This window comes from Camellia sinensis, chromosome 10 (assembly GCF_055761805.1).
Source record: "Camellia sinensis isolate YWXY chromosome 10, ASM5576180v1, whole genome shotgun sequence".
Taxonomy (NCBI): Eukaryota; Viridiplantae; Streptophyta; class Magnoliopsida; order Ericales; family Theaceae; genus Camellia; species Camellia sinensis.
In genome coordinates this window covers 75,090,557-75,234,487 of record NC_138970.1, presented here as the reverse complement: position 1 = coordinate 75,234,487, position 143,931 = coordinate 75,090,557, and the positions used below count along the sequence as shown (strand labels likewise).

General features: G+C 39.8%; 4 protein-coding genes and 2 long non-coding RNA genes across 9 annotated transcripts; 3 read left to right on the top strand and 3 right to left on the bottom strand.

The window, feature by feature from the left end:
- Positions 1–15,652: 15,652 nt before the first annotated feature.
- On the bottom strand, positions 15,653–32,061 carry LOC114296152 (uncharacterized). 3 transcript variants are annotated; one of them, XR_014342195.1, is made up of 7 exons: positions 31,753–32,061; positions 27,888–28,015; positions 26,982–27,074; positions 26,416–26,672; positions 26,218–26,304; positions 15,995–16,041; positions 15,653–15,900 (listed from the first exon to the last, which is right to left on the bottom strand). It is a non-coding gene; the product is annotated as an uncharacterized LOC114296152 (long non-coding RNA). The 3 variants fall into 3 exon arrangements; XR_014342196.1 differs by having other exon boundaries at positions 26,789–27,074; positions 31,753–32,026; XR_014342197.1 differs by lacking the exon at positions 26,982–27,074 and having other exon boundaries at positions 31,753–32,032.
- A 24,224-nt stretch (positions 32,062–56,285) lies between these two features.
- Positions 56,286–57,329, bottom strand: LOC145800487 (uncharacterized). The gene is made up of 3 exons (XM_082890173.1): positions 57,177–57,329; positions 56,523–57,089; positions 56,286–56,435 (listed from the first exon to the last, which is right to left on the bottom strand). Exons 2-3 carry the CDS (start codon positions 56,898–56,900, stop codon positions 56,286–56,288), a joined length of 528 nt encoding a protein of 175 aa, XP_082746299.1. The 5' UTR covers positions 56,901–57,089; positions 57,177–57,329.
- An 8,000-nt stretch (positions 57,330–65,329) lies between these two features.
- LOC145801661 (uncharacterized) lies at positions 65,330–66,670 on the top strand. The gene is made up of 3 exons (XM_082893395.1): positions 65,330–65,812; positions 65,894–65,992; positions 66,201–66,670. Exons 1-3 carry the CDS (start codon positions 65,414–65,416, stop codon positions 66,609–66,611), a joined length of 909 nt encoding a protein of 302 aa, XP_082749521.1. The 5' UTR covers positions 65,330–65,413; the 3' UTR covers positions 66,612–66,670.
- An 18,305-nt stretch (positions 66,671–84,975) lies between these two features.
- LOC145801660 (uncharacterized) lies at positions 84,976–86,753 on the top strand. Its single transcript, XM_082893394.1, has 4 exons — positions 84,976–85,216; positions 85,310–85,897; positions 85,979–86,077; positions 86,286–86,753. Exons 1-4 carry the CDS (start codon positions 85,115–85,117, stop codon positions 86,694–86,696), a joined length of 1,200 nt encoding a protein of 399 aa, XP_082749520.1. The 5' UTR covers positions 84,976–85,114; the 3' UTR covers positions 86,697–86,753.
- A 28,352-nt stretch (positions 86,754–115,105) lies between these two features.
- Positions 115,106–117,402, top strand: LOC114296157 (uncharacterized). The gene is made up of 2 exons (XR_003641123.2): positions 115,106–115,285; positions 116,756–117,402. It is a non-coding gene; the product is annotated as an uncharacterized LOC114296157 (long non-coding RNA).
- Positions 117,403–118,210: 808 nt separating this feature from the next.
- LOC114296156 (S-adenosylmethionine synthase 2) lies at positions 118,211–123,405 on the bottom strand. Of its 2 annotated transcripts, none has more exons than XM_028240439.2 (2): positions 123,118–123,405; positions 118,211–119,773 (listed from the first exon to the last, which is right to left on the bottom strand). In XM_028240439.2, exon 2 carries the CDS (start codon positions 119,764–119,766, stop codon positions 118,594–118,596), a length of 1,173 nt encoding a protein of 390 aa, XP_028096240.1. In that variant the 5' UTR covers positions 119,767–119,773; positions 123,118–123,405; the 3' UTR covers positions 118,211–118,593. The 2 variants fall into 2 exon arrangements, with proteins under 2 accessions (XP_028096240.1, XP_028096239.2); XM_028240438.2 differs by having other exon boundaries at positions 118,211–119,768.
- Between the last annotated feature and the right edge of the window lie 20,526 nt (positions 123,406–143,931).

Genomic DNA, 143,931 nt, shown 5'->3' with positions numbered 1-143,931 from the left:
CTTATCGGCATCCGGTACAGAAATTGACTTGATTTACGTGCTATTTACTATTTTTAGAATTTTGTAACAGGTTCAATTGAAATTTGATTTGGAACGATTAAATTGGATCAATTTAATACCCATTTGATTAGTCTTATTAAATCAACTCTAATGAAGCCTATATAAGGCTCCATTTAGACCCCACTCAACTCTTTTCTTGATGGTTAATCACATTTGAACTCCTCACACATACACAAACGTGGGAGAGAGGAGAGTGAGAAGGAAATTGGATTCAAACCTTGGAATTTCTAGGATTGTTGGTGAATTAAGAAGAATTAGAGAACTCTAACTTCAACCCTTGTGAGTTCAAGTCACTAGGTAAGACATCAAGCTCTTGGTTGTGTAATTGAACTAGATTTTGCAAGATTTCAACAACTTAAATGAATTCATGTAAGGTTTGGGCTAGGATTAAAGGAAGTCAAATGGTTCCATGCATGCATGCATAAATTCCCTTGTTTTGAGTTTAATTGACAAGAAAACTTCCATGCATGTGCTCATCTCATTTACATTTAGAGAGTTTACCATGTTTCTATCAATTCATCATGTTTGATCATGATTTGATGTGTGGGGCTCCAAGGAAGTCCATGCATGTCATGTTTATAAAACATCCTTGAGTTCATGTTAAATTTTGTTCAATTGGCAAACTTTTGGGTCATGATTTCTTGAACTGATCATTGAAACACGTTATTTTATGAGTCTTTATGAGTTTTTCAAAATTTTGGCCCAGAAAAATGGAGTTTGAAGGCTTGAAGGTTGGATTTGAACTTGTGAATCAAATCTGGAAATTCCAGAAATTTGATCCACGCTTGAGCGGGGATCTTCACGCTCGAGCGTGCACTCTGAGTAGATGCACTTCTGCTCGAGTGGCGTGAATCACGCTTGAGCGTGAAATGCATATACCCAGAAGCTTATAAGTTTTGCAGTCTGCTCGAGTGAGAGAATTCATGCTTGAGCGAAGGTTTGAGTCTCACGCTCGAGCGTGGGTCAAGCGCCCGTCGAGTGTGAAAATCATGCATCCAGTCCTTTTGTCGAGTTTTCCAGTCCGCTCGAGCGGGGAAAGCCACGCTCGAGCGAGCCTTCATATCTTGCACGTCTGCTCGAGCAGGGAAAGCCACGCTCGAGCGTGGACCCTATTTCAGCAAGATTTGTTAAATATTTCCAAGTGCATTTTTGCATCCTCTTTCCATCCTAGGCCATGCTTGAGGCACTATAGCGAGGATAAAGACTAGAAACACGCCTAGAACAAATAAAGCAAGTTATGAATAATTCGAACAAGTATTTCAAGTGTGTATTTGTATATATGTTCGTGTAGGTCTAGCGCCACAAGGAAGCTGAATTGCCTACTTACGGCGCCTATTATCTGTGAGTAATAACTCCGTAAAGTTATGTTAAACTTTAATTATTTTATGATGATATGAGATGATAAGTTTCTAAAATGCTACGTTGTGTATGAATGAATGATTGTACAATTTTCCTTGAAACATAATTGTAGTATCCTTAGCCGAGGCCCTCGCCCGGGGGAAACAATACTGTGGCACAGGCCCTCGCCCGAGGGAAATAATACCGTGGCCGATGTATGAGACATGTTACCCGGTACCAGAGGTTCCTTCATGGAACTTGATAAGCTTGACCCAAGAGACATGTTTGTGCTAAGGGATGTACCACACATGATTTGAATATGGACATGATTATGATTCTGTTCTGTTATGAGATTTGAGATATGTTATATGGGCATTATTCATTAAAGTCTTTACTCTATTATTATTCATTGGGTTTTAGCTCACTATTTATATTATGTATGTAGGTGAGCAAGCTTGAGATCAGGCCCAGAGTTGATGGCCTACACTTCAGTTTTGTCAGCCAACCATTGTGCCTCCCGAGGAGGTTCCGATTGAAGTCTAGTTTCATGGCTGTTTTTGTAATCATGTTAGGCTATGTTTATACTATGTTGTGTTTGGACAAGACGTCTAGTAATGTGTATCTGGAAGTGACGTGTAAAGTTTGTATTACTGTTATAAAAAGATTTAAGTTATCTGCTCCATGTATGTCTGCACAGCTCTATGGGCTATGTATGTCTTGATTAATTGCTTCCGTAGCCCCTGCTACATGTCATTATGCCAAGAGGTCTTTGGTAATCCAAGGATTACTGGCCGGTTACGATACTAAACTTATAGGGGCAGGTTTGGGTTGTAACAATCAAGCATGGCAGTGACTATCATGCAACCCATGAGATTCGTTTCAAGTCTTATTTTGATGATTTAAGCCGTTCAAATTTTAGGGAATATCGAGAATAATAAACTTATAAAAAATCAAATTAATCAAATATTGATAACTCCTTTATCAAAACACATCTGTATATAAAAAATAAAATAAAATAAAAATGTATGTATCAAACTAAATATAAATGTGATTTGATGAAGAGGTTGTCAATATCTGATTAACTTGATTTTCTAAAGATATATATCCTTTTTGATATTATCTAAAACTTAAATGATTCAGATTATCAAAATAAAATCCAAAACAAGTCTCACAGACCACACAACAATCATCGCCATGCATCAAGCACAACAGTGATTTCAAATCATTTTTTTAGATTTGAAAAAGAAAAATGATTCATATACATTATTTCTCCCCTCTAGACTCTCTCAAATGATATGACAAACAAAATTTTTAAAAATAATCGACACTCCAACATATAATAATGGGTAAATTACACTGACACCTCTTGAGATTTTCGTTTAATGCAGATATCTCTCTCACATTTAAAAAATTACACTTAACCCCAATCAGATTAAAATGACATATTTACCCTATAGTCTTTATATATATAAAATAATAAAATAATATTGATATTTATTCATGTTATTTTAAGAGAAATAACAATCATATTTTTTGGTTTAACTCACATAAAAAATTAAATGTTTTTTTTCTTTTTTATTTTTACTGAATTTGTTTTAATATTTTAAGCAATTTTTATTTTTTATTTTTTAGATACACCTAATCTAGATAAACTTAAGAAGTATAATATTTTGTGATTTTTTTTTTTAAATTCACCAAATACAATATATATACATAATATAAAAATTCAATAATACTGTAACAAATGTGAATGACAGCGTTTATTAATATTATAATAAATGTTGGTGAATAGATGAGACAGAAAAATGATGGTAGAAATAAAAGTAAAAAAAGTTATTCATATATAAAAATTTATACAAAAAATATCATAAAAATGTTGTGGTAGTGATGTTGTTGTAAATATAAATCATGTTTATAGGTGTTTTGTTTTAAACTAAAAGGTCACTATTGAGTTATATCATTGTGTTTAAAAATTTTACATAAAATTTATATTTGTATATTATTACTCAATAAAAATATGTTCAGATAGAATAACGATGAAAAGTTGTAGAATATAATCATGATGATAGGAAGAAGAAATGGTAGGAAAAAGGATAAAATGGTCATTTAAAATTTTTTTAGGTGTAACATCAACAATTTAGAGAAAATAATTTGTAATAAGATTACAAACCTCAAATATATATATATATATATAATTTTTTAAACATAAAAAAGATCTATATTAAATAAAAATTTCAAGGGTGTTAGTAGGGATGTAATAATGGTCCGGCCCGACCCGGCCCAAGACGGCCTCTCGGGTTCCCTACTTTTTAATGGGCCGGGTGGGGTCGGCCCATGGGCCAAAAGGTGGGGCCCAAGCCCACTCATAATAGGGCCGCGGGTTGAGCCTAGTCGGGCCTTTTTTTTAATTAGGAATAAAAAATAAAAGACAAATTATACTACAGTATTTTAGTTAAAATTAATGAGATATTTTCTTTGATTATGTTTCATGGTGATATTTAAATTTAATTATGTATGACTTATATTTTTTTAATTATGGACTTATAACTAAAAAAGTATACAATTATGTAATTTTTTTCTTTCGAAATAAATAATTTTATATATATGAAAATGAAAATTTCAATATTACAATATTAAATTATTTATATAACAATTATTGAATGAATAATTTATATTTTCAAATGAAATAAAATATTATAAAAATTGATATTATTAAATAAAATAGGTGTAGATTATTGAAGATAGTAGAGTAATTGCATCACTATAGGTCAAGTACATCCCAACTAGGTTGGTACCTACTAGCCTACCAATCATTTGCATTATATTCCACCTCAATAATCTAATACCCAAAAAAAAAAAATGAAATAATAAAAAACAAATTGTTGATCAATTATTGGAAGAGACAGACATTTCAGTTGCATTGCCCGATGATATGTCATCCAATCATTTTGAATTCACTCATTTTCACTATAATTTTGTCTTCTTGTAAGTGCATGTATATGATCTCTGGATATCATCAGTGTCTCAACCATTTGGGGTGAAAGACTGCTTTGGTAATCACTCAGCACCCGTCCACTTGCACTAAAAGCTGTTTCCAAAGCAACTGTAGAAATAAAAACGATTAGTATATCACGGGTCATCTATGAAACCACAAGTCATATAGTTTCATTTTGTTTCCACCATTCCAAAATGTCAAAATCATTGGAATCATCCACTAACCAGCTTTTCAAATAACGTTGTAGTTCAGAACTACTTACACTTGTATGTTGACATATTCTTCTACTTTTTATTGCTGAAAAAAAAAACTTAATCTCCCTTCTCAAGATGAGACTGCTAGTGTAGTGTGTGTAGGTGTATTTATAGATGCAGTTGCCCTGTATTCTTTAAATAATCTGTTGCATGTTTGCATAATAGGGGCGAATTGTGTTTAATCAACGAAAAGACGTTTTAAAAATTCTTGTAAACCAATTTTTTGACACATAGGATCAATTATTATGACTAAACCTAATAGATGAGGCAAATGATCAAAATATTTATCAAAAATTATTTTCATTGAAGTAATAATGGTTACGTAATATTCATTACCCATATATTTTACGAAAACTTTAATTATTTCTGCTAGCATATGTAAAACAAATGGTGAAGTAGGCATATATATATATATATATATATATAAGAAAATAATTTTGTTGAAGTATCAAAAACTTTTTTAAAATCTTTATACAAGGCTACATGGCGTCAATTAAGTTATGTGAGAGCCAGTATTCCTCCTATTGATATTGTTACAAAAAATAAATCTATTGTTCTTCTTTATTTATAAGCTATTTTTAACATTTATGTGTTGAATTTCACTTACTACCTACATTTAAAATTAATTTTTTTAAATGACATATTTTTTCATTGACAAATTTTTTTATATTTCGAAATTCGATTAACAGAAGACATAATAGTAACAACTACATTTTTTATTACAAGTACAGAAGTCTCGTAGACATGCATGGTTTCTTTAATAATCAAATTTAAAATATGGGTACAACAACGAACATGAAATAAATCACCATCAACAAGTAATTGTAAAGTTGATTTTAAATGGGTTACAGTTTGATTATAATATGCTGCATTATCTAAACTAATCGTAAATATTTTATTTTGTAAAACCCAATCATATAATACATTTCTTATTTCTACACCAAGCGAATGACCAGTGCATAGAAGTTCAACAAATTTAAATGAAATAATTCTTTTATTTAATTTCCAATCATTATCAATAAAATGTGCAGTGATACATTGATATTCAAAACCATTATTTGATCACAGATCAGATGTTAAACAAACTCTTCCATTCAAATTTTTGTCAAATAATTCACTTTTAACATCCTCAAAATTTTCTAAAATCTTATTTCTAGTAATATTTCTTGAAAAACTTTGATATCGGTAAAATCGAGACATTCACTATTAGTAAAAGGTTATTCTTTTTTAATAATATAATCAACTATAGAATTTTGGGCACATATAGGATCATATGAAAATGTTTGCAAATTACTAGCTGATGAAGCCCCTAATTGCATTTGACTTCAAATATCAAGTTGTTTACTTTATAAATGTCTGTTAGCATGTCTTTTTAGATGACTAATATCCCTTACAGATGCAGCACTAAGTAAATGTGCACAATATTTATATTTTTCTTTAAATGTAATTGTACTATCAGAATTATTTATAAATATTTTTTCAAAATATTCTCAAACACTGCTACTTTTGCTCCTAGATAATGATCAAACTATTGAAAGAGGGATATTAGAAAGAGAATCAACAGATTTATGTTGTGTAGTATATGTATCAACATCAACATAAATATTAGGAATATTAGGATCCATAATAATGTAAGTAAAACAATATATAAAAACTAACAATTAATTTACATAATGTGTCAATATAATGAGTGAAAAATAATAATTAATATATATTCACAAATAATTAATGAAAAAAATGAGTAACTAATAAATTTAATTAAACTAATTAATGTTACTGTCTAACGAATACGATACAAAAATTAGTTTCTTTTGATAAAACTTTCTTGTTGCACAATTGCAATTGCCACTTAAGAATGACATTTCAAATTTAATTGAGAGTTGAGAGAGATTGAAAGTTTAAGAGAGATTGAGAGAGTTTAAGAGATAATTATTTGTGAGATTTTATTTTGAACAATGGAGGATATTTATAGTAGTTTAAAAGGTTGAAGTAAATGTATAAATAAATTAAAAAAAAATATTACCGTTGTATGAAATGGTAATATGACCATTAAAATTTTTTTTAATGTTTTTTTTTAAAATCTGCTGATGTGTAGACATTTTTTTTTTTAATTGTAATTGGTAACTTAACTTCATGTGACATACAGAGTGATGTAACACATGATGCAAAGAAAGGGCAGGCACTGGCAGGGATAGGGTGGGGGCACTGGGCAGTAGATCACCTTTTGATAATTTATTTATTTATATATATATTTTTCTTTTTCATTGCAAGTAGTTGCAACTTGCAACTTTTTTTTTTTTTCATTGTTTTGTTTCGGTTTTTTTTTTAATTATTTTTTTAATTATTTAACTTTGTAAGTTGCTTTTTATTTTTTATTTTTTGAAATTTGACGTTTTGGCAGAGAGAGAGAGGGCCCTGTGGGTTGGGCTGGGTCGGGCCCAGTGGGCTGTCCCACAAGGTCCAAATTTTTTTGGGTCGGGCCAACAGGCTAGGCTAATGGACCAAGCTGAGCCAGGCTTCAAATGAAAGACTCAGGCCTAAGGTACTGGACTGAGCTCGAGCCTGGATCTAACCGAACAAAAATTGGCCGGCCCCACCTCAAGCCTTGGACAGGCTTCAAGTTGCCCATGAATCTCGAGTAATTTTTACATCCCAAATGCCAGTGTAATTTGCCATACAAGAATTGGTATAGAACTTAGATTTTATCAAAAATATGAACAATCTCAAGAATTGTATTGTTGTGTCGGCCACAGCTCTCATCAAGGAGAGAGAGCGAGATGGGCCCAACCCAATCAACCGACAAATCTGTGAGTCCCGAGTATGCACTGCTATGTGGGGCCTCATTGGTAGTACCTTTGATGATTTTAAATTTTAAAATTAAAATTAAAATTTAATGATTTTACGGTATAAAGTCTCATTTTCAATACCAGCAGAATCGTGGTATAAATCTGGATTTTCTCATTGACTTTTCTCTTTGCCCATCTACTTGTAAAATTATTAGGTTTATTTTTAGGCTTAATTTTAATAATTTAAATTATTTATATTTTAAGATTTGTTTAATATATTATACTTGTAAAAAATCAAGTTAATCGAATATCAAAAAGTATGTGTTCGGAAAATAGTTTATTAAATTTTTAAAGAAAATAAGCCCTGTTTGGTTTAGATTTCAAAATATAGTTTCACCACTGATTTGAGTGTGATATTTGGTTGCAGCTTTCAAATTATAATTCTATACCCATTTCTCAAAACTCGTTTCAAACTATAATCATTACCTTTCAAAACTCATAACCAAACACACAACTCAAGACTCTTTTTAAAACTCAAAAATAACTTAATTTTTATTTTAAATATTTTTTATTTTTTATTTTTTATTTTAAATATTTTATTTTATTTTATAGGAATATTTTTAATATTTTAATTTTCATAAAAATATTTTAATATTTTAATTTTAATATTTTGCTATTTTAATTGTAAATATTTTTATTTTCGGAATATTTTTAATATTTTGATTTTTGGAATATTTTTAATATTCTTAATATTTTAATTTTCAGAATATTTTTAATATTTTATTTTTCATAATATTTTTAATATTTTAATTTTCTAAATATTTTTTATATTTTAATTTTCTAAATAATTTAAAAATATTTTTAATATTTTTAATGTTTATACAAGCCTAAAAAATGAATTGACAAAAAAATGAATTGAAATAAAATTAATTGACATAGAAGTTATTTGAAAAAAAATTATTCAAAAAAATTACTTAAAAACAATTAATTGAAAAAAAAATCATTTTTTTATTTGAGTATTTTAAAAATAGTTTGGTTATGACTGTTGATCAAAAATATAAATATCGAGTTATGAGTTATGTGTTTAATTATCAATTATAGGTTGAATTAAGTTTTGAAAACTATTTTGAAAATTCATCACCAAACAAATTTTTTTATTTCACATGTCACATCAAACTTTCGAAACTCAATTCCACATACAATTCAAAGATCAATTTAACACTTTAAGCAAAAATCATAACCAAACAAATTTTCTACACTCAAATCATAATTTCACAATTCACAAACTCAAAATACAATTCATACTCTCAAATCATATTTACAAAACTCTACTAAACGCAACCATAGTTTTTAGTTCGATGATTCAAACACGTAGTTTCTGATATCCGATCAATTTGATTTTTTACAACTATAATATGCTTAATAAATCTTAAAATGTGAACGGTTCGAATTATTAAAATTGGGTCTAAAAGTAAGTCCAATGACCTAACAAGTAGAAAATTAAGAAGAAAAGTCAAGAAAGGGATCCTTAATCGTGCTGTGTTACTGTGGCCTTGTTTGAGATATTGTGTGTATGTGTGTGTTTTTTGGTTTTTGTTTTTGTTTATTTATCAAAATAGTCAATAAATATAAAATAAATTAAAATAATTAATAAAATAAAATATCGTGTCTTACTTATCAACCAATCATTTTTTCTTTTATAACCATTTATTCAACTACAACTAATAGTCAAATTATTCAAAACATAACAGTTTTTTTTCATCTCATAACATAGTAAAAAAATTAAAAAATCATTAAAATAGTCAAATTTTCAAACCCAACTATAGAAATTCTTTTGTGTTTTTAATAGATATAATTTTTATATAAAATTCATTCATATTATATTTTTTTTAAGAAATAATATTTGCACTCTATTTTTTTTTTTAAATCTCAAAAAAGGAAAGTATAAGTGTCATTGCTATTTTTTCAGTAAAAATATCTTAAGATTTAAATAGTTTGTATAGAAAAACTTTAGGATGTAACTAAAATTTTTGTAGTTAAAAAGTTTTAAAATAACACCAAAAAATTTATTATGTAAATTAATTTACTACACCAAGAGATAAATAAAATCTAAAAATTAAATATTCCTCTACTAAATGATAAAAATTAAAAAATGTTAAATTTAAATGAGCCATTAGGCAACAAGTTGGATTCAAACTAGATTAAAAAAAAGCCGATATGATCCGATTAGCCATTCATAAGAATTTGAATGAGTCATCTATCTAAATTTAAGATGTTGGGGTCTCGCTCAATAGTCTAATAATTGCACTTTAGATTGTGGTGAGGAGAAGGTGAGGGAGTTTGAGTTGATGGAGCAACCTCGGACACTTTTAGTTGTAATATGATTATACTAACATATTAACGCTATCTATGTTAAAAATATATATATATATATATATATATTTGCATTTGAAAACATCTGAATTCAAATTAGCTATTCCTTGCTCTTATGGCAACACAAAAAATATGTAATTTATTGACTTATATAGATTAGATCACCTCCCTAGTTTTGTATACATCTTGGTGTAATAAGCCAAAAAAGTCAAAAAATAAGCCATATCCAAATTCAAATTCAAATCCAAATTTGACAAATTCAATAACAGCCAATCCAAATCCATCTGCCCTATTTGGATGTTTGATCCATAAGTTTGTTTGTTTCACTACAATAAAAATTACTTTTATCGCAAAGTCTTATTTTATTTTTATTTTTCATTATAACACACTCATTTTTACATGCTAAACACAACTAATATTTTGACCAATCACTCATCATACAAAACATATTAGACTTTTGTTACGCATATTATTAATTTTTAGATTGAATATATAATTGAATGGGATCGAATTTATCCAAATCCACTCTGTTAAAAATTGGATCAAATGGATTATGATATAATTGGGTAATTGAATAGGGTTTTATTAACCAAATTAAGATATTTCTGAATGGGTTTGAATTTGATTTGGTAAACCCGATCCATTGGCAAGCTTAAATGAAATATGTAATTTATTTTATTAAAGTAAAAAATGTTTTTCTTGAAAAATAATAAGAAACAATTTAGTAAGGGTCATAAAATCCTTCACGTGATTACATTATATTGAAAGTCTATTAGGAGATCTTTTGTTTGTAAATTCTTACGATAATAAACATTACATAAGTTCAAGGTTCATTAAATTTAATTATAGCTTATGTAATTGAAGGATATGTGCGACTGAGACACCAAAACTGGTGTTCAGATATGTTAGATATATTATATATATATAGATACATATAAATTTAAGACTGAATTTTTTTACACTAATGCATGTAGATACGTGCATGCAAATCAAATGAAACTTGTTTTGGCCCAAAAAATATTTCTTGTGGAAGTTTGTTGCTTGGTTACGACATTTTTTATTACACTAATTTATAATAAGATTGCATATTTTATGATTGATATTACGAAATTTTTGTAGTCGTCCACAACAAAACATGTTTTGCACTTATGAACAATAAAAACATGATAATCCTTTCTTTTATTTAACAAAAAAATCTTTTTATATGGAAAACATGATAATTCATAGGCTTGAATACTATATAGCATAGGAATTGGAGTGTACTCTTGGGACCAGTAAGAATATTAGATCAGAAATATAAAGTTAATTATTAATAAAAATCTAAATGCTTTTTTTAATTAGGTAAAAAAATTTACACCTCATTAAGAAATCAGAGATTTGACTCTCCCCATTTATATTGGATTTTTCTGCTGGTATGTTTTTGAGATCTTTCTATGTGTTGGATTTGTTTGGTTGATTTGTTATATGATTCTGACTATATTGTAATTTTCTTCATAATAAAATGTTTAGTTTGAACTGATATAATAATATTTGTAATTTTCTCTCACAAAAAATGAAAAAAAAAAACTTCCCCCCCCCCAAAATATTATTTGACTTAAATTTAACACTTAGTTCTTATTGTTTCAATTTGAACGACTTGGTCTCTACACTTTAAGTTAGATTTTAATTCGGTCCTTTGGTCCAATTAACTGTGAATTTTTTCTTTGTGTACAACTTAAAAGGCTAACACATATTATAAAATCATTAATTTTACCGTTCAATTTGGACAAAAACACTAAATTGATTTTGAATTTAAAGTGTTAGGATTAAATTGGTCAAATTAAATAATAAAAACTAAATTAAAATTTGAATCACTATAAAAGTAAAAAGTGTAATTTTTCTTAAAACTATGTACTTGGATTTAATGTTGTCAATCACCCTGGAAAGAAAATGAGATCTCTAGAGGAAGGAGAGATGTTTATAATTGCTTTAACAATAGAATCAAGGAAATCGCGTGCTTACTAACTATAGAAAAATTATTCGAGTTGCGTCCCATTACCTAGAGTGACAAATTTGATGTGATAAAAGTGGAGTGAAATGAAATAGAAGTGAAAAAATAATAATTAGTATGCATTTGGTGAAAAAGAAAATTTTGTAAGAAAGTTATTATAGTTTTCTAGTTTCATGAGAGAAAGATTTAAAAAGAAAAAAAAAAAAAAGACTAATTACATTTGTAAGCACTGTAATTTGTCTCCTCTATTAATTTAATTCTTGTAATTTTGATTGAATCTATTCTACGATTGAATTTTTTTCATATTGTATCATTTTACTTCAATTGATAGCATCCATTTTAGAAATTGGGGTGAAAATAGTATGTAAATATTTATGTAACTCTCTTCAAAGTAATTCTTTTCTGAATAAATTATTTTGTCTTTTATTTTTGTTTAATTTTTTAATAGATATTATCAATTAGATAAAATTGACATAATATAAAAAATTAAATATAAAATTAATATAATTAGAACTATAAAAATTAAATTAATATAAAAAGCAAATCACAGGTACCATAAATATAATTTTACAAAAAAATGAATACATTCAAATTCAATAAATTCAAACTCCAATGGGAATGGCATATTCTTTGACTTTTGTAAAGAGCATTAATAATATCTTCAGACATTTCAAATTGAAAAAATAAAAAATAAAAAAATAGCACCGTGAGCCTGAGGGTGGAAAGCATATTATAGCAACGTGAGTTTATTACGGATTTTGATAATTTGGATCGTTCAATATTTAAAATTCATCAATTACTTTATTTTTATAATTATGTTGATCAGATATTGATAATTACTTGATCAGATTATATTTGTATCAATAATTTATTTTTAAAATCATATTTACCAGTGACACAAATGTGATTTGATCAATATAATTTTTTATAAAGATAAAATATTTGACAAGTCCTACATATGGAACAGTTTAAATTATTAATGTGAGTTCCGTGATGGATCTACAAAAATCCAACAGTACCCTCTAATTTTATGTGGATTGGGGAGAAGTCATCCTCTCTATGGATAGCTTTATGGTTAAAATATAGTCAATAGTAGGGGTGTTCGTGGTTCGATTGCGGTCAAAGAATCTCTAATTTGTCATCTGTCCGCCGGGTTGGTAGATTAGAAAAAATCAATCCGGATTCGTTCGTTGGATTAGTGATTGCGGATTGATACGAATCGGTTTGGCGATTTAAACTTTTACAAATTTTGAATATAATACAACAATTTGTCAATATATATTTTTTGTTAGATAACAATCCAACTCAATATAATCAAAAGATCATCAAGTAAATTATCAAATATCAATAATAAATACATATAAAAAAAACCTTACATTATCAAAGTTATTTCATTACTTTTTTTTACTCAAAAACTATTTCATTTGATTTTTTAAAAAAATGACAAAATTAAGTCTTATATTTTCCACACAAAAATATCAAATATCAACACTTGTCATTTGATAAAAGGATTTTTAAATAGAAAACAGATTGAAAACATTACAGAATATGTAAATTCTTTTTCAATTGAAAAAACAAATAAAATATCTAAACAAATTAAGAACACAAAATCTTATAAATTACTAGGGGTGCTAGCGGTTTGGTGGTTCGGTTACGGCTAAAGAAATCTCAAATCCGTCATCCGTCTAAAACTATGCAGATTAAAAAAAATCAATCCCCAGTTGTTTGCTCGTCATCACGCATCCATCCAAAATGCAGCAGATCAGATCGGTTCAGTTCAATCAATTTAAACAGATCAAAATATCTAATGAACATATTGAACAATTCAAATTGCCGAAATAAGTTCCGTGACAAGGATTGGGGAGAAGCCATCCTATCTGTGGATAGCTTTATGGTTAAAATATAGTCAATACATGAAAATAATTGAATTTGAGTTGTGACAAAAATAAAAAAAATAAAGCCCAAATTAAGAGAGAGATGCTCAAAACAAAGATGCCCTATCTCTACCGACACTGAACGACTGTGGAAAGCATGTATCATGTCTGTCTATAGATTTGTTTATCTTTATTTGGATAAATTGTATTTTTTTTAAAGTTAAAAAATAATACAGTTAATCTCACACTTGATATAATTGTTAAGGCTAAATCAAATTTAAATGGTAGATATACACTAAAATAAATAAAAATAAATATATATTTTAATTAAAAATAGATGGCAATACAATTTTTTATTTATGCCATGTAAAGCTTTCTTAATTTTTTCTCCTCTTTTTTGTTTTGTTTTGTTTTGTTTTGTTGATGGTTTCGTAGTCAGTATTGCTTATTTTTGGTTTTCCAGAGATATGCCTCTGTACTAGTTTGTTATGTATTAGAACCTTAAAAAATATATAATGTAATTATGTTAATAGTGTGAAACTAATCATATTTTTTCTAAATTTCAGGAGAGATAAGTCTAATTTATTTATTTATTTCAACATCAACTTCACAGCGTGAGGGAAAATTAATAATCTTTTTGTTTGGGCGAAAACCATTTTCTGAAAAATATTTTTATATTTTTTGATGTTTAGTATAATGAAAAACGAAAATCACAAAATTTTTTTTTTATAGTCAACAAAAACAAGCGTATTTGGACAAAAAAATGTTTCCTAACTAAAATCTAACCAATGTCACCACACTACCACCACCACTCTCACCACTACATGGCCACGCTACCATCGCGATCGCCATCGCCATCGCCATCGCCATAGCCATAGCCATTATCGCCCCAAATATCAAAGACATCAAGGTAATAAAGTAACTCAATATAATCGGGTCATACTGGTGATACACTTTACTATATAATTAAGTAATACAACTAAGATTGATATTAGAGACAAATTGTTTTTTTAATTACTAAGTTAACAAATATTACAAACAATATTGTCAAAAGAGCTCAAAAACTAAACTACAATTTATACATTTAAGTTAACCACAGTTCCACATATTTATCAGGGTTGCCTTCGTTCTAGAAAATTCCTCGTCACCTAATATAAAACGCCATGAGTTTGAAATACCCAATAGAACATACACACACCTCTCACTGCAACATTTTCTTAATTTAGTGATACTTGAAAGTGCCACAAAACTATTCTTCTAATGACATTTTTTAATCTTGTGGCTTTTTAAACAAGTGCCATTTATACCCGTGCCACGATAGATACTAGTGGCACCTCAGTCACACTTGCAAGTGTCACTACACCATCATGGCTAAAGAATTTTAATGACACTTTAATGTCATGATAAACACTATTTGTGATACTATCAAGTGCCATTCAAAAAAGATTTAGTAGCATTTCAGTGACACTTGTAAGTGTCATTACACCATCAAGGCTAAAGATTTTCAGTGACACTTTAATGTTATGATAAACACTACTCATGACGCTATCAAATGCCATTAAAGAAGACTTGCAATCTAAAAAATGTCACTATATGGATTTTTAATGACGCTTGTTATGCCACAATTGATATTTATAACAACTTCATAAATGCCACTAAATTCAATTCATTTGTGCCATTAAATGGATATAAGTGCCATTAGAACTTATTTCAGTGACACTTTGCAAAGCTACTATCACTACTACAAAATGTCACTTATATGTTCTTTTCATTGACACTTTTAAAAGCTACAACTAAGCATGTGTAAATACGTGTAAAAATTGAATCGATTTTATAAACAATTGAATATTAATTGCCACATCCTATATTATTTTGACATCCATTCATCCCGTAATATTTTCATAATAATAAATAAATATTACCACCATAGGATCATCACATCAAAAAAAAAAAAAATCAATCAATCAAACCACAATCAATTATTTATTATTGAAATATAAATTTATTTATATTGCAATAAAAATCCCTTGTCAAAATTATAAAATATTCTAGCACACTAACAAAGTTAAAGCAAAAAACATTTAAAAGAAAATTATTCCAACCATAAATTCTAAAAAGCCATAGTGATATCCATCTTCCGGATAGACAAATTATCAAAACAAAATTAGTTCCCAAATTCTCAACCTCACTTATATAAATATTCTGAGCTAGCATCCATAACTTGTGAAATCTGCATCCAAAAGATAAATTTATAAAGGTAATTGAAACTATATTAAGTTAATATAAATTTGTTAATGAAATTAGTATTTATGAAAGAAATATACCACAAATGGAGCAGGCCAAGCAACATGAGCTCCAATAGCTTGTCCAACTGTTTTGACAAGTCCATATTATTGGATTAAGCTCTCATTAGGTTTAACTGGAACTTGAACATGTACCTCCCAATAGTCAGGTCCTAGTTCTTCCCATTTTACTTCTTTAGATGCGCCTATGTATCACGACCCCAAATCGCCCCTAGTAGTTTGGTGCCGTGATGGCCAGTAATCCGAGATTACTGAAGGCCAACTTTCAAAAGTTTAACACAATCAGAGTATAATAAACGGGGCTCACGAATGCGGAAGAAATAAATCAAAATACAAGTGGTCTGTAAGAGCAGTGCATAGATCAAATGTAGTGGCATACATCTTTACAACTTGAATACAACAAGGTAAAATACGTATTACATCTTGATCAAAAGGCTTCTCGAGCCGACATATACAAAATACAGTGAATACAAGCCAAGAAGCATGATTTTCAAGATTCGCCGACATAAAAGAAATGACATCGCCGACGTGAATACAAAACAAAGCCGACAAAAACCATGGATCCAAAACAAGCTTTCGAAAACACATTCTAGGCGTCGCCGATGTCCTGCTCATCACCTACATATATATAGAGAGGGTGAGCTTGGATACTCAGTGAATGGTACTAGTAATAAAGGTTTTGCATGAATATAGCCGAAGTCTTTTCCAAACAAAACATGCCAAGATCATACGAATATTAGCCGAGATCCTTACGGAGCAAAACACATCAAAACTTTATCAAAACAAGGGATGAACCGTATTCATCTATCAAAGTCTTACAAGTCTCAAGGGATGCTTACTGGCATCGGCAAAACACAAATCAAGCTTTCCGAACAAACAAGTCCACGCGGTAAACCGTCAGTGGCAAAACAAAGACTGCACGAACCGTAATTGATTAGTCAAAGGTACTGCGAAAGATTATAGTCCTCCAGCACAAGGGACTTGTGTTACTTAAGCTCGTAGCTCCTTTTAACACGATGGTCTTGTGTTACTTAGGCCCGTAGCCCGCTTTAACATGATAGTCTTTCCAAGAAATGACCGTATCCTTTTATACTTAGTGCTGTGAAAGTTTAGAGTCCTCCAGAACAAGGGACTTTTCAAGGATGACATCAAAACAAGCTTATACTTGATACATCAAAACAGAGCTATTCATTCATGCTTAACAAATACTTTCGTCAAAACAAAGCAAAGCAAGATTTATCAAAACAGCATAATATAGCTTTATTAAAAATACCACTCACATAGATCTCCTCAGTGTAGGCTCAAAGCAAAGATCAAGGACCTACAATCACATGGCAATCACATTCTCAAAACAAGCTTTATGTGCATGCAAATGATTCCGGCATTCTCACCAGATCCAAGTCAATGACAAAGCAAAACATGCTGGGAGTTTAACACTGCTCCCGTCTCATGAAAACACACTGGGTACCAACCAGGTCTTTGCCGAGGTCCTACACCTCCTTGCCGAGGTGTGGTCCCGATGGCCTCATTCAAAAGCAAAGTCGGGAAAACCTGGGTTTCCCTTTGAAGAACATGAAGAATATGATGAACATGATCATGAGGGAGATGAATGCAAGATCATAACTTGTTACAAAAATCTGAGATTTCATGCCATGAGTTCAAAACATGGACCTGGGTACCCGTACAAGAAGGTCATGCAAGAGCAAACACAAAAACATGATTCTGGTTCCAAACTTTCGGATCAAAATGAGACTTTTCTTCAAGAACACATGAATACTCTTTTTCTCTTCCAAAACCAACTTCAAATCGATGCATGACATGCAAAACAAATCCGATCATGCAATGCAGCTAGATGATCAATAACAACAACCAAAGTAGATCAAGATTCTAACCTCAAAACTTTAATCCAACGGTTTAAACCTCGAAGATCAAGCTTGGAAGATCTATTCTCACTCAAGAACTTCTCCTCCTTTCTCTAGAGCTTCTCTCTCTAAAGGTAAAGATTTGAGACAAAATGATTTGTTTCTGGGTCTGCCGGCTGTCTTAACAATCAGCTCGGACACGTGGCGCTACCGGGTTGGTTCAACTCAAAAGGTGATTGATTGATAAGACAAGTCTATGACAAAGCGTATGCAGCAAGCTAAGGCAAGACACATCGGCAAGTAATGGCATCGGCTAAAGTCAAAGCTTCGGCAACAGGGTAACAAGGACATCGGCTAGGGAGGACGACATTTGACTAAGCTGTGCCACACCTTGGCCGGGGTGTGCCATACCTCGGTCTAGGCCATACCTGCCCAAGGACAAGGATTACTAACTGCAAAACATCTCGGCAAACATGCCCGAGGTGAAGATGGGGGTCGATCAAGTGGTTCCAAAACTGTTCTAAATACAAAGGTTCAAAGGTGAACTAAACTCAAGATGACCTCGGCTACACGCCGAGGAAGGAACAAAATCATGCAAGCAACACTTAATCAAAACAAGGCAAGGCAAAACTTACAAAACAACATAACAAGACAAGAACCATGCATAAATGTATGCAAGTATGACAAGAGTAAGGTGAGGGTTGCTACAGTCTACCCCCCTTAAAGAAGTTTGGTCCCCAAACTTAAATTACCTTACTGTATAAACAACTCTGGATAACGGATTCTCACATCCTCTTCCTTTTCCCACGTGGCTTCTGTGCCATAATGCTCCTTCCATTCGACCTTTACCATTGGTATCGATTTGTTTCTGAACTGCCTCACTTGTCTGTCAATAATCCTCATTGGCTTCTCCTCGTAGCCCAAATCCTCATTAACCGTAATCCCAGAATGATCAATTATATGTAGTGGATCTCGGATATACTTCCTCAACATCGAAACATGAAACACATTGTGGACTTGGCTTAAATCTGGCGGCAAAGCAAGTCTGTAGGCAACGGGGTTAATTCTCTCAAGAATTTCAAATGGTCCAATATACTGAGGTGCTAATTTACCTTTCTTTCCGAATCGGGAAACTCCTGTCATCGGCGAGATCCTCAAAAATACATGATCCCTAACCTCGAATTCTAGCTCTCTTCTCCTCTGGTCGGCATAACTCTTCTGTCGACTCTGCGCAGTTCTAATCCTCTACTGAATGAGCTTAATCTTTTCGGTCGTTCCTTGAACTAACTCGGGGCCAATTATAGCTGTATCTCCCACCTCGGTCCAACATATCGGCAACCTGCACTCCCTTCCATACAAAGCTTCATACGGCGCCATTCTGATGTTGGCTTGATAACTGTTGTTGTATGCGAATTCTACTAATGGCAGATGCGATTCCTAACTTCCCTTGAAATCCAATACACACATTCTGAGCATATCCTCAAGTGTCTGAATAGTTTTTTCCGTTTGCCCATCAGTCTGGGGGTGAAAAGCTGTGCTAAACCTCAACTCAGTCCCCAAGGCTCTTTGCAGGCTTTGCCAAAATCTAGAAACGAATTTCGAATCTCGGTCTGATACAATGGACACCGGCACACCATGAAGTCTAATAATCTCATTCATGTACAGTTCGGCAAGTCGGTCGGCATTGAACGTAGTTTTAACTGGCAAGAAGTGTGCTGACTTAGTTAACCTGTCAACGATAACCCAAATTGAATCCATACCTCTCTGCGTCCTCGGCAAACCCACCACAAAATCCATGGAGATGTGTTCCCATTTCCACTCAGGAATTGGCAATGGTTGTAGGAGTCCTGCTGGTCTCTGGTGTTCTGCCTTCACTTGCTGACAACACAGACATTGGAATACGAACTCAGCTATCTCTCTTTTCATATTTGGCCACCAGAAGGTCCGCTACACATCTTGATACATCTTGGTGCTTCCTGGATGAACGGCAAATTTGGAGTTGTGGGCTTCTTGCAAAATCTTCCTTTTTAACTCTGGGATGTCGGCCACACATAACCTTCCTTCGAACTTAAGCACTTGATTTTCGATGGTGTATCCTGATCTCGGCTTTGTGACCATCTCCTCGGCTACTTTCTTGAAGAATTTATCCTCCATCTGTCTTGTCTTTACCTCATCAACAATAGTTGGCTCCACTGCTATCATGGTCAAACACGCCAAATTTCCTTCTGACTTCCTGCTCAAAGCATCGGCCACACTGTTAGCTTTACCTGGGTGATATTGAATTTGCATATCATAGTTTTTCAACAACTCAAGCCACCTTCTCTGTCTCAAATTCAATTTCTTCTGAGTGAATAGGTACTTTAAACTCTTATGATCTGTAAAAACCTGACAAGAAGCTCCATACAAATATTGACGCCAAATCTTTAAAGCAAATACGACGGCTGCTAGCTCCAAATCATGGGTAGGATAGTTCTTCTCATGTGGCTTTAACTGACGAGATGCATATGCTATGACTTTACCCTTTTGCATCAATACACAACCCAAACCCTTACGCGATGCATCACTATAGATATGAAATTCTTCATTACCTGATGGAAGTACGAGTACTGGTGCTGTAACTAACCTCGTCTTCAGTTCCTGGAAAGCTGACTCCTGATCTTTAGTCCATTCGTACAGTGTTCCCTTCTTAGTCAATTGCGTCAATGGAATTGCAATCCTTGAGAAATCCTTCACAAACTTCTTGTAATAACCTGCCAAACCTAGAAAACTACGAATCTCAGACACATTAGCCGGCCTCGGCCAATTTACTACGGCTTCAATTTTGTTAGGATCAACTGAGATACCCTCTTCACTAATCACATGACCCAAGAATGAGATAGTAGGAAGCCAAAACTCGCACTTGTTAAACTTAGCATACAATTTCCGGTCTCTCAAAATCTGTAAGGCAAGTCTCAAATGATTTTCATGTTCAGCTTTACTCTTGGAATAGATCAATATATCATCAATGAAGACAACTACAAACTCATCTAAGTATGGCTTGAAGACTCTGTTCATTAAATCCATAAATGCAGTAGGGGTATTGGTCACTCCAAAAGGCATTACTAAAAACTCGTAGTGGCCATATCTTGTCCGAAAAGCAGTCCTCTCAACATCTTCGGCTTTAACTTTAAGCTGGTGGTAACCAGACCTAAGGTCAATCTTAGAAAAGACTTGGGCTCCTTGTAATTGGTCAAGCAAATCATCAATCCTAGGTAATGGGTACTTGTTCTTAATGGTGACCTTATTAAGTTCTCTGTAATCGATACAAAGACGGAGTGTGCCATCATTTTTCTTAACAAATAAAACAGGTGCTCCCCATGGTGAAGTGCTCGGACTAATAAATCCCTTATCTAACAGTTCTTGTAATTGCAGTTTCAATTCCCTAAGTTCAGCTGGGGCCATCCTGTAGGGTGTTTTGGAGATCTGCTGGGTTCCCGGCATGATATCAATAGTAAACTCTATCTCTCTATCGGCTAAATGGCCAGGCAATTTGTTCGGGAAGACGTCGGGGAATTCATTAACAACTGGGATGTCGGCTAAATTAACATTTCCATTCTGATCACCCAGTATACTACACAAGTAGCCTCAACACCCTTTTTGAATTAACTTATAGGCCTTAATGGACGAAATCAAGTAAGGCGGGGGCACTATCCCTTTACCGTGGAAGATAACCTCGGCTAGGTTTGGGGGTTTCAATGTGACACTTTTCGAAACACAATTAATAGATGCATGATTTGCGACTAACCAATCCATTCCCAGTATAACATCAAAATGAGTCATGTCCAGAGGCATTAAATCTACTAACAGTTCAACATTCTCAATCACAACAACACATGCTCTATAAATGGATACAACAATCATAGATCTCCCCGATGGAGTGGACACAGATAATACATAATCAAGGGGCTCTAGTTCTCTATTAATTTTCTCGGCAAACTTAGTAGATATAAACGAATGCGTAGAATCCGAATCCATCAACACATAGGCATCTTGGGAGCAAATTAGAAGTATACCTGACACCACTGCCTCAGCATTCTGAGTGTCCCCTGGTACTAGCGCAAATACTCTGCCCTATCTCATCTGTCCTTTTCCAACATTACCCTTCTGGACGGAACCCGAGGTATTCTTACCTTTCTTGTTGTTATCAGCCTTTGTCTTAGGGCAATCTTTCACATAATGACCAACTTCGCCACATTCATAACAAGCTCCAGACGTCCGACGACAGACCCAGAAATGTTGCTTCCCACAATCCGAACACGTCGGTTTAGCATTACCTTCCTGCCTTAGGTTACCAGCACTGCCCATGTTCGTCTTCTTCTTGGTGCCCGGCTGTGCTCGGCGATTGTCATAGTTCAGTCTCTTTCGCTGGTTCTCCCCCGAGCTCTGGTATCGATTCAGATTAGCTTCGGCCTGAATGGCTTTGTCCAACACTTCGGCGTAAGTCGGCATATTGTGCAAGTTAACCCGGTCTTGAATCGGTCCGCGAAGCCCACTCTCGAACTTCCTGGCCTTCATGTATTCATCGTTGGCCATGTGAGGTGCAAACCTCGCCAATTCAGTAAAAGCACGGTCGTATTCTGCCACTGTTCGGTTGCCTTGCGTCAAAGTCTGAAATTCGGTAGCTTTGCGGTTTCGAACACTTAGGGGAAAGTGTTTGTTGTAGAACAACTCTAAGAATCGGGTCCAGGTCAGATCTGGATTGCTTTCTCGAACCATCATCCACCATCTGCGGGCGTCATCATCTAATGTGAATGCTGCCAATGTCACTTTCTGAGCGTCAGTGCAAGGAAAGATCTCGAACAACTTTTCCATCTCCAAAACCCATGCCTCAGCCTTCATTGGCTTTATACCCCCAGAGAATCTTGGTGGCTTCATTTTCTTGAACTCCCTGATCAAAGCTATCGTGCCATCCCCATATAAGGCTAGCTGTGGACCAAACCTTCAACTAATCTTTCCAGTCTGTCCAATCTGTCTTCGGGCTGATCCCGGCCAATTGGAGGTCTACCTCTCCTCATGATGCTATGAGCATGCAAAGTGTGACTTTAAAACAAATAAGCAAATAACCACGTAGGCAAGTAACAAATAGGTATGTCAAGACAATGCACACCTCGTTTAAATAGCAAGCACCATGATGTAATCCTAACATCTTTCTAAGGGAAATCCTATGCTCTTTTAGGACTCAAAGTGTGTGAATAACGTATACTGAGGAACTTGTGCTCTGATACCATTCTATCACGACCCCAAACCGCCCCTAGTAGTTTGGTGCCGTGATGGCCAGTAATCCGAGATTACCGAAGGCCAATTTTCAAAAGTTTAACACAATCAGAGTATAATAAACGGGGCTCACGAATGCGGAAGAAATAAATCAAAATACAAGTGGTCCGTAAGAGCAGTGCATAGATCAAATGTAGTGGCATACATCTTTACAACTTGAATACAACAAGGTAAAATACGTATTACATCTTGATCAAAAGGCTTCTCGAGCCGACATATACAAAATACAGTGAATACAAGCCAAGAAGCATGATTTTCAAGATTCGCCGACATAAAAGAAATGACATCGCCGACGTGAATACAAAACAAAGCCGACAAAAACCATGGATCCAAAACAAGCTTTCGAAAACACATTCTAGGCGTCGCCGACGTCCTGCTCATCACCTACATATATATAGAGAGGGTGAGCTTGGATACTCAATGAATGGTACTAGTAATAAAGGTTTTGCATGAATATAGCCAAAGTCTTTTCCAAACAAAACATGCCAAGATCATACGAATATTAGCCGAGATCCTTACAGAGCAAAACACATCAAAACTTTATCAAAACAAGGGATGAACCGTATTCATCTATCAAAGTCTTACAAGTCTCAAGGGATGCTTACTGGCATCGGCAAAACACAAATCAAGCTTTCCGAACAAACAAGTCCACGTGGTAAACCGTCAGTGGCAAAACAAAGACTGCACGATCCGTAATCGATTAGTCAAAGGTACTGCGAAAGATTATAGTCCTCCAGCACAAGGGACTTGTGTTACTTAAGCCCGTAGCTCCTTTTAACACGATGGTCTTGTGTTACTTAGGCCCGTAGCCCGCTTTAACATGATAGTCTTTCCAAGAAAGGACCGTATCCTTTTATACTTAGTGCTGCGAAAGTTTAGAGTCCTCCAGCACAAGGGACTTTTCAAGGATGACATCAAAACAAGCTTATACTTGATACATCAAAACAGAGCTATTCATTCATGCTTAACAAATACTTTCGTCAAAACAAAGCAAAGCAAGATTTATTAAAACAACATAATATAGCTTTATTAAAAATACCACTCACATAGATCTCCTCGGTGTAGGCTCAAAGAAAAGATCAAGGACCTACAATCACATGGCAATCACATTCTCAAAACAAGCTTTATGTGCATGCAAATGATTCCGGCATTCTCACTAGATCCAAGTCAATGACAAAGCAAAACATGCTGGGAGTTTAACACTGCTCCCGTCTCATGAAAACACACTGGGTACCAACCAGGTCTTTACCGAGGTCCTACACCTCCTTGCCGAGGTGTGGTCCTGATGGCCTCATTCAAAAGCAAAGTCGGGAAAACCTGGGTTTCCCTTTGAAGAACATGAAGAATATGATGAACATGATCATGAGGGAGATGAATGCAAGATCATAACTTGTTACAAAAATCTGAGATTTCATGCCATGAGTTCAAAACATGGACCTCGGTACCCGTACAAGAAGGTCATGCAAGAGCAAACACAAAAACATGGTTCTGGTTCCAAACTTTCGGATCAAAATGAGACTTTTCTTCAAGAACACATGAATACTCTTTTTCTCTTCCAAAACCAACTTCAAATCGATGCATGACATGCAAAACAAATCCGATCATGCAATGCAGCTAGATGATCAATAACAACAACCAAAGTAGATCAAGATTCTAACCTCAAAACTCGAATCCAATGGTTCAAACCTCGAAGATCAAGCTTGGAAGATCTATTCTCACTCAAGAACTTCTCCTCCTTTCTCTAGAGCTTCTCTCTCTAAATGCAAAGATTTGAGACAAAATGATTTGTTTCTGGGTCTGCCGGCTGTCTTAACAATCAGCTCAGACACGTGGCGCTACCGGGTTGGTTCAACTCAAAAGATGATTGATTGATAAGACAAGTCTATGATAAAGCATATGCAGCAAGCTAAGGCAAGACACATCAGCAAGTAATGACATCGGCTAAAGTCAAAGCTTCGGCAACAGGGTAACAAGGACATCGGCTAGGGAGGACGACATTTGACTAAGCTGTGCCACACCTTGGCCGGGGTGTGCCACACCTCGGTCTAGGCCATACCTGCCCAAGGACAAGGATTACTAACTGCAAAACATCTCGACAAACATGCCCGAGGTGAAGATGGGGGTCGATCAAGTGGTTCCAAAACTGTTCTAAGTACAAAGGTTCAGAGGTGAACTAAACTCAAGATGACCTCGGCTACATGCCGAGGAAGGAACAAAATCATGCAAGCAACACTTAATCAAAACAAGGCAAGGCAAGGCAAAACTTACAAAACAACATAACAAGACAAGAACCATGCATGAATGTATGCAAGTATGACAAGAGTAAGGTGAGGGTTGCTACACTTTGCCTTTAAGTACTCCGATTGCAACTATTTCTGTTAGCCTAATGATACTTTTTAGATCAACTATATCTCCTACCTGTAAATCAAGATTTAACTACTTAAGTAATTATATAGTTACAATTAATAAATAATATTTAAAAAATAAACTAGTATAGAGTGCCAGAGTGAAGATGATTATAACTGAAAGTGATATGCATTTCTCTTGTAGATAAGTAAGCCAAATGATTTAATCACTTAATTGGTTCACCACACTACAACAAATTATATAAAAGTAACAACCGTAAGTTTTTCGACCATATCAAACAATAGCTTAAAAAATCAATAACAACCAAAGGCACCAATCAACAACAATCAAAACCATGCCCATTATCAATATCAGGATCCCCTAACCTTAACAATGTAGATCAAATGTAATTGTGAAAAATGACAATCAACTAATTACTTTCAAGCAATATTTTGAGAGAATCAGAAAGAGCCCATGCGGTAATAAATAATGGAGAGATGTCTTGTTAAAGCTTCACAAGAACATAAAAATAAAAAATTTTAAAAAAGCACAAGCTTCATTATGTCATGATTTTGACTCTGTAGCACATTTTGTTCAGATTTAAACAATGGAATTTAGGTCTGCAATATTCATTCCTTGGTTAATTGTAAGACAAGTTTTGTATACTATTATAAAATAAAGCTGGAAGTAATGTGATATTTATGATTAGCTCTTAGTGGGTACCTAAGTAAGAGAGGCATTTTGTATTGATGACAAGGGCCATGCTTGATGTCGAGCTGCCATGTCAAGAGGACTAGAAGCTGTTGTGACCTAACCAAATTTGAACTAATTAATTTTACAAACACATACACATAGATATATGTATGTATACATATGTGTAGGAAAACATTAATAAGTTATAAATTCTATTAAAAAAATTACCTGGTTATATGTGTTTGTCAGGTTATTCGTAGCATGCTGAACATGGGAAACTTTAGACCTTAGCTCCGAATTTTCAGCTTCCATAGCATTCATTGTTGTGTCTTGGTTTGCTTTATGACCAGATGTATCTCTCCATAAATTAGATGGGGAGACACTTAATCCATACATGTGAACTCATCCATGTTTTTCTTTACGCATCACTTGTCCAAATCATTTGATAAATTTGCATTTAAAGTTGTCCTCTCATTCATTTCATCCTATAAGGTTGCAATAAACATAACTTAATATATACATTTCAATCACTCAACACTATAATGTGGGAATTTTAACTAATCTACAAGTTCAAATGGGCAGATAATTATTTGGTACATACTATCATTGCTTTCATTGCCTCAGCGGTTCCAGTCTCCTTTGTATAACATACTTTAAACATGTGAGCACGTGTTGGAGAGTGTCCCAACTTATTCTCCAACAAAATAATATATTCCAAAATATAAATTATATCATTCTGTCACATCATGTATATATTATTATATTAAATATACAACATGAAAAGATTAATTAACCTGCTCCTTTCGAACACGTGAAATTTTTTTTGTTCCAGTAGTATGATTATATTTTCGCTCTGCACGACTTGCTTTGTTTTTATCACTTTGTGCCTAAAATTACAAATGCATAAATTAATGGTGCCCAAACTATAGCAAGTAAAAGAACATATAATGATCAGATCAAATATACCTTTACTTCTTCGATGACCCAATACTTAATAAGGTGTTCCCACTGATCAGCATATACTCTACTATCTTTATAATGCTTTTGTTGGTCAAAACTCAAGTGGTTTTTATAATAATTTTTCTTTATGTTTGTCTTCCAGTCTTTTAACTTTTTATTGGAGCACTTCATAACCCAAGTCCTAGCATGACTTGGAAGATCAAACTTTGACTGAAAAGAGAGAGAGAAAGAGCGAGAGAGAGAGAGAAAGAGAGAAGAATAAAATAATAGAAAATTAATCTTTCTACATACAAGATTAAAAATACAAAAAAATTATAAAGAGTGTTGTTTTAATCATATTACTCATGTTTACTATTTTTAACGTGTGATCTTTGCATAATATTATGTCATTTACCTGTATAAGTGCCCATATGTGATCTTTGTAATGTTTTGGGATTTTATGCCAATTCTTGTAAGTGAGTGGTGCATTTTTCCCACCACGCACAATAGTTCTAATGAATGATGATAACTTTGTTGCCAATTTGTCATCAGGTTGGCCAAGTTTGTTCCAATTGACTATTAGGTGCTCATTATCTCGAGTACCCCAAATATTACGCATTTGAGTGGGACCTCTAGTTTTCTTTTGTCTACTAGCATCATCTAGTTAAATAAATAAATAAATAAACAAATAAATAAATAATACTAATAAAGTATATATGAAGAAATAATGTGACATTTTTATAAGGTTTGAACTTGCATACCTGCATCATTATTGGGCTGACTAGAGTTTGGCTGAATCTCAGATGGAGTTGACTCACTAAACTCATCAACATTGCCTGAGTGAAACTGAAGATATGGGTCTATAGGCTTTTTGCTTTACAGATGAATCCTAGTATGATTCAAGCAAAATAGACAAGTCCAATTGTAAACTTAGAATGATCCAAATAAATTATTTGCAAATGAACAAAATACTTGAATAAAATTAACAAAGAAAAATTGTGTATTTACCTTTATTGTGTTGCTATCTTGATAGTGACTAAATGTAACATATAGTGAATAAATATTTTGTAGCCACATATGAAAATGACTTAGTCAAATTAAAAATGCATTATTCATTCTTCAAACAATCAATTAAATTAACAAAAACAATGATAAAGAAAGAGAGGGAAAGGAAACTATAGAATTGCTTTCAAATATAAATAACTAGCAATATTCAACAAGTTTAACAGTCACATAAGATCTAATTCTTTCTCATCTCCATCGCCATGAACATCGTTGTCTCTTAACATATGAGAAAGTGGTGCATCTACAATAGCAGCAGACATGTCTGTCCTAAACAAATGAAAATTATTGTCCTTATCACCACTTTGTGTATTGTATATAACACTCTGCAAGTATGCCTCCACATCGTCCATCATATCATAAAAATCTCTCAGATTTATCTTGATAGCAACTTGCCAATCTTTGTGTTTGAGGTCTTCTACATACATTACATGTTCTGCTTGAGAAGCCAACACAAAAGGCTCAGCATCTTTCATTAATTATGCAAAGTTGACTAGTGTGCAATCTTTATCTTGTCTTTTTCCTAATTGTGACACCCATTCACCTTTAAATAACACAACCCTCTTCCCAAACAAATAATCTAACTCAATTATTTTTGTTAACACACCATAAAATGTAACATCTCCAGAGACAGGATTTCCATCTCTACCACTTGCAAAGCTTTGTATTTTTGCCGTGACAATAACCCCATTATTTTGAGGTTTTCTTTTTCGCTCGATCTCCTTAGTATGGAACCTAAAACCATTTATCAAGTATCGCTTATATTTTGTGAAAATTCTATTTGGACCACGAGCCAATCATCTAAGCTCTTCAATTATTTGACTATCCCCTGCATTATGCAATTCGTTAACTTATTTTCAGACAATTGACAACCTAACTTCTGTAAGTGTGGAATGAAATTGAAGTTAATATCAAGTCAAATTTTACGGAACTTCAAAACACTAATTACACGTTTATCAATGGCCATTTCACGAAGACGTGGATTTTGTATAGCAATAAGTCTACAGTGTTTTCTGTGTGCCATAAAAAAGATTTGTGAGTGTGTGGAAAAGTATGTAAAATAATAATAATAATAATAATAATAATAATAATAATAATAACAATAATAATAATTGATTACAGATGTGGAGTGTCTTACTCAATAAATTTGTTGACTGTCTCACAATTAAATAGCACATATTGATGTGCCTTTTCTTTTGTGCCATCATCCATTGTGTCTATCATGCCCTTACCATGGATGTAATGCACACCTGCGAGATTGCTCTTAGCCCAAAACGCTATCCTTGTTATAACAATATGCACACCTCCTAGACTGCTCTTGTCCCTAAGGTTTAAGTTTTTTTTTAGTGAAAACTCTGTTTGATCATGCAAGTAAAAATGGGCATTTTTTTTAGGTAGCATTCTTATATAGAATTGAAATGAATGACTTATTTTGGAAGTACAATGGAGTCTATTTTATTCCATTTAGAGATTACCATTTTCCTATTGCTTAAAAACTCCTATTTTTGTTCTTTAGGTTATGAGATTTCTTGAAAACACACAAGGAAAACACTTCTATAAGAGAAGATAGTCTACAATTGCATCAGACACTAGGAAATTTGACAAACACAAATACACATTTGACCCGACACACTTAACTAGATATACCACTTATACAACAAACACACTAGACACCTATCACTTAAGACCCATAATATTGCTCTTCCTGACACACACCTGAAGCAACCTTTTACTCACTTCTTGTGCTGTGTCTCAATGTTACCAACACAAGAGGATCCCAATGTCCTTTGGACATTTGGACTAGTACATAGCAGCAAAACCAAAAGCAACAAAGACCATGACTCCTCCTCTGCTTCACAGCAGCAAATTAGCAAAACACCAAACTAGCAAACACAACAAATCAATAGCAAATTTACTGCATCACAGTAGCAAAACAACTCACAACTGCAATTAGCTAAACAAAACATCAGCAAAACAAATCTCCTTTGCACACAACTCCATCTCAAACCATGACATCTCCTTTGTTTCACCCACACAGTCCAAGTAGAGCACTATAAGCAGTGCACCCAGACCCATCAGAGGTACTATAAGCAGCTTCTAACTTGTTGAATGTTGAAGACAAACTTCTCCACCTCATACCCTTGCCCAATAAAGTGTGCTTTCATCCGAAGGGCCACTCTAATTTTAATTAACTCATAGAGATCATAACTCTAAATATACTGTAAAATTATTAATCCCTGGAAGATCAATCTTAGTTCAGTGCTTAAATTAGAGTGGAATTAATGTTCACAAATTACTGAAGTATACATGTAATGAGTTAATTATTGGATATTTTTATAGTAAATCTAATAGTAAAAGTTATGTCTTTCCTTCGCATTGCATGCATTCTTGTATCATTGCTAATTGATTCACTAATATTCTTCAAATTATTCCTAATATTTTCGCAACTAGACAAAGCTATGTTGACTTATTGACTTGATCATGCCCCATGCCCTTTAACTAATTATCACCCTTCTCAATCATCAGCTGAATAAACCCAGATTTTTAAACTGCATGTTCTTTATTTCATTAATTAAAAGGAATAGTTAGAGATGAAGAAATCAGTCAAACGTCATAAATAGATGTATAACAAATTTGTTACTGAGCCATTATGTACAACCTAACCCCTTGAATATGCTCTAAGCTATTCTATTAGTAACTACCTAATTTGATACACACCAAAAGGTTAGCCAACTTTTGTTGTGAAAAGTAGGTGTGGTTGAGTAATAAACGCTCCTACCAACTATCTATATAAGCAAAATTTTAATGCACGATATAAAAGATTAGTACCAAACAATTACGTGCCCAAACCTTGCAAGTCCTCACAGCTCCCTGCTTTTTTTACAACTTTCTCTTCTTTTTTTTTTTCCCTTCCCCTATTGAGGAACCTCTTCAAAGGTAGGGCCATTAAAGGATTGCCCAGAATGTTCAAATTTGCAATTACCCTTGACAATTGCACTACCCATGCAAGTTAGAAAGCCCCCTCTCAACTCCATTACACTGTTAAAAGTGTCATAGTGGCGAACGGGCCAATGCACATTGGTTCCCTAGTTTTGAGACATTAGTATTAAATTGATAGATACAAAGTACAATAGTTACCCAAAAAAAAAAAAAAAAATTAAAAACATGGACTATGTAGCGAGTACATCAAAACCATAATTAAACAATGACAGAAAAATGTCTAGTATTATCCATGGAGCAGTGTTGATGTAACTGGCTTGTCTATGTGATCTAACTGAGTAATTTGTACTAAAAAAAAATCATAGCAAAAAAATGCAAAAACCCACTAAAGCATTTAAACAAACACCGGTAAAACATTATATAAAATCACAACATAAATGCAATAATAGTAAATTACAACTAACCTTTTATATTAAAAGATGAAAATTAATAAATTCATGAGTTAAAAGTTTAGATTTTCAGATTGTATCAAGTTTTATGCCTAAAACAAGAATATCATAAATAAGTGACAAAGATAGAGGTATTGTGTGTCATTGATGAGAGTGAGAAAGAGAGAAAGAATACCTAATGAACTCTAATCACAGAAGATGAAAACACAGCAAATTTGTGGTGTAGATGGTAAATAAGGATGCCATGAAAGATAAAGAATGATAAACCCTTGCTTCATGATTTGGTTCCCACCTCTTTGACCTGCGAAAATCAAATTTGCTATGCTAATTTCAGAATTGTTAGACTTCTGCCTCTGTCTCTATCTCGATCTGCTCTACCGATTTTGCTTCATCAAATTTGCTTTGTTTCCTTCAGTTTCGTTCTTTCCTTTGTTGTATAATATAAATGCAACCTGGTGGAGAATGAGTTTGTTAATATTTTAAATAAAAAAATAAATATTAATTTTGGTCCTTATATTTTTTATTAAATCAATTGTAACCTATAATTTTTAATTTTGTATCAATTTAGTCTAATTAATAATACCGTTGGTATTTTTGATGAAAAATTATCACCGAATTTGTTGAGGTTAACTCAACAAGTTGAGTAAATTTATTATTTTACCTCTAAACAAATGACATATGTCACTTATATGCATATTTGTCATTAAAAATTGCTAACAATTAAGGCTAATTACAGTATTAGTCCCTCTATTTTGCCTATTATGTCAGTTTAGTCTTTGTAATTTCAATTAAATCGATTTTAACCTTGAATTTTTTATTTTGTCTCAAATTGATCCAATTGATAGCATTTTTTTTTTAATACCAAATGCAACCTGTGATCGATTTATGAGTAAAACAAAATACTTGATCAATTCAGTGACTTAACCTTAACCAATCTTTTTTTTTGATCAACTAACCTTAACCAATCTAATGAAAAATTTCTATTAAAGACCCTAAAGTTGTTATCAATTCGACTAAATTAACGTAAAATCTAAAATTAAGTATCAAAAGTGAGTCAATTAAAACTATATGGAAGAACAAAATGAAAAGATTATTGATGTGATTTACCCAACAATTATAAGCAATTGAGATAAATCCGTAAATTCAGAAACAAAATCGAGTTAATTGAAACTACAGGGACTAAAATTCAAGAAACTTTATCATTGTACAAGAGATCAATTTGAAATTTTATTTTTTCTGTTAAGTCATATAAAGCCATTGATCAGTTTTGTACATGTGGCAAATACAGTTAAAAAAAATGTTATATTGTGTTTAATTAATTTATTTTTATTTATTTTGTGCATTTTAAAAATTTTGAAAATATATTGGCATTTTTTATTTTTTCAAAAATGCCATTAGATAGCTTGGAAGGTTTGGCTTAGTGGCATTTCTCAAAATGCTATAAAATATTTGTTTATAACACTTTATACCTAATCCCATAAAAAACAACTTCCACCTACCTAGTTTAGTGGTATCTGTTGATAAATGTCACTAAAACAATTTATTGTTTCATTCTTTTATAAAATGCCATAAAATTGAGGAGACATTTCTTTATTGAAATGTCACTAGAGCCTTATATGTTTATGGTTCTGTGGCATTTTTCTAAAATGTGTCATAAAATATTATTTTTGTGGCATTTTCTAAAAATATGCCACTAGTGTAGTGCCACTAAAGTGTGTTTTTGTTGTAGTGTCTACTTTCTATGATCCAAATAAACCGAAAGATATGATAAGTATGATACAATTAAAAACATAGAATGTAGTAACACAACAATAATGTTTTACTAAGTTATTAATTAACCTGAATATCTAGCTCCAAAGAGACGATTTCTCCCAACCACAAGGACTGAAAATGTATTATTCAAAACTTTCCATTTTGCTGATTTGCAGACCTTGTCACCGATGCCCACACAAGTTATATATCGGGTAGTGCTATTAGTGGTTCTCAAAAGAGACAGTCAAATACAGGGATATACACCTTGAATGTGCCAAAGTATTGTGGACCTGTTGGAAAATATGATTTTATGGTGATTTTAGTGTGAAGTTAAAGTGGGTCCCAACTACCGGTTGAGGTGAGATTAAGTGGGTCTAGATTCTTTATAGCAAGATCTTTACATCACAAGAAGAATGACCAAAAACCATTAAGAACTGAATGAGAAATTATCTAATAAAGTTGGTCTCATGAATGAGGTATTGAGAATGGTATGTAACCACCTATCCCAAATTAATTGTAAAGGAAAGTATTTATAGGTATTTAAATCTCAAGTTTTTTATAAGGGCATGAGCTTTTTGAGACATCCAAATTTTCCAAAGGAATGAAGTTATGGATGCTGCAAGGATGGGTTTGCGCCAAGAATATAGTCCAAGTTGGTTAAGCAAAAAATGTTACATACAGGCGCGTCACCCACCCATCTAGACCGGGTCCTAATCCGTGGATTGTGGGGCTTGGATCTTGGACTTGAGCTTGAGGCTTGAGGCTTGAGGCTTGGGGCTTGAGGCTTGCTGGAATGGATTAGGTTTAGGCTGGGCTAGGCTGGGTTGGTGGCCCACCAACCTAATCTTTTTGGGCTAGGTCAGATTGATGGTTGCTGATACAGATACACACATGTGTATATATAATGTGTGACCTCTACACTGAATGATGGGTTTTACTCCATCAGTTTTGTAGAAATGAATTCTGTATTTGTTGCTTACCTTCATAGCTGGGTGGCTCCTCTTTTTTTTTTCCCCTTTGTGTATAAATAGAGACCATCCTCTTTGGTTTAAGTACATAAATTTTTGCTCTCAAGTTATATACTCAGTCTTCTTATATTATATTCTTCTTGTGTGAGAGAGTACTGCCATTGTCAATTCGTCGAAACTATACAAAAGGTGTTTTTAACTTAGCTGGTTCTGACCGTCGTATTTTGAGAGACAGACACCAGCATATCTTTAGCACCCACGGTGAGGCGGCGAATCTGTTTTAAGGAGATTGTGATATCACGTAAGTTTCGGTTTGCTCCCTATTTCTTATTTCAGTTGAATATTTTATTTTAGTATATATTTGTTATATATTTTTGTTTATCAAATTGTAATCTCCAACATAAAGTAGTTCTATTATTTATTGTTCTATAATATTATGGAGATCTAGGTTTTACCCCGACCTTTATTGTGTTCCGGACTCGGGTTCCGTGGTTGTATGTTGTTGTCTATGTCTTGTTTCCTCCCTTTAATTCTTTGAATTTGAGTTTTGGGTCTTGTTGGGCGTGTTTGGAACAAGTTAGTTGCCTTTTGGTGCAAATGGTTGCTACCTAGGTTTTGGCTTCTTCGCTCGAGCGAGGGTTCTTGCACTCGAGCGAGGATTGAGAGCCCTCAGGTTTCTTTCTTAGACGCAGTTTTCGCTCGAGCGAGAACATTTGCTCTCGAGTAAGGCATGTGTTCTTTGTTTCTTCGCTCGAGCGAAAACTCTTGTGCTCAAGCGTGCGTCTGCGTTGGTGGCAGACTTGAAGCTTTGCATTGTGCGCTCGAGCAACGCTTCTTGCGCTCAAGCGAGGCCACTTGTTGTGTCTGGTCGCTCGAGCAACAACTCCTTCACTCGAGCGAGCCTCGCATATATCAATTCGTAGCAGTGTGATTTTATATTACTTTTTGACCTTTTCTTTACTTAAAACCCTAATCTGACTGTCTCTCTCTCTAAAACACCCTTTCTCTCTTCAAATACTCCATGATTAGGGTCTTTCTACCCTACTCCCTTTGTTAAAAAGCTAGAGTTTGGCATGGGCTTCCTTTTGATTCGAAAAAGTTCAAGTTTGGAGCATCTTCAAGTTTCTCCTTCTTCCTCTTTGAGCTTCTCCATTTGAGGTAGGGATGTTCTACTCTTTATTATGAGTTTTAACTTAGATGTGTGTCATCTTTGCATAAATGGTGGAGTTGGGAAGTTTCGGTGAAGTTAGGGTTTGGGATTGAATTTGTGAAAGAGGGGTTTTCTACTTTGGACTCCATATGTGTATGTGAGGTCTTGAAAATGGGGTTGTTTGTGTATAAAGGGTGAAAGTTAGCCTTGGGTGCAATATTTGGGAAAAAAGGGAAAAATGCCCTAATTTGAATTAAATAAACTATTTTATATAAATAATGAAATCAATGTGGAAATATGAAATTGGTTTGGGAATTATGAAATTGGGGGAATATGTGATTAAATGGTGTAGTTGGATTGATAAATCACTCACCTATGGAAAATTTGATAAATTATCTGTTGATAGATTTATTTATCTGTTTAGAAATATCTGTTTTGGGCTATCGGTGGAGGATAGCTGTGATTGTTGTAGAAAATACATGAGGATTAGGAAAAATTGAAACTAATCGATTGAATTATGTCGTTGAATATGACGGTTTGAGTAAACCATTGAATATGTGAATTGATGAGTCATTGTATATGATAACGTGTTTAAATACATTGTATATGTATCATTGTTTGGGAGGAGATAGGGGATGGACTCTATTGAGAATTAAGTTGGCCGGAGTGTTCAGGGTGAAAGTCCCGAAATCTTATTTATTTATGGGTGCTGGTTTCCTCAGATGTAGTTCCGTAAAATGGCAAGAAATAGAAGTGTTGGATTGACGAATGTATTAAATTGTGAACCATTGAATTGTAGTCTCGTATTGGTTGCTTTGATAATAATGAATTTGGTTGTTTGATTTATCCGAAATGGAAGAATGGAACTGAGTTTAGATGTTGGCTATTTATATTGAAGGACCCTGAAAAGAATATGTGTTGGTTAAGAATGTTGCACATTTATCTAATGCTCATATTTTAGTTAATTCTCATATATTGTTTAGCGTATCTCTACTGGGTTTTGGCTCACCCTACTTGGGACACCTTTTTTAGGTACCGGTAACATGCCGCCTACAAGGGTATAGCTTGGGAGGTCTAGGGGCTGAAGGCTCCATTTTGCTATTTTGTTTTGTGTTAAGTGTAAATTCGAGCTGAGGGCTTTATATGTAAAAGAGTTAGGACTCTTCTTTTGTTGTAACCAAGTGATAACTTGGAATGATGTAAGCCCGTAGGGCATTTTACTTTGTTGATTATTAGTTAGAGCCACATGCCATCGTTTCAATATAAACATTTATGAAGATGTAATGCATGGAATACATTTTGTAAAGAAGACTCTGATGAACGAAAATATAAGATTTCTTTATGTCTTTTGATTTTGTGAATGGTTGATTTATATAATATTTTGAGGGCGTCACAAATATGAATTTAATTTAATAATACATTTTGTACAAGAATCTTAATACAAATTATATATGTTTCTCATGGAATTAAAAATATTCATATGCTACTTGGAATAAATTAATTATATTTGGTACTGCTATTATTGTTGGTATTTTTCCATAATAATATAAGAAAAATATATAAAATAAAATAAATAGAAATGACAAAAAATATATATTTTTTTATTAATGAATGAAATACAGGATAAACTACACAACTAAAAATACTTAAATAAACTAGATTACATCATGAAACATATTACAAGATGGATTCCCATAAACATATAACATAATATGCAAGAAATAGTTCAAATCTAAAAGTTTGAAGAACAAAAAATAAGAGATGTAGACCAAAACTTGTGTGATACCATAGTTTCCTTAAAATAGATTCACCGCCTCCCGATGTGTGTTAGACGTACACTGGTGTCTGTCTCCCAGAATACAACGGTTGAAACCAGCTAATGTAGAAGCACCTTCTGAATAGCTTTAGCGAACTTGACAATGACAACACTTTCTCTCTAACAAGAACCAAAGAAGGGGCTAGCACAAAAAAGATAGAAAAATTTCTTTGGTATAAAAAGTCTTCTCTAACTTTATTTAAAGAAAATCACAAATTTTCCATCTCCAAAAATATTTTTATCTCATCCATCTAAGTTAGAGGTGAAAGGCTCTTTTTATACTTGTAAAGAAGGGGTTTTAGCCATGAAGGCTACCATAAAACTTAGCATGAATGGCCATCAACTCTAGCCATAAGGGCTAAAGTTACAAAGGTACAAAACTCACATGTGCATAATATGATCATCAACTCCATCATTAAAAGATGAGAGTTACAAAGGTTGAAAACATCCCTTGCATTATATATATAAATATAAATATATAATTTTATTTAAATAATCTAACTAGATAGGTCGCAAAATGGATACGGGTGTTGGTTTACAACCCAATCCAAACCTAGTCTAAAACATATGCACAAGACAAGCCCAGCCCAGCATAGCACAATCTGGCCCATGCCCAAGACTAAGTCCAAGACATGCACAAACATAAGCCTAGGCTAGTCCAAACTAAGACTAAGATGAACTCCAAGTCCAAGCCTAGGCCCAAGCCCAACTTCTATTGATGCTCACTTTATGAGACAATTCTCATTCATAACTTAATGGTTTAGGCTCATTATTTGTGTATTGCAACAATCTCACTTAAGAGAATACAAAACCACTCAAACCTACCTCAATTGGCGGTTAGGTCCCACTTTAATTTCGAATTAAAGTTGTTGAAAACCATTATTTTTCAACAATCTCCCACATGAATAAAATTTACCGAATAAAGAAACCGGATAACACTTAACAACAAAGACTCGAAAAGAGAGCACACAGAATAACCCTACATCAAAAAAAGGTAGCTGTTGGCCTTGAACCTTTTATAGTGAAAGCCTATTGGATTTACTGACTAACCAGTAAACATGATGTCTTGAACTATTCTTTTGTTTGTGTAACCCGAGACAATAGACCTCACACAAAAATTACTCAAACCATCGTTCTGTTCTCACTGATGTGTCCGATTTGGCCTTGGAACACTAGCCTAATTCAGTGAGTGTTTTTAACGAATATAGCCTTGTCAATTCTTAAAGAAATGGCCCCACTTCGCACTCACATAAGTGACCTACATAAGGTATCTCACTATACCACGATTGATTATTCACAACACTTAGGTCATTAAAAGCATTAGCTTAACCTTCTACCCCACAGGTTATCACTGTATAAAGGAATGGGCAAGAGGATTTACCTTTGTAGTGACTCGCCTATTACACGCAATTGGGTTGTCCCTTTGAGCCTAGAACTTCGAATCTCTAGTCAACTAGGTTGGGTTTTCCATTCCAGTAACATTTGCTAAGGGCCTTAACCCCATTCATCATGACGACTTCTTACTAAATCTCGATTTTACCCTTAAGTTAACGAATCCATAATATTGTCCTTCGACTCTATAATGACAACACATGAGAGGAGTTGTCGTATGGAACTATGTCTTCGACGAAAAATGTCTAGACTTTCCATCTATGCCCTACCAATACTTGATTAGTTGTCATAAAGTATAGAAAATTGCTAGCACAAGATTTGATCAACATGGAATATTCTCAAGAAAACAGCAAAGCCATTCAGCTATTTTAATACTAAATTCCGATTCCATCATTGATCTTATGATACACATCTGCTTGGAAGATCTCCAAGACACGAGTACAACTCCAGTTAGAGAAAACATATCTGCTAATGAATTTGTAATCTTTATATCATATATCAAGTAGGCGCCATTGTACCCTTCTATTACAACTGGATATCAAGTGTTATGCAACCCATAATCCCGAGTGTAGTGTAAACAATCCAACACCTGCATAATGCCCTTCTAATGAGTAGCATTAGGATTACTCGTGTATCTACTAAGCCTGCTAACTGAGTATGCTATACCTATCCTTGTATAACTCATCAGATACTTTAAACTTCCAATGACCCAAGAATATTCTAGTTGAAATACACTTTCACCATTATTCTCGGCCAAATGTAGACTCAAGTCTACCAGTGTCCTCGACACTCTTGTATCTGCTTTACTAAATTTCTCAAGTATCTTATTAACATAATGAGACTGAGAAAGTACAATACTATTAGGTGTTCTGATAATCTTAATACTCAGAATCACACCTACAAGGCCCATATCTTTCATATCAAACTTAGAGTACAACATCCACTTGGTAATATTGAATATCTTCTCATAACTACCAACAATGAACATGTCACCTATACAGACACAACACGACATATATTATTGTCAATGTCTTTGACATAAACACATTTGTCAATACCTACTTGACAACATAGTGTAGTCAAATTTCTCATGCCATTGTTTCGGTGCTTATTTCAAATCATAAAATGATTCTTAAACTTACATTCTTTCTTCATCCTGGAACCGAAAAACCCTTCGGGTTGTTCCATAAAGATTAATTGAACTAAATCTTCATATATGAAAGTTATCTGAGCATCCATCTTGATTTATCTTTAGACTTCATACAGTTGCGATCACACTCGCTATAACTGGTGATCACGTATCAAAGTAATTCAGGCCTTTTCTTCGCCGGTATCCTTTGATAACAAGCCTGTCTCATCGGCTTTCATTCACTTGCATTCCAAGGATTACTACCTCTGCAAGATCAAGTTAATTAATAACTACTTTCTAGAGAAATCACAACTTCACAGAAGCTTTTAGCCTCACTGGCCACCATATAGGTTTAAGAAGATTTGATAGAAGAAATTTAAAGTCCTAGTCTATTAGCATCTTCTAGGCTTACCTCTTTCCTCATGAAAATCACTTTAATTCCATGATTGTATTCTTGTGTAAATCTGAATATCAGATTCATCCACAAGAAAACCTGTGACGACCCCATCATGTATAATGATTGGCATTTGATTAATTAAGGAGATTTGGATTTTAATTGCCCATTATTCTGATTTAATTTGGGATTTACGAAAATTTTGGAGACTGATTTGCATATGATTCTATTGAGGATTTATTATGGAATTAGAAATTGAAAACCTAAATGGATAAAGAAGCTGAAATGGGTCACAAACCATCTTAAAACACAAGTATACACTTTAAATAAACTTTCCAAAATTTCTACATTCACAGGAACTCAAAGATAATTTTGGAAAAAATACTTTTGGGCTCGGATGGTGCTACTCCAGTGGTTGACGGTTGCCTTCGATAATTACTTTTTGAGCATTGATCAACGATGCTTGTTTTTTTAATGAACACTTTCTATTTTGAATCTCTAACGGCCATTTTTGAACGACAACCATTGTCACAGTCACCATCACCATATCACTTAGCAAATAACGAAAGGATCTATTCGAAATTCATTGTTTCAATAACAGTAAAATTTTAAATAATAAATTTTCACCATTCCTATCATCAACCACCACACTTCCTATGATTTTAACTTACTAATAGAAATACTATAGTGTAGCTCGACTTTTCGTGCTCCTTTCGGCAGATGATAAGTCCTACCGTTCGGACTTCCGTGGTTCTGAATCTGATTCCACAAGTGCAATGTGAAATAAAAAACACAAGAGTCCAAATCTAGCAAATCTTTAGAAAACTGATTTTGAATCAAAATGCCAAAGAATGGACTGCTTTGCCAGATATAGAGTCGCCACCTAAATATTTTTGAAAAATTTAGGAAACCCATGACTTGTGCCAAAGGCTACATGTCCGTTATTGTAACAACCCTCGTCACTGTTTATCGATTAACCACTGATTACTGCTAAACTAAGACTGATTATGACTGATAATTGAATTGATTGAAATACTGAACTGACTGACTGAAATCCGAAACTGATTGATTGACTGTATCTGTTTAAATGCATTTTCTATCTGTTGATTGTTAATTGATCTGTTCATGTTTTTGTGTTTAAACTGCAAATTGAAGGCCTTATCGGCGGCCAAACCAGAAATTGATTGATGTTTTGAGATCATTGGAATTTATATGATTTTATGGTATATTTAATTGAAAATTGATTTGGTATGATTAAACTAGACTAAATATTGATAATTGCATAGTTTGACTTAATCACCATAATGCCATTATTAGTGGGTCATGCGGGCTAAACATATTAGAGCCTTTGTACACTTGATCAAAACACTCCCATCAGCTTTTTTTGTTACCTACAACTGACCAAGATGGAGAGTGAGAGAGAGTTGAGTTGTTCTTGAGAGTTTGGCTAGAGAACTTGAAGAATTGAAGAGTAAATTGGCAAATTGAACCTCTAGACTTATCATTGAGGAACCTAGGTATGAATTTCATCCTCTAAATTGTATATTTGAGCTCTATCTAGCATGGATCATGATAGTTTAATGAGCTAAGTCAAGAATTGGTCTTGTAGTGTTGGATTAAAGCTTGTATCATGCATGCATGTGTTTATCCTTGCATTTTGATGTTGATTTCATGGCAATTGGTGCATGCATATTCATAATAGTGTGATAGTCCATGGTTTCATCATGTTTTTGTAAGAGTTAGCTCATTTGAGCTTGTATTTAAAGCTTTGAAATGATTTAAGTTCATGCATGTTGCATGTTCTTCATATTCTTGAAAATTGGTTTGAAATTGAGTTGTTTGAAACACCCTTGGGCTTTGATTTTACAATTGAGCTTTGGAATCATGTTAAACTATGAGTTTTGGGATGTTTTCTGGAAAATTGGCCCAAGAGGATCGAAATTTATGTTTTAAAACTTGGTTTTGAGCTTGAGGTTCAAATATGAAATTTCCAGAATTTGGACTCACGCTCAAGCGGGGTGACTAGCGCTCGAGCGTAGAATTCGTGCTCCCAGCACTTTGCACTGTTTTGATGTCCGCTCGAGTGGAATAATTGACGCTCGAGCGGGACATTGTGTCTCATGCTTGAGCGGGTGTCGAGCACCTAATCGAGCGTGATTTTCACCTATCCAGCACTTTTGACTGTTTTGCAGAACGCTCGAGCGGGTAATTCTACGCTTGAGCGGAAACCTTTGTCTGCATGTCCGCTTGAGCGGAGTAACATACGCTCGAGCGTGACCCCTATTTTCTGAAAATTCTGGAAATGCTTTTAGAGTGCATCTTTGCATCCTCATTTCATCCTAGGTATTATTAGGCCTAGTTTAAGGCATCTTAACGAGGATATAGATGTAGAACACACTGAGGCAAATTAGGGATTAAGTTGTTATCTTTCCCAACTGTGTAGCTTAGTGTGTGTTCAATCTGTAACTGTGTAGGGTTGGCGACTGGGGACGCGCTCTATCTTTTCTGTAGCCCAGAACTCTGTGAGTAACAATTGTGTAAAGATATGTTCAAAATGATTATCTTCTGAACAAATGAACTGTACTGCTTTCTGAACTGATACTGTTACTGAATGAATGTATGTCCTATATTCTGAATTGTATTGTGGCATCCTTAGCAACTACTGTTTACTGTTACTGTTACAGAGATCTCTGTCGGTTCCCTTGTTGGAACCACTACTGTTCACTGATTGATGGCCATCATTTACTGTTCGGTCTTTTAAGACCTACTGTTTACTGTACTGTTATGCTAATAGATGTACCACATATGACTGAATGACTGATATACAGAATTAATGAACTGTTTCCATTACTGTAAGGACATTCATTCTTAACCTCTTTACGCATTACATTATTCACTGGGCTTTAACTCACTGCTTATATATATATGTAGGTGTACAGGCACCAGACCGTGGTTAGAAGCGTCGGGGTAAGCTCCAGTTTTGTCAAGTCAACTACTGTGCCTCATTGCGAGGTTCCGAGCCTGTCAAGCTATGGCTTAGGGGTGTTTTAGTTCCCCTTTCTGTCTCTGTAACTGTTTTGTTTACTGTACTGTACTGTTTAATAGGGATTAGGTCCCTGAACTGAACGATTGTATATATGTACATACTGTTCTATACTGTTCATGTATATGTGCAAAAAAGCTTTTTGCATACAGACTCACAGCTCATTGGACATTGTTTATTTACTGTTTTGGCTTCCGCCAAGCTCCTGTACTCTGTTTTACTGTATTACTGTTAAGAAGGCCTTCGGTAATCTTGGATTACTGGCCGGTTACGGTGCTAAACCCATAGGGGCGGGTTTGGGTCGTGACAGTCATCACCAAGATTGTCTCGGCTCGGGAACTTGGGTACGAGAGGGGAATATCATGAATTGAACACCCCACTCGCCCGATCAAAGATCAGCCTCTACTAATCATGATGTGAATTTTATTTACATTATATGCTCTTGTTTCGATTTATTAGGCTAACATTACTATGTGATGCGCACACGTACTAGTATAGACTAATTTGCAAGAATTGGAACATTTTGATTTCATGTTTATTTTGAAAATTGTTTCGAATATGTACAATTTGAAAAAGTGATCGCATATGAACACTGCTCAAATTATTCCAATTCAAGCAATTAGCCTTCATTCACAGGCATTCAAACAGTTTATCATTTAAATACTAACCTCATAGTGAACATGCTAAACATGGCAACATCAACATGCAATGCAATATGCTAAAACACAAAAATGTTCACCTAGTACTCCAAGGCAAGCCAAAAAAGATAAAAGAGTTAGAAAAATGCATGATCCTAACTTACGCAACATGACTAATGCAACACATGCAATATGCAACTAATAGGCTCGGCTACTAATATGGCATATGAAACAATTTGATAGTATGCGGTCTAAGTACGTATTCAAAGAAATATTCAACTAACAATGCAAGTTAGAATGATGCGCCGAACTCAATGTATGCAAAACAATGGATGCAAGGCATAAGAGATGCAAAACTAAACATGATACTCTAAACTAACCATCATAAACAAGTAAATAAAAGAAAGAAAGACGTGGGGTAGGAAGACATACACATTATTACAATTGTCTCCTCACACAGGAGGGTCCGAATAAACTAACTAGCTATTACAAAACGAATTAGCTAATTATTACAAACCGAATTAACAAACTATTCTAGAAATAATTAGAAAACAAAACTAACTAATTATTTACAAGACAAAAATTAACTAGCTACAACTAATTAATTACAACACTTTACAAAATTTAAAGAAATGACTAAGCTAAGTAATTAAACTAACTAGCGTCGAGAAGCGAGGAGTGCTCATGTATGCGTGCGGATTTCTACTCGAAAAAGCTACTGCTCTGCTGCCAGAAAGCCTCTGTTGCACAGTTAGAACACTTGCACTGTTTTTCACCTTAAAACCAGCTCTGTTCTGTTTCAGAAGGCCACTGCTCAATTTTACAAAAGTGGCCAACAGGCCAAAAATGGTAGCCTGCCGTCCAGAAATAGTGGTCCGTCGGCCACAAAATCCTGGTTCTTCCTACTATAACAGAGAGCAAACAGAGCACAACCAAGGTATTCTCAAGAGTTGTTTGTACAACTTACCCCTCCTTATCATCAAACAGCTCAAATAAGTAGTAAACTTGATTCACAAGCCATCAATCGATGCAATTTCATTGCATAATGGCCTATGAACCAAAGTGTACAAGTTCAATAAATGCAACATAAAAAGACTCTCAAACCTCCTCCCTATCATGGATTGATCAAGGGAAGTGGTTGACATTGACTCATGAACTGTTTACATCACTAACAAGTATGAAACGATTCAAGACTCAAGGGTTCAATTAACGTCCGATTGAACCCTAACCAAGTTATTATCTTGCATTATTTTTAGTCCTAATTTTAATACTCTATTTTAATTACCAACCATTCATTATTCAATTAAGTCCAAAAGTGAACTTTAAGTCCTTGTAGATGTCCCCGAACGTCCCGGGAGGGAATCCCGTTCTGTTCATTTGGCTCAATACAATTCGGACTCAAAGTCACGGTTCTTAATCTGATCTCACAATGTGCGATGTGAGAAATTATAAATCACCAAAGAGTCTAAATTTGGCAAATCGTTTTGAAAAACAGATTTTTAGAAAGAAGTGCTAAACATGGACTGCTTTGCCAGATACAGAGTCGCCACCTAAATGTTTTATTTTTGGAAAATTTAGGAAACCCTGACTCGTTGCCTAAGGCCACATGTCCGTCATCACCAAAGTTGCCTCGACTCAAGAACTTGGGTACGATTGGGGAAAGTCAGCTATGAGCACCCCCGCTCGCCCGATCAAAGATCGGCCACTACTAAACATGATATCTCGTTTTTGAAAAACACATGTGTTCTTATTCTGATTAATTAGCTAGAATTACTATGTGATGCGCGCAACAAAACAAGTATAGACTAGATCGCCTAATTTGGAACAAAGTATTGCACATCTGTTTGTTTGGAAAATGATTTGGAATTTGCTACTCGTAAGTAGGCTAAAACACAGATTTCAATGAATAATCCCAATTCAAGCAATCCAACCTTCACCCACAGGCATTCAGGCAGTTATATCACCTAAGCAATTAGCCTCATGAAAAGCATGCTGTCATGTTAACATTCACACTCATGCGAGATGCTAAAGCATAAACACTTGCAGTGTACTCCGAGTCAAAACAAGAAACTAGTTAGTAATCATGCATGATCCTAGTTCATGTTAAGATGGCTAATGCAACGCATGCAAAATGCAACTAGAATAGGCTCGGCTAATCTATGGATGGCATGTAAAATGCAACAGATAACATGTATTCAAGTTAGATTTGAAATACTATGCAATTAGTATGATGCGCCGAGCCCGGTGCATGCAATACAAATGAATGGATGCAAACATGCTATCATAAGTATGCTAATCAAAACATGTCCTAATACTAACTATCAAAAGCAGGTAAGTAAAGGGGAGAAAGAAGTGGGGGTTGGAAGACATGCATCACACACACGCACGCTTATTACACAATTCGCCCTCTCTCGAAGGGACCAAAAGAATAATACAAATTTAACTAACTAACAAGCTAATTAAATAGTTACAGACCACTTAACTAGTTAAGCAAATTAACTAAGCTAATAAAGCGGTAAAACAGTCTCGGGAAGATGGTCCAATGCATGCGTGCTCGGCTCCGCTCGGAAATCCACCACCATGCACAAGCTGCCTCTGTTTACACTGCTCTGTATCTCTGAAGACTACACAAGTCCCAAGGATGCTTCAGCATCACTCCCTGATCACTGTGGAAGGTCACCGACGAAGAGGAATGGTCACCGGCCATGGTAAAGTGGTCATCGACCATCTATGATGCTCTCGGCCATCCATTATTGGTCGATCGGCACTGAAAATGGTCGGTCGACCATATCTTCCTACAGAACCCTGTTTTGACAGCAGCAGAGGACAGACAAGACATGGCAATGCATTTCACATCAAATGTTTGCACAACCAACCTCCCTATCATGCCATGGACTCAAGGGAGTTTGGTCCTCGACCCTCGGGCCACCAATCACGTATTTCAATGTATGATGGTCCAAGAGGCCAAAGTGTGCAATTTCAATATCAAATGGAATGCACACAAAACACATAAAGGACCCAACCTCTACCATGCTTCATCAAGAGGCAAGGCATACATGATATGCACAATGTTATGCATCCTAAGCATGCAAGCTAAGTATGCAACATGAACATGCAAACAAGCAATGTGTACTAGGCACACAACCTAAGCAAACAAGCATGCGAGGCATGTAACAACAATGCTAATGACAAACATGGAACAACATGTGAAGGGGACTTAGCATGGAACATGTAAAGCAACTTAACAAAGAAAATGCATGCCAAATGCAAAGTGATTCAAGCATGCAACAACATGCGATAGGCCGAGCATGCAACAACACGCAAGGTGAGCATGCAACAACATGTAAAGGATGGACTTACACCAAGATGGATGTAGACACCCCATTTTTGAACGTCCTCAAGACTTGGACGTCACCGTTTGAACACTCGGTGATGATCCATGTTTGTGTTCGTTTGGAGTTCCCGGAGGTCTCGGCTCGCGCGCCTTGCCTCAGGATCTCCGAACTCGACCGTTTAGTGTCTGGTTTTGCACCAAACACTTGTGTTTTGCCTTGGAGGGGCAGGGAATGCTTTGTGAGGCATCCCCACACATCACCGGCAGTGGCTAGAGGCCACCAGCTGGTTTTTGCTGCCACCGGCAATGTATATTGCCGGCCGGCACTATTTATTGCCGGTCAGCACTATTTAGTGCTGGTCGGCACTCTTTTTTGCCAAGATGGCCTTTTTGGCCGGCCGACTACTGTGCATCTACTTTTACAGATATTTTAAGACAGCTGTCTTGCTTTTGGCTCCCCTCCATACACGTGTATGGAGGGATCTCCCTCTTATGAAGCTTGTCTTGTAAGCTTTACAAGACAAGAAGTTCTATAAAGAGAGGGGCTCTCTCTTGTTGCAAGGGTTAGACACTTGAGATATTTTAGAGAGCTTAGACAGCCATTGTTAGGGTTTGAGTTCTAGGGTTAGGGTTTGATACACATTATCTCTCTCTTTTTCCCCCTTGTGTGTGTTAAAGTGTGTTTGTGTCTTACTATTGCACACAAACACATAGTGTTTCACCTTCATATAGCTACTGAGGTTCTAAAAGACTGGTTTTAGTGTTTTGGTGTTGGATTCAAGCCAAATAGGGCCATTGGAGCACCATTGTTGAAGAAGTCTTCAAGGGTAACAATTTTGACTTTATATTCCCCATTTTTGCATTGATTTTCTACCTATCTTAGAGCTATTTTCGTGCTTATTGCATAATACAAAAAAGTTCTGTTTTTTAGCCCTCTTGATTGTTTATTAAGGGTGTTTTGTGGTTTGAGGGTGTTTGACCCCTCTTAGGACTTGAAAGGCCTCATTTTGTGCTATTTTGTGCTAGTTTCGAGACTTTGGTGTTTGGGCCTCTTCACCACTGAAATCTTGAGGGATTTCAGTGGTGGAGATAGTGCCTTAAAGTCTCTAAAAGGAGAGGGCCACCCCCTCTCCATGTTGTCCTTGAAAAGGACCATTTTTGGCCTCTTGAGGGAGCACCTAGATAGGCTTCATGTTGACCATGCCTTAGTTGTTTTTTGTGCTTAATATGTCATATTATGCCTCTGTTTTTACATGGTTTTGGTACACCATGCATGCTTAGCATACCTACCATGTAATGCCTTGTTTATGCCTTAATGTGCCTTAGGTTGTTAGACCTTGTTGGAGCATGTTTTAGGCTTAGTCTCGTGAAGATTTTGTGCATATTTTGCCATGTCTTAGGTCTGTCCATGGTTGTTTGGGTCGGATTTGGCATGCTTAGTATAGCCTCTTTGTATTCCGGCTTGTTGGCCTTAAGTATGTGCATGTATAGCATGACATCTTTGCATTGATTTGGTGATTTGGGGCCACCCTATGTGTTATTTCAGTCCCATTTTCGTGCCTATGTGTTTGCCTTGAATGCTTCTTTAATGCTTTGAAAGCATGTGTGGCATGTTCCATGTTTTGGCCATAGTGCATGCTTTGAAATTGAGCCCGTTAGATGCCATCTAGGGAGTCCCTTTTGCATGGTCTAGGTCTGTCTTGAACCTATTTTAAGCCCTCTTAGCCTTGTGAGGCTTGGTTGGCTTAACCATGGTTCAAGTCCCCTTGACCAGCTTCAAGTACTTGGACCATTTTGCATGTTAATGTTAGCCTATCTTGTTGCTTGGTTTGACACCATCCTCATGCATTTTCAGAGCTTATGTTGCATGTTAATTGTCCATGATATGCCTCTTTCAAGTGTGCTTGAGAGTTGTCCAATTTGTGCCTAAGTGTTGGTCCTTGTGTGCATGTGTGTTTGCATGCCATTTAGCCCTCATTTTATAGCACTTTGGCCGCTGTTTTGGGCCTATTTAGAGTTGCCTAAATCTTGTATAAGTCCATCCTTTTTTTCATCCATTAGCATTGCCTCATGTTTGCTTGTATGCTTGCATAAGTGCCTTGCCATGTCATGTTGCATCCTTAGCTTGCATGCCTAGGTTGCATTGCATCTTGCATGCATGCCTTGTTCCTTGACTTGGTGATAGGAATTGGGCCTTGATTTGTTTGATTGGTTTGCATTTCATTTGACATGAAAGTTGCATACTTGATTCCTTGGGCCATCATGCATGGAAATGCGTGATTGGTGGTCCGAGAATCGAGGCACATGCCCCTTTGAGTCATTACCATGATAAGGGACATGGTTGGTGCATATATGCCTTGAATTGTGTTGCCATGCTTTGTCTTGCCCTCTGTTGCTGTGAGTTGCAGGTTCTGCAGACTTTCTTTGCCGACCGGCAGTAAATCACCAGCCGATAGCTTTTGTTTGTGCCGGTGACAACACCACACTGCCGGTGGCAATTCCATTCAGCCGGTGGTGATCCCCATTGTCCAAGGAAGCAGTCCTGAGGTTTTGGTAGCCTCCAGGGGAGCAGAGGAAGGAAAACAGAGGCAGCCTATGCATGGTGGTGCATTTCCGAGCAGGACCGAGCGCGCATTGCATCTGGCTCTCCTCCCGAGGCAGTTTACTGCTTTTCCTAGATTAGTTAATTTGTTAATTAATTAATTAGGCAATTTGTAATATTTAATTAGCTTGCGTAGTTAATTAATTTGTAATATTTATTTGGTCCCTCCGTGCGAGGGCAAATTTGTAATAAGTGTGGGTGAGTGTGTGAATGTATTCCAACCCCCACTTTTTTCTTCCCTTTTATTTACCTGCTTATGATGGTAGATTAGGGCACGTTTAACTTAGCATACCTTATGCTATGCATGCGTGCATTCATGCATTTGTATTGCATGCACTAGGCTCGGTACATCACCCTAACTGCATCTGTTTTTCAAATTCCAAACTGAATACATGTTAGTTGTGCATTTTCATATGTCATTCATAGACTAGCCGAGCCTACTCTAGTGACATTTTGTATGTGTTGCATTAGACAATTGACATGGACTTGGATCATGCATGTTTGCTAAACGAGTTCTTTGTTTTGGCACGGAGTACTATGTAAGTATTTTAATGCTTTAGCATATCGCATGCGTGTGAATGCTACCATGACAGTATGCTTACCATGTGGCTAAATGCTTACGTGATATTATTGTTTGAATGCCCGTGGGTGGAGGTTGGATTGTTTGAGTTGGAAAAACTCGTTGAAATCCGTATTTTAGCCTACTTGCGAGTAGCAAATTCTAAAGCGCTTTTCAAAACAAACGGATATGCAATGCTTATTTCCAAATCAGACAATCTAGTCTATACTTGTTTGCTGCGCGCACAAAATAGTAATTCTAGGCTAATAAATGGAATAAGAACACATATCGTCTTCAAAATCGGATATCATGGTTAGTAGAGGCCGGTCTTCGGACCAGGCGAAAGGGGGTGCTCATAGCTGACCTTCCCTGATCGTACCCAAGCTCCCGAGCCGAGACAACTCCAGTGATGACGGACATGTGGCCTTCGGCACTGAGTCAGGGCTTCCTAAATTTCCCCATTAAAAAAAAATATTTAGGTGGCGACTCTGTATCTGGCAAAGTAGACCATGTTTGGCACTTCTTTTCAAAAAAATCGTTTCTCAAAACGATTTGCCAGATTTGGACTCTTTGGTTCAGATTAAGAACCGTGACACAAATCTAGTCCGAACTGTAGTAGCGAGGGCCCCCTCCGCGGGCACGTCTACAGTTTCTGGCGACTCTGCTGGGGACTTTAGAGAGCTTGACTCGAACTCGTGATATCCTATTTTGATTTCGCTTATGTGTTTCTTTGCATTGCATGTGCATTGGTGCGCCTAGGAACACAGTGTTTGCCATCTGCCATTCCTGAACGGTTTGCCGGAGGCTTGTCTTGTCAAGGCATGACCATAAGGCTGACCGGCTATGGGCTCTGACAGTATGGGAACACAAACCCCGGTTTTACCAGGGCACCCTTTTGACCATTCGACCTAGTACATTTTCGGATCCATAGTGACCATTCCAAGTTAGGACAGGTTGCTTACCCGATGTTAGGTTGTTTGAAAACTGCTGCGTGCATAGTGGAACCCTAGTTCCTGACAAAATAGGACAGGGAAACCCTACCCCAACATAGGGGTGTTTTGACTCTCTTTACTTGCTATATGCTTTTAGAATGTATTTCTACAGGGAAAGTATATATCAGTTTGCAAGTTTGAGTATCAGATCTGAGGACACCAGTATCAGTGTCAGTTATGAGAATCAGTTATCTGCGGGTATCAGGGTTCAGTTTTCGGGAACAGTGATTTCTGGGAACAGTGATCAGCAGTAGAGTACAGTTGTTCAGCTACACCCGTGTTTGATCTGTTTGGGCTGAAATACTGTCTGTTTTTCCTTTCAGTTCAGAGAGTCGAAGAGCGGATACAGAATAGCCAGTGTCTCCCCTTGCTGAGGCAGGACTTATGGCGGCACAGAATACAGAAGAGATCGTGGTTATGACAACTGCATTAGATCAAGGGATCGCTTTACAAAGTGAGACCAACTTGGATATGCCATATCCACCCAGGTCGCCTATTGTGCACCCAGTCTGGGCCCCCCAGTTGTATCAGGCTCGTGAGCCCACCACCTTTGAACTAATAGGGATGATAGGTGACCTCCAGAGGTCTGTGGCGGATCTCGCCTACGGAATGTCAGCTTCACCTCCAACCGCGCCATATGCCGGGAGTTTTGTACCCCAGGAGCCCCCGCTGTTGGGGCGAATTGTGATCGAACTTAGCCAACCGGAGATGGCCTCCAGCTATGGCAATGATGTATCAACATCAACTCAAACCCTCGATCAGGCTGAGGCCGGAGGAAAAGACAAAATGAAGGCAGATGCCGATCCTATTGAACAACTGCTGTGGGCAATCGAGGCTTTGAAAATCGGGGGGATGAACAAGCAACAGATATCCGCAGTTACGGCAAAAACTGTGGAGGATGCTTTCCCCACTCCACCTGAGGGTAGTTCAAGTCAGTCAGAAAATCGGGATAGGCCCCATCATGCCAAGACAGTTCCTCCTATTCCCGCTCCTACACCCGGGAAAGATCAGAAAGCCAAGGTGGCGCCTGCTAACCCTTTCGCCTGTGCAGCTAGTAAGAGCGCTCAGACTCCAAAATACCTGCCTCGGGGGCGCAGGACCTTTCATGCTCTCTACATGCCTTTGTCCAAGGCACTTCAGATCCTTGCCGAGAGAGGGCACCTTAAACCCTTGGAGCCTCGACCTCTCCCGAAGAATCTCCCCGCTACGCATGATGCTGCTCAGTATTGCGCGTACCACCAGCAGACAGGCCATGCTACCGACAATTGCCTCCGCCTCCGTCATGAGGTGCAAGATTTGATTGACAATGAGGTTATCCTCCCACCCACCTCAGCGAAGTCTGTTACCACCGAGCTGTTGGACTTTGAGGATACTGCAAGTATGTAGTCAGAAGTTGAACCACCTACGGGAGGCGTCCGGTGTATTTTGAATGTGGCGTCTGGCACGCATTTTTTGGGTGGCTGTGAACGCTAACTTTGTAAATCCTGGCTTGGGTATCGAGTCAGTCTTTTGTTTTGAGTCTGTCTCTTTGTCTTGAGTCAGTCTTTTTGCTTAAGGGTCTGTCTTGTTGTAGCGAGTCAGTCCCCTTTGTATAGAATACCAGGTGATTCTGGGGTTGTTGCCTCGAACACCGTTTTGTCTTGTAATTACCTGTTTTGTTTTTGAGTCTGTTTCTGCCGAGGGGCCAGTTACACCAACAAATCTGAATGAAACAGCTGTTCCTATCTCACTTTCATGCTTGCTTTCAGCATAAGTACCAGAGAATTTGATTAGGCTGATAGTACATCTCGCCTGCTCTCCTGTGCGCCAAACTCAATGCATTAACCTAAGTTTTTTTAAAAAAAAGAACCCTTTTGAACACTGCGGTGATGAAAACGAAGAGGAAGGAATTCCTCGGGTTTTGCAAAATTTTGATCATTTTGAGAGAAAGAGAGGCGTGCTAAGCCTTTTAATGAATGGAATCATGCTTGTCGGCGTGAGTACTAAGAAGGACCCTGGCTTGATCCAGATCGGTTCCCCACTATCTTCGGCGCAAGCGATTTGTCGCTTTCTTAAAAACTTTCAAAAACAAATGTTTTACGCGGCCCTGTGAAGACCTGTGTGGAATCGCTCTTGAGATTGCGCAGCCTAGGATCGCTCTCAGCCTCAAGATTCAACCCGTCCGTTTCAAACCTTGAACCCGTTCAGAAAGTTCAGCGGTCAACTGTCGGAGAAGGTCTGTATGGCCGGATCAAAAGCAACCCTCGAACAAGAGGCACCAAAGTCGAACCAAAAGAGTAGATCTCACCAGAAGAAGCTCGTGGAGCAACCAGAATGGATTCTTCTACAAATCATTGCAACAGTCGTTCTCTTAGATACAGAGAGGCTTCAACTTCAAAAACCATTTGGCATGGACTTGTTACACTTTTACCCTTTGAGAGGCTCGCTGGGCCGAAAACCCGGAAGGGCGACCCAGGTAAAAGTCAGAGCAAGAGAAAAATACAAAAAAACAAAAAATACAAAAAGAAAAAAAAGAAGAAGAAAAGAATACAAAAAAATGCGAAAAAGAAAAGGAAAAGAAATGAACAAAAGAAAATGAAAAGAAGCTCGCAAGGTCGAAAACCCGCATTGGGCGCCTTGGCAAAAGTGAGAGCCTAAAAAAGTGAAGGTTAAAATACCCGAGTGTACCTTAACCGGAACTACGTGAGGCTTGATTCCCATGTTTGGGATACGTAGGCAACTTCATCATGAAGTCCAGCCCCCAACGCTGTCATAGCGTCTCAGTCCATGCAATGGTTTCGACTTCATCCCAAAGTCTAAGTCGCCAACGCTTCCAAGGCGACTGTGTCCATATATTTGTTGTGACCGTCTTCATCATCCCAGTGTTCGAGAGTTCGACCACCACCAATGAAGACTGTTTGCGGACTGCTGCGGCACCATCCAAACAAGGGGCAACTTTCTGTTGCCACCAGCCGTCGCGAGACGCCGTTCAAACCAGGGGCAACTTTCCGTTGCCTCCCACCCCCCTTCAAACCAGGGGCAATTTTCCATCGCCTCCGACCCGAGGTTGCGCATCTCAAAGAGTAAGTTCCATGCTCGTTGAGCATCAGTCGTTTGCAAAAATAGTTTTTGAAGATTTTTACTGAGGCTGACTATTTTCTCGAAAACTATTCCATTTTCCAAAACTGGACCATTGTCTTGGACCTAAAAAAAAAGGAAAATTTTCAGTGCTTACTGCCTGACTTGCATGGTTTTCAAATCAAAAATCGAACAAGTACGTTGGTCCGACTCTCATCTTGATCAAAACTGTTTTAGTAGAAAGCAAAAACAAAGAATGGTTAAAATGATGAACCAGGGGCACAGTTGAGCCAGGCGTTCTGTCTTTCCCCCGTCATCGACGTACTTGCCAAGAGGGCACTCTACCCACCAGAAGAAATAGTCGTGAGCTAACAGTGTTGGGCGTGAACCCGCAACTTCCTATTTATCCATCAATCACCCCGGGGAGGGATGAAAAATGAGAGAATGAAGAATAGAGAGGTGTAAGTTGAGAGAAAAGTGAGGAAAAGGGTTTTGAGAGAAAAACCGAGTTTGAGTGCCAGAGTGATGTGAGAATCACAAATCAGACAGGGTGGGAAACAATACCCAGATTGAACTGGCTCCTCGTGATCTGAGGTCCCACGTCCTCGTCAACGCGTCTGTATGTCGCGTCTTTTGTGTTGTTTATCTCAACCTTTGTTTTAGGTCTTTTCCGAGCGTGTCTCGTTGTGTTTAGGTCGTGTACCTCTTTGTTCGGGTCCTCCCCGCTGTGTTCAGTTGTAGGCTCGATACCCCGGTTTGAAAAACCCTCATTTAATTTCAGAATTGTTTATACCCAGAATGCGGTGCCATTCTCTATATTTGAGCGTGTTTCAACTCCAACCGGTTCCATCTTTGAGCTCCGTCTTGTCAGATTGGGCCGTTCACTCAAGTTTGCTGTGTGCAGGATGAACCGAATACTGTGCCGAGGGCTGTATGCAGATTAATCCCCAGTAGAGCAAGGGCTGTGTATCCAGAATCAGGCAGTGGGTTGCTTGGGTTATTTTGCTGTTGGCTGTTTAGTTATCTGATTATTACAGTGCAAGTGTTCAATTTTCAGACAACCAATCAACTTCATTTACATTGAGGTGTAACATGATGGAATGCGATGCAATGCATGAGATATGTAAATGTAACACTTTTTAAGCAAAAATCTGTTCATTTCATATTCTTTTTCAAGTACAAGGTTTTGAGGAAAACAAAATCTGCCTGCGACAGTACAAAGCATCCTGACTATCAAAAAGAAAAAGTACAAGAAAGAAGAAGAACAACAAAAATCTATGTCCAGCGACTCCAGGGGCCATCAGTCTATCCTGGTCCTCTTCCTGGACGAGGGTCCAGGAGCATCATCAGCATCGTCGTCAGAGCCCGAGCTAGAACCGCCTCCGGTCTCCTCCTCCGATGACTCGGACTCCGCCTCTGCCTCCGCCTCTGACTCCTCGTCATCATCATCATCCGGGACTGGAGCTCGCGAGCTACTCCCGACATGAATGCGCCCTGCTTTAGAGCGGGGGAATACTCGGCCCTCCTCATCTCTCCCTCGGGCAGGGACGGAAGGTCCAGCTGGAGCACCTCCTGCCATAGGAATCTGGAAAGGAGGCTGAAAAGATACACAAAAGGGAAATGCATCAGTATACTGTGGACAGTTTAACGGTGCAGAATGCAGTGTATGAGTACAGTGTGTGGATGCCGTGGGCAGTTTAACAGTGCAGAATACAGTGTATGTGTACAATGTGTGAATGCCATGAACAGTTTAACAGTGCAGAATGCAGCGTATGAGTACAGTGTGTGGATGCCGTGGGTAGTTTAACAGTGTAGAATGCAGTGTATGCAGTGTGTCAGATGCTGTGAGATTAGTGTATCAGGTGTTGTGCCATGCATCAGATTATGTGAAGCAGTATATGAATGGTTTGAGGCCAGTGTCAGGAGAACATACCAGAATGCTGTAGAGGGCCAGGAGTTCAAAGGTCCGCTGGAGCATCCCCATCATGGAGGCATTCATCTCCAATGACTGTCGGGTGTACGCAGAAGAAGCCTGCAAAAGTATTAGATGCATCAATATTTTGTGGAATATCAAATAAACTGAAATGAAATGACTATACAAAAGTGCAGTAATACATACCGGAGGCAAGTCGGGGACACCGACGAACTCGTGATCAGCTGGCGGAGGGGCGAAGGGGATCTGATAGGTCGCCCCACCCTGCCCCCGGAAAGTCAGTACAGCAGGCAGGGCGGGCCAACCAGCCCCCCGTCCTCCCTGAGCTCCGCCCCTGCCACGGACTCGGGCCCTCCTCGAAGCTCCCGCTCCAGCTCCTACTCCTGCCCCAGCCGCTGGCGCCGCAGGCCTGGCCCCCTTCGCTCGACGGCCGCTGCTCAGAGGTCGCATCAGGTACGTCTGCACGTACTCTCGGTAGTCGCCGGTGCCTCTGAAGCGGGCCTCCTCCCAGCCAATAGTGAAATCGTCCATCTGCTCGGTCGTGAGCCTCTCGGTCTCCCTCATGTCCGCAGGAGGGTGAACCGGGACTATCTGCTCAGGTAACCCCAGGGTCTGGCATAGGAAACGCTCACCCAGGTACCAAGCCTGACAGACCGGGCCCTCCAGTAGGATCTGGAAACGCGAGGTCTCCTCAGCACCAGCAAACCGATCCCGCGTCGCCGCCGGCAACGGAGCCCACGGCCGCCAAGTGATCTGAAAGTGACAGACAGTTTATTATCTACTATTATTGAAATATGCAGTGGGAAAGTGAAGCTTAAATGAACTGCAAGTAAAACATACCTCGGCCGGGGTAATGGTGTCGAAGTATCGGCGAAAAAAGCCGAAAGTCTCTCGCGGCCGCCGAGTGCATTTCCCGTCAAAGCGGCGTGAAAAGGGGACAACCAGAGGGGTCTCTGTGACTGGTACGGGGGCAAGCCTAGGAAAGTAGGCGTAAACCCACAGCTGCAAGGTAAATACTAGTGCATTTATCAGAAAAAGCAGAATATACAGAATAAAGCCGAAATGGCAGAGCCGTGTGTTGTGCAGTGTATTGTGTGCAGTGTACAGTGTGAGCAGTGTACAGTCAATGTGAAGCAGAATGTATGTGTGTGCCGTGTGTACAGTATACAGCAAGTATAGAGCAGACTACAGTGGGTGCAGTGTACAAAGTACAGAAAATATCGGACAGAAATGAAAAGCGGAGAAGAAATGTACCTCCCAAGCCCGCCAATAGCCTCCGAGCAACTGGCCGCTGCCGCGGGAAGCTGAGCTCATGTACCCGTAGAGGGTGGCCAGAGCAGCGCCACCCCAGTCGTAGTGCAAAATGTCCCAGACGTCCACCAGTGCGCTGAGAAGACAAAGAGGCACGGTGTTCGCCCGGTCGGCGAAGATGGTCGTCCCGAATAAGAACATGAGGAAGCCGCGGGCGTACCTCTCCTTGGCCTCTGGAGTCATCGGATCTGCATCACCGAGAGTGGGCCGGACCCTAAACTGTACCTCGAACCAGGAGTACCGCACAAAACCTGGGTGAGCGAGAGGTGGGGCCTCCCCCAGCAGATGGACCTGAGCGGTGGTCCACTCGTCCATATCAATATCAAAGGGGATCGGATCACCCCCTACCCCGATGCCTGTGAGCATCGAGAAGTCGTAAGGGGTCATCGTCATGTCCCCTGCTGTGGAGAAGTGAAATGAATCGGTGGTGTCCCACCACCTCTCCGCCAGAGTGTAGACGTCCCCGAACGCCCCGGGAGGGCTAGTCCCGTTCTGTTCATTTGGGGTCACTACAGCTCGGACTCTTAAATGTCACGGTTCCTAATCCGAACCAAAGAGTCCAAATCTGGAAAATCGTTTTGAGAAACTGATTTTTTGAAAAAGTAGTGCCAAATATGGACTGCTTTGCCAGATACAGAGTCGCCACCTAAATATTTTATTTTGGGAAATTTAGGAAACCCTGACTCGGTACCAAGAGGCCACGTGTCCGTCATCACCAAAGTTGCCTCGGCTCGAGAACTTGGGTACGATTGGGGAAGGTCACTTTGTGAGCACCCCCGCTCGCCCGGTCATAGACCGGCCTCTACTAACCATGATATCTAGTTTTGAAAACATTGTGAGTTCTTATTCCGGTTTATTAGCCTAGGTTGCTATGTGATGCGCACAGCATACAAATATAGACCGAGTCGCCTGAATTGGAACGAAACATTTCATGTCTGTTTTTGAAAGTGGTTTGCTACCCGCAGGTAGGCTTTAAAACATTTGATGATTTATTCCAATTTAAGTAACCCAACCTTCACCCACAGGCATTCAGGCAGTTATATCAGATAAGCATATAGCCTCATGGTAAGCATGCTAATGGAATTTCAGCACTAAAATATGGGGGAAAACAGTCCCGAAATGAGGCGAAATGATACCAAATGCATGGAATTGTCCCGAAATGCGAATTTAGGCACCCGAAATGGCCTATAGCTATGCCAAACATGCACAATATGGACATGCAATGCAAAGACAGAAGCTAGACAGTCCCAAAAGATGCACTTTCACAGTTATAAACATGGCCAAACAGCAAGCATAGGTATGGCAAAAATAGCATGCAAGAATAGGGGCCAAAAGAGGGGTAATGAAGCAAGTGATATAAGCAAAACCCAAAATGAAAAAATTCCTTCTACAACATTGAAGAGGGACCAAAAATATGAATATTTACAGTATATGGCAGCCTCAAAATCAGTATACAAACATGATAGAAATGTGATGCAAAATGAGGCTCAAAAGTGGCTATAACATGAGGTATACAAAATAATCACCAAACAGCCAAAGACCCTTAATAAAACATGTAGAATGGACCAAAATAAGCACTTTTCCAGAACTGTAAAATGGCCAAAAACAAAAGCATGATAGGCTAACTAAACATGCAAGAATGGGGAATAAAAGAGGGACATAACATGAAGTGACCTATGGAGGCCCCAAACCATGAAAGGACCTAAATGAAACATGAAGAATGGACCAAAATAAGCACTTTTTCAGGACTGTAAAATGGCCAAAAACAAAAGTATGATAGGCTGCCATTGCATGCAAGAATGGGGAAGAAAAGAGGAGTATAAAGGTAGGTATAACATGGAAGTCCCAAATGGTGTTGAGCCCTTCTTCAATGTTGAAGAGGGGCTCAAAATAAGCCTAATATCAGTTTACAACATGCTCAAAAACAGATTAATCATGGGTCGAAAATAGCATGCAAGATTATGACATATAAGAGGATCAATGAAGCAAGTGTATCATGGAGGGCTCAAACAGGGTTGAGGCCTGAATGAAAAGTGAAGATGAGCTCAAAAGAGGGCCCTTTTCAGTTAGGGCCGGAGCTTGAAACAAAAAGCAAGTGAGGCTTACAAATGGATCAAGAAAAGGGTTCAAAGAAGAGAAAGGTTACTCACCCTTGAAGACTAAGACTTTTGTTGCTTCTTGGATCAATTTGCAGCTTCTTTGGCCTTTGAGAAACCTTCCTTGTTGCTGGAAATGAGGTGGTGGTGGTAGAGCTTGGTGGTATAGAAGAAATGGTGCTTAAGGACTTAAGGTTTTTCAAGGAAATGAGAGGTATAGAAATGGAGTTGTGTATGGAAGCTTGAAGATGAAATTTTCTAACCCCAACAAAGGATATATCTTGCTTGCTATATAGGCCAAAAAGGGGGTGTAAAGGTGGGGGAAAAGGAGAGTAACTTTCCCCCACAAAATATCCCCCGGATAAAGATCTTTTCTGGGGGATAAAGCCCCACAGCTGTAAAGGGAACAGTGCAAGGAGCTCGGCCGGCCACACCCCCTAGCCGGCCGGCTAGGGGTCAAAAAGGTCAATCAGATTTTCTGGCCGGCCACCAACTGGTGGGGTCCTCCTATCTGTGTACAACAAAACCCTGTGGTTAAAAGTCCAAGAAAGTGGGTCCAAGGGGTTCAACATTAGCCCGGAAGGAGGGGGTCAAAAGGGTCAAGTTGAATTAATAGCCGGCCATGAACTTTTAGGGTCCTCTCATGTGTGTACATCACAAATATGTGGTTCAAAGTTCAAGAAAAAGGGTCCAAGGGGTTCAACATTAGCCCGGAAGGAGGGGGTCAAAAGGGTCAAGTTGAATTAATGGCCGGCCATGAACTTTTAGGGTCCTCTCATGTGTGTACATCACAAATATGTGGTTCAAAGTTCAAGAAAATGGGCCCAAGGTGTTCAACATTAGCCCGGAAGTGCGAAAAACGGGCGCCGGAGGGCGTCGGAGGATGTATAACTGGTTGCTGCAACAATTGCTGGCCTCCCACCCTTCAGTGACCTCCCCGGTGATAAAACAGAGGTACCTGCCAAAAATGAACGAAAACCGTTGCAAAACGAATGCTCGGGGACCAAAACGCGCAGTTCGGGGTCCCGAAAATGGGCTGTTAAGCACCGAAAGTGGCATTCGGCCACGAAGTGGGCTTCTCAGCCCCCAGTGTCCCTTAAAATGGAGCAAATAGGAAGTATGCCAAAAATTAGAGCAATAGGAGATGGTTAAGCGGTCCCGAACCGAGGCACACGGCCTGACGGCTCCGAAAATCGGAAACCGGACTCCGAAATGGGAAAAATGGCCTACGGCCACCAAATGTAGCTTACGGACATTGAGAGATGGTCTACTGGACCTCTCCCTCCCCTTAGGAAAAGAAACAGAGAAAACTGAATCTGGTTCGCAAACCGAGACAAGGCACAGAAGAGGGTTCGGAAGTCCGGAGGCAGGGCTCGCGGCCACAACTCTGAAACTTCTGAACAAGCACATTATGCAACATCACCAAGCGCTCAATCGGTGACGTCTGAGTCTTAAGGTCGGTCAAATATGGGGTGTCTACAGTTGCCCCTCTTTGACAGAACTCGGAAGTCATAAGTGACGGGAGTGAATGTCAAAGCCCAGAGACGACCCATTTTTGACAAGGCCGAAGACTTAGACAAACAGACAGGATAAACAGAGATGCGCCCGCAGGCATGGGGCAAAATGCGAATGATATGCAAGAAGCCGAAGGTAACCCAATGATCATGCAAATGCAGCAAGCTGTAATGAAGCAAGTATTCGCAAATAGATGCAACAGTTTTAAGCAAGAATGCAAAGCAACAACTACATTTCATGCAGTTAAGAATGCGGAGGATTATTCAATCCCCGCCACGTCTCACACGGAGAAGATACGATACCTGCGCGATTCGTCTGGTCGCACCAGCCTCAATTGAACCGTACATACAATATCGTGCCTGCAAAAGAGAGAAACTCAACGAGCACAATATGCTAACAACATGTATTTAATGTGATTCCGAAAGTTCGACACACGCAGTGCCGGTGAGTGAATGCATCGCAATGCAAGAATGGAACATGCGTGACAACGCATGCTCAAACATGGAGGTATGATAATATCAAGAAATGTACATGACAAGGCAAGTATGCTCATGAGAATGCAAGATAATGTGACACGAGCATGAATCAGGGTGTTCATTTGTCATGAAACAACGAGTACGGAAACGCGTGTTTCGGCGAAGGTAACTCAATCGCGGCCTCCGATCCACTTCCCTGAAAGGTTACAACTCATTCAAAAAGGATACACTTTGATTTGGATGAGTGATGATGAGACACATGTCAGAACTTGAAGCCGAAGTTCCGGCGGAGCTATTTCGCGACCGGAAGTGTACTTTTCTTGAACTTTTTCAGGTCCCGGGAACTCTGATCTTCCTCAAAATTTGCAGAGAGCTAGGTGGGCATGTGGGGGACATGGCCGGCCGTTCATCTTCCCAAGGGGAGGTGGCCAACCGGTTTCCCATAAAGCTAATGGCTGGCCGGCCAGTTATACAAAAAGCAGATAGCTGGCCGGCTAGAAAAAGGGGCCGGCCGGCCATATGCTAGATCTGAGGGCAGTTTGGTCTTTTTCACCCCCTTTTTTCATGTTTCTTCAACCAAGACTTGAGGCCTATAAAAGGCAGCCGAGGGCCCTTCCTTTCTTGCCTTCTACACCACTTTCTTTTTCAGATCTGAGTTTCATACGCGTTTTCCAACGCCCCGTGCAAATTGTTTCCGCAAAAACATTCAGTTTCAAGCACTTTGAAGCGATTAAATTCCGGCTTCGGAGCTTCTTTTTGTATTTTCGCCACTTGAGGTAAGTTTATCTCAATATTTGGAATATTTTCTCGGGAGTTGACTTTTGTTGACTTTTTCCAATTTCCCGAGAGTTGACTTTTGTTGACTTTTTCTAATTTTGGCTCATTTTCGCTCATTTTTGCTCCTTTTGCAGATTCTTTGAAAATGGCGGGTAATTCTCCCCACGGCGGAGGTTTTCCAGGTGCCGGCGATGATTTTGATCCCATGACTCTACCCCCGAGGACCCGACCTTTTATTCCCGGGAGGTACCGTCCGCCAGCACATGTCCTCCCTCGTGCTGTCTTCCGTCACTTCACTAGCTTTGACGAGCGAGCACCCGTGGATCTGCTTCTCCGAGAGCCGGAGCATCACCTCTCTCATGAGGCCCGAGAGGTATTTACTTCATTTTCTGTATTTTTCGTACATTTCGCACCTTTGCCATGCTTGAACATGCAGTTTAGCTTATGACATAGTACTTTGCTCGCATCCTGAACATGTAGTTTCAACATTCGAATTTCTGAACACTCGGCTCATTAATTAATTGCGAACACATAGCCCACATTAGAACACACGGCTCAAACACTGATTTGTCGAACACACAGCCCGAATTCGAAAGTGAACACACAGCCCACACTTTAAATTTTCTGAACACGCAGCCCAGATTAGATAGTGAACACGCAGCCCACACTAGTTGAAATTTGAACACGCAGCCCAAACTTTAAATTTTCTGAACACGCAGCCCAGATAGATAGTGAACACGCAGCCCACAATTTAATTGAAAGTTGAACACGCAGCCCAAACTTCAAATTTTCTGAACACGCAGCCCAGATAGATAGTGAACACGCAGCCCACAATTTAACTGAAAGTTGAACACGCAGCCCAAACTTCAAATTTTCTGAACACGCAGCCCAGCTAGATAGTGAACACGCAGCCCATGATTTAACTGAAAGTTGAACACGCAGCCCAAACTTCAAATTTTCTGAACACGCAGCCCAGATAGATAGTGAACACGCAGCCCACAATTTAACTGAAAGTTGAACACGCAGCCCAAACTTCAAATTTTTCTGAACACGCAGCCCAGATAGATAGTGAACACGCAGCCCACAATTTAACTGAAAGTTGAACACGCAGCCCAAACTTCAAATTTTCTGAACACGCAGCCCAGATAGATAGTGAACACGCAGCCCACAATTTAACTGAAAGTTGAACACGCAGCCCAAACTTCAAATTTTTCTGAACACGCAGCCCAGATAGATAGTGAACACGCAGCCCACAATTTAACTGAAAGTTGAACACGCAGCCCAAACTTCAAATTTTCTGAACACGCAGCCCAGATAGATAGTGAACACGCAGCCCACAATTTAACTGAAAGTTGAACACGCAGCCCAAACTTCAAATTTTTCTGAACACGCAGCCCAGATAGATAGTGAACACGCAGCCCACAATTTAACTGAAAGTTGAACACGCAGCCCAAACTTCAAATTTTTCTGAACACGCAGCCCAGATAGATAGTGAACACGCAGCCCACAATTTAACTGAAAGTGCATGTAGCTCATTCCACTTCATCGGCATACAGCCCATTTCATCTCATTGGCACACAGCCCATTCATTCCATTGGCACACAGCCCATTCATTTCATTGGCGCACAGCCCATTCATTTCGTTATTGACACATGTATTCATTCTGAATGCAGGTTGGTTCCCGCAGTGTGCGGGGGTATGGTTCTACCATCGCGCGGGACTGGTATGCCGAGCTCCCGGAGGGTGTCCGAGACTTGGTAGACTTGGCAGGGTTCGGGCCCTTCTGCGTCGGGTTGTCACGTTGTCCTGCCAGGAGGACACTGATGGCAGCCTTGGTAGAGAGATGGTGGGACACCACCAACTCCTTTCATTTCTCTGCTACCGGGGACATGACCATGACCCCTTTTGACTTCGCTGTATTGACCGGCCTTGACATCGGAGGTTGGTCCATCCCCTACGATGAGGATATGGGTGAGTGGGAGGCCGCCTGGATGTATCTATTGGGGGCTCGCCCACCTGTTGACAGGGTCTCTGGGAGAGTCCGATATACTTGGTTCTCTTCCCATTTTCGGCGGGCGGAGATGGTGCCTGAGACTCCCGAGGAGACAGAGCAGTATGCCCGTGGTTTCCTTATGTTCCTCTTCGAGACTACCCTGTTTGCCGACAGAGGGAACACAGTTGGGCTATACCTGCTGAGCGCTCTGGTCGACCTATCACAGGTCAGTAGATATGACTGGGGTGGCGCCGGCCTGGCTACCCTTTACTTTTATATGAGCGCGACCTCTCGCGGGCGGGGTGATTTACTTGGTGGCTACTGGAGAGCCTGGGAGGTACTTTTCTGTCTTCTTGATTTACATTTCTGCTCTTCATTACTTGTACATTGCACACACAGCGCACTTTTACAGTCTGTATTTTGCTCTCAGCATTTCGTACTTACATTCTGCATTGCTTTTCTCAGCTATGGGTCTATGTATACTTCCCATCATTAGCCCCAGAGTTGGAGGTGGCGGGGATTCTCATGACCCCATATTCATTGGTGTTCAAGGGCCCGCACCGGCCGAGACCTCGAGAGACCCTCCTTAACCTGCGACAGTACTTTGACACTGTGCGACATTCAGAGGTACCTCAGAACTTTCAGTTCCTTTCATTTTCATCTTTGATTTGCCCTGTATATTCTCGATTTCTGATTGGTTTATGCATTTATCATCCGCAGATCACATGGCAGCCCTGGGTGTCCCTGGGTGATGGTCTCCGACTTCAGTATACCGGAGCGTCGGACATCTCCCAGTATAGGGTTCTGCTTGAAGGGCCAGTTGGCAGGGCATGGTTCCTGGGGGAACGCTTTCTGCGCCAGGTATGGGGGTATCTTTCTCAGGATCCTCCCGCAGTACCTCCAGCCAGTATGCGGACTGCTGACAGGCTCTCTTACTCGGAGGTAGTCGGCGCCATGCTGGGCAGTGATGCTTTACTATATGTTGAGGAGGGGGACTACGCCACTTACCGTCACATATATTTGATGCCTCCATTGACGGGAGCTCATATCCCGATGATGAGGTCTGCCGGTATGTCATCCTCGGGCCAGGCTCGGGCTGCAGACGCCCCTTCTACTAGCAGGGCTGGTACATCTAGAGGTGGGAGTAGACCGGTTCCTCCGGTTCCGTCGACTTATCCTCATCCCGGATGGCCAGATATGCCGACTGAGTTGATGGCGTGGCAGTATGGGGCTATCTCTCCGACTCCGATCCCGCTAGAGCCTCCGATGCCCAGTGATCGATACGCCATTGATCCGGACTCACCGCCGGTATGCTCCACTTTTTTCATTCATCATTCAGATGTTTGGACACTCTTCTGTTCACTGATGATTATGAGCTCATTTTTGCAGCCATCGCGAGGGTACATGGAGGAGGTGGTTGGACTGGTGGCCACACTCGAAGGCATGGTCCTGCGTAGGGAGGCACAGTTGTCTGTCGCGGGCATTCAGGTACGCTTCAGTTTTCTGGCATTTATCATACTTCTGATGATATGCTGATTTCTATTGCATCGATAGACTATTTGTGTAGAGCACATCTGACACACACCCCACTTGTACACTGTATTTACATGCACCCACTTTACGTAGCCTTTGCTTGTATCTGTATCTGATGTATATATTTGGACTGATGTATTTGAATTGAACTCTTTGTTTTTAGATGCCTTCATGGTCCGGTCAGCCGCAGGCCAGGCCACCTGGGCCTCCTTGGGGAGCTGGGCCATCTGGGCCTTTTCAGGGGGCGGGGCCATCTCGGCCTTCCCGAGGATCCGGGCCATCTAGGCCTTTTCGGGGAGCTCGAGGAGGGCCTGTCCGCAGACGCAGGGCTCACGTTGTGGAGGTGGAGCCTGATGAGGAGGAGGAGGATGTTGAGGAGGAGGAGGAGGCTACCGATCGTCAGTCAGAGACATCTGCTGAGGAGGGGGGCTCCGGTTTTGGCTGGGGGAATAGAGGCGAGGCTGAGGGGGATCCTGAGGATGACAGCTCCGACTCAGATGATGATGATGGTGCGGAGGTTGTCCCGCAGAAGAGGATGAGGAGTGCTTCTCGTTCCCGTTCCCGAGGACTTTGATGTTGCTATTTCCTGCTTTATTTTTCTTTTTTGCTAGTAGTTTGTAGCACTTTGCACATTGTTAGGCAGTTTTATTTTTTTGTAAAACTTGTACCTTTGTTCGTTGTAAAGCATGATGAAATGAAATAGCTTTTGAAAAGGTGTTTGTATTTTAAACTTTTAGCATCGTATCGCATCAACTTATTTTGCACAAGAATGAAATTGAATGGGAATGTGCATTGTGTAATCACCAAGTCAGGTAGTGAACCGACGCAACAAACTAAACAACTCAACTTACTAAGATATAACAGGACCTTAGGAAGTTTACAACTCGATAAGCAAAATGCAACAATGTTGACAACGCAAATAAACAAGACTTTAACAAAAATTGTTTAAACAGAGAACAATGGCTCAAAAACACGAAATACGTCCGCTCGACAAACAACTCGATAAGCAAAACAACAACTCGATAAACAAAACAAAAACTCAATAAACAGAACTCAGCAACAATAGAGTGTACTTCTGACGATCTGGGCACTGGAACGCATCCGAAATGAAGGCCTTTGACTCTCCCGTTGCATGGGAATGCTTGAAACTTTCCTCAAAGAGTAAAACAGGGCCAGGGGGATACACTGCAGCATTGCCGGCCATCCCTGGGAGCCGGCCGGCCATTTTTGTGGAGAGAGACAGCTGGCCGGCCATTTTTGCAAAAAGTAAATGGCTGGCCAGCCAGAAAAGGTGGCCGGCCGGCCACTCAGTCCTGCAGCTACCAGATTTTTGACACGTGTCCCCGTGAATAGTGTTTTTCCTTCTATAAAAGCCTCAACTTCGGGAACATTCATTTCATCTTAGTTTTAGACAAAGATGGAGGCGTTTCTCGCAGAAAATCTCATATCTTGGATCTCTTCTTTGGATGGCTCGGAAAAGCTGAATTTCCGGGGTTTCGGCTTGAATGCACTATTCACGCTGAGCCGTACTCCGCTACAGCTTCCTTTTCTCCATGCCGCGGCAAGGTTCTGGAATCCAGTGACGCACGTTTTTAGCTTTGGCGGCCAAGAGATGTGTCCCACTTTCGAAGATTTTCAGGTTTTGATGGAGTCTGAATGCTCTGAGGTGATCTTGCCCCAGCTCCGTTTTGGCCATGCTCAGGCTTTAGGGCGGATGTGTGGGCTCGCGGTGCATGATGCTCGATCTTTAATCTGCAGTGGGGAGCTGGACATCCTCGGCTTGATCCATCGTTTTTCCGACGCCGGTGACCGCAGCAACCATTATTGGCAGGGTTTCCGGCAACACGCCCTCTGCTTGTGTTTGTTGTCTCACTTTCTGCTTTCCTCGGGCTTTGGCGGGGCTAGCATTCGCCTGATTGAAGTCGCCCAAGGCTTGAGAGAAGGGAAGAGCTGTATTGCCATGACCTTGGCCGAGACACTGGTGGGCTTAGATTCTGTTTATCGCCGGGAGGTGACCAGGTTTGCTGGGAGTCCACTGCTGCTACAGGTAATGTTTCCCATCCAACCTTACATATATATTTGCTCACGTCACTCGACCCTCAGGCTCGTTTTTTCTCACAAAACCCTTGTCTTACTTTTCTCTCATCGTACATCTCTCTGTTCTTTATTCTCTCATTTTCCATCCCTCCCCTAGGTATGGTTAATGGACAAGTTGCAGGTTGTGGACTCTTGCCCGGCCTATTCAGCTCGAGGCTACTTCTTTCGGCAGCGTCTAGTCAATGCTCTTGACGAAAGGTGGTGGTTCGATTGGATGTGCAATTTGTCCGCAGACGGCATTGCTTGGCGTTGTCCTTGGCTCAACCTCCCGGCAATGAGCTATAGTATGTCCCGGCTGATTGGGATCCAATTGATTGGTCTAACCCACTGCGTATTTTATTTTCCGTTCCGGTTCCTGCGTCAGTTTGGCCATGATCAGACTTGTCCACCGGAGGGGATTGAGTACCCAGCCGCTTTCCCAATCCGGGGTGCACACCTCGCCCGATATGCCACAGCATGGAGGACTAGAGAGCTCCTGGCCCCTGCTTCCATTTTCAGTTGCACTTTGTCCGATGAGTGCATGGATTGGCTCAATGAGGAGGCACAAGTTGGGCCTAGCTTGGCATCAGATGCTCCGTCCAGCTCTGGGAGGGGACGCAGAGATACTTGATTCAACTATGCTCCAAATTTATTGCTTATTTAGCATTTTCAAGTTTTCTTTATGAATGTACTAAAAAAGTAACCTCGATTGTATGCAAGAGCAGGAGAACTCAGTTTTGAAATCAATGAAATTGAAAGTTGTGGTACTGAAAATTTTCCGCTTTTGGTCCAAAAATGGTCTTAGTCGTAAAAAGATTAATTTGAACAAAGTCAACTTTTATTAAAACTTTTCAAAACTATTTTCGATGTGGATCAGAACTGGACACGCCGAAAATCTGTCACTGAGATGCACAACCCCAGATCCCTGCAACTGGAAAGTTGCCCCTAGTCTGAAGAACAATGTGGCACTCCATAGCAACGGAAAGTTGCCCCTAGTCTGAGTAACTTTGTACCGTCGCGGCAACGGAAAGTTGCCCCTAGTTTGAACAGCATTGTACCGGAGATCACGATAAATGCTGATGGATAAAGATGACTGAGATGATCAAAATGGACAGAGTTGATCAGGGAAAAGTTTATGGCTGAACTTCGATGTGAAGTTGCCTACGTATCCCAAAGATGGGAATCAAGCCTTACGTAGTTCAGGCTGAGGTTCACTCGAGTATTTTCACTCTCCTTTTGCGCTCTAACTTTTGCCAAGGCCGCCCTTTGCGGGTTTTCAACCTCGCGAGCTCAGTTTTTATATTTTCTAATTTTTTTGTGCTCTGACTTTTGCCTAGGTCGCCCTTTCGGGTTTTCGGCCTAGCGAGCCTCTCAAGGATAGTATTTCTTCAACTTGTCCATATTGATCGGTTGTGAGAACTCCAAGCCATCTAGATCCATCAGAACCACAGCTCCACCTGACCAGATAGCTTTGATGATGTAAGGACCAGTCCAATTGGGTTTGAACTTGCCCCTTGGGTCGTGGATGGGAGCTCGGTTGTCTTTGAGCACCAAATCTCCTTCTTTCAGATTCCTGGACTTAACCTTCTTGTTGAAAGCCCTGGCAATTCTGCGTTGATAGCCTTGGATGTGGTACAGTGCTTTCAGTCTTCTTTCATCAAAGAGCATGAGTTCTTCGAATCTGCTTTGCTGCCAATCTGCTTCGGCTATCTGGCATTCAGCCAATACTCGTAACGACGGAACCTCAATCTCAATGGGTAGAACAGCCTCCATTCCATAGACCAATGAATATGGAGTTGCTCCAGTAGAAGTTCTGATTGAAGTCCTGTAGCCCCACAGAGCAAATGGCAGCTTGTCTGGCCAGTCCTGATAGGTTCCCACCATCTTCTGCAGTATATGCTTGATATTCTTGTTGGCGGCCTCAACCGCTCCGTTGGTCTGCGGCCGGTGTGTAGATGACTTATGGAAAGCCACATTGTATTTCTCCAACAAGTCTACCACTTCTTTCTTGAAGTGGGAACCATTATCTGAAATTATTTCGTTTGGCACCCCGTAGCGACAGATGATGTTGTTCCTGATGAACTTTACGACATGCGACGCCTTCAACACTGCGTATGATTGGGCCTCGACCCACTTTGTGAAATAATCTATCGCTACTAGGATAAACTCATGCCCGTTTGACCCCTTCGGGGTAACAGCTCCGATCACATCAATTCCCCAGACTGAAAAAGGCCACGGCGAAGTCATGTTGTACAGTTTTGACGGCGGGATGTTCATGCGGTTTGCATGAATTTGACACTTGTGGCATCGCCGAACAAAACTAATACAATCCTCCTCCATAGTTGACCAGTAGTAGCCCTGTCTGAGGATCTTTCTGGCCAGCATTACTCCATTCATGTGTGCACCGCACTCCCCCCCATGGATGGCTTCCATCAGGCGTCTTGACTCTTCAGCTTCTACACAGAGCTTATGCATTCCCAGATGACCCCTTTTGTACAGCTTTCCCCCGCAGATAACGAACTGAGCAGCCATTCTTCTGACAGCCCTCTTATCTTTGGCATTTGCCCCTAGTGGATATGTCTCCTTTTCCAAGAAGTTCCAGATGTCGTAATACCAGGGGTTGCCGTCTTGAACCTCATCTATGGTGGAAATCGACTCGTATGCTGGCGCAAACTTCTGATCAATAATGACTGGACGCATCCGGACTCCGGACGGGATGTCTATCATAGAAGATAGAGTTGCTAATGAATCTGCAAACCTGTTGTTCTCTCTTACGAGGTGGGTGAAATTTAGCTTCTCAAACCGAGGAATTAGCAGATCCAAGGTTTGGTGGTAAATTATCATCCTTTCCTCCTTGACCTTCCAATCTCCTTTTGCTTGAGACACAACAAGGTTCGAGTCCCCAATGACGTCCAACCGTCTTGCCCCTAGTTCCAGGGCTGCTTCCAGGCCAGCAATACATGCCTCATACTCTGCTTCATTGTTGGAAACTTTGAACCGGAGCTTGAATGCTAAAGGGATACGGGAATCGTCAGGCGCTATCAGCAACACCCCTATCCCATACCCATACTGGTTTGACGCTCCGTCAAAGTACATCGTCCAAGTTTCATCTTCGACGTGCAGAATGGCTTCATCTGGGAATAGATACTCAAACGCTTCATCCCCCTCAACCGGGTGGTCGGCAAGGAACTCCGTTACCGCTCTCCTTTTTACTGACTTGCGCGTTACATACTTCAAATCAAATTCGGAGAGCAACAGCAGCCATCGAGCTAGCCTACCCGTAAGTGCTGGTTTCTCGAAAAGATATTTGATGGGATCCAAACGCGAAACCAACATTACTGAGTGAGCTAACAAGTAGTGCCGCAGCTTCCTGGTTGCCCATACCAAGGCCAAACAAGCCTTCTCCAGCGGTGTATAGCGGGTCTCGTAATCCAGCATCTTTTTGCTCAGATAGTAAATGGCTCTTTCCACTTTGTCTTCTGACTCCTGCGCGAGCATGCAGCCCATGGTAGTCTCAGTTACTGAAAGGTACAGTATCAACGGTCTCCCCGGCTCTGGCGGTGACAACACAGGTGGGTTCTGTAGATACTCTTTGATCTGCTCAAAAGCTGTTTGACATCGGCCGTCCCATTGGAATTTCTTTCCTTTCTTCAGGAGACCAAAAAGTGGTTCACAAGTCAAGGTTAATTTAGAAATAAACCGTCTTATGAATTGCACTTTACCCAGAAAGCCTCGCACCTCCTTTTCAGTCCTTGGTGGTGGCATTTCTAAGATGGCCTTGATTTTGGAAGGGTCGACCTCGATGCCCCTTTGTGTGATCAGAAACCCTAGCATCTTCCCTGCTGTAACACCAAACGTGCATTTCTGGGGATTCAGTCGCAGCCGAAACTCTTTGATCCTTTGAAAGAATTTTTGTAAGGCGGTGTAGTGGCCCTCTCTATCTTTGGACTTGACAATCATGTCGTCCACATACACCTCGACCTCTTTATGGATCATATCATGCAATATTGTAGTCGCTGCCCGTTGATACGTAGCTCCAGCATTTTTCAACCCGAATGGCATCACTCTATAACAATATGTCCCCCACGGGGTAGTGAACGCAGTCTTCTCCCGGTCTTCGGGTGCCATTACTATCTGGTTATAGCCTGAGAAACCATCCATAAACGAAAGCAAGGCGTGTCCTGCCGTGAAATCCACCAATTCGTCAATGTGTGGCAAGGGAAAGTCATCCTTCGGACTGGCCCTGTTCAAATCTCTGAAGTCTACACAGACCCGAATTCTGCCATCCTTCTTTGGCACCGGAACTATGTTGGCCAACCAAGTTGGATATTCAGTTACCAGCAGGAACCCTGCGTCAATTTGCTTGGTGACCACTTCCTTAATTTTGAGAGCCCAGTCCGGGCGAATCCTTCTGAGTTTCTGTTTGACAGGGCGGGCCTCGGGATCAAGAGGGATCCGGTGCTGTACAATCTCAGGATCGATTCTAGGCATGTCTTCGTAGGACCACGCAAAAACATCTTTGAAATCTTTTAATAAAGCGACTAAGCGCTCGCGCTCCTCTGAAGACAACGTGGACCTGATCTGGACCAGCCGCGGGTCCTTCTCAGTACCAACATTCACAGTAGTGATTTCATCCATTAAAGGTTTAACAAATCTTTCCTGCTCTTGATCAATTAATCGTTGCAAAACTGGGGGAATTTCTCCCTCACTGTTTTCATCAAAATTTTGAAAATCCTGATTTAAGAAATAAATCAAAGGCACAGAAAAATACTCGGAAACCACATCCACATCATTCTCATTAAATATTTCCAAGCCGTCAGATTCCTCTGTTACAACAGACTCAAAAGAAAATGAAAAAGACGACCTAGACAGGACTGTGGCATCCGGGTTATCACCCCCAGGAATACCGGATTCAGACTCAGTCGAGCTGGAATCTGATTCCGACGCACAAGATTCGGTAGAATCAGATTCCGGCTCACTACCTGACCCGGAGCTGCTACATAAAAAGCCTTCTTCATATTGCCAGATGAGAGAAGGTGCGATAGATGCATCCAAGATCGGCGCTGGAAAGCCTGCGGCTATTTCATCTCCAATCACAGAAACCGAAGAGTTATCCCCCAAGCACTCTTGGCCGATCGGAGGATCTGATAGTAGACTCGCCAGTGTTACCCCCATTTCAAGCTCTGTGCCCTCAGGATCCACTGCTTCACATTGCTCAACCTCAGTTGGTGGGTCTGTCTGCGCTTCGGCAACGTCATCCCCAGATAATTGTATGTCGAAGAAGATTTCAAAACCAGGCATGCGCGTCCCCTCCGCGTTTAGCCATGGCTCCGGGAAGCCGCAGAATGGAAAATCTTCCCCCTCCCGGACGAAACGTCCGTTTAGGGTACCCCAGATGGGCCTGTGCATTAAATCAAATGGCTTCCCGGCCTTCTTTTCCCTGGCCCTTCCGGCCATTTCTTTTCCTTTCCTCACCCAATCCTCCTTGGTGGGCAGATAACCCAGTCCAAAGGCGTGGGGGTCGTGTGGCACTTCGGCCAACACTGAGACGCCCTTCCGGCCGCTTCTCCCTAATCCCATCCCGGGGGTATGTTTTAGCTTATTCATGAGGTAGATAGATTGTGCACTAACGTACATGCCCTCATTCGCAGCCATGACATTCTGCACCACTTGAGCCTCGGCCAAAGTGAACCCCGACAAAAACACATCCTCCGTGCCGTGCTCGATCTCCAAGACGGGTGTGGACACTTCCGGCGGCGGATGGATTGATGAATTCCCAAAAACGATCGCTACCCCTTTCCCGTGGGGGTACTTTAGCATCTGATGTAGAGTGGAAGAGACTGCTTTGACTTGGTGCAACCACGGTCGCCCCAAAAGTAGGTTAAAGGTTGCGGGAACGTCCAAGATATGAAATTCGATGCTGTGTTGTCCTGGACCAACCTTGGTTTGAATTTTAACAGTCCCCATCACTTCTCTGCTGGTATTGTCGTATGCTCTGATCACTTGGGTAGTTGGGACGAAGTCCGCGGGTTTTAACCCAATTGCATATGCCGTCCTGGTTGGGCATACATTAATCGCAGACCCGGTATCAACAAGTACCACCGGTATCCACTTATCTCTACATTCCACAGAAATATAGAGAGGTTTGTTATGACTTGTGCCCTCAGGCGGTAGCTCCTTGTCCGAAAAGGTTAATGCCGGGGAACCTCCTCCCGGAAAAACCAGCCCAACCAACTGTTCAGGCGTGGTGTCTATGGAGAGTTTGGACTTGTCCATAGCAGATAGGACAGCTTCTCTGTGTACTCGTGATGCCATTAGCAGTCCCCAGATGGAGATGTCCGCTTGTATTTTCTTTAACTGTTTCAGCACAGCCTCATCTTCAATCTGTTTCTCCTTCTGTTTCTCCGCTTCTCTATCCTTCCCGGATGCCTCGGGTTGGTCCAGGTGTGGGGGCTTGAAGTACCGCCCACTTCTTGTCATATGGTCAACCTCATCGAGGTACCAAGTATCATCCGGCTGGCCACTTCCCCAGTCTTCATCGGTGTGGGCAAGACACAAGTCGTCATCTTCCCACCACATTCCGCTGGCAGCCAACAGACACCTGTCTGGCTCCAGTTTAGTTGCGCTCGCAGTATTCTCTGTCCATATGCTCGCAGCATCCTCCATTTTCGTGCACACAGCACTTTCGGTCCCCTCAGGGCCTTTAGCTTTCCTAATTCTCTCAGCCTCCTCGAACTTTTCTTGTTCCAGCTGCGTCAGTACAGCTGTTTGTTCAACATTTCTCGTATCCATAATGCCCATGTCTCGAGCGGAATTCTTAGCACCGGCGCTCTCCGGCGATACAACTTGACTTTCGGCCATTCCGGCCACAACTGATACTTCCGCCCCTGCCGGGCTCTGTTCTGATTGGGCTTCCCCCACTGCATCTGGTTGATCCTCGAGCCATCCAGTGGCCTCCGCTGATCCCTCATAATCGTACCAATTGATTGACGCCTCCCCCAGCTCCTGGTCATCAAGAAATTGCAGGTTGGCAAAGTCCTCCTCTACGACCGTCAGATCATCTGTCCATAGCCCAGATCCATCTCCTCGGATCATGCATAGCTCTCCTGTCTCTGGCAATTCTATACTTAGCCCAATTCGGCTCGTTGATAGGATATACTTGCTTGGATCATAAGCTCCCCCAGCAAAATTTTGTCCAGTCCCAGATTCAACAATCTCATTCTCTCCCAAAATCTGCCCTGCCCTGTCTTCGAAGGTCACCACCATCGGTTCTGGCTGGGTTTTAGAGATGTCCACCATGCACAAGAAGTCAGTGCAATCGGGAAGGAGCACCTCCGGCTTGGGTAGGTGGGTGGGAGTAATATAGATGCTAGGATCGTAAGATGCGACCCCAGTCTGGATAAAATTAATTCTTTTGGGAGGGGGAGTTTGGTTATATGGTGGGAGAGGGTTGGTTGTGACATTGGGTTTATCAGGAGGCGCGATCACCTGTTTGTCAATAAGATCTTGGATCTCATGACGCAATCTGTAACAACTGTCGGTGTCGTGACCGTGTTGTTGGTGATATACGCAGTACTTTGACGGGTCGTAAGAGGGGGGGAGTGGATTCGGTAATGGCTTTGGCTCCAGGGGTTTCAAATGATTTTTCCTGATCAATATTCCCAGAACCTTGGTCAGAGGCATATATAGTGGGGTAAAGGTTCTTTGGCCTCGCGGTTGGAATCGGTTGTTTTGTGGGTTGCTTCCGGACGCGCCGGAGAATGGTGTGGCAGTCATGGGCCTTGGAAGGGGAGAGGGAGTGGTGGTGACCATACTAACTTCCGAGGCTCTCGTATTTGCAGCGCCACTCGGGCCTGCATTGTTGTTACGATTGAACGCCCTCCTCGGTTGTTCTCTGTCATGGTCAAACAGACCTTGTTTTATTGCGTCTTCGATTTGCACCTCCATATCATGTAAATCTGCGAAAGTAGGGAAGGGGACTACAATCATTCTCTGCATCAACTTCGGGTGGAGATTGCGCACAATCATCCGGATTTGATCTTTGTCAGTAGGCCTTAAAGTCATTGTTGACGCCTTTGCCCTCCATCGGATCACAAAGTCCGAGAAAGATTCCTTGGGCTCTTGCCTTGTCGTTTCAAGATCACGGGTTGTGATCTCGATCTGAGTGTTGTACGAATATTGTGCGACAAAGGCCTCAGCCATTTCATCCCAATTCTTTTTCACTTCATCTTGTAATCTTGCGTACCAATGGGAGGCCACACCCGACAGGGTTCGGCCGAATAGTGAGAGCTTCTGTGGTCGTGTTAGGCCCATTGGCCGCAAGACATCTGCAAACAGTCGGATATGGACCATGGGGTCGCCGGTCCCGTCAAAGCGGTCGATTTGTGGCATTTTGAACCTATCGGGGAGTGTTACGGCCTCCTCGGTATATCCATCTTCGATATCCGGCATAGCCTTGACCCCTTGGGATTTCTTGAAGAGCTTCTCCAGTTTGCTCAATTTCAGAGCTGTATGATCAACCTCGACCTCGAATGGAGAGTCCGGGTGATTGGGTGTATGGACCTTGGACAGTTGTGGTGGAAGCGGGGGCGGAGCTGGCCCCGTTGGAAGATTTGTGTCTTCTTGCAGATTTTGGATAGTCGGCACAGTATTCTGGGTGTTTGGAGGAGCGTTCTGAACAGCAGGTGCCTGCTCAGGTAATGGGGCTCCTGCCGGAGGAGGAATTTGGTGTGAAGCAGATGCTGTACTCTGTTGTTACAGTCTGGTAATCAGCTCAGCTTGCTGGGTCATAATCTCAGCTTGTTGCTTAGCGAGTTCATCCCGGCGAACGGCATCCTGTTGCATGGCCCACATGGTTTCCTGCATTTGGCGCATCATTTCCTCAACTCCTGTTGGTGCCGTCATACTGTTTTGATTTGTCTGAACTACTGGCAGATCTGTCTCAATGGGAATCTCAATCCAACTGTCCACTGATGGGGGATACCACTGTTCTGGTGTTCTTTGTTCAGATACACTGCGCTTTTTCTGCTTCCTTCTTGTAACAGGAGGTAGAGAATGGAACACTGGCTGTCCGTCGATTAGATCCTCAGATCGATGGAGTCGACGACCTCGTGTCCAAAGTGCTTGGGGAATGTCTGCTGGGTTAGAAGCAATCGTGCTAAAACTGACCTAGCAAAAGATAAATAAAGCGAAAAGGAAATAAATAAACAGATAAACGGACAGCATAATAGCTTAAAATAAAATGCATGACACACAGCCGGGCATAATCAACACACAGTCAATAAGCTGAATACACACTGTCCTCAAACACTGATTATTATCCCTGTATCACTGTCCCCTTAAACAGAATCTGATATCCGCAGATAACTAAATCTCAAATACTTGGTTGATGCCCGCAGGCCTGATACCCAGACTCATGTACTGAACTGATGCCCGCAGGCCTGATGCTGACAATACCGAACTGATGCCCGCAGGCTTGATATTCAAACTCATATACTGATACTGATGCCCGCAGGCCTGATACTGACAACACTAAACTGATGCCCGCAGGCTTGATACCCAAACTCATATACTGATACATGCATTCCTGTAGAGACGCACTCTAAAGCACATAACAGATAAGTGAGAGCCAAAACACCCCTATGTTGGGGTAGGGTTTCCCTGTTCTATTGTGTCAGGAGCTAGGGTTTCATTACGCACGCAGCGGTTTCAAACAACCTATAAACGGGTAAGCAACCTGTTCTAATTTGGAATGGTCACTATGGATCCGAATATGCACTAGGTCGAATGGTCAAAGAGGGTGCCCCGGTAAAACCGGGGTTTGTGTTCCCATACTGGCAGAGCCCACAACCGGTCAGCCTTATGGTCGTGCCTTGACAAGACAAGCCTCCGGCAAACCGTTCAGGAATAGCAGATGGCAAACACGGTGTCCTAGGCGCACCAATGCAAATGCAATGCAAAGAAACACACAAGCGTAGTCAAAAACAGATATCAAGAGTTCGAGTCAAGTTCTCTAAATCCCCAGCAGAGTCGCCAGAAACTGTAGACGTCCCCGAACGCCCCGGGAGGGTTAGTCCCGTTCTGTTCATTTGGGGTCACTACAGCTCGGACTCTTAAATGTCACGGTTCCTAATCCGAACCAAAGAGTCCAAATCTGGCAAATCGTTTTGAGAAACTGATTTTTTGAAAAAGTAGTGCCAAATATGGACTGCTTTGCCAGATACAGAGTCGCCACCTAAATATTTTATTTTGGGAAATTTAGGAAACCCTGACTCGGTGTCAAGAGGACACGTGTCCGTCATCACCAAAGTTGCCTCGGCTCGGGAACTTGGGTACGATTGGGGAAGGTCACTTCGTGAGCACCCCCGCTCGCCCGGTCATAGACCGGCCTCTACTAACCATGATATCTAGTTTTGAAAACATTGTGAGTTCTTATTCCGGTTTATTAGCCTAGGTTGCTATGTGATGCGCACAGCATACAAATATAGACCGAGTCGCCTGAATTGGAACGAAACATTTCATGTCTGTTTTTGAAAGTGGTTTGCTACCCGCAGGTAGGCTTTAAAACATTTGATGATTTATTCCAATTTAAGTAACCCAACCTTCACCCATAGGCATTCAGGCAGTTATATCAGATAAGCATATAGCCTCATGGTAAGCATGCTAATGGAATTTCAGCACTAAAATATGGGGGAAAACAGTCCCGAAATGAGGCGAAATGATACCAAATGCATGGAATTGTCCCGAAATGCGAATTTAGGCACCCGAAATGGCCTATAGCTATGCCAAACATGCACAATATGGACATGCAATGCAAAGACAGAAGCTAGACAGTCCCAAAAGATGCACTTTCATAGTTATAAACATGGCCAAACAGCAAGCATAGGTATGGCAAAAATAGCATGCAAGAATAGGGGCCAAAAGAGGGGTAATGAAGCAAGTGATATAAGAAAAACCCAAAATGAAAACATTCCTTCTACAACATTGAAGAGGGACCAAAAATATGAATATTTACAGTATATGGCAGCCTCAAAATCAGTATACAAACATGATAGAAATGTGATGCAAAATGAGGCTCAAAAGTGGCTATAACATGAGGTATACAAAATAATCACCAAACAGCCAAAGACCCTTAATAAAACATGTAGAATGGATCAAAATAAGAACTTTTTCAGAACTGTAAAATGGCCAAACACAAAAGCATGATAGGCTAACTAAACATGCAAGAATGGGGAATAAAAGAGGGATATAACATGAAGTGACCTATGGAGGCCCCAAACCACGAAAGGACCTAAATGAAACATGAAGAATAGACCAAAATAAGCACTTTTTCAGGACTGTAAAATGGCCAAAAACAAAAGTATGATAGGCTGCCATTGCATGCAAGAATGGGGAAGAAAAGAGGAGTATAAAGGTAGGTATAACATGGAAGTCCCAAATGGTGTTGAGCCCTTCTTCAATATTGAAGAGGGGCTCAAAATAAGCCTAATATCAGTTTACAACATGCTCAAAAACAGATTAATCATGGGTCGAAAATAGCATGCAAGATTATGACATATAAGAGGATCAATGAAGCAAGTGTATCATGGAGGGCTCAAACAGGGTTGAGCCCTGAATGAAAAGTGAAGATGAGCTCAAAAGAGGGCCCTTTTCAGTTAGGGCCGGAGCTTGAAACAAAAAGAAAGTGAGGCTTACAAATGGATCAAGAAAAGGGGTCAAAGAAGAGAAAGGTTACTCACCCTTGAAGACTAAGACTTTTGTTGCTTCTTGGATCAATTTGCAGCTTCTTTGGCCTTTGAGAAACCTTCCTTGTTGCTGGAAATGAGGTGGTGGTGGTAGAGCTTGGTGGTGTAGAAGAAATGGTGCTTAAGGACTTAAGGTTTTTCAAGGAAATGAGAGGTATAGAAATGGAGTTGTGTATGGAAGCTTGAAGATGAAGTTTTCTAACCCTAACAAAGGATATATCTTGCTTGCTATATAGGCCAAAAAGGGGGTGTAAAGGTGGGGGAAAAGGAGAGTAACTTTCCCCCACAAAATATCCCCCAGATAAAAATCTTTTCTGGGGGATAAAGCCCCACAGCTGTAAAGGGAACAGTGCAAGGAGCTCGGCCGGCCTGGTACTTTTGCTGCAGGTGGCCGGCCGGCCAGACCCCCTAGCTGGCCGGCTAGGGGTCAAAAAGGTCAATCAGATTTTCTGGGCGGCCACCAACTGGTGGGGTCCTCCTATCTGTGTACAACAAAACCCTGTGGTTAAAAGTCCAAGAAAGTGGGTCCAAGGGGTTCAACATTAGCCCGGAAGGAGGGGGTCAAAAGGGTCAAGTTGAATTAATGGCCGGCCATGAACTTTTAGGGTCCTCTCATGTGTGTACATCACAAATATGTGGTTCAAAGTTCAAGAAAAAGAGTCCAAGGGGTTCAACATTAGCCCGGAAGGAGGGGGTCAAAAGGGTCAAGTTGAATTAATGGCCGGCCATGAACTTTTAGGGTCCTCTCATGTGTGTACATCACAAATATGTGGTTCAAAGTTCAAGAAAATGGGCCCAAGGTGTTCAACATTAGCCCGGAAGTGCGAAAAACGGGCGCCGGAGGGCGTCGGAGGATGTATAACTGGTTGCTGCAACAATTGCTAGCCTCCCACCCTTCAGTGACCTCCCCGGTGATAAAACAGAGGTACCTGCCAAAAATGAACAAAAACCGTTGCAAAACGAATGCTCGGGGACCAAAACGCGCAGTTCGGGGTCCCGAAAATGGGCTGTTAAGCACCGAAAGTGGCATTCGGCCACGAAGTGGGCTTCTCAGCCCCCAGTGTCCCTCAAAAGGGAGCAAATAGGAAGTATGCCAAAAATTAGAGCAATAGGAGATGGTTAAGCGGTCCTGAACCGAGGCACACGGTCTGACGGCTCCGAAAACCGGAAACCGGACTCCGAAATGGGAAAAATGGCCTACGGCCACCAAATGTAGCTTACGGACATTGAGAGATGGTCTACTGGACCTCTCCCTCCCCTCAGGAAAAGAAACAGAGAAAACCGAGTCTGGTTCGCAAACCGAGACAAGGCACAGAAGAGGGTTCGGAAGTCCGGAGGCAGGGCTCGCGGCCACAACTCTGAAACTTCTGAACAAGCACATTATGCAACATCACCAAGCGCTCAATCGGTGACGTCTGAGTCTTAAGGTCGGTCAAAAATGGGGTGTCTACAGTTGGCCCTCTTTGACAAAACTCGGAAGTCATAAGTGACGGGAGTGAATGTCAAAGCCCAGAGACGACCCATTTTTGACAAGGCCGAAGACTTAGACAAACAGACAGGATAAACAGAGATGCGCCCGCAGGCATGGGGCAAAATGCGAATGATATGCAAGAAGCCGAAGGTAACCCAATGATCATGCAAATGCAGCAAGCTGTAATGAAGCAAGTATTCGCAAATAGATGCAACAGTTTTAAGCAAGAATGCAAAGCAACAACTACATTTCATGCAGTTAAGAATGCGGAGGATTATTCAATCCCCGCCACGTCTCACACGGAGAAGATACGATACCTGCGCGATTCGTCTGGTCGCACCAGCCTCAATTGAACCGTACATACAATATCGTGCCTGCAAAAGAGAGAAACTCAACGAGCACAATATGCTAACAACATGTATTTAATGTGATTCCGAAAGTTCGACACACGCAGTGCCGGTGAGTGAATGCATCGCAATGCAAGAATGGAACATGCGTGACAACGCATGCTCAAACATGGAGGTATGATAATATCAAGAAATGTACATGACAAGGCAAGTATGCTCATGAGAATGCAAGATAATGTGACATGAGCATGAATCAGGGTGTTCATTTGTCATGAAACAACGAGTACGGAAACGCGTGTTTCGGCGAAGGTAACTCAATCGCGGCCTCCGATCCACTTCCCTGAAAGGTTACAACTCATTCAAAAAGGATACACTTTGATTTGGATGAGTGATGATGAGACACATGTCAGAACTTGAAGCCGAAGTTCCGGCGGAGCTATTTCGCGACCGGAAGTGTACTTTTCTTGAACTTTTTCAGGTCCCGGGAACTCTGATCTTCCTCAAAATTTGCAGAGAGCTAGGTGGGCATGTGGGGGACATGGCCGGCCGTTCATCTTCCCAAGGGGAGGTGGCCAACCGGTTTCCCATAAAGCTAATGGCTGGCCGGCCAGTTATACAAAAAGCAGATAGCTGGCCGGCTAGAAAAAGGGGCCGGCCGGCCATATGCTAGATCTGAGGGCAGTTTGGTCTTTTTCACCCCCTTTTTTCATGTTTCTTCAACCAAGACTTGAGGCCTATAAAAGGCAGCCGAGGGCCCTTCCTTTCTTGCCTTCTACACCACTTTCTTTTTCAGATCTGAGTTTCATACGCGTTTTCCAACGCCCCGTGCAAATTGTTTCCGCAAAAACATTCAGTTTCAAGCACTTTGAAGCGATTAAATTCCGGCTTCGGAGCTTCTTTTTGTATTTTCGCCACTTGAGGTAAGTTTATCTCAATATTTGGAATATTTTCTCGGGAGTTGACTTTTGTTGACTTTTTCCAATTTCCCGAGAGTTGACTTTTGTTGACTTTTTCTAATTTTGGCTCATTTTCGCTCATTTTTGCTCCTTTTGCAGATTCTTTGAAAATGGCGGGTAATTCTCCCCACGGCGGAGGTTTTCCAGGTGCCGGCGATGATTTTGATCCCATGACTCTACCCCCGAGGACCCGACCTTTTATTCCCGGGAGGTACCGTCCGCCAGCACATGTCCTCCCTCGTGCTGTCTTCCGTCACTTCACTAGCTTTGACGAGCGAGCACCCGTGGATCTGCTTCTCCGAGAGCCGGAGCATCACCTCTCTCATGAGGCCCGAGAGGTATTTACTTCATTTTCTGTATTTTTCGTACATTTCGCACCTTTGCCATGCTTGAACATGCAGTTTAGCTTATGACATAGTACTTTGCTCGCATCCTGAACATGTAGTTTCAACATTCGAATTTCTGAACACTCGGCTCATTAATTAATTGCGAACACATAGCCCACATTAGAACACACGGCTCAAACACTGATTTGTCGAACACACAGCCCGAATTCGAAAGTGAACACACAGCCCACACTTTAAATTTTCTGAACACGCAGCCCAGATTAGATAGTGAACACGCAGCCCACACTAGTTGAAATTTGAACACGCAGCCCAAACTTTAAATTTTCTGAACACGCAGCCCAGATAGATAGTGAACACGCAGCCCACAATTTAACTGAAAGTTGAACACGCAGCCCAAACTTCAAATTTTCTGAACACGCAGCCCAGATAGATAGTGAACACGCAGCCCACAATTTAACTGAAAGTTGAACACGCAGCCCAAACTTCAAATTTTCTGAACACGCAGCCCAGCTAGATAGTGAACACGCAGCCCACGATTTAACTGAAAGTTGAACACGCAGCCCAAACTTCAAATTTTCTGAACACGCAGCCCAGATAGATAGTGAACACGCAGCCCACAATTTAACTGAAAGTTGAACACGCAGTCCAAACTTCAAATTTTTCTGAACACGCAGCCCAGATAGATAGTGAACACGCAGCCCACAATTTAACTGAAAGTTGAACACGCAGCCCAAACTTCAAATTTTCTGAACACGCAGCCCAGATAGATAGTGAACACGCAGCCCACAATTTAACTGAAAGTTGAACACGCAGCCCAAACTTCAAATTTTTCTGAACACGCAGCCCAGATAGATAGTGAACACGCAGCCCACAATTTAACTGAAAGTTGAACACGCAGCCCAAACTTCAAATTTTCTAAACACGCAGCCCAGATAGATAGTGAACACGCAGCCCACAATTTAACTGAAAGTTGAACACGCAGCCCAAACTTCAAATTTTTCTGAACACGCAGCCCAGATAGATAGTGAACACGCCGCCCACAATTTAACTGAAAGTTGAACACGCAGCCCAAACTTCAAATTTTTCTGAACACGCAGCCCAGATAGATAGTGAACACGCAGCCCACAATTTAACTGAAAGTACATGTAGCTCATTCCACTTCATCGGCATACAGCCCATTTCATCTCATTGGCACATAGCCCATTCATTCCATTGGCACACAGCCCATTCATTTCATTGGCGCACAGCCCATTCATTTCGTTATTGACACATGTATTCATTCTGAATGCAGGTTGGTTCCCGCAGTGTGCGGGGGTATGGTTCTACCATCGCGCGGGACTGGTATGCCGAGCTCCCGGAGGGTGTCCGAGACTTGGTAGACTTGGCAGGGTTCGGGCCCTTCTGCGTCGGGTTGTCACGTTGTCCTGCCAGGAGGACACTGATGGCAGCCTTGGTAGAGAGATGGTGGGACACCACCAACTCCTTTCATTTCTCTGCTACCGGGGACATGACCATGACCCCTTTTGACTTCGCTGTATTGACCGGCCTTGACATCGGAGGTTGGTCCATCCCCTACGATGAGGATATGGGTGAGTGGGAGGCCGCCTGGATGTATCTATTGGGGGCTCGCCCACCTGTTGACAGGGTCTCTGGGAGAGTCCGATATACTTGGTTCTCTTCCCATTTTCGGCGGGCGGAGATGGTGCCTGAGACTCCCGAGGAGACAGAGCAGTATGCCCGTGGTTTCCTTATGTTCCTCTTCGAGACTACCCTGTTTGCCGACAGAGGGAACACAGTTGGGCTATACCTGCTGAGCGCTCTGGTCGACCTATCACAGGTCAGTAGATATGACTGGGGTGGCGCCGGCCTGGCTACCCTTTACTTTTATATGAGCGCGACCTCTCGCGGGCGGGGTGATTTACTTGGCGGCTACTGGAGAGCCTGGGAGGTACTTTTCTGTCTTCTTGATTTACATTTCTGCTCTTCATTACTTGTACATTGCACACACAGCGCACTTTTACAGTCTGTATTTTGCTCTCAGCATTTCGTACTTACATTCTGCATTGCTTTTCTCAGCTATGGGTCTATGTATACTTCCCATCATTAGCCCCAGAGTTGGAGGTGGCGGGGATTCTCATGACCCCATATTCATTGGTGTTCAAGGGCCCGCACCGGCCGAGACCTCGAGAGACCCTCCTTAACCTGCGACAGTACTTTGACACTGTGCGACATTCAGAGGTACCTCAGAACTTTCAGTTCCTTTCATTTTCATCTTTGATTTGCCCTGTATATTCTCGATTTCTGATTGGTTTATGCATTTATCATCCGCAGATCACATGGCAGCCCTGGGTGTCCCTGGGTGATGGTCTCCGACTTCAGTATACCGGAGCGTCGGACATCTCCCAGTATAGGGTTCTGCTTGAAGGGCCGGTTGGCAGGGCATGGTTCCTGGGGGAACGCTTTCTGCGCCAGGTATGGGGGTATCTTTCTCAGGATCCTCCCGCAGTACCTCCAGCCAGTATGCGGACTGCTGACAGGCTCTCTTACTCGGAGGTAGTCGGCGCCATGCTGGGCAGTGATGCTTTACTATATGTTGAGGAGGGGGACTACGCCACTTACCGTCACATATATTTGATGCCTCCATTGACGGGAGCTCATATCCCGATGATGAGGTCTGCCGGTATGTCATCCTCGGGCCAGGCTCGGGCTGCAGACGCCCCTTCTACTAGCAGGGCTGGTACATCTAGAGGTGGGAGTAGACCGGTTCCTCCGGTTCCGTCGACTTATCCTCATCCCGGATGGCCAGATATGCCGACTGAGTTGATGGCGTGGCAGTATGGGGCTATCTCTCCGACTCCGATCCCGCTAGAGCCTCCGATGCCCAGTGATCGATACGCCATTGATCCGGACTCACCGCCGGTATGCTCCACTTTTTTCATTCATCATTCAGATGTTTGGACACTCTTCTGTTCACTGATGATTATGAGCTCATTTTTGCAGCCATCGCGAGGGTACATGGAGGAGGTGGTTGGACTGGTGGCCACACTCGAAGGCATGGTCCTGCGTAGGGAGGCACAGTTGTCTGTCGCGGGCATTCAGGTACGCTTCAGTTTTCTGGCATTTATCATACTTCTGATGATATGCTGATTTCTATTGCATCGATAGACTATTTGTGTAGAGCACATCTGACACACACCCCACTTGTACACTGTATTTACATGCACCCACTTTACGTAGCCTTTGCTTGTATCTGTATCTGATGTATATATTTGGACTGATGTATTTGAATTGAACTCTTTGTTTTTAGATGCCTTCATGGTCCGGTCAGCCGCAGGCCAGGCCACCTGGGCCTCCTTGGGGAGCTGGGCCATCTGGGCCTTTTCAGGGGGCGGGGCCATCTCGGCCTTCCCGAGGATCCGGGCCATCTAGGCCTTTTCGGGGAGCTCGAGGAGGGCCTGTCCGCAGACGCAGGGCTCACGTTGTGGAGGTGGAGCCTGATGAGGAGGAGGAGGATGTTGAGGAGGAGGAGGAGGCTACCGATCGTCAGTCAGAGACATCTGCTGAGGAGGGGGGCTCCGGTTTTGGCTGGGGGAATAGAGGCGAGGCTGAGGGGGATCCTGAGGATGACAGCTCCGACTCAGATGATGATGATGGTGCGGAGGTTGTCCCGCAGAAGAGGATGAGGAGTGCTTCTCGTTCCCGTTCCCGAGGACTTTGATGTTGCTATTTCCTGCTTTATTTTTCTTTTTTGCTAGTAGTTTGTAGCACTTTGCACATTGTTAGGCAGTTTTATTTTTTTGTAAAACTTGTACCTTTGTTCGTTGTAAAGCATGATGAAATGAAATAGCTTTTGAAAAGGTGTTTGTATTTTAAACTTTTAGCATCGTATCGCATCAACTTATTTTGCACAAGAATGAAATTGAATGGGAATGTGCATTGTGTAATCACCAAGTCAGGTAGTGAACCGACGCAACAAACTAAACAACTCAACTTACTAAGATATAACAGGACCTTAGGAAGTTTACAACTCGATAAGCAAAATGCAACAATGTTGACAACGCAAATAAACAAGACTTTAACAAAAATTGTTTAAACAGAGAACAATGGCTCAAAAACACGAAATACGTCCGCTCGACAAACAACTCGATAAGCAAAACAACAACTCGATAAACAAAACAAAAACTCAATAAACAGAACTCAGCAACAATAGAGTGTACTTCTGACGATCTGGGCACTGGAACGCATCCGAAATGAAGGCCTTTGACTCTCCCGTTGCATGGGAATGCTTGAAACTTTCCTCAAAGAGTAAAACAGGGCCAGGGGGATACACTGCAGCATTGCCGGCCATCCCTGGGAGCCGGCCGGCCATTTTTGTGGAGAGAGACAGCTGGCCGGCCATTTTTGCAAAAAGTAAATGGCTGGCCAGCCAGAAAAGGTGGCCGGCCGGCCACTCAGTCCTGCAGCTACCAGATTTTTGACACGTGTCCCCGTGAATAGTGTTTTTCCTTCTATAAAAGCCTCAACTTCGGGAACATTCATTTCATCTTAGTTTTAGACAAAGATGGAGGCGTTTCTCGCAGAAAATCTCATATCTTGGATCTCTTCTTTGGATGGCTCGGAAAAGCTGAATTTCCGGGGTTTCGGCTTGAATGCACTATTCACGCTGAGCCGTACTCCGCTACAGCTTCCTTTTCTCCATGCCGCGGCAAGGTTCTGGAATCCAGTGACGCACGTTTTTAGCTTTGGCGGCCAAGAGATGTGTCCCACTTTCGAAGATTTTCAGGTTTTGATGGAGTCTGAATGCTCTGAGGTGATCTTGCCCCAGCTCCGTTTTGGCCATGCTCAGGCTTTAGGGCGGATGTGTGGGCTCGCGGCGCATGATGCTCGATCTTTAATCTGCAGTGGGGAGCTGGACATCCTCGGCTTGATCCATCGTTTTTCCGACGCCGGTGACCGCAGCAACCATTATTGGCAGGGTTTCCGGCAACACGCCCTCTGCTTGTGTTTGTTGTCTCACTTTCTGCTTTCCTCGGGCTTTGGCGGGGCTAGCATTCGCCTGATTGAAGTCGCCCAAGGCTTGAGAGAAGGGAAGAGCTGTATTGCCATGACCTTGGCCGAGACACTGGTGGGCTTAGATTCTGTTTATCGCCGGGAGGTGACCAGGTTTGCTGGGAGTCCACTGCTGCTACAGGTAATGTTTCCCATCCAACCTTACATATATATTTGCTCACGTCACTCGACCCTCAGGCTCGTTTTTTCTCACAAAACCCTTGTCTTACTTTTCTCTCATCGTACATCTCTCTGTTCTTTATTCTCTCATTTTCCATCCCTCCCCTAGGTATGGTTAATGGACAAGTTGCAGGTTGTGGACTCTTGCCCGGCCTATTCAGCTCGAGGCTACTTCTTTCGGCAGCGTCTAGTCAATGCTCTTGACGAAAGGTGGTGGTTCGATTGGATGTGCAATTTGTCCGCAGACGGCATTGCTTGGCGTTGTCCTTGGCTCAACCTCCCGGCAATGAGCTATAGTATGTCCCGGCTGATTGGGATCCAATTGATTGGTCTAACCCACTGCGTATTTTATTTTCCGTTCCGGTTCCTGCGTCAGTTTGGCCATGATCAGACTTGTCCACCGGAGGGGATTGAGTACCCAGCCGCTTTCCCAATCCGGGGTGCACACCTCGCCCGATATGCCACAGCATGGAGGACTAGAGAGCTCCTGGCCCCTGCTTCCATTTTCAGTTGCACTTTGTCCGATGAGTGCATGGATTGGCTCAATGAGGAGGCACAAGTTGGGCCTAGCTTGGCATCAGATGCTCCGTCCAGCTCTGGGAGGGGACGCAGAGATACTTGATTCAACTATGCTCCAAATTTATTGCTTATTTAGCATTTTCAAGTTTTCTTTATGAATGTACTAAAAAAGTAACCTCGATTGTATGCAAGAGCAGGAGAACTCAGTTTTGAAATCAATGAAATTGAAAGTTGTGGTACTGAAAATTTTCCGCTTTTGGTCCAAAAATGGTCTTAGTCGTAAAAAGATTAATTTGAACAAAGTCAACTTTTATTAAAACTTTTCAAAACTATTTTCGATGTGGATCAGAACTGGACACGCCGAAAATCTGTCACTGAGATGCACAACCCCAGATCCCTGCAACTGGAAAGTTGCCCCTAGTCTGAAGAACAATGCGGCACTCCATAGCAACGGAAAGTTGCCCCTAGTCTGAGTAACTTTGTACCGTCGCGGCAACGGAAAGTTGCCCCTAGTTTGAACAGCATTGTACCGGAGATCACGATAAATGCTGATGGATAAAGATGACTGAGATGATCAAAATGGACAGAGTTGATCAGGGAAAAGTTTATGGCTGAATTTCGATGTGAAGTTGCCTACGTATCCCAAAGATGGGAATCAAGCCTTACGTAGTTCAGGCTGAGGTTCACTCGAGTATTTTCACTCTCCTTTTGCGCTCTAACTTTTGCCAAGGCCGCCCTTTGCGGGTTTTCAACCTCGCGAGCTCAGTTTTTATATTTTCTAATTTTTTTGTGCTCTGACTTTTGCCTAGGTCGCCCTTTCGGGTTTTCGGCCTAGCGAGCCTCTCAAGGATAGTATTTCTTCAACTTGTCCATATTGATCGGTTGTGAGAACTCCAAGCCATCTAGATCCATCAGAACCACAGCTCCACCTGACCAGATAGCTTTGATGATGTAAGGACCAGTCCAATTGGGTTTGAACTTGCCCCTTGGGTCGTGGATGGGAGCTCGGTTGTCTTTGAGCACCAAATCTCCTTCTTTCAGATTCCTGGACTTAACCTTCTTGTTGAAAGCCCTGGCAATTCTGCGTTGATAGCCTTGGATGTGGTACAGTGCTTTCAGTCTTCTTTCATCAAAGAGCATGAGTTCTTCGAATCTGCTTTGCTGCCAATCTGCTTCGGCTATCTGGCATTCAGCCAATACTCGTAACGACGGAACCTCAATCTCAATGGGTAGAACAGCCTCCATTCCATAGACCAATGAATATGGAGTTGCTCCAGTAGAAGTTCTGATTGAAGTCCTGTAGCCCCACAGAGCAAATGGCAGCTTGTCTGGCCAGTCCTGATAGGTTCCCACCATCTTCTGCAGTATATGCTTGATATTCTTGTTGGCGGCCTCAACCGCTCCGTTGGTCTGCGGCCGGTGTGTAGATGACTTATGGAAAGCCACATTGTATTTCTCCAACAAGTCTACCACTTCTTTCTTGAAGTGGGAACCATTATCTGAAATTATTTCGTTTGGCACCCCGTAGCGACAGATGATGTTGTTCCTGATGAACTTTACGACATGCGACGCCTTCAACACTGCGTATGATTGGGCCTCGACCCACTTTGTGAAATAATCTATCGCTACTAGGATAAACTCATGCCCGTTTGACCCCTTCGGGGTAACAGCTCCGATCACATCAATTCCCCAGACTGAAAAAGGCCACGGCGAAGTCATGTTGTACAGTTTTGACGGCGGGATGTTCATGCGGTTTGCATGAATTTGACACTTGTGGCATCGCCGAACAAAACTAATACAATCCTCCTCCATAGTTGACCAGTAGTAGCCCTGTCTGAGGATCTTTCTGGCCAGCATTACTCCATTCATGTGTGCACCGCACTCCCCCCCATGGATGGCTTCCATCAGGCGTCTTGACTCTTCAGCTTCTACACAGAGCTTATGCATTCCCAGATGACCCCTTTTGTACAGCTTTCCCCCGCAGATAACGAACTGAGCAGCCATTCTTCTGACAGCCCTCTTATCTTTGGCATTTGCCCCTAGTGGATATGTCTCCTTTTCCAAGAAGTTCCAGATGTCGTAATACCAGGGGTTGCCGTCTTGAACCTCATCTATGGTGGAAATCGACTCGTATGCTGGCGCAAACTTCTGATCAATAATGACTGGACGCATCCGGACTCCGGACGGGATGTCTATCATAGAAGATAGAGTTGCTAATGAATCTGCAAACCTGTTGTTCTCTCTTACGAGGTGGGTGAAATTTAGCTTCTCAAACCGAGGAATTAGCAGATCCAAGGTTTGGTGGTAAATTATCATCCTTTCCTCCTTGACCTTCCAATCTCCTTTTGCTTGAGACACAACAAGGTTCGAGTCCCCAATGACGTCCAACCGTCTTGCCCCTAGTTCCAGGGCTGCTTCCAGGCCAGCAATACATGCCTCATACTCTGCTTCATTGTTGGAAACTTTGAACCGGAGCTTGAATGCTAAAGGGATACGGGAATCGTCAGGCGCTATCAGCAACACCCCTATCCCATACCCATACTGGTTTGACGCTCCGTCAAAGTACATCGTCCAAGTTTCATCTTCGACGTGCAGAATGGCTTCATCTGGGAATAGATACTCAAACGCTTCATCCCCCTCAACCGGGTGGTCGGCAAGGAACTCCGCTACCGCTCTCCTTTTTACTGACTTGCGCGTTACATACTTCAAATCAAATTCGGAGAGCAACAGCAGCCATCGAGCTAGCCTACCCGTAAGTGCTGGTTTCTCGAAAAGATATTTGATGGGATCCAAACGCGAAACCAACATTACTGAGTGAGCTAACAGGTAGTGCCGCAGCTTCCTAGTTGCCCATACCAAGGCCAAACAAGCCTTCTCCAGCGGTGTATAGCGGGTCTCGTAATCCAGCATCTTTTTGCTCAGATAGTAAATGGCTCTTTCCACTTTGTCTTCTGACTCCTGCGCGAGCATGCAGCCCATGGTAGTCTCAGTTACTGAAAGGTACAGTATCAACGGTCTCCCCGGCTCTGGCGGTGACAACACAGGTGGGTTCTGTAGATACTCTTTGATCTGCTCAAAAGCTGTTTGACATCGGCCGTCCCATTGGAATTTCTTTCCTTTATTCAGGAGACCAAAAAGTGGTTCACAAGTCAAGGTTAATTTAGAAATAAACCGTCTTATGAATTGCACTTTACCCAGAAAGCCTCGCACCTCTTTTTCAGTCCTTGGTGGTGGCATTTCTAAGATGGCCTTGATTTTGGAAGGGTCGACCTCGATGCCCCTTTGTGTGATCAGAAACCCTAGCATCTTCCCTGCTGTAACACCAAACGTGCATTTCTGGGGATTCAGTCGCAGCCGAAACTCTTTGATCCTTTGAAAGAATTTTTGTAAGGCGGTGTAGTGGCCCTCTCTATCTTTGGACTTGACAATCATGTCGTCCACATACACCTCGACCTCTTTATGGATCATATCATGCAATATTGTAGTCGCTGCCCGTTGATACGTAGCTCCAGCATTTTTCAACCCGAATGGCATCACTCTATAACAATATGTCCCCCACGGGGTAGTGAACGCAGTCTTCTCCCGGTCTTCGGGTGCCATTACTATCTGGTTATAGCCTGAGAAACCATCCATAAACGAAAGCAAGGCGTGTCCTGCCGTGAAATCCACCAATTCGTCAATGTGTGGCAAGGGAAAGTCATCCTTCGGACTGGCCCTGTTCAAATCTCTGAAGTCTACACAGACCCGAATTCTGCCATCCTTCTTTGGCACCGGAACTATGTTGGCCAACCAAGTTGGATATTCAGTTACCAGCAGGAACCCTGCGTCAATTTGCTTGGTGACCACTTCCTTAATTTTGAGAGCCCAGTCCGGGCGAATCCTTCTGAGTTTCTGTTTGACAGGGCGGGCCTCGGGATCAAGAGGGATCCGGTGCTGTACAATCTCAGGATCGATTCTAGGCATGTCTTCGTAGGACCACGCAAAAACATCTTTGAAATCTTTTAATAAAGCGACTAAGCGCTCGCGCTCCTCTGAAGACAACGTGGACCTGATCTGGACCAGCCGCGGGTCCTTCTCAGTACCAACATTCACAGTAGTGATTTCATCCATTAAAGGTTTAACAAATCTTTCCTGCTCTTGATCAATTAATCGTTGCAAAACTGGGGGAATTTCTCCCTCACTGTTTTCATCAAAATTTTGAAAATCCTAATTTAAGAAATAAATCAAAGGCACAGAAAAATACTCGGAAACCACATCCACATCATTCTCATTAAATATTTCCAAGCCGTCAGATTCCTCTGTTACAACAGACTCAAAAGAAAATGAAAAAGACGACCTAGACAGGACTGTGGCATCCGGGTTATCACCCCCAGGAATACCGGATTCAGACTCAGTCGAGCTGGAATCTGATTCCGATGCACAAGATTCGGTAGAATCAGATTCCGGCTCACTACCTGACCCGGAGCTGCTACATAAAAAGCCTTCTTCATATTGCCAGATGAGAGAAGGTGCGATAGATGCATCCAAGATCGGCGCTGGAAAGCCTGCGGCTATTTCATCTCCAATCACAGAAACCGAAGAGTTATCCCCCAAGCACTCTTGGCCGATCGGAGGATCTGATAGTAGACTCGCCAGTGTTACCCCCATTTCAAGCTCTGTGCCCTCAGGATCCACTGCTTCACATTGCTCAACCTCAGTTGGTGGGTCTGTCTGCGCTTCGGCAACGTCATCCCCAGATAATTGTATGTCGAAGAAGATTTCAAAACCAGGCATGCGCGTCCCCTCCGCGTTTAGCCATGGCTCCGGGAAGCCGCAGAATGGAAAATCTTCCCCCTCCCGGACGAAACGTCCGTTTAGGGTACCCCAGATGGGCCTGTGCATTAAATCAAATGGCTTCCCGGCCTTCTTTTCCCTGGCCCTTCCGGCCATTTCTTTTCCTTTCCTCACCCAATCCTCCTTGGTGGGCAGATAACCCAGTCCAAAGGCGTGGGGGTCGTGTGGCACTTCGGCCAACACTGAGACGCCCTTCCGGCCGCTTCTCCCTAATCCCATCCCGGGGGTATGTTTTAGCTTATTCATGAGGTAGATAGATTGTGCACTAACGTACATGCCCTCATTCGCAGCCATGACATTCTGCACCACTTGAGCCTCGGCCAAAGTGAACCCCGACAAAAACACATCCTCCGTGCCATGCTCGATCTCCAAGACGGGTGTGGACACTTCCGGCGGCGGATGGATTGATGAATTCCCAAAAACGATCGCTACCCCTTTCCCGTGGGGGTACTTTAGCATCTGATGTAGAGTGGAAGAGACTGCTTTGACTTGGTGCAACCACGGTCGCCCCAAAAGTAGGTTAAAGGTTGCGGGAACGTCCAAGATATGAAATTCGATGCTGTGTTGTCCTGGACCAACCTTGGTTTGAATTTTAACAGTCCCCATCACTTCTCTGCTGGTATTGTCGTATGCTCTGATCACTTGGGTAGTTGGGACGAAGTCCGCGGGTTTTAACCCAATTGCATATGCCGTCCTGGTTGGGCATACATTAATCGCAGACCCGGTATCAACAAGTACCACCGGTATCCACTTATCTCTACATTCCACAGAAATATAGAGAGGTTTGTTATGACTTGTGCCCTCAGGCGGTAGCTCCTTGTCCGAAAAGGTTAATGCCGGGGAACCTCCTCCCGGAAAAACCAGCCCAACCAACTGTTCAGGCGTGGTGTCTATGGAGAGTTTGGACTTGTCCATAGCAGATAGGACAGCTTCTCTGTGTACTCGTGATGCCATTAGCAGTCCCCAGATGGAGATGTCCGCTTGTATTTTCTTTAACTGTTTCAGCACAGCCTCATCTTCAATCTGTTTCTCCTTCTGTTTCTCCGCTTCTCTATCCTTCCCGGATGCCTCGGGTTGGTCCAGGTGTGGGGGCTTGAAGTACCGCCCACTTCTTGTCATATGGTCAACCTCATCGAGGTACCAAGTATCATCCGGCTGGCCACTTCCCCAGTCTTCATCGGTGTGGGCAAGACACAAGTCGTCATCTTCCCACCACATTCCGCTGGCAGCCAACAGACACCTGTCTGGCTCCAGTTTAGTTGCGCTCGCAGTATTCTCTGTCCATATGCTCGCAGCATCCTCCATTTTCGTGCACACAGCACTTTCGGTCCCCTCAGGGCCTTTAGCTTTCCTAATTCTCTCAGCCTCCTCGAACTTTTCTTGTTCCAGCTGCGTCAGTACAGCTGTTTGTTCAACATTTCTCGTATCCATAATGCCCATGTCTCGAGCGGAATTCTTAGCACCGGCGCTCTCCGGCGATACAACTTGACTTTCGGCCATTCCGGCCACAACTGATACTTCCGCCCCTGCCGGGCTCTGTTCTGATTGGGCTTCCCCCACTGCATCTGGTTGATCCTCGAGCCATCCAGTGGCCTCCGCTGATCCCTCATAATCGTACCAATTGATTGACGCCTCCCCCAGCTCCTGGTCATCAAGAAATTGCAGGTTGGCAAAGTCCTCCTCTACGACCGTCAGATCATCTGCCCATAGCCCAGATCCATCTCCTCGGATCATGCATAGCTCTCCTGTCTCTGGCAATTCTATACTTAGCCCAATTCGGCTCGTTGATAGGATATACTTGCTTGGATCATAAGCTCCCCCAGCAAAATTTTGTCCAGTCCCAGATTCAACAATCTCATTCTCTCCCAAAATCTGCCCTGCCCTGTCTTCGAAGGTCACCACCATCGGTTCTGGCTGGGTTTTAGAGATGTCCACCATGCACAAGAAGTCAGTGCAATCGGGAAGGAGCACCTCCGGCTTGGGTAGGTGGGTGGGAGTAATATAGATGCTAGGATCGTAAGATGCGACCCCAGTCTGGATAAAATTAATTCTTTTGGGAGGGGGAGTTTGGTTATATGGTGGGAGAGGGTTGGTTGTGACATTGGGTTTATCAGGAGGCGCGATCACCTGTTTGTCAATAAGATCTTGGATCTCATGACGCAATCTGTAACAACTGTCGGTGTCGTGACCGTGTTGTTGGTGATATACGCAGTACTTTGACGGGTCGTAAGAGGGGGGGAGTGGATTCGGTAATGGCTTTGGCTCCAGGGGTTTCAAATGATTTTTCCTGATCAATATTCCCAGAACCTTGGTCAGAGGCATATATAGTGGGGTAAAGGTTCTTTGGCCTCGCGGTTGGAATCGGTTGTTTTGTGGGTTGCTTCCGGACGCGCCGGAGAATGGTGTGGCAGTCATGGGCCTTGGAAGGGGAGAGGGAGTGGTGGTGACCATACTAACTTCCGAGGTTCTCGTATTTGCAGCGCCACTCGGGCCTGCATTGTTGTTACGATTGAACGCCCTCCTCGGTTGTTCTCTGTCATGGTCAAACAGACCTTGTTTTATTGCGTCTTCGATTTGCACCTCCATATCATGTAAATCTGCGAAAGTAGGGAAGGGGACTACAATCATTCTCTGCATCAACTTCGGGTGGAGATTGCGCACAATCATCCGGATTTGATCTTTGTCAGTAGGCCTTAAAGTCATTGTTGACGCCTTTGCCCTCCATCGGATCACAAAGTCCGAGAAAGATTCCTTGGGCTCTTGCCTTGTCGTTTCAAGATCACGGGTTGTGATCTCGATCTGAGTGTTGTACGAATATTGTGCGACAAAGGCCTCAGCCATTTCATCCCAATTCTTTTTCACTTCATCTTGTAATCTTGCGTACCAATGGGAGGCCACACCCGACAGGGTTCGGCCGAATAGTGAGAGCTTCTGTGGTCATGTTAGGCCCATTGGCCGCAAGACATCTGCAAACAGTCGGATATGGACCATGGGGTCGCCGGTCCCGTCAAAGCGGTCGATTTGTGGCATTTTGAACCTATCGGGGAGTGTTACGGCCTCCTCGGTATATCCATCTTCGATATCCGGCATAGCCTTGACCCCTTGGGATTTCTTGAAGAGCTTCTCCAGTTTGCTCAATTTCAGAGCTGTATGATCAACCTCGACCTCGAATGGAGAGTCCGGGTGATTGGGTGTATGGACCTTGGACAGTTGCGGTGGAAGCGGGGGCGGAGCTGGCCCCGTTGGAAGATTTGTGTCTTCTTGCAGATTTTGGATAGTCGGCACAGTATTCTGGGTGTTTGGAGGAGCGTTCTGAACAGCAGGTGCCTGCTCAGGTAATGGGGCTCCTGCCGGAGGAGGAATTTGGTGTGAAGCAGATGCTGTACTCTGTTGTTACAGTCTGGTAATCAGCTCAGCTTGCTGGGTCATAATCTCAGCTTGTTGCTTAGCGAGTTCATCCCGGCGAACGGCATCCTGTTGCATGGCCCACATGGTTTCCTGCATTTGGCGCATCATTTCCTCAACTCCTGTTGGTGCCGTCATACTGTTTTGATTTGTCTGAACTACTGGCAGATCTATCTCAATGGGAATCTCAATCCAACTGTCCACTGATGGGGGATACCACTGTTCTGGTGTTCTTTGTTCAGATACACTGCGCTTTTTCTGCTTCCTTCTTGTAACAGGGGGTAGAGAATGGAACACTGGCTGTCCGTCGATTAGATCCTCAGATCGATGGAGTCGACGACCTCGTGTCCAAAGTGCTCAGGGAATGTCTGCTGGGTTGGAAGCAATCGTGCTAAAACTGACCTAGCAAAAGATAAATAAAGCGAAAAGGAAATAAATAAACAGATAAACGGACAGCATAATAGCTTAAAATAAAATGCATGACACACAGCCGGGCATAATCAACACACAGTCAATAAGCTGAATACACACTGTCCTCAAACACTGATTATTATCCCTGTATCACTGTCCCCTTAAACAGAATCTGATATCCGCAGATAACTAAATCTCAAATACTTGGTTGATGCCCGCAGGCCTGATACCCAGACTCATGTACTGAACTGATGCCCGCAGGCCTGATGCTGACAATACCGAACTGATGCCCGCAGGCTTGATATTCAAACTCATATACTGATACTGATGCCCGCAGGCCTGATACTGACAACACTAAACTGATGCCCGCAGGCTTGATACCCAAACTCATATACTGATACATGCATTCCTGTAGAGACGCACTCTAAAGCACATAACAGATAAGTGAGAGCCAAAACACCCCTATGTTGGGGTAGGGTTTCCCTGTTCTATTGTGTCAGGAGCTAGGGTTTCATTACGCACGCAGCGGTTTCAAACAACCTATAAACGGGTAAGCAACCTGTCCTAATTTGGAATGGTCACTATGGATCCGAATATGCACTAGGTCGAATGGTCAAAGAGGGTGCCCCGGTAAAACCGGGGTTTGTGTTCCCATACTGGCAGAGCCCACAACCGGTCAGCCTTATGGTCGTGCCTTGACAAGACAAGCCTCCGGCAAACCGTTCAGGAATAGCAGATGGCAAACACGGTGTCCTAGGCGCACCAATGCAAATGCAATGCAAAGAAACACACAAGCGTAGTCAAAAACAGATATCAAGAGTTCGAGTCAAGTTCTCTAAATCCCCAGCAGAGTCGCCAGAAACTGTAGACGTCCCCGAACGCCCCGGGAGGGTTAGTCCCGTTCTGTTCATTTGGGGTCACTACAGCTCGGACTCTTAAATGTCACGGTTCCTAATCCGAACCAAAGAGTCCAAATCTGGCAAATCGTTTTGAGAAACTGATTTTTTGAAAAAGTAGTGCCAAATATGGACTGCTTTGCCAGATACAGAGTCGCCACCTAAATATTTTATTTTGGAAAATTTAGGAAACCCTGACTCGGTGTCAAGAGGACACGTGTCCGTCATCACCAAAGTTGCCTCGGCTCGGGAACTTGGGTACGATTGGGGAAGGTCACTTCGTGAGCACCCCCGCTCGCCCGGTCATAGACCGGCCTCTACTAACCATGATATCTAGTTTTGAAAACATTGTGAGTTCTTATTCCGGTTTATTAGCCTAGGTTGCTATGTGATGCGCACAGCATACAAATATAGACCGAGTCGCCTGAATTGGAACGAAACATTTCATGTCTGTTTTTGAAAGTGGTTTGCTACCCGCAGGTAGGCTTTAAAACATTTGATGATTTATTCCAATTTAAGTAACCCAACCTTCACCCACAGGCATTCAGGCAGTTATATCAGATAAGCATATAGCCTCATGGTAAGCATGCTAATGGAATTTCAGCACTAAAATATGGGGGAAAACAGTCCCGAAATGAGGCGAAATGATACCAAATGCATGGAATTGTCCCGAAATGCGAATTTAGGCACCCGAAATGGCCTATAGCTATGCCAAACATGCACAATATGGACATGCAATGCAAAGACAGAAGCTAGACAGTCCCAAAAGATGCACTTTCACAGTTATAAACATGGCCAAACAGCAAGCATAGGTATGGCAAAAATAGCATGCAAGAATAGGGGCCAAAAGAGGGGTAATGAAGCAAGTGATATAAGAAAAACCCAAAATGAAAAAATTCCTTCTACAACATTGAAGAGGGACCAAAAATATGAATATTTACAGTATATGGCAGCCTCAAAATCAGTATACAAACATGATAGAAATGTGATGCAAAATGAGGCTCAAAAGTGGCTATAACATGAGGTATACAAAATAATCACCAAACAGCCAAAGACCCTTAATAAAACATGTAGAATGGACCAAAATAAACACTTTTTCAGAACTGTAAAATGGCCAAACACAAAAGCATGATAGGCTAACTAAACATGCAAGAATGGGGAATAAAAGAGGGATATAACATGAAGTGACCTATGGAGGCCCCAAACCATGAAAGGACCTAAATGAAACATGAAGAATGGACCAAAATAAGCACTTTTTCATGACTGTAAAATGGCCAAAAACAAAAGTATGATAGGCTGCCATTGCATGCAAGAATGGGGAAGAAAAGAGGAGTATAAAGGTAGGTATAACATGGAAGTCCCAAATGGTGTTGAGCCCTTCTTCAATGTTGAAGAGGGGCTCAAAATAAGCCTAATATCAGTTTACAACATGCTCAAAAACAGATTAATCATGGGTCGAAAATAGCATGCAAGATTATGACATATAAGAGGATCAATGAAGCAAGTGTATCATGGAGGGCTCAAACAGGGTTGAGCCCTGAATGAAAAGTGAAGATGAGCTCAAAAGAGGGCCCTTTTCAATTAGGGCCGGAGCTTGAAACAAAAAGCAAGTGAGGCTTACAAATGGATCAAGAAAAGGGGTCAAAGAAGAGAAAGGTTACTCACCCTTGAAGACTAAGACTTTTGTTGCTTCTTGGATCAATTTTGCAGCTTCTTTGGCCTTTGAGAAACCTTCCTTGTTTCTGGAAATGAGGTGGTGGTGGTAGAGCTTGGTGGTGTAGAAGAAATGGTGCTTAAGGACTTAAGGTTTTTCAAGGAAATGAGAGGTATAGAAATGGAGTTGTGTATGGAAGCTTGAAGATGAAGTTTTCTAACCCTAACAAAGGATATATCTTGCTTGCTATATAGGCCAAAAAGGGGGTGTAAAGGTGGGGGAAAAGGAGAGTAACTTTCCCCCACAAAATATCCCCCAGATAAAAATCTTTTCTGGGGGATAAAGCCCCACAGCTGTAAAGGGAACAGTGCAAGGAGCTCGGCCGGCCTGGTACTTTTGCTGCAGGTGGCCGGCCGGCCATACCCCCTAGCCGGCCGGCTAGGGGTCAAAAAGGTCAATCAGATTTTCTGGGCGGCCACCAACTGGTGGGGTCCTCCTATCTGTGTACAACAAAACCCTGTGGTTAAAAGTCTAAGAAAGTGGGTCCAAGGGGTTCAACATTAGCCCGGAAGGAGGGGGTCAAAAGGGTCAAGTTGAATTAATGGCCGGCCATGAACTTTTAGGGTCCTCTCATGTGTGTACATCACAAATATGTGGTTCAAAGTTCAAGAAAAAGAGTCCAAGGGGTTCAACATTAGCCCGGAAGGAGGGGGTCAAAAGGGTCAAGTTGAATTAATGGCCGGCCATGAACTTTTAGGGTCCTCTCATGTGTGTACATCACAAATATGTGGTTCAAAGTTCAAGAAAATGGGCCCAAGGTGTTCAACATTAGCCCGGAAGTGCGAAAAACGGGCGCCGGAGGGCGTCGGAGGATGTATAACTGGTTGCTGCAACAATTGCTAGCCTCCCACCCTTCAGTGACCTCCCCGGTGATAAAACAGAGGTACCTGCCAAAAATGAACGAAAACCGTTGCAAAACGAATGCTCGGGGACCAAAACGCGCAGTTCGGGGTCCCGAAAATGGGCTGTTAAGCACCGAAAGTGGCATTCGGCCACGAAGTGGGCTTCTCAGCCCCCAGTGTCCCTCAAAAGGGAGCAAATAGGAAGTATGCCAAAAATTAGAGCAATAGGAGATGGTTAAGCGGTCCCGAACCGAGGCACACGGCCTGACGGCTTCGAAAACCGGAAACCGGACTCCGAAATGGGAAAAATGGCCTACGGCCACCAAATGTAGCTTACGGACATTGAGAGATGGTCTACTGGACCTCTCCCTCCCCTCAGGAAAAGAAACAGAGAAAACCGAGTCTGGTTCGCAAACCGAGACAAGGCACAGAAGAGGGTTCGGAAGTCCGGAGGCAGGGCTCGCGGCCACAACTCTGAAACTTCTGAACAAGCACATTATGCAACATCACCAAGCGCTCAATCGGTGACGTCTGAGTCTTAAGGTCGGTCAAAAATGGGGTGTCTACACAGAGCGGCAAGTAAAGGTCTGCACGTGGTAAGCCTGGAGAGCCCTCGGCAGAAGGCGCCGAAGCCCGCCCGGTCCACTATGCGACGGACCGCGTCAGGGAGCTCGTCGTACCACTCCCGAGCGCCAGTGTTCCCATACCCGCGGATGGTATGGGAATCCTCCTGTAAACATAAAATAACAATTGCAAGGCAACATTCAAAATGCAGTTTTGAAAAGCATACAGATACAGCATGCGTGCAAGTTTGACAGATTTTGACAAGTACCGGGTGTCGGTGTGCTTACAGTGAACTACAGTGTGTGATGCGTCAACATGTTTGGGGGGTTCACAACAGGTATAGCATGCGTGCAAATTTAACAGATTCAGACAAATACCGGGTACCGGTGTGTTTGCAGTGAAAAACAGTGTGCGCCGTGTGTTTGAGTGATTCGGGGGTTAGTGCAGTGTATGTGCATGTGCCAATCTCAAACAGATGTCAGTTGTATATATGTTTACAGTCAACTACAGTCTACGGTATATCAGATTTCAGCAGTTAAAGAGTACAACTTGCTACGGCAGTTTTGTATCCTACATTGCGGAAAGTAAAGCAGAAGACAGAGAATTACCTCGGAAGCGCCGAATAAAAGGTGGGAGGTAGGCTCGCGCAACAATAGCTCGGGCGCCACGTGCCTCTCGAAGCTCCGGAACTGGCGCAGACTGTCGGGGGGCAGAACATGGATCGCCGATCGGTAGGTCGTCGGGTCGAACGGGCGCTCGCTCAAAGGTAGGAGCTCGACCCCGGGATCCATCTCGTGGTCCGGGGAGTCCCGCCACGTGGAATGTCGTCTGCCATGTCAAGAGTGATGAGAAAATAGCCGGAGGAAGGAAAACCGGGCCGGAATACGAAGAGTCAACCGGAAAGTCAACTCCCGAGAGGGTCGGAAATGGTCGGGAAGGCCGGGATGTGAAAAGGCACGGAAATCAAGAGGAAAGTGAGGGGAACAAACCCCGAAAAGGCGGGAACGCCAAACAAGGCACCGAAACAAAGTTTTGTTCGGTTGAAAATGTCCGAAACGCGAAGAAAATCGCGAATCCGACGACGAAACGGGCGTAGAGCGTGAAGAAATGGAGAAACGGGGAGAGGAAAACGCTCTAGAGAGAGAGTGTGTGGGATTTCGGCGGAGGGGAAGTGAGAAATTAGGGTTTGAAACCATATTTTAAAACACCCAGAGTGAAAAGTCGAATCTGCCCCGACTCAGCAACTTTCTGCCGGTCGGCAATATTTTGTGCCGGCCGGCATTATTTTGTGCCGATGGAGTTATTTTGCAGCCGGTGGCCTCCTCTCCCGGCCGGTGGTGTTCCCACAACCTTGTTTAGGCCATACAAGTAGTTTTTGGTCTTCATAGCTCAAGAAAGTGCAAGAAAGTGCATCTCCGACGCTCAACCGGCCTCCGTTGTGACCCTGGGTCGTGTCTTCTACGCGTGGCACTCGAATTCGTGCAAGGTGTATCCTTTTTGTATCCTTTTAAATTCAAAAGTTGCCCCATGTGCGTTACACGCGTTCATTGCACTATTTCGGTGCATTACATCACACTGTCATGCGCCTCACAGTTGCATTGTTATGCACATACTACATGCGTCGTAACACGCACCCCTTGCATTGTCATGCACATCTCTCATGCATTGTCATTGCATTCTTATTCCATGCATTGTCATGCATTCCGAAACACGTGCGTTGTTACGCATTTAGATCCATTTACATTCCGTGTGGCATACGTGTCGCACTTGCACCATTTGGCATCCTATGGGGCATGCGTGTTTCATTTTGTGTCTTTTTCATCGGCCTGTGCGCCTCGTTTTCATAGAACATGCATTCACTCGCACTATCTTGTGCATTTACACTTTGTATCTCAATCGCACTGTTTTGTGCATTACATTTCATTCGCGCTGTTTTGCGCACCTTCATCGCACTGTCTTGTGCATTTCAAAATCACTCGCGCTATTTTGCGCACCGCATCGCACTGTTTTGTGCACCTCACTTGCATCTTGCATGTATCCTCTCGCGCTATTTTGCGCACCTTACTTGTACTTGTTAGTACATTGCATTGTTTTGAATACGAACCGGCTTCGCGTAGCGTATAAGTCCAATTTTCAAAATTTTGCATTCCATGTGGCATGCGTGTCACACTTGTATCATTTTTGCTTCTTATGAGGCATGCGTGTCTCATTTGTTTCATTTTGCATTCCGTGTGGCATACGTGTCACACTTGCATCATTTTTGCATCTTATGAGGCACGCGTGTCTCATCTGTTTCATTTTGCATTTCGTGTGGCATGCGTGTCGCACTTGCATCATTTTACATTCCATATAGCATGCGTGCCTCATTCTTGCATTGTCATGCATGTTGTTTCGTGGTCTGGCGAGACCTTAAACACGCGCGACGGTCTGGCGAGACCTTAAACACGCACGGTCTAGGAGACCTTAAATCCTTGGGAGGTGCAAAACCTTCGGCACATTGATGTGTGCAGTCCATTTTTGCATTGTCATGCATATTGCTAACAACATTGTACCTGTTACGTTTGTTTCCTTTTCAGGCACAATATTGTATGTACGGTTCATTTGAGACTGGAGCAACCAGACGAACCGCGCAGGTATCCCCGGTCTAGGAGACCTTAAATCCTCTGAAGGTGCAATTCCTTCGGTGTTTGTCGTGCCCGAACGACTTTCGGTGGTTTGGTAAAGCCACCTGTCTATGTTTGCGATGAGTTCCTAGAAGACCAACTGGGATGGTGGAAACTAGAGTTCGAACGGCTTATGCCTAGAACGCAAAGGTTCGGGAGTTCCGAGACTAAAGTCTGGTTTAAATACCCAGGGGTGTACCCTCGGCTTGAAACCTGTATGGAAGCCCCATAGATTGAGGCAGCATGTCGGCGCCTCAGTTCTGGATACTGAACCAACCTAGTATATCGCCCTGTTGGTAAGATAGGGAAAGTTACAATCATAGCCATTGCATCATAGTGCATTGTCATGCATTTCCATTGTAGCTTGCATGCATCCATTGCATTTTCCCTAGTAGATCGCATCATACTGCATTGTCATGCATTTTGTAAATACCCTTTCCATTGCATATTTGTAAATATTGCATTGTAGTTTGCATGTATTCATTACATCACCTTCCTTCTATGGCTCGCGCCTTTCCATGTTGAGCTTGGTCTGGTATGTGCCCTTACTTTTCACGTTAAAGCACAGTTCTGCATGTGTACGCGCCTATTCCACGCTGGTATGTTGGTTTGAGGGTTGCGGCACCTTTTCTATGTTAGACATGGCTCGTATGCGTACATGCCTTTCCTAGGCAAGATTTGGTTTGGCCCATGTGCCATATCCACTGCATTTTAGATCGCATGCATTCATTGCATCACCTCCACCTGTGGCTTGCGCCTTTCCATGTTGAGCTTGGTCTGGTATGTGCCCATACTTCTCGTGTCGAAGCATAGTTCAGTAGACCGTTCTATGCTAGACGTGGCTTGTATGCGTACATGCCCTACCTAGGCAAGATTTGGTTTGGCCCGCGTGCCATATCCATTTCATCTCCCCAGCATATACATATATATATATATATATTACATTGTAGTGTAATTTTTGCATCCGGCATTAGGATCATTGTCCTTTCTCCAGCGGGTCGTGTCCCCACTTATGTCATTCCCCCCCAAATACTTGTTCTTGTGTCTGTCTACAATGCTCATAGTTCAGTTGACCGTTCTATGGTAGACAGACTTGTTACCTCCATCAATCTATTTGACATAGGTGTGGTTTCGAACCACTCGTGATTGGATCGTGATTCAATTACTTTGCATATAGCTTGCATTGTTTTAATTACATTGCATCTTCATTTGCATTTGTTTATACATTGTTTTGTATATATTGCATATCATTTTGCATCCATTTTTGCATTGTCATGCATGTTGCTGACAATATTGTACCTGTTAAGTTTGTTTTCTTTTCAAGCACGATATTGTATGTACGGTTCATTTGAGGCTGGTGCAACCAGACGAGCCGCACAGGTATTGTATCCTCCGAGTGAGACGTATTGAGAATTGCATAAATTCTCTTACATCCTTTCTGCATTGTAGTGTAGTTCGGTGTATGCTAGCTTAAAACCGTCGCATGTGTGCTTCGTTACAGCTTTCTTTGCATGATCATAAGTTATGTCCGGCTCTGTGCATTGTCTTGCATTTTGCCCCTGCCTTCGGGCTCATATCTTGATTGTCTTGCATGTTTGTCTAAGTCTTCGGCCTTGTCAAAAATGGGTCGTCTCTGGGCTTTGACATTCACTCCTGTCATTGTTATGACTTTCGAGTTCTGTCAAAGAGGGGCAACTGTAGACACCCCATTTTTGACCGTCCTCAAGACTTGGACATCACCGTTTGAACACTCGGTGATTATCCATGTTTGTGTTCGTTTGGAGTTCCCGGAGGTCTCGGCTCGCGCGCCTTGCCTCAGGATCTCCGAACTCGACCGTTTAGTGTCTAGTTTTGCACCAAACACTTGTGTTTTGCCTTGGAGGGGCAGGGAATGCTTTGTGAGGCATCCCCACACATCACCGGCAGTGACTAGAGGCCACCGGCTGGTTTTTGCTGCCACCGGCACTATTTGTTGCCGGTCAGCACTATTTAGTGCCGGTCGGCACTCTTTTTTGCCAAGATGGCCTTTTTGGCCGGCTGACTACTGTGCATCTGCTTTTGCAGATATTTTAAGACAGCTGTCTTGCTTTTGGCTCCCCTCCATACACGTGTATGGAGGGATCTCCCTCTTATGAAGCTTGTCTTGTAAGCTTTACAAGACAAGAAGTTCTATAAAGAGAGGGGCTCTCTCTTGTTGCAAGGGTTAGACACTTGAGATATTTCAGAGAGCTTAGACAGCCATTGTTAGGGTTTGAGTTCTAGGGTTAGGGTTTGATACACATTATCTCTCTCATTTTCCCCCTTGTGTGTGTTAAAGTGTGTTTGTGTCTTACTATTGCACACAAACACATAGTATTTCACCTTCCTATAGCTACTGAGGTTCTAAAGGACTGGTTTTAGTGTTTTGGTGTTGGATTCAAGCCAAAGAGGGCCATTGGAGCACCATTGTTGAAGAAGTCTTCAAGGGTAACAATTTTGACTTTATATTCCCCATTTTTGCATTGATTTTCTACCTATCTTAGAGCTGTTTTCGTGCTTATTGCATAATACAAAAAGTTCTGTTTTTTAGCCCTCTTGATTGTTTATTAAGGGTGTTTTGTGGTTTGAGGGTGTTTGACCCCTCTTAGGCTTTGAAAGGCCTCATTTTGTGCTATTTTGTGCTAGTTTTGAGACTTTGGTGTTTGGGCCTCTTCACCACTGAAATCTTGAGGGATTTCAATGGTGGAGATGGTGCCTTAAAGTCTCTAAAAGGAGAGGGCCACCCCCTCTCCTTGTTGTCCTTAAAAAGGACCATTTTTGGCCTCTTGAGGGAGCACCTAGCTAGGCTTCATGTTGACCATGCCTTAGTTGTTTTTTGTGCTTAATATGTCATATTATGCCTCTGTTTTTACATGGTTTTGGTACACCATGCATGCTTAGCATACCTACCATGTAATGCCTTGTTTATGCCTTAGGTTGTTAGACCTTGTTGGAGCATATTTTAGGCTTAGTCTCGTGAAGCTTTTGTGCATATTTTGCCATGTCTTAGGTCTGTCCATGGTTGTTTGGGTCGGATTTGGCATGCTTAGTATAGCCTCTTTGCATTCCGGCTTGTTGGCCTTAAGTATGTGTATGTATAGCATGACATCTTTGCATTGATTTGGTGATTTGGGGCCACCCTACGTGTTATTTCAGTCCCATTTTCGTGCCTATGTGTTTGCCTTGAATGCTTCTTTAATGCTTTGAAAGCATGTGTGGCATGTTCCATGTTTTGGCCATAGTGCATGCTTTGAAATTGAGCCCCTTAGATGCCATCTAGGGAGTCCCTTTTGCATGGTCTAGGTCTGTCTTGAACCTATTTTAAGCCCTCTTAGCCTTGTGAGGCTTGGTTAGCTTAACCATGGTTCAAGTCCCCTTGACCGACTTCAAGTACTTGGACCAGTTTGCATGTTAATGTTAGCCTATCTTGTTGCTTGGTTTGACACCATCCTCATGCATTTTCAGAGCTTATGTTGCATGTTAATTGTCCATGATATGCCTCTTTCAAGTGTGCTTGAGAGTTGTCCAATTTGTGCCTAAGTGTTGGTCCTTGTGTGCATGTGTGTTTGCATGCCATTTAGCTCTCATTTTATAGCACTTTGGCCGCTGTTTTGGGCCTATTTAGAGTTGCCTAAATCTTGTATAAGTCCATCCTTTTTTTCATCCATTAGCATTGCCTCATGTTTGCTTGTATGCTTACATAAGTGCCTTGCCATGCCATGTTGCATCCTTAGCTTGCATGCCTAGGTTGCATTGCATCTTGCATGCATGCCTTGTTCCTTGACTTGGTGATAGGAATTGGGCCTTGATTTGTTTGATTGGTTTGCATTTCATTTGACATGAAAGTTGCATACTTGATTCCTTGGGCCATCATGCATGGAAATGCGTGATTGGTGGTCCGAGAATCGAGGCACATACCCCTTTGAGTCATTACCATGATAAGGGACATGGTTGGTGCATCTATGCCTTGAATTGTGCTGCCATGCTTTGTCTTGCCCTCTGTTGCTGTGAGTTGCAGGTTCTGCAGACTTTCTTTGCCGACCGGCAGTATATATTGCCGACCGGCAGTAAATCACCAACTGATAGTTTTTGTTTGTGTCGGTGACAACACCACACTGCCGGTGGCAATTCCATTCAGCCGGTGGTGATCCCCATTGTCCAAGGAAGCAGTCCTGAGGTTTTGGTAGCCTCTAGGGGAGCAGAGGAAGGAAAACAGAGGCAGCCTATGCATGGCGGTGCATTTCCGAGCAGGACCGAGCGCGCATTGCATCTGGCTCTCCTCCCGAGGCAGTTTACTGCTTTTCCTAGATTAGTTAATTTGTTAATTAATTAATTAGGCAATTTGTAATATTTAATTAGCTTGCGTAGTTAATTAATTTGTAATATTTATTTGGTCCCTCCGTGCGAGGGCAAATTTGTAATAAGTGTGGGTGAGTGTGTGAATGTCTTCCAACCCCCACTTCTTTCTTCCCTTTTATTTACCTGCTTATGATGGTAGATCAGGGCACGTTTAATTTAGCATACCTTATGCTATGCATGTGTGCATTCATGCATTTGTATTGCATGCACTAGGCTCGGTACATCACGTTAACTGCATCTGTTTTTCAAATTCCAAACTGAATAGATGTTAGTTGTGCATTTTCATATGTCATTCATAAACTAGCCGAGCCTACTCTAGTGACATTTTGTATGTGTTGCATTAGACAATTGACATGGACTTGGATCATGCATGTTTGCTAAACGAGTTCTTTGTTTTGGCACGGAGTACTATGTAAGTATTTTAATGCTTTAGCATATCGCATGCGTGTGAATGCTACCATGACAGTATGCTTACCATGTGGCTAAATGCTTACGTGATATTATTGTTTGAATGCCCGTGGGTGGAGGTTGGATTGTTTGAGTTGGAAAAACTCGTTGAAATCCGTATTTTAGCCTACTTGCGAGTAGCAAATTCCAAAGCGCTTTTCAAAACAAACGGATATGCAATGCTTATTTCCAAATCAGACAATCTAGTCTATACTTGTTTGCTGCGCACACAAAATAGTAATTCTAGGCTAATAAATGGAATAAGAACACATATCGTCTTCAAAATCGGATATCATGGTTAGTAGAGGTCGGTCTTCGGACCGGGCGAAAGGGGGTGCTCATAGCTGACCTTCCCCGATCGTACCCAAGCTCCCGAGCCGAGACAACTCCGGTGATGACGGACATTTGGCCTTCGGCACTGAGTCAGGGTTTCCTAAATTTCCCCATTAAAAAAAAATATTTAGGTGGCGACTCTGTATCTGGCAAAGTAGACTATGTTTGGCACTTCTTTTCAAAAAAATCGTTTCTCAAAACGATTTGCCAGATTTGGACTCTTTGGTTCAGATTAAGAACCGTGACACAAATCGAGTCCGAACTGTAGTAGCGAGGGCCCCCTCCGCGGGCGCGTCTACAATGGACAGCTCTCTACTAAGTCCAAAATAGTGGCTAATATACCAAGGAAATGGAGGCAAATGTACATACAAACATGCATGCATACATGATCCAATACTTAAGCATAAAGAGGCAACTTTTAAGCACACTTAAAAGGAACAAACATGGACAAATGGCATACATTGTAAGCTCTGAAATCATGTTAGAAAATGTGCCAAACCAACTAAACAAATCAAGCAAAGCATGCAACAAGGTCTAAGGCTCAAGGCTAGCCAAGGGGCTCAAGCCATGACCATGCCAACCAAGCCTCAAAGGGCCAAAGGGACTCAAAACAGTCCCAAGGCAGACCAAAACATGGCTAAAGACACACTTAGATGGCATCCCAAATGCCTACACATGATGGCATACACAATGGCACAAACATGGAGCATGAAACACAAACTCTTTAAGACATTAAAGAAGCATCAATTGTGAGTAAACAAGCATGCCATATGGACTGAAATGACATGGTAAGCGACTCCAAGTCACTGAAATAATGCAAGTAAAGCATGCTAGATGATCCAATACTCAAAGTCTACAAGCTAGGTTGCATGGTAGCTATACAAAGCAAGTCATGGATGACCCAAACAACCAAAATCAGACCTTAAGCATACCAAAATATGCATAAAAACTTCACAAAGCTAAGCCAAAATCATGCTAGAAAGTCATGGTACATTATGATGCATATTAAGGCAATTTCATGGCATTACAAGACAAGTATGGAAAGCATGCATGGTATGTCTAAACCAACTTAAAACAGTGCTATATCATGACAAAATAAGCACAAATACCGGCTGAAATGAAGCTAAAGCAAGCTAGGCATACAAGCTACAACACAAGCCATTTGTGCAAGCATCAAAGGCAACATGGAGAGGGGATGACCCTCTCCCATTTAGGACACCAAAACTACCTCTCCACCACTGAAAATCCTTTGGATTTCAGTGGTAGAGAGGTCTTGCAAAGACTAAAGCAAGGGGTCAAAATAGATGGCCTAAAACAAGGCCTAACAAGGCCTTAGAGGGGGGAAACAACCCCAAATCTCAAAGAGACCTTAAACAAAGATCAAAAGCGAGTAAAAATAGAACTTTTATTAGTTATACACTAAGCTTAAAAACAGATGCAAGATAGGTCAAAAGCTTGTGCAAAAATGGGGAATAAAGGGGTAAGGTTCTTACCCTTGAAGACCTTCTTCAAGAACACCCCTCCAGACACTTCCTTAGGTAAAAACCAGCCCAAGAACTCCAAGAACAACTCTTTGGCACCTCAGCAACCAAGGTATGATGTAATACTATGTGTCTTAGTGCAAAACTAAGAATAAAAACCCCTTATACACACACAAATCAAAAGGAAAGGGAGATATAGAGCTAGATAGATATAGAACTTCCAACCCTAATTTTTCAGACCTCTGGAACTTTTTGGAACCCTTGAGGAGGGAGGAGAAGCCCTCCCTTTATAAGAATTCCAATCTTGCAAAGCTTACAAAACAAGCTAAGCAAGAGGAAAATCCCTCTATACACGTGTATGGAGGGGGGGCATTGTGGATGCCAGCTATCACAGCTGGCATAAAATATCTGCCAAAAGAAGATGAATAGTGGTCGGCCAGCCAAAAATGACAAATTGACCAAAACAATGGTCGGCCGACCACAAAGAGTGCCGACCGGTCATCACCAATGGCCGGTAGCAACAAAACAGGGCCGGTGGCCTCAAGTCATGGCCGGTGAGGTGTTGAGATGGCCAACAAGCCATTCCATGCCCTTAGAAGCAAAACAACAAGTGTTTGGTGCAAAACCAAACACAAAACAAGCAAGTCGAGAGATCCTAAGGCAAGACGCGTAGCTGAGACCTCTGAGAACTCAAAGCGAGCACAAACATGGATGATCACCGAGTGTTCAAACGGTGACGTCCAAGTCTTGAGGACGGTCAAAAATGGGGTGTCTATAGTCCTCTAATGGAAAGGAGTACCAAACCAAGTGTTGTTTTAGGCATGAGAGAAGTGTCATTCCATTAGTAATGAACCCCCAAAAGGATTAAACCATTAAGTACAAGACCTCAATCTCAAGTTTAAACAAACAAGTGGCTTGAAACAACTTTCAAAGCAAATAAAAAGCCATGAAAGGACGAAGGTTGTAGAGGTGATTAGAGGTGATCACAAGTATGGAAAGGTTGAAATAAACACTATCAACTCAAATAGGTTGGTGGCTAAGGCCTAAACCATCAAACCTTTGAGGACAATTATGCTACAAGCATGCAATACAAGGCTTAAATGCAATGAACACTTAAAAATAGTTCTAAAACAGTGCTAAATCAGTCTTAAAACATGCTGGAATTAAGACAGAAATAACTAGAACAATAAGCTAAAACATTGAACTATGTAAGCTAGTAAACAAAGCATAAGGAGGGGAGGGTACCCCCTCTATTTTTGGACTTCAAAACATGTTTTTAGTAACTGAAAAGCCTCTGAAAATTAGTATTTAAAAGCTTAAAAAAAGTGGACAAATAGGTGGGAAACACAAGGGTAAAGGCATAGGAAGCTAGGTGAAAGGAATTGTGAGTCACCCCTTCACCCGTATTGGCTTTAAACCACAAGTTTTAGCCCAAAATTTCATAGTTTAGACAGTCTAAAAACAATAGAAAAAAGAGTAGGAAAAATGGCAAACAAAGCAAGGAAACAAGCCAAGACTTATACCTTTCGAAGATGAGAACACTTTCCCAGCCACAAATCAATCCTTACCCACCCTCAAGAGTTCAAAGTGGGCTGAAAAGTACCAGCTCCTAGACCACAAGGTTTGGTTTAGAGTGTATAGGCAAAAGCTTGCAAAAGCTTAGGAATTTGCAAGAGAGAGAAAGAGATAATTTTGCTCCAAAATGTTCAACTCCCAAAAATGGAAGGGGAGGTCTCCTATATATAAAAAAACATCAAACTCCCTCAGAAATATCAATACATACACGTGTAGGCAAGTGTATGCATCTGTGAAAATAGCTGGCATAACTGACCAAAATATCTGCAAAAATACACTTGTGGCTGGTAGGCCACTAATACTGGCCGGCAGACCACACAAGTGGCCGGCAGCTCACAGTGGTGGCAGGCAAGTCCCAAGGTTTTTTAGGCTTGAAAAACTATGGTTTTGGTCCAAAATAAGACAAAAGGTGTGTAGGGTTTGAAGGCTCAAAGTTGTGGCATTCTGCTAAGGCCTTCAAGCACCTGGCAAGCACATACACATTCATCATTGGGTGCGCAAGCGGTGGTGTCCAAGTCGTAAGGATGGTAAAAAATGAGGTGTCTACATATAGAAAAAAAAATTATTAAAACGTTAAATAAACAATATTACTGGAGTAAAATTTTTCTATAGGTTGACTATAAAATTTTATTATTCGCTACAGAGGTTGAATGGACAACTCTAGTGGCATTTTTCTAACATATTTGAAGCCATTAGTCTCAAATCTAAGTTCGTCGATAGTTCTGAGTTTGTTAGTACCGAATCAGAAATGTTAAAGGTTAATGGTGAAGACAGTAGTCATTGATAGTGGAAATGATAAGCATCGCCGACGAAAGTGGTGGTGGAGGTGATAACTGTCAATTGCTAACGATGAACATGGTAGTCGCGGTAGTAGATCTAAGACAACAACGAATGGTGGTGACGATGAGCGATACTAACCAACGATGGAGATGGTGGAGGCGAAAAGTGATGATCGACCAAAGGTGGAGATGGTAAATATTTGTGTGTGTGTGTGTGAGAGAGAGAGAGAGAGAGAGAGAGAGAGAAAGAGAGAGAAAGGGTATTAAAAGAAAGAGGGTTGTAGAAAAGAAATAGAGACAACAATAAACATGAGAGTGAAATTGATGTATATGATGTGATATTTTAATTTTTTTTGTATAACATTTTAACTTTTTTAATAAAAAAAATCACAAACAAAAAGGAAATTAAGTCATAACTAACACCACAATATATATAATAATCAAACAACAATGATTCAGAGTACTAATTTTGGTGCTCTAATGGAGCACTAATGACATGGAAAGGAGGGAAAAAAAAAGTCCAATAATGTTCCGGACCCCCTTTCCCTCCCACCCCCTTTGATCCACTCTTAACATGATTGGTCAGTTTTTCTTTTTTTTTTCTTTTTTTTCCTTCTCCTCCAATCACCACCCGCAACGTGTGTGTGGGGTGGGGTGGGTGGTGATTGGAAGGGGTCTCAATCATGATCCAAAAAAGCCAAACGAAAGCCCAAACATCATATCACAGTGGATGGGACCCACTGCTAACTCATTAGAACTGACTTTAAAATTCAAAAATTAAAACTCCAAAGTATTTTTCATAATCAAATTATAACCAATACTCAATAATTCATAAATTAGCATCTGGTACACTATCTTTTATTTATTTAATTATTTTTAATGTGTAATATAGTATTCAGGGGAAACTCCACCACGGTAGATGCCAGATTTTTTTTTATATATAAAATAATGATAAATATTATAAATATTAACTATTGATATTATATTTTTTTTTTCATTTATAAGTAATTATTTTTTAGATAAACTCCTAACATATTATAATAGTTAAATTTAAATCTCATTAAAAACTATTTAAAATAAGTCATAATAAAATCGTTTTTAAAAATATTTTTTTATGTCAATTTTTTATATATGTCGTCAAAAATTAATAATTACTGACTTTTTTTTGGTCACGATTTTATAAATTGGTACTAAAACTTATAATTAGTGATTTTTTTTATGATAAATTTTTCAAATTGTCACTGAAAATTGAAAATTAATAACATTGTTTGGTGATGATTTTTTTAAACTGTCGCTAAAACGTATAATTAGTGAAATTTTTTATGACAATTTTTAAATTATTACTGAAAATTAATAATTAGTGATATTTTTTAATAATGTTTGATTAAAAACGTTATTAATTTTCACAGAACCTATTAGATAATAAGGCCAAGTTTGGGAAGACTAAATAAGTGCACTTTTTGACTTTTTATGAAATATGGGTTGGATTTGGGTTGGGTTTGAAGTGATGTGTTAGAGAGGTGATGTGACTTAAATGAGATGATGTGATTTAAATAGGATAGTGACTTTTTGACTTTTTGAATTTTTTGGAAGATGCCAAACTTGGCCTAAGTCCACTTAATAGGACCTATACATAAGCCCCCTTATTTTTTTTCTGTCACCACTCTACAGCAATTGTCCCTTAAATTTAGGATAAATCACACTTTACCGCTTTTAAGTTCAACCATTTTCTCACTTTGACCCTTTATGTTTTAAGTTTTTCTAATTTACTCTTAAAATTAACTTTTATTTAAAATTAGATTAAAAAAAATATCACAATAATTGTTATATATTATAAAAAATATATTATTATATTTAGATTTGAGTCAGTTATATATAATAAAATATTTTTATAATATGTGACTGTTAATGTAACATTTTCTATCTAATTTTGAATATGTTAATTTTAGAAGTTAATTAAAAAAAAATTAAAATATAAAGAATGTGAGAAAAAATAAAATTTAAAAAGTAAAGTGAAAAAATGACAAATATAAAATGGACCGAAAGGTAATTTACCAATAAAACTTACCATTCAATCACTAACCCTAATGCACCACATTTGGATATCTCGTAAACCACTCACTCTCACTCTCACTCTCACCCTCACCCTCAACTATTTGGGCCAGCGCTTCTTCTTCTCCTCTCAACTACTGCGCACGATCCAACCACCGTTTGCTTTCAAACCCTACTTCGTCCCATTGTCAGTATTTTCTGTGCATTTCTTCAATTTTTACTTTTATCTATTTATATATTCCCCCCCCCCCCCCCCTCTCTTTTCTGTTTTTGTTTTTTGTGTATGTGTTTGTCCTTTAGAGATCTGAAAGAGGATTTGTATATGGGTTTGCTTTTGTGCTAGGGCCTTTGTTTGTTTGTATGTATGTATGTATGTAGGTTTGTTTGTTTATGTGTGAGTAATTTTTGCCTATATTTGAACTAGAACGGAATTGATTTGCATTTTAGCTCTGGTCCAGTTCCTCACGTACCAAGGGTTTGATTTGGTTATTAAATCTTTCGAAATGAATTTGGGTCAGGGGTTTGGAAAGAAAAATGAAAAATATGAGTGAAATGTAATATTTCACGCACTTTTTTCTTTTTAAATTTGTACCCAAATTTATGATTATCAATTTGATTCTTGGATTACTTCATAATCGAACCAATCAGAACCATATAGCCCTAATCAAAATTTTGAAACTCAGGTCTTGTTTGGGAATAGGTTTTTTTAAGTAATTTTTTGGCTTTTTGGTTAGAGTTTGATGTAAAAAAAAAAAAAAAAAAAAAAAAATTAGTATAGTTGGGATGACTTTTTAGTGTTTTACGAAAATATGTGCAAAAAATAGAGAGAAAAAGAAATCTTTGACGTTTTGATATAAGTTGTTAACATTTTGATTTTTTTAATGACTTTTTAATTTATTTATTTTTTTGGACTAAAGTTACCACTTGCCAAACAAATAAATGTTTTGTGTTTTTCCCATGTATGATTAATTTTTTGGTCCATGCAATTACATAGTCATTTGTTGAGACACAGAGAGAGGATATGAGAGGTTAGGGATGGGAATATATTTGGTGTATTGGAAAATTAAAGAGAATAAAAATTTTAAAATTCTTAATTGGGTGGAATGAGAATATGGGCGTAATGATATAAAAAAGCAAAAAAAATTGTGTAAATATAAGATTTCAAAAAATAAGAACACGAACCAATGGAATGCAATGTACCAGAGAGAGTTCGGTGACTACAGAAGTTAACATAAAAGCCAATGTAGATGATGGAAGTGAAGAACTAATAAATTAGTTGGTTTTGATTAGAGATTATTAGGTGCTCTTGGAGTAATGTTCCGCATTTGTGATATTTATTTTATTCTTTTGATAGGCCCTCATTATTTAAACCAATAAAAATCAAATTAGAACAGTATATATACTTGGCTGAGCAACACTAAATAATTTTCCTTCATAGTGGTAACTATAATGGTTGTTAGCTTGCTTATTCTCAAGATTTATAGCCAAATTTCAATGTTAAAATGTCTTTTATTTACTTATTTATTTTTTATTTTAATGTTGCTTTGATAGAGCAAATTTTATTTTTTTAGCACAACTACCATTTTCTGCTTCCAATCATCATTCTTCTACCTACTAACCACTATCCCTTTTTTTTTGTCCCTCTATAAATTACAAGATCTTCAGAGCATACTAAACTACAACAATGAGCAACTTGCTGAAAACATTTATGTTATGCGATTCGTCTTTATCTGATGATGATGAGGACATGATGTTTATTATAGCACTGGAGTTTCAGAGGAGGCTAACTCAACTATGTAACCAACAAACTGAACGTGTTGGTTCTACTAGCAGTCGGCGACACACTCATCGTGGTAAAGTCTCTAACAAGAAAAGAAAGAGAGATCTTGTGGACACACATCAACAACAAAGTTCTCAAGAAATTATTCAGTCCTCTTCGAACTCCATGTCACCATCTCCCAGTGGTGCTCCAGACCAAACACAGCCCGCCACCCCAGCAGACACCGAAAAAAGCAGCACCAACGTGTAGGGCCTCATGTGGTAGCCAACTTCTAAGTTTGTTTTTGCACTATCCTCATTTGGTAGCCAGATGAGGAAAATGAGGTTGGTTAGTGTTGATTGTGGCATCTAGGTATGTTATATGTGTTGAGGCAAACTGAGGCAGCCAAGTATGTACTAATTAAGTTGGTTGTGACTATCAGATGGTTCACTGCCCTCTGTTGTTGTTTTTTTTTTCCCTTTCCTGCAAATGTTTCCTATCCTTCAAATATAGCATATCTGCTCTTTTGTAGTAGTAGTTTAACACTCTTATGTGTATGGGGGCTTCCATTGCAATTGGGTATGCATTATAATTTGTTCAAAGAAAAAGAACAAAAGAAATAAATAAATACTGAAATGAACTTTAGTTAGAATGTCATGTCAATTTTGAAACCCATAAATTGAATGTCCTATTCAAGAAACCATTAATCAATTTGGTAATGAACATAACAAAAATGGAAACAAAAAATAGAAGCAAAATAAAATTCCTACAGATCTTTTGGACAATCATGATCATGTGCAACAGTCTTATTTTAAGGACTAATATTTAAAGAGATGAAGGTAGAAAAGGAATTATGTTTCAATGTTAAATTCAAGAATGGATTTATAAAAAAAAAATTGCAATAGAAATTATCCAACCCTATTGGAGTACCACTGTTGCACAGGGGCGGTCCACACCAACCACAGCCGGCCACCCCACCAGAGACCGACCAAAGCAGCACAAACATGTGATCGGCTTTGGCAGAGTAGTCGGACTACATATATCATTTTTCATCTAAGATTGCCATCTTTAAGCTTGTTTTTCTCTGTACTCATTGGGTAGCCCAGATGAGGCAAATGAGGTTGGTTGGTGTTGCAACTAGGCCTATGTATATGTTCTGATTATGTGTTGAGGCAACCTGAGGCAGCTAGGTATGTTCTAATTAGATTGGTTAGTGTTGATTGAGGCTGTAGAATGATCGTTACAAAAACAAATCTAAATAAATAATTTTAAAATAAAGAAAGAAAAGAGAGAAGTCTGGACACTCATCAAAACTGGAACAGATCTTCGAAAAATTTAGCAAGTAGCATGAAATAAATGAAAACTTAAAAGAAATTCATTAATTCAAATACTCATGAACAACTAGATCAACATAGTTCACATCTTACTCGTGAAAACCGCTCAAATAAAAAATTGGTAAAATCAAATGAAGGAGAGAACTTATCCCAGCAATCAAACAAGTGAATTGCCGGAAACAAACAATTGCAAATATATCTGGGAAAACAAAAAGGGTAAAAGATGCGGACCAAAACACTTTCTGACTTCTAAATCTTCAATACTAATCCCACTTCTCGTGCTGCAGTCGAGCCTTGAAAGAGCAAACTGAAGTGTTAGATTAACGCAACAAATCTTCTTTATTCCTCCGCAACCAGAATGACAGCAGCAGGAAGTGCATCAGCAGTAGAAATTGTGCCAACTCAAGCTTTGGGCTTGAGGATCTTGACGGTCTCCCAAGAGAAATCTGGGTCTTCGCGGCCAAAATGTCCATAGGCAGCAGTCTTCTGATACCTGAAATTGCCTCCTCTCTTGAGGTCAAGGTTGATTGCAATCATTCCTGGCCTGAAGTCAAAACTTTCTTTGATCAGAACCAGTATGTCCTTATCAGGAATCTTCCCGGTCTTGTAGGTATCAACAAACACAGACAGCGGTTCTGGCACTCCAATTGCATAAGAAACCTGCACAATACAGCGGCGAGCAAGCCCCGAAGCCACCACACTTTTGGCTGCTTGCCTGACAATGTATGCACCACTTCTGTCCACCTTAGTAGGATCCTTTCCTGAGAAAGCACCTCCACCGTGAGCACCCCAACCACCATAGGTGTCGATAATTATCTTCCGGCCAGTCAGTCCTGCATCTCCATGTGGTCCACCAATGACAAATCGACCTGACGGGTTGAGGTGAAAGATGGTTTTATCATCCATATATTGGGAAGGGATGACGGGCTTAATGACATGCTCTTTCAAGTCAGCAGCAATCTGTTCATTTGTAACAGTTTCATCATGTTGGGTTGAGATGAGAACAGTGTGAACCCTAATAGGGACCATGGCTCCACCGTCGTTCCGGTATTCAACGGTCACTTGAGTCTTTCCATCGGGCCTTAGCCAAGGGCAAGTCTTGTTCTTCCTCACCTCGGTGAGCTTGGCACCAAGCTTGGTAGCAAGGACATGAGTTAGAGGCATGAGCTCGGGGGTTTCATCAGTGGCATAGCCAAACATGTGGCCTTGGTCACCAGCTCCGATTTCCTCAGGCTTCTTGCTTAGGTGACCATGAACTCCCTGGGCAATGTCAGGGCTCTGTTGTTCAATGTTGACAAGGACTTTGCAGTGATCAGCATCAAGGCCAACATCAGGTGATATGAACCCAATGCCTCTGCAAGTATCTCGAACTATCTTCTCATAATTTACATTAGCCTTGGTTGTGATCTCACCGAAGACCATGACCATGTTGGTTTTTGTGCACGTCTCACAGGCAACTTTGCTTTCCGGATCTTGTTCTAGGCAAGCATCCAGAATTGCATCTGAGACTTGGTCACAGAGCTTGTCAGGGTGGCCTTCATTGACAGATTCCGAGGTGAAGAGGAAGGTTTCCATATCTAGACTTACGCAAATGATGAAGCTATGTGTTAGTTCCTCATTATTAGATGTGGAATCATTAAATTTTAAAGAATGGATTCCACACAACGTATAAATATAATGCAAAAAGGAAAGCACAATGAAAATTATACTGGTTGAAAAACACTATCTCATCCATTGACTGATCAGTAACCAACAATTATTTCAGTTCATATGTTGCTTCTAATTTAAAGGTAACTAAAAATAGATGTAAAAAGATACACTACGAAATGAATTCATTTCGTTGTGTATTTGCATAACTTAAAAAGATTAAAAAAAAAAAAACAAAATAATCCATTATGTATCACAGAATTCTGCAGTAATACATACCCAAATTGATAGCATAGGAAGTATAATAAGAATTAATTTATTAAACATGATGAATACAACCCCTTTGAAGCTTTAGCTGTTATTTTATTTATTTATTTATTTTTTGATCAACAACAAATTTTATTGATTAATCAAAAAGAAGAAATGAGGATAATGCATCCTCTACAAAAAGAAGTCAAGAAAGAAAAAATATAACCCAAAGAAAGACTACATCAATAAAATTTACAAATCACACACTGACACCGAATCTCTAGCTAACATAAACAATGGAATTTCCCTAAAAAGAGGATTCAAAGAAGCCCAAAAAGAAGTTAAATGACAAACTTTATCCCACAAAAAATCCACATCCCGAGATTTATCTTAAAAAATCAGTGTATTTTTTTTCTCTTGCTTTTGTATTTGGGTGCTGCCCCTTGGCACCTTTTCAAAATTTATTTAAATCTTTTTTACCTATTCATATATACATATATATATATATATATATGTGTGCGCGTATGTGTGTGTAATTGCCAGAAGTAGAGTGTAAAATTTCCACAATTACAATATTTATGTATCTCACAATTTTATTATTTTATCATTCATAAAATGCTCATAAATGAATTGCCTAAATTCAAATCTTTTCTAACAGTTCGCTTCAAAAGATTGAACTTGCAACTTGACTATTATTTAGATATGTTATTTCTTAGAGAGTTTTATCTCACAATGTTACGGTTGTGTTATTCTCCAAATCTTGTTCAAAATTATGCAAAAAGTAATTTCCCTATAGTGCAAAAATTTCCACCATTTCATAATTTATGCATCTCACAATGCCCATATATCATTCATAAAATACTGAGAAATGTGGAAAAAATCATTACTCTAAAATCAATTCCTATGTAACTAACAAGTTGCTTCAAGAGATTGAACTTGCAACTTGACTGTTATTTAGGTACTTATCTCACATGCTAAGATTGTGTTTCTCACCAACTCTTCCAATTATTGTTTTAAATTCAATTTTGTTTGTAACAATTTGGTTCAAGGGGTTGAACTTGCAACTTCACTATTATTTAGCAAATACAAGTACAATAATGCTATGTCCATATAAAAAGCATGTGTCCCAAATTCATTATTGATTTTTCTGTGCACATTTCCATGATTTCCTTTTGTGCACATAGCATTGTTGGAACAAGAATCACATCACCTTTCTATCTAACAACTTTATACCTGGCACTTCACCATAGTAAATGAAAAGAATTCAATAGCAGTTCGATAAAATAACACAAGTAAAATACCTCTACTCTCTATCATTACCTTCTACTACTCACTTGACATATAAAGAAAATAAAAAATCTACAAAAATTCTTCAAAATATTACAAGCCAAATCCTAGATTTGATAATCCATCAGTTTAAATCTCCAAAACTCTCATCCAAACATAAATTATTAAAGAAAAGGGTGTTTCATGATCTATGAAGCACGGGTACGGATACGAGTACTGGTATTGGTACGATACGGGTACGGCTTCGGCTTGGTACGTTTGTAAAAAAATATTTATTTTTAATTTATAGTAATGTAAAATTAATTAAATGGTTTAATTTGTTAAGATTTAACCTATAATTAACATTTAATGCCAAAAGTAAATGTATAGATCAAAATTAAATGTCAATATATTTTACAAACCATAGTTTAATTTTAAAAACATGCTAAGTATAAAACTAAAAATAAAAAAGAAGTCTAGTTAAAGGGGTTTTATCTCTATAGTAGAAGAAAATATTATTTCAACTGAAGTACGGTACGGCTTGAGTATATAGTAGGTACGTCTGGGTACGCCAAAAATTAAGAAGAAAAAATTTGGGTACGTGTTTCGTGTACCCGGTACATATGAAGAAGTACCATACGAGGTACCATATGCCGGTAAGTACCCGGTACGGGTACGGCTTGTTTTTCGAAGTACCCATGCTTCATAGTTCATGATCAAATGTAGTTCAACATCAGATTGTATAGGACTGTATTTTTGAATGCTCAGAAAACTGCACTTACTTGAAAGGAATTTAAGTGATCAAACTATGAACATTTGATAAACTGTCTTAGTTTGGTCATAGTTTGTAATTGTAAATATTAAATTTACGGAAATCACATTTTGTTTGGTTTAGAGTTTTCAAAGATCTTTAAAAAAATCATGTGACTACATTGAGTTTAATGACTAAATTATTCTTTTCTTGTGGATGGTTCAGATTGAAAACAAATCAAAACATTAACATTTAAATTGACAAAATTAAGGGGTCAAACCATGATTTTATTTATTTATTTATTTATTTTTTTGTAATTTTCCCATAATTCATTGAATATAATAAAATACAAAAATGTAGTGAACTTTTTTTTTTTTTTTTTTTTTTTTTGTTGGTATTCAATCAATTGTTGAAAGATTTTTGTACAAATTTCATATTTTTAGTGTATCTAAATCAAGTGAATCTAAAAACAAAACAACAAATTATGAAAATATTAAAAAAAAAAAAACAGAATTTAAAAAAAAAAAAACTATTTTTAAAACTCCAAACCAAACAAAACAAAGTGTTACTCTTCTCTCCAAACCAAACCAAAAATATAAAGTTTGTTTAACAAAAAAAAAAAAAAACAGAGACTAAACATAAACACACATCCAAGAGCAAATTAACCTTTTCAATTATCTATTTTGTTTCAATAATAATCAATGAAATGAAAATAAAACTAAAACCAACAGACTCCATTTAGCAGACTTCAAATGCGGAGCTAAAATATTTTCAGGCAATACAAATCTTGCATAACGAACACAGATTGATAAAACCACGTTACATAAATGTGAATCATTAGCGAACTAATAGATCTAATTATTAACTTAATCACAAAGCAATTTGGCCGACTTATGATTGAAGAACTAGATCTAAAACCAGCATACATCAACTATAAATCGATTAAAATTTAACTAATTTGAAGAAGTAAAAACAAGAGAATGAAGAGTAAATGATCTGAATTAGATGCGTACCTGTGTAGAGATTGAGAAGAAGAAAATGAGACAGAGAAAGAGAGATCTGAGAATGAAGAAGAGAGAGATATAGAAGAGAATAGCGAGACGTAGATTTACGGTTGAGAATGTGTATATATACAGACCCGATACCTTGGCGTCGTCTGACTCGCTCTCTCGTCTCTCTCTCTCTCTCTCCCCTTCAGTGAACGAGAGAAGGAGAGAGAGCAACTGCCAACGTTCCATCCCTCGTGGGGCCCACCTCACACCATCTACGCAGTATAACACGGGGATCCAGTTCTGGCATCCAAGATAATTTATGATGTTGGATAATTTATACTGTCTCAAAATATTAATTTTTTATTTTATTTTTTATTATTTTAAAATATTAATCTCTTTTTAAAAATTAAGTATAAAAATAATATAAATTTTTTATTTTTTTTTTAAAATTAATAAATAATATAAAAAGTATAATTATGACGTTGATATTTTTAAAAAATGTACTATCAAAACGGTAATTTTGGAAAGGGTCTGGCTTTGGTCTAGTCCACCATCGGACTGGACCGTACTGTTAGGCTCGTGGGGGCCCACCACGGGTCCTGTTTTGAAAATCTAAACCGTTCAATGTGTAGAACTCTTCGAGTATTACATGTCTGTAAAAAATCATGTTGATCGGATATCGATAGCTATGTGATCAAATCAGTTTTTTGTCAATCGTTAATTTGAGTGTTATATCTCCATAAGCAATCAATATGTAAAACTTGTTGAGTGTTATATCTCCGTAAACAATCACGTTGATCAGATATTGATAGCTGTTTGATCGGAGTAGATTTGTATAAAAAAATGAACATGAAAAAATAAATGGTTGACAGAAATCTGATTCGATCAAATAACTATTGATATCCGATTAATGTGATTTTTTACAAGAATATAATACTCGATGAGTTCTATACATGCAACAGTTCGAATTATCGAAATGAGACAAAAAAAATGGGCCTATGGCCCGAATTGGGCAATCTAATCTTGATCTCAAACATAAGACAAGCTTGACCCATCAAGTTATTTGTGTGAAGAACACCAATAAATTCCATATTCCCAATTTGTCTTCTTTTTTTTTTTCTTTTTTTCAAATTATCATCTCAATTTAAGAGAACGTTTAGACTTAATAGACTTATTTTGAAATTGATTTTGGTGATTTGAACCATTTACTTTTTTAGATTCGTTGAGTAAAATATTCATATAAAAAATTAAGATGATTCGATATCGATAGTTATATGTTTGAATTATATTTATTTTAAAAATATGTACAACAAATATAATTTCAAGAATAGTCATCTATTTTTTTAAAATACAAATTTGATTCAAACATATAGTTATCAATATCTAATTATATTAATTTTTTATATGAATATTCTACTTAACGATTCTTAAAATATGAACTGTTCGAATTATCAAAACAAAATATGTGATATGCTCTATAGGCTCCTCAAATTTTCTCATATTGAAATGTGAACAAGTGAGAAACTTAACCTCCCATTTTATACACCAATTAGTCCTTTCCAAATTATAATGAACCCGTGAAGGCCCTTGTGGCATTTTGGCAAGTAATTGCGCCACAATGAGGAAAGATCGAGAGTTTGAACTAATGGACCAGCAATGATCCCTTTAAGTGATACATTTTTGTACATTTGTTTTACTAACAAATCTAACTTCTTCTCGAATGGGAAATGACTTTATTAACCTATATTTTGTATGCTTCCTCAGTCATTGATAGGGGTAAATTAGGGAAGCTTTTACTAACAAATCTAACTTTCCACCTAATGGCAAATGACTTTACTAACCCATATATATTAAGAGGTTTTATAATTATTTTTGGTATGATTGAAGAATCCTACATAACCAGCATTTCCAAAATAAGAAGATCTCACATATCATAATGCTTCCGCATCATGAGAAGTGATTTTGCAAGTTGTGAAATTGATGAGATTTGATTTTTATCTAAAGTGTACTAAGAGGTTTTATAATTGTTTTTAGTGTAAGTAGAGAATCCTACATTATTAGTCTTTCCAATAAAGAAGATCCCACGTATCAGAATCATCCCACATTATGAGATATGGTTTTGCAGGATGTGAAATTTATGGTATGTGGTTTTGCTGGATGTGAAATTTTGTAAAACTCTATAAAATTATGAGATGTGATTTTCCAGGATGTGATATTTATTAGATCCTTCAATGTATATATTTACATCTGTTTATCATCCAATGGGAATCGCATCCTAAATCAAACATGTGATTATCTCCATGGCATCCCACAAAATAATATCTTTGTCCTCAACATTTCTTCTACAATAAAGCAATCAATTCAAATTTATGTGAAACAAGGCTATAAACGAAAAAATCTACTCAAGAATGTATATTTACCAAAATTAATGGGACTAATCAGTTCATAAAAAATAAAAAAGGGTTAATTGGATCACAATTCCTCCTAAAGAGATTTACGGGTAAATTTTTCTCTATTTATTTATTTTTTATTTTTTTGATTTATAATCGTTAATTTGTATATTGGGAGTATGATTTTTAATCAAAAAGTCATTCTAAATTATCATATCACTCGTTTTATTTTTTTACACGTCTTTTCGTAATTACTTACCATTTACTATTACAGTAATGCTAGAGACCCCAAATATTCTACCAAAAGTTTTACCAAATGTCTCACATGGGTGTGGGACCCACACAATGTGGGTCCCATGTGGGTCCCACACCCATGTGAGACATTTGGTAAAACATTTGGTAGAATTTTTGGGGCCTCTAGCATTTTTGTTACTATTATTATTGTTTATTTTTTTTTTTTTTACGATGTCCTCCATCTCCCACGAGTACTTGTGGAAGATGAAACGACTTTTGTTTTCGTGGAAGATTCTCGGAGCAGAGAGGGTGTCGTGAGGCCACCAGGACTTTTGGATTAGATTGTTCAACGATTTTTTTTAAAAAATAATATTTGTTTTTAAAAAAATATACAGCAATTTCGTTCATCATTTTGAAATATATATATATATATATATATTAGTGTATACATGTGTCTAAAGGTATGGTGTAAATAATATTAAGATTAAAATATAATTATAAAAATATATTTAACAGATTGTACTCTACAATTTCAAACAAATCAAATATAAAAAAAATTAAATATCAAATAATGCACACCAGACAGTGCTCTGCAATTTAAAAGAAATTAAAATTAAAATGCATACTAGTTAGTGCTACTGCTGCCAATCAAATTATAACTACATAAGAAAAACAAACATTATATTGTCATACACCAAAAGAGTGGGTTAAAACTTTATAAAAAAAAAAAAAATGGATTAAAGCTTTCAAGAATATGTATGCTTTACAGTGTCAATAACATGTCTTCAAACATTTGTTTGCCCAAACTTCCTTCTCATTACTTTTGAAAAAGTCTTTGTATCAACTTGTATGTGTCCCCAGTGAAGAACATGCACAACAATCTAGTAATTTGTGAAAAAAAAAAAAAAAAAACTATATATATAGATTGGTATATTTGTTGAAAATATACATAACAAAATATTTTGAGATTAAAATTACCTTATTGTATCCCCATCGAAGCAAACTAGTTATATTTCTCCTTTTAAGCTCCATAAATTTTTCGATCCAATCCTAAAAAAATTTATATTTTCAATTATTATTAAATTAAAATTTTATAAAAAAAAGATATATAATCAACAGAAATAAATCTACATGGTTACCTTTTGATAAAACGTGATTTAATGAACATGGAACACTACAACAACACTTCAGGATAAATAATATTTATAGTAGAATCCAAACTATCTTTAGGAAAGAGAATACTTATATGATCAAAGGATGTACATCTGGACAATGCCACATGTAATTGGCCATGGCTAAACACTGGTATGCACAAATCACCCCAACAAATTTCACAAATTTTCCTTGAGATTTATTAATGGTCAAGGCATATGCTAATCAGACTGGATATTGACGTCTTGTCATTTGGAAAAGCATTTCTGAAGAAGATGGTGCCAAAGATATCCTTGGTATGAATGCCAAATTGTCAAACTTTTCTCTAGTTAAAATTTGAGCTTCAATTATGCCAGTGTCGCACCTAGTAATCATTAATCTTGTACCATTGCATAGTCCATCTTTCGGTGCAATATTTCTAAACAATATTATATGACAATCCACTTTCAACTCTAACTTAAAAGTTGGTAGCCCAGGAGGATCCAATGAATTTAAATATTCATTAGGATATCTATTTGTAATGCTAGGATCAATTTCATTATCTTCAGACATTTTATCTGCTGCAAAATAAGTATATAATCGCCCTAGAAAGATATTCAACGCAGTAGTATTAATGTCACTGACATCATCGTTATGCGCATATAGCATGGTGCGTTTAGTTAAAAATGTTGGGGTCAACGTGTCTATCATATTCAACTCTGGGTAAACTGTAGAGAGTAATTCATTCAAATATTGACATTTGTGTATTGTTGATGGAAGGTTGATAATTTCTTGAGGATTAGTCCCAATCTAAAAAAAGTGAAATGAATTAAAAAAAAATATGAGTGTAAACACAATTTATTAATTTAAAATAATCTATATAATAAAGAAAAAGATTAAAGTAGTGTCATCTCCATCAAGAAATTTGTAAAAATAACATTTTCATGGTCACCATGATTCAAGTGCATATTCAATCCAAAGTTAAGATATATATATGCTTCCATATAACAGAGTGCTTTAATGATGCATTCACAATTTGCTCATGAACTCCTTTGGGTATAACTGGTAAGATTTGTCGAAAGTCTCCACCAAGAACAACAGTAATACCCCCAAATGGCTTTTCACTATCACGAATATCCCTTAATGTACGATCAACCGCCTCAACACAATATATATGTTGCATAAGAACTTCATCCCAAATTATGAGTTTTGTTTCTCTAAACAACTGAGCTTGTAATGATTGTTTGGTAAACCTACAAAGTGAATTTTCCAAGGCATCTAACGGAATGAAAAATGTTGAATGTGTAGTGCGACCTCCTACCAATAACAATGATGCAATTCTAGATAAAGCCACAATAACAATGATATGCCCAAGGCAGTGACATTTTAATGCAATCGTATTGTACATAAATATTTTCCTTGTTCCAACACCCCTATTCAGAAAGAAAACAGTTCTTTTATTTTGAAAAATTGAAGAAGTAATTGTGTTATAAGCATTCCGCTGTCCATTGTTGAGACAATCAATAGTAATTTGTGGATCTACCTGTTGTGCCTCATTCTGCAGCTGTTGATGTTCGAATATCAATTGATTACCAACTACTGCACTCTAATTTGCAGTAGGTTGTGGCATGAGTGGAAAGTCAATTAAACATTTGCCTGATTCATGAAGCATTTGATTCAAAAGATGGAGACCATAACCTTCAATTTGAGCCTCAATTGGGTTAGAAATGGCAAACAATGTATGAATCTTTTGTGCAAGATCATCACATATATCCATTGAGAATTGATTCCATAATGCACATGGATTTAGTGGAGAGCACTGGGTGAGAATAATACTAATCAATCTCCTCAATTGGTATCCAATTTTCATAACTGCAGCCTCTTTCAAGCATTGTATCCATTCATCATCATCTTCTAAAAGCCCCTTTGCAACACGTGCTAATTTAAATGTATCTTGCACAACATTATCGACCATGCGTAAATACCAAAACGACTTTGGTCCTTTGACAATAGTTAGTAATAAACGCAAATAGAATCTTTCACCACAATTAGGGCTAGCAAAGGACCAAATAAACAAACATGATAAGAGCGCAAAACATTTCATGTTTGTTTATTTGAAAATGGTTTGACCAAATAAACAAACGCAAATATGGACCAGATCGACTTTGGTCCTCTTTCTCTTGATTTCCATCTCTTTTTCGACTTGAGCCAAACAAAATGCTGTGGAAATTCTTGATAAGTGAATGGACATTCATATTCACTAGCAGCGCAATATGCAAAGAAGCCAGTAAGAGTTGACATTTGTTGACCAGCTCTAGATTGAATCGTTTCTAATGACTCTTCTGGGTTAAAAACAACGCAATGCATTGTAGGTAAATGAAGTGCTAATCGTACAACTATTGGCATCTCTGCATGCAAAGGATGACTAAATATTCGTCAAGCAGCTTCTGGAGGTCCAATATACCTTGCATCGAGATATTGTTGAATCTCATTTATCAATCCCAATACCATCGTTGTGCGATCATAACCCTTGTAAATGTACTTATGTATATACTTGACACATCTCATTTCGGCACAAACTTTCACATTTATATGACAATTGAAAAGTTTAGAAAGATATGCATTGTATGGTACGACATCCCTGTTATCAACTTCTTGCCCCCTCACAGTATGTACTTGACCATTATTGCGATGATGATAGATAGGGTATCCATCTTGATCCATAGTTGTTGTTTTTGTGAAAGCTCGAGGGTATCTCTTACTGCATCTACCATTTTCCATACATGATGCTTGCGGATTTTGAGCACCACATGGTCCATGTACCATAAAACATTTGGCAGTTTCAAAAAGCATAGGATTATCTTTTGGGTTTGGAAATTCTGCACAGACCAATTTGTCTACTTGAGCACATGTCCGAATTTTGTCTGGACCCTTAAGAAATAAAAGTGCATGCATATGGGGGAGGCCTCTTTTTTGAAATTCAATTGTAAAAACATGTGCAACTTTATTTCCAAACACTTTATTTGTTTTTATCTCCTTCATCAAACATTTTCTCTTCAACTCAAAAACACGGGCAATTAAATCAGGATGATCAATAAGTTTTTAATGTGGTAATAATGTTGAAGTAATTTCTGGCCAATTAGGATTTGCAGTCATGGTAAGAAAAATATTTGGATGTTGGTTGTATCAGGTGATAGTGTAGACGTGCCCTGAGCTTTGCTTCTACAGTTCGGACTCAAAATGTCACGGTTCTAAATCTAATCCCGCAAAGTGCAATGCGAGACCGATAAATCACCAAAGAGTCCAAATTCGGCAAATCGTTTTGAAAAACTGATTTTTAAGAAAGAAGTGCCAAACATGGACTGCTTTGCCAGATACAGAGTCGCCACCTAAATATTTTATTTTGGGAGGATTTAGGAAACCTTGACTCGTGCCTAACGCCATGTGTTCGTCATCACCAAAGTTGCCTTGGCTCGGGAACTTGGGTACGATTGGGGAAGGTCATTTCATGAGCACCCCCGCTCGCCCGATCGAAGATCGGCCTGTACTAAGCATGATATTTTGTTTTGAAAACATATGCGCTCTTATTCCGGTTATTAGCCTAAAATTACTATGTGATGCGCACAACACACAAATATGGATCGGATCGCCTAAATTGCAGCAAAACATTTCATGTTTGTTTATTTGAAAATGGTTTGATGGTGCTACTCGCAAGTAGGCTAAGACGTGGATTTGCCACCCTCGAGTGGGCTTTAAGAAAACATGATTTTGCCACTCTCAAGTGGGCTTTAAAACACACATTTCGATGAATTGTTCCAATTCAAGTAATCCAACCTTCACCCACATGCATTCAGGCAGTTATATCACATAAGCAAATAGCCTCATGGCAAGCATGCTATCATGGCAACACTTACATACATGCAAAATGCTAAAGTGTAAAAGCTTACCTAGTACTCTGAGCCAAAACAATAGCTAGTTAGTAATCAATGCATGATCCTAGCTATGTTAAGATGCTTAATGCAACACATGCAAAATGTAACTAGAAATAGGCTCGACTAATCTAAAGTGGCATATGAGATGCGACAACTCGATACACGTGTATTCAAGGTGGAATTGAAATACTATGCGGTTAGTATGATGCAAATGAATGGATGCAAACATGCGAGCGTAAGGATGCTAATCAAAATATGACTTAGAACTAACCATTGTAAGCAGTTAAGTAAAAGGGAGAAAGACGTGAGGTTGGAAGACATTCACACACTCACGCACACTTATTACAAAATTCGCCCTCTCGACGGAGGAATCGAAAGAATAATATAAATTACATAATTAACTAACTAACAAGCTAATTAATTATTACACAACACTTAACTAATTAAGCAAATCAATTAAGCTATGAAAACAGTAAAAACAGCCTCGGGAAGAGGGATGCATGCGTGCTCGGACGGTTTCGCTCGGAAATCCATCACCATGCCACATGTTGTCTCTGTTTACACTGTTCTGTACCTCTGAAAACTGCACGAGTCTCAATGATGCTTCCAAACCACTCCCTGAACACTGTGGGATGTCACTGGCCAAAATATAGAAACACCGGCCATGTGAAAATGGTCATCGACCATTTGTAAGGATCTCGACCAAAAATGTTTAGCCGATCGGCATTGAAGATGGCCCGCCGGCCATATCTTCCTGCAGAATGTTGTTTTTGCTGCAACAGAGGATAGACAGAGCATGGCAATGGATTTTCAAGGAAATGTTTGCACAACCACCCTCCTTATCATGTTTAAAACTCAAAGGAGTATGGTTTTCGACTCTCGGGTCACCAATCACGCATTTCAATGCATTATGGCCAAAGGAGCCAAATGTGCATTTTAATGTCAAATGAAATGCACACAAAACACATAAAGGACCCCAACCTCTATCATGGTTTATCAAGAGGCAAGGGATGTAAACATGCAAGCAAAACTAGTGCAACGTGAGCATGTTAATGATCATGCCATACAAGGCTAAAGGTAACAAGCATGCCAAATGCAATGTAACCTAGACAAGCCTGCAAACATGCAAGGCATGTGACAACATTTAAAGATAGGCAAACATGTAACAACATACGATGCAAGCATGCAACAACATGCAAGGGACAATGCATGCAAACATGCAAAACAACTTAACAAAAGGGGCATGCCAAATGTAATACAACTTAAGCATGCAACAGCATGCAATAGGCCAAGTATCTAACAACATGCAAGGTAAGCATGCAACAACATGCAAAGGACAATGCATGCAAACATGCAAAGCAACTTAGCAAAAGGGGCATGCGAAATGCAATACAACTTAAGCATGCAACAACATGCAATAGGCCAAGCATGTAACAACATGCAAGGCAAGCATGCAACAACATGCAAAGGATGGACTTAAATCAATATGAACAACTCTCAAATAGGCCCAAATCAGTGGCCAAAATGCTATGGAAATGAGGACAAAAGCTCATACAAACATGCATGCTAATTGGCCCAAAGACTAAGGCATAAAAGGGTAACTTTTAAGCACACTTAAAAGAGGTGAAAAGCATGCAAATGTGACAACATTACATGCTCTGAAATGATGCTAGGGGGTGATGCCAAATCACATAAACAAATCAAGCATAGCATGCATAAGACTCAAAGCCTAAGGCTTGTGAAGGGACTTGAACCAAAGCTACACAAAACAAGGAGCATATGGAAAACATAACCTAAAACAGTCCTAAATCATGTCAAGATGATCCTAAAACATGCAAGGAATGAAGCCAAAACATGTTAGAACAAAAGACCAAAAGCATGAAGCAAACAAGGCCACAAAAGAGGTGTTACACTATACCTATCAAAGCCAAACATGCCATGACTTAAGCAACCAAAAATAGAGTTATGGCATGTCAAAATGAGCCCCAAAACCCACTTAGATGACATCCTAAATGCCTAAGCATGATGGTATACACAATGATACATTCATGAGGCATAAAACATCAACTCCTTAAAACATTAAAGGAGTGATAAGTGTAAGTTTATGAGCATACTATATGGACTGAAATGACATAGCAAGTGACTCCAAATCACTGAAATGGCCCAAGTAAAGCATGCTAATGACTTGAACACCCAAAGCTAACAAGCTAAAACGTATGGTGGCTATACAAAGCGATGCATATATGGTTAAAACAACTCAAATCAGAGCTTAAGTATGCTATAACAAGGCTAAAAGCTTCATGGAATTGGGCCAAAATCATGCTAAAATGACATGTTACAACATGATGCATGTTAAGGCAAATCAAGGGATTACAAGACAAGTATATGGTGCATGCAAGAGACCACTAAACCAACTTTGGACAGAGGTAAATCATGGTAAAATAACACCAAATACTTGCTAAAATGAAGTTAAAACAAGCTAAGTACACATGCTGCAAACATATGCCATTTATGCTAACATTCATGACAATAAGGAGAGGGGATGACCCTCTGCTATTTAGGACCTCAAAATCACCTCTCCAGAGGTCATACAAAGACAAGAACAATGGCCAAAAGGAATGGCCTAAAACAAGGCCTACGAAGGCCTAAGAGGGAGGAAACAACCCCAAACCTCAAAATGACCTTAAACAAAGTTTTAAAGCAAGAAAAATCAGAACTTTTACCAGTTATAAGTTAAGCTTAAAACAATAAGCAAGAAGGGCTAAAAGCTTAAGCAATAAAGGGGTATCTAAAGCAAGGAACTCACCCTTGTAGAACCTCTTCAAAAAGAAAGCTCCAGCAGGTTTTCTGAGTTCAAACCAACCTAAGAACACTGAAATCAACCTCCTAGCACCTCAGCAACCAAGGATGGTGTTCTAGTGTGTGTTTGTGTACAATAGCAAGATAATACTACACTTTTGGACACAAAACAAGGCTAAACAAAGAAAAATAGATACAATACTATATCTATCCTCTCAAGAACAATTTTTCTAAACCCCTGAGGAGGGAGGAGGGGCTCCCTCTTTATAGAAGTTCAAATTCTAAGGCTTCCAAGAGAAGCTAAGCAAAGGGCAAATCCCTCCATACACGTGTATGGAGGGGGTGAATTGTGGATGCCAGCTGCACCAGCTGGCACAAAATATCTGCATAAAGCAGATGAACAGGGTTCGGCCACCAAAAATGGCCGATCGACCAACATAAGTGCCGACTGACCAAATATAGTGCCGATCGGCCAACACTCTTGGCCGATGGCAAGAACAAGGGACCGATGGCATTATGCCTTGGCCGGTGGGTTGAGAGGATGGCAAATAAGCCACCCTCTTCCCTTAGAAGTAAAAACACAAGTGTTTGGTCCACAACCAAGCACAAAACAGACAAGTTGAGAGATCTTGAGGCAAGGCGCATAGCTGAGACCTCCAAGAACTCAAAACGAACACGAGCATGGATGATCATCGAGTGTTCAAACAATGACGTCTAAGTCTTAAGGACGGTAAAAAATGGGGTGTCTACAGATAGCCATTGATTCTTGAAAGATTTCAAACATATGTCTAGGACTACCAATAAATGAAGATGGCAAAACAAACCTTAGACCAATTTGACTAGGTCACACATAATCTGGATCAATATGTGACAACTCTTGGTAAAGCTCAACCTGAAGTTTCCCTTGATTAAGCTTGTAATATGTCAATCGATTTTGCTCAGTTGTGGCCCAAGCATCTACCAAAAACTCTTGAAATAGTTTCCCACCTCTCAAAATTGTTGAATACTCTGTGGGTCATTCAAACAAACGATAACTATAAAAATCCATTTGAGTAAGTCGATCAGTTGAAGGTCGATCATATTGAACGTTCCACAATTATTAATTTGCATCAACTCATTATTTCCTTAGAAATGTAAGATAATATCTCTCGTTCCACTTACCTCTGTTCCATCACTTGGTATTACAATTGCAATCTCATCTGCAGTTAGTAGGTTATACCGACGTCGATCAGTTATTGAATTGTAATGAAGATGAGCAGATAGATTGTGTCCTGCCGAGTCTAATTGATGTAAAATGGCATGAGCTTGGCGAAATGTAGCTACAAATGCATTCACTTGCAACAAACTATCCTAAATAGTTTTGAGAACATCCCTTCTCAAGTTAGGATTTCTACAATTACGAATTTCTAACACTGAATTAGGGTCATAGATATACAGTTGAGCATAACTCGCATCATGCCCTTGTTGTGGTCGTAGTAATCCTATTTGATGTCGTAATTCCCCATGAATTGTGAATGATTTAGGGCCCCTTTCGCTAAGTACTCTATGATCCAATGTAGCACCAAGACTCGTAAAAGCATTGGTTGCATTGTACAATCGAGTATAACTTCGAAAGGATTTTGATTGATCATTATTCCTATCATACAACGCCTGAAGTGATGGAGGAGGTGTAATAAGTAAAGGTAGCCTAATCTTTCCTTCCAAACAGCAAGTTTCGAATAAGGGATGCTTTATAGATGATTTGGTCACTTTTTCATCTATCCAATGTAAGGTTGAACAATAAGGACATAATACATCCATCTTGCCAAGATAATGGCGACAAGAATCTTTGTGTGCTCGAGCGTCAATTGATGTACTCATAGGCATATCTTCTAATTCATCATCAGTACATAGATCTTCTTGAAGAAATTGATTTATAAGAGTAGACCTATGAATATTTGTGTATAAATAAAATTCTATAAAACAAAATGGTATGAATAAGAGTATGTATTTCAAGATTAGACATAGTAGTTTACCGATTCCTTTGTGGAGCTAAAGATGTGCTTGGCATAGAAAATGAACATGTAGAATGATGGGCAACCATTGTTCGTTTTTGTGCCAAATGAGAATCTTTAGTTATTGTTTTCCATTCCAGGCAAGCGTGATTGCAACGAATTGGTGTTAAAGAAGGTTGTAAGCATTGAAATTCAAAGTACAACTTTTCATTTTTTTCACGCCCTCGTCGTGCACATTGGGCCAATGCAGCTTTTGATATTACATTATCATTTTGTGCCTAAAATGAAAATATTTTGTCATTGGTGCAAAATATGTGAATATTTTGTGCTTAAAATGAAATATCTTCTTGTTTTTTTTTGTTTCTCTTAATTTTGTTTTATATTTTATTTGTTTTATACCTTTAATAGTGTTATTTGTATTTCTTTCTTTCTTCATGCATTTTGGTTTTTATTAAAAAAAATAAAGAAGAAATAAAAATATATCTTATTTAGTTTATCCTTTCATTAGATAGTTTGTCTTTATTCCTTCATTTTTTCCCCTCTATTCGCTTCATATGGTACATTATAAATGCACATGTATCCATGCAAAATAAAAATAAATAAATTTGGAAAACACATATAAATAATAGCAAGTTACAAGAGAATATATTACAATCATTCTACAAAAACAACATAAAGCAACAAATTCACATAGTTTTGCTTCATATTTTTTAAAAGGAATATATACTACTTGACATGCATTTGTCATTCTCTTGTTAGAATGAGCCACCTTTTCTTTTCCCTTAGACATTGGGTTGACCCTTTCTTTTTCTTTTGCTTAACAAATATAAATAAAATATTCAAAAAATTAAAAAAAAATTATATAAATAAAATACATACAATGTTTGACTTGATTTTGTATTTACCATACGAACATGAATAACATTAAGGTCATGCTAATCACGAATGACCACACCAACATTTCTAGATGGGGTTGTAGGAGTAGGCCTACAAAAATGGATTGTGAACAAATTAAAATCTATATAATAAAGTGGTAATAGTAGAGAATATATTTCAAGAATTTAACAGAGTTGTTTACCAATTGGGTGTTAAAGAAGGTTGTCTTAGGTTAATACATTTCTTTGATCTCTCTCATTCTCGTCGCAGGCATTGTCCTAATTAGTATGCAGAACATGGGTTTTGATTTTTTTTCACGTTCTCGCCGTGCATGTTGAGCCAATGTGGTTTTTGATAACACATTATCATTGTGCGCCTAAAATGAGAATTTTATATAACTAGGTGCATAAAATGTGAAGAATATCTCCTCTCTTGCTTTTCTTTTATCATGCATTTGTTGTCAAAAGTTTAACTAACTTTTCTTCTTCGCTCGGTTGAGTTGTTAGTCACATAAAAACCAATGCGTGTATTGATGATATTGAAAAAGGGAGGGAAAAAACAATTTGAAAATACATTATGCACACAAAGTTGCAAACTACAAATTGTAACCTGCAAATTGATTGTTGCCTTTTTCTTCTTTCGTTAAGAACTTATAAGTAAAATAAAAATTTTAAAAACTATTTTATGTAATTAAAAACTTCATTTAATTAATTTTAAAAATCTATTTCAAATTAATGTTCAGACAAATGCATTAACATGTATAAATGCTTACTTTAACATGGTTTAGAAAAATATTTTACAATCAATCAAAACAATTGAATAAATATTTAAAAACAATAACTCATAAAAATGTACATAAAAAAGAGTATATGACACTATGCAATTCTTAAAAAAATCTATATAAAAACAAAAATTTAATAAATATTTGGAAAACAAACTTTTTAAAAATGTTAAGAAACCATACCACGGGATTTGCATGTTTCTTTCCTTTGCCAGAAGGGATAGCCTTTTCTGTCTCCTTTGATATTGTTTTGTGTTTTTCCTTTTCATTTGCTTATAAAAAAATAAGTAGAATCTATTTATAAATAATTTATAAAATGATAAGAATATGCATTCGCATATTAGTTACTTTTAGGCTTACTTCATGAATGCGAATAGTATTAAGGTCACGCTCATCGTGAACAACAACATTAATATTTCTTTGTTGAAGAAATTGAATCTATACATACAAAAACTTTAGAGTGATAAATAAAAATTTGTACAGATAAATAAGAAAAAAAATCATTTCTTTCTTGATATTATCGTTCGATGTTAGTCTTCATCCACTTATAAAATATGAGTTGTTTAAAGCATTTATTAGAAGAAAATTAGATATGATAAGTTTAAAATAAATAAATAAATATGCTTTATTTTAAATAAATAGGCTTTACATTATAAGAGAGGTACTTAAATTTATATGGAGGGGAAGGAAAAAAAAAAAAAAAACTTAGTTGACTGAAAATAGTGATTTGTCCATAACTGTTGTACTTCAACCTGAAAATATTTGGTAATATAATTATGATTGTTGAATGATGTATTTTAACAATCACATTAAAATGAAAAAATTAAAATCAACCCTAGCAACATAAAGGGTATTAAAATGGGAGCACAACAATTGTCCAAATTTGAACTCTTCTCTTCCCTAACTGACTTCAATTTTATAGTCTTGAAATTAAATTTGTGATTATCATTTAGAAAGCCCAAACATAAATTTATGACCAAAAAAAAAAAATGTTTAATCAGCAATTTATACTAACTATCAAGTAAAACTAACCCAACACATTGAAAATACAATGGAACATTCCCAAAAAAAATGGAACAAACAACCCTAAGTTCATAATAAAAAATGAAACAAACAAACAATGGAACAAACTATACGTACTGGAAAAAAACTAAAAAAAACACATTGGTTAAACCATACCTACTGTTTTGAACTGGAGGAAGGGAATAAAATAAATTTATCGTCTATCTTATAATTCAATTAAAAACACAATTGAAACTGGTGATCACTTCAATAATTAATTATCAAGCATTAATAAGTCACTATATCATGATACAAAAAAACTTGATATATGTTATAGACAAATGAGACACTTGGTAATGAAAAAAATAAAAAGAAGCAGAAAAATGTCACAGACAAACCATACCTATATATATATATATATATAATAAACAGCCATCAGCCAAACCATACCTATACATGAATAACTTACAAAGTAAGACCATAATGAGGGGTTCATGGATACCATATCTATATAATATTCATGCACTCAATTAAATTCCTTCAGTTCTTGAAACCAAAGTAATGAAACCCAAGGATCTTAAACCTCAAAAACAGGTTCAAATTGCTTCTTTGGAGTCATTTAGTGACAATTTTTAAAGATGAATTCAAGTTATTAATTAAGAAAATCAACACACATGTTTCAAGTTGTATGCATATGAATAAGTTGATTGGGTCGATTATATGGATTTTTATATATTAAATTCAATATCTGTTCGAAATAAAAATTAAATTCATCAATCTCAACCACAACTGAGTGGTCGAAACTGCCCCCATCGTATTCTGCTGATCGGGTCGGTTCTTCAAGTAATCCGGATTTCTACATTCCCGTTAAAATTATGACGTTTGTAAAACAACAATTAAAAAATATGCTCACCCTAAACAATAATTAATAAAATGAACAGGTACACATTTCAAGTTGTAAGCATTTTCCCAGTAAAACTCTTCTCAATTGTATTTAGGCTCTATTTGAAGATTGCTAACTTAGTTAATTTTCTAATTTTTTTTATATAAAAAAAAATCTATAAAAAAATGATACAATATTTTATAGTGATTTTTAAATTTTTAATTAAAAATTATAATTCAGAAATGGACTTTAAAATTTTATTTTTTACACACCCACCCTAAAGAGTTCATTCACACACCGACCACAAAGAGCTAAAGGGTCGAGTCGACTCAATTTTTTTTCACTCTCATTCAAACCATAATTCCCAAACGGGTTTCAAATCATAATCCGATTAGAAGAGGGTGAGTTTTTATTCATCCGATCTTGTCAACTCAGTTGAGCAATTGATGGTAAAATTGAGCCTTAACTTGATTAAAAAAATGTTACATAATTCATCCAAAAGCACACAACATAAAAGAACCAAAGTAATGAAACCCAAGGATCTCAAACCTCAAAAACAGGTTATAAATGCTTCTTTGGAGTCCTTTGCTGTTCCTAAAATGCAGAAAAATTTGTAAAGCATTATTGCAATAAGAACAATAGAAGAGTAATTCCAATTTCAAGTGTAAACATAACAAATTGGTTAGACCAACTCCCCAAAGCTATTTGAAATGAAAAATGTTACATGAATCATCCCAAAGCACATAACATAGAACAACTAAAGTATTGGGAAGCACTTTTGTCGAAAATAAAAAGAAAATATATGAAGAAAAATAAAAGAAAATTTAGCTCCTCTAGTGAATTAAATGCGAAATAGAATGCTTATTACACAAAGTCATAAAGCAACTTGCAAAAAAATTAATAGTACTAAAAAAAAAAATTCACAATTATGGTTTCTAAGCCTACCCACTATCTGTGAATTAACAATCACAATTTTTACTACTCAAACAATACCTAATTAACATATCCCCTCGGATCACGACACATAATTATTAACTCCACACCTGGGCCAAACAAAAAAAATTGAATAGGAGAAGAAAAAAAAGAAGTGGAAAAATAACAAATAGAAATATACCAAACAGAGAAAACTACATAATCATTCTGTTCTGGAGAGGTTGTTTTCGAATTGGGTAAGAGAGAGAGAGAGTAGTAGAATCTCAAATAAGCTCATCATTTAATTTTTTATTTTTTTAGAGAAACAAAAAAAGAGAGTAGTTTTTGGATATAGAAATTATAGAGACTAAGAAATTGACTACAAAAATATAACGCGCAAACATCTATTCTATTATTAAAACCAATCACAAAAGTGAAACATACAACCAATCACATAGGAACAAATGCAAAATACATGCAAAACACAGTGAACACAGTGAAGATGTTCAGAATTTACCAAATAGAAGAGGGAAGATCACACACACGCAACAACTGCAAGAAACCGTTCCTATGTGTACCATCCAAAACAAAACTACATAATCATTTTGTTTTGGAGAGGTTAATAATTTTTGTGGTGGTTGTTGTTGTTGTTGTTGCGGCAGCTGCTGCGGTGGTAGAGGTGTGCTGGTGTTAGGAGAGGAAGCGAGGCGGAGGAACACTGCAGAGACCATGACATTGGTAGAAGATGGTGAGGAGATAAGGCCGATTGACAAATTATGAGTTTGGCTATCGTTAACATTTTGGTTTTATCATCCATGGACATGCTGCACCACAATTCATCAAAGAATGGACGAATATCTTATGCAGCAGAATGGTAATGTCATAGCGATCTAATATGACCAGAGATGAAAGATTAGGAGAGGCTACTTCCATGAAAAGTTTAAGGATCTCATTCATTAAAAGGTAATGGATATGTGACTAAATGAACATAACATTACTTGTACCACCTAAATTTGGTGTAGCATTGAATAAGCTTAGACTGTGACTTCAGTTTTTCTTTTTAAGTATATAGAGCACTGGGGACCTAAAACAATTATACTTTATTTTAAGAATGCCATCAATAATTTTGTGTTGTTCAGAATAAATGCTTTTAATAAATTATGGTTCCCTTTTGGATTTTTTCCAGGCCTATACGATGGAGTTGAAAGCAGAAGTTGTAAAACTGAAAGAGGAAAACCAAGAATTGCGCAAGAAACAGGTATGTCTTGATATACCCCCTTTTTTTTTTCCGTTTTCTTTGTTAGTGTGTGCACAATGCCACGTGCATGCATGTTGACTGGGCATGTGATTGTATGTATTTTTGTTATTGGGGAAATTACAATTCAGTGGTAGCTTCTGTAATTTTTTTTCTCTCAAACTTGCATTGTATTATATTTCTCCTTTTTTATTCAAGTTTTTTTTTTTTTAAATGCCCATATTAATATTAACCACTCTAATACTGTTTTTAAATTCAACACTTATGTTTTGATCCTTTGTCTAGAATATCTACACATAACATAACATGTGCAATTGAAATTGTTTAGTTGTGAGATGGGTGGTGAGAGTAGAAAGTACTAGGAAATGTCAGCATACAACCAAATACAAAAGAGAACTTACCAAATCCAGTCAACTTTTAGATGAGGACTTTCGGAACTTTTGTATGCGAAATACAGTGAAATTGGTCAGAACTTCTCAATGAAATCAAAACAAATGGAAAATGCAATGAAGATTTCATTACATGACCAACGGGTGAGGCCTCAACCCTAACACACCATGACAATTTTTGGTTTTCTCTAGGCTAATGAATCTGGTGAGGATAAGAAGATAAAATTATGGAAAGAAATCCTCTTATCTTAGCAAAATTAACAACCCACCACCAAGCTTAGATATATACATATATACGATCAATTACATGCCCAAGATGACTATTAAAATAGAGCATATCCAGTTGATAGAGGGCCTGATCACAGTGAGGATCTCAAACCAAAAAATTAGCAGTTCAAACCAAAAACAGGTTTTAAAAAATTAGCAGTTTACCCCAGAAAATTAGCAGTTCAAACCAAAAATAGGTTCTAAAAAGTTAGCTGTTGACAGTCAATTTGCAAGCCAAAAAATTAGCAACCCAGAAATTGTTTGATTAGCAGTTCAAAAAATTTTAAAATGGAATAAGGGACTATTTCGGAAGTTAACAGTCGATTAAGGGTTTTTTTTGGGGTAAACCAATGAAAAACATGCGGGTTTCTCAATGGAACACAAAAACAGAATACAAAAACACCAGATGGAGAGATATAAACTCAGAAAATATCGAAGAAAAACATGTAGGTTTCTCAATGGAACACAAAACATAATGTATTACAAATAGATAGTAAGAAAAGGGCATCAATAAGAAGGAGATAGATAAGAGTTTTGGGAGATGAAAATATATTTTTGGATTTAGGGGATGTTTTGAATCAGAATCTGAACCCAATAGATTCAAAATTTGAACCAACAGAATCTAAGTTTCATTGGCAATCAAATACTTTTCCATTACAAAAATCTAACTTTGAATACAAATTTTTTTTTTTTTTTTTTTAAAAAAAAGCAGAGCATGGAAATGGTTAAAAAAAAACAACCCAATAGAACAAACACCCAACAATTAGGAGTTCAAAAAAATCTTAGAATCTTAACCCAACAGATTCAAAATCTGAACCTAGATGGAGAGATACAAACTCATTTATAATGCATATAAAAGAAATAAACTTGTTTTAACGGTTATATTTTTTCTTCCATTTCAAAATTCGACTTCCATAAGGCAAGTCAACTGGTATCCTAGCCAAGTGGCAACTTACCATTATGGAGTGAACAACATGATTTAAACACCACTATAAAAATATTAAAAGCATTAAGGCAATTCAAAATGAAGTAATACAGTACCTACAATAAATGTGGTTGCAACCTGCTGCAAGTTCAACCATATGGCTGCAATTCACACACTGGCGCCACAGATTCCTCTTTGCAACAGTTTTCAGCTTCTTATCTTTTGCACATGGATGAGGATTTAAAATTTTGAAATCATTGTAACTCACGTTACTGTGCCAAGGGGCCTTGCAGTTCATACAGAACAGTCCTTGAACAAACATGCATTATGGTTGAAGAATATTTTGTTTTGTTTTTTTTTTTTTTTTTTCCCTTTCAAAGAGTAGGGAGTGAATACACCAATTTATAGATTTATAGAAACAGAGCATTGAAATTTATAGAAACATTCAACTAAGAAGTCAGCGAATCTTATACCAACACTCCAAACAGCAAAATAATGAGATTGAACAAAGAAAATCAGCGAACTTGAATTACTCAATTACTCAAAGGGAGATAGGGAGAGAAAGAGAAATCAAAGAAATCTGGAACAAAGAGGGAATAAAACCCTCTTTGTTGGGATTAATCTTTTGTTTGGGGTTTGAATAGACACAGCCACAAAGAACATCAATTTAAACCATAGAGAGAAAGAAGAGAAAGAGTGAGGTACTGCAGGGGGTTGAGAAAGGGAGAGAAAAAGAAATCAAAGAAATCTGGAACAAAGAGGGAATAAAACCCCAAATTCAATTGCCTCAGGTTTGGTGTTGAACGATTATCTAGAGACACAGGTTTTCTGGCCTCAAGGATTGGACAATGGCGATGGAAAAATGAATTGCATATCAATTTCTTTTCCCAGCAGAATCACCATAATGAACAAAAATTAAACTTTGAAACAATTCTTAGAATATAGCTCGACAGAAAATTCTTAGAATCTGAAACCAATAAAAAATTAATAAAGCCTGACAGAAAATCAAACTTTGAATACAATTTTTTTTTTAAATGAAAAAAATGGCATAGGCAAACAACCCTA

What these genes read in the sequence shown, in the direction of transcription:
- LOC114296156 (XM_028240439.2), bottom strand. Translation starts at nt 119,766, where the DNA reads ATGGAAACCTTCCTCTTCACCTCGGAATCTGTCAATGAAGGCCACCCT.
- LOC145801660 (XM_082893394.1), top strand. Translation starts at nt 85,115, where the DNA reads ATGACCCCATATTCATTGGTGTTCAAGGGCCCGCACCGGCCGAGACCT. An exon ending in ACACTGTGCGACATTCAGAG is followed by an intron (nt 85,217 to 85,309) that starts GTACCTCAGAAC and finishes TATCATCCGCAG; the next exon opens with ATCACATGGCAGCCCTGGGT. An exon ending in TTGATCCGGACTCACCGCCG is followed by an intron (nt 85,898 to 85,978) that starts GTATGCTCCACT and finishes TCATTTTTGCAG; the next exon opens with CCATCGCGAGGGTACATGGA.
- LOC145800487 (XM_082890173.1), bottom strand. Translation starts at nt 56,900, where the DNA reads ATGAGGGAGACCGAGAGGCTCACGACCGAGCAGATGGACGATTTCACT. An exon ending in GTGTCCCCGACTTGCCTCCG is followed by an intron (nt 56,436 to 56,522) that starts GTATGTATTACT and finishes ATACTTTTGCAG; the next exon opens with GCTTCTTCTGCGTACACCCG.
- LOC145801661 (XM_082893395.1), top strand. Translation starts at nt 65,414, where the DNA reads ATGCGGACTGCTGACAGGCTCTCTTACTCGGAGGTAGTCGGCGCCATG. An exon ending in TTGATCCGGACTCACCGCCG is followed by an intron (nt 65,813 to 65,893) that starts GTATGCTCCACT and finishes TCATTTTTGCAG; the next exon opens with CCATCGCGAGGGTACATGGA. An exon ending in TGTCTGTCGCGGGCATTCAG is followed by an intron (nt 65,993 to 66,200) that starts GTACGCTTCAGT and finishes CTTTGTTTTTAG; the next exon opens with ATGCCTTCATGGTCCGGTCA.